The following is a 121,896-nucleotide window of genomic DNA, read 5'->3' as shown; positions in this document are numbered from 1 at the left end:
ACACTAGGCGACAACTGGCCATTATGACCATTAAACAGTGCTATTTTTTTTTAATTGGGGCAAGTAAATTAAGTCCCAGTCACGTATCTACAATAACTTTGTGATTGCTACTATTGAAACTTTAATAGTTATTAAAGTTTCTTTTCAGTGTAAAAAAAGGTTACTCTGGAGTGGAAAATTTTATATTTCCACTATCTGCACAACCCAAAATGTAGGGCATCTCAACAACAGTTACTATTTTATGAAGATAACAGTATCTGAAGATTTATAAATAATCAAATCACCACCATTTAATTATTCAATTTAATAAAGTCGAACAGAAATTGACATTTGCATATCGAAGTAACCATCTCGAAAGAGAAAATTTTTCCCATTTTCCCGTCCCACTTTTTTGTACAGCGTTTCATCAGGAAAGATCCTAGTCTTAATCAGTATCTAAATTTATAAAAGCATACAAGACTTTCTCACAAACTACCCCCCACTCAAGTTGTTTTCACTTCCAAGAGTTTCACACTAATCACTTTTAACTGACAGCTTAGGCTGAAACTCATTTTCTACTTCAGTGCTATGAAAACATTTTTTCAGTTCAATTTAGTAAGAAAATAAAAAATGGTGAGACAATTTTATTCAATAATAAAAAAATAAACAAGAAAAAAAAATAACTGCTACACCTTGATTTTCTTTATTTGTAGTAACATTCCATTACTGTCATTAGAATATCACAATGTATCTTCATTGAACTGGAACTACTTATTACTAGAATTTGCCATTTCACTAGGAGAGTCTAAGCCATATCTGAAAAAAAAACAACACATTTTACATAAATTCAACAAATCTTGATGTTAAAAACTTATCAAAGTAGAATCACTATCCCATTAGACCTTTTGTATATTACCGATAAAATTGAGAAAACTCACTATTTCTGATTTTACATTGTTGTACAGCTTCGTTGAACCCTTGACACAATGTCAAATCTGATTGTGTATTTGCACATTCCAAAAATTGTTTAATTTCCCATCCACAAGGTCCCGATGATTGGTCAGAATACTGTTGTCCTGCATATTGTTGCTGAGGGGCAGCTGGAGCAGCTTGTTGTGCTGGGGCTTCACTGGAACCCCCGCTGAATAGACCTTAAAAGAAAAATTTCAATTATATGCTATAAGTAGAGAATAATTACCCATTTTTTCGACTAGTGTCACAGTTATTAGATAATGTAATAATTATTTGCATCTAGTAAACAAGTTACATAACTATAACCATTTTATAAATACTGCTTGGAATCAATGATTTTTTTCAAAACATTTAATTGGCATCTCAAACACAATATAGAATAGATCCAGTAATGGAAAAGATTTTGGTTGACGTTTAGGAACATAACTTAATATTCCATTCAAATAAAAAAAAATCAATAATGAATGAAAAGAAACTAGAAAATAAAAAATTTTAAAAGATGATTCAATATCACTTGAGTGATTTGGTGGCATCCTTATTTTTTTGTCATGTTTTTTTAATAAACAAGTTTCATGACGTCAATTATATCACGCATCTAGCTATTGAACTATTAAAATTGTTCATTTTGACGACAACGAAATTAGTATAGATATGTCTAGCCCACAAAATAATACTACTTCACTTCAATGGCTGATTTCACATAGGACAAGTGAATGAATGCATTCCATTTTCTACCTCAAAAATAGTTCGCCAAACAAAAAAGATAGGAGACCATTTTAATGAGAAGATAAAAGGCAATTACAAAAACATGGAAGGGCAATGTTAACAGGGACACCACTGATGAACATTAAAAAACCTTCACCTTGGAAAAAATCTATTTTTTTGTGTACTTTGCATGTACCAAAATTGTGCAAAGTGGTTTCAGAGATATTAGGGGAGAATTTTTTTTGTTGAAATTCAACATCCTGCATCTCAGAAATAAAGCTTTGCGAACCTTTGTGAATTTTTTAAAGAATTAACCTTGAAATTGTCTAAGGATCGACACCCTTTGGGGCAACCTGAGCAAAAAAAATGAAATGTTTTGTTTTTCAGGTCATAATGATTACTTGCTCTTTTGTTATTTTTGCAGCAGGTTGAAACTCTCATTGAAATTGTAATTTATTCTGAATATTCTACACTTTGTGTTTTTAATGAATGAGTGACCACCTCCCCCACAGCTTCCTAGGAAATCGATTAAAAAAAATTCAATAAAATAAAAAATAGGACAAGTTCTTGACCGTGGTTTGTAGAATTTAATTAATTGACTTCAACCTTCTTCCACACAATTAAATATTGATAGTGGGTCAAGGGCAAATATATAGGCTATTTAAAAATATTTTGAATGAAAAATTCAAAACATTCATCTCTTCAAACCGGGAAATCTCATTAGTGATTTGTTACTGATTTGGACAGAATTTTGGTTCAAGGGACGCTTCTTCGGTAGAACTGGAATCTGCAGTGTCCCCCATCAGTCATCAGTCAGTGTTTTAGTCATCTCCTGATGATACTAACTTGGTTACAAAACGATTTCAGTGATTTATCAAAAAATCCGTATTGAAACTTGAATAAATCTGTTGCATTTAATCCAATACCTATCATGATATTAAACAGGGAAGTAGTTGTTAATGATCATATTACCATTAACTCAAATTTCTAAAAAGTTTTGAGTATTGATCAGTATCAAAAGTTATTTATTTTTTCTGGGTTAACCCTAACTAACTTGATGCTCCAAAACATTATCATGCATAGTGCACGTGATCTCCCAGACAAGGCTGCTTGTGCAGACGCACTGAGGAACAACCGAACTTTTATTTCATTTTTTTTAATTATATACAGCTGGATATTAAAAAGTCTTTTAGGTGGAGTGTAGGGACACAAATTAGCAGTTTCTTCAGCCGTATAAATACTTAATAAAATACCGTTTATGTACACACCACAGACGTTAAAACGTAATTGACCACTCCAACACTGTAACAATGAATTCCGCCAGCCGATTGCAGTTAAATCTGATTGGCCAGCATAAGGAAGCTTGTTAATTTTACCCAATAGATGCAAATGTGGTAGTGATCATGCTTTGATCATGAATTTATCATTGTTTGGGTTGCTTTTTTGTTGGATGCATATAGTATAGAAATTAATATATCACTGACATCAAAATGTCAAAAGAATGTTCAATATCTATCAATGTTCAATAGTTTTCTCTTTTATCCTTTTCTCTAGCAACAGATATTTCATAAAATTAGATCCTCAGATATACACAAAATGTCCCAAAGTGGATTTTGGAATATTCACAAAATACTCATTATGAGATATACTAAAACCAATAATGATTGAGAGTAGAAGTAAGCCCAGTTGACATCAAATCGGGGGCGTGCTTATTAATTTTTGAGAGGGTTAAGAATGAAAGAAAAATTCTTAGTACAATAAGTTAAAATATTCATACACATTTTTTATTTATTTCATTAAAACTTTGCAATATCGTAATTTACCTAATCGTTGTAGTCATTAGGTGGGCCTTATGAAAACGGTAGTAGGTACCAAATAAATTAACAATATTAATAATATATATATATATATATATATATATATATATATATATATATATATATATATATATATATATATATATAAACAGAAGTTAATATCGGACATAGCACTCATGAAAGTGGCAAACCATAGACACGTGTTTCGGGCTTTTGGCCCATCATCAGTATGGTGCAGCCAAGTGTAAGGATGGGCAACACTTGGTTACCAAAAGATAGAAATACAAATGCACGGAGCCACCAACAGGAGCCAACCGTACATTTGTGGTTTCAGTTGATAGATCTCGTGTTCACAAGAAAACTATCAAAATCACCACGGAGGCAGCTATAGCTACCTGCGTGACATCCGGGTCCAGGAAATTATACAAATATGAAAGTTATTGAGTGTCTTGATATATAAACAGAAGTTAATATCGGACATAGCTCCGTGCATTTGTATTTCTATCTTTTGGTAACCAAGTGTTGCCCATCCTTACACTTGGCTGCACCATACTGATGATGGGCCAAAAGCCCGAAACACGTGTCTATGGTTTGCCACTTTCATGAGTGCTATGTCCGATATTAACTTCTGTTTATATATATATATATATATATAATAATAATAATAATAATAATATTTATTCGTTCATAACGATCATAACATGATGACATAGAACAAGTCAATAATAAAAATAAAAAATAAATATGATAGATAAAATAAAATAAAATCTAAATATATAGATAGAAAACTCCGTTGATTGAAACAGTCGATTATATGATTGAAACCGTAGGTACATCAAAATTAAATATAATTATGAACTGAGCCACATTTGGTAATTGTGTTGGCATTCTAATCAACCCATGAAGGCATTAACCAATTATACATTACATATGATCTTTCAGATACTCATCAACAGAGTAATAGGCTTTGTCAATTAAAAGTTTTTTCACATACTGTTTGAATTATCTCAGCGACATTTCTCTTACATGAGTTGACAATTTATTAAATAATTTGATACCCATATAAAAAGGACTTGATTCGGTCCTGGCCAGTCTGTGAATTGGTATTTCCAATAAAGTTGAATTTCTTGTACTGTATTTGTTTCTATTCAATGGAGCAAACAATTGTCTGTCTGATTTTACAAACATCAGTATCTGGTAAATATAAATGCAAGGTAAGGTTAAAATTTTTAGCATTTTGAATAGTTCTTTACAGCTCGTGCGTCTACTTACTCTTTGAATATTTCTGACAGCTCTCTTTTGTAAAATAAACACCTTTTGCGCTTCACTAGATAAACCCCAAGCTGATATGCTATATGAGATTAAAGAGTGAACATGTGCATGATAAAACATAAGTAATACAGACTTGTCCACAATTTTATTAAGTTGATACAGGCAATAGCACATTGGTGATATTTTTTTGCACATTTCATGAATGTGATGATTCCACTTACAATCTTCTGAGAGGTTAAGTCCCAAGAATTTAACTGATGTTACTTGTTTTAATGAACCATTTGATGCTTTTAAAAGTAAGCTGTGATCATACCCTTTTGGTGCATAACTAAATCTTACAAAAGAGGAATTTTTATCATTGCAAATTAATTTATTTTTGGAGAACCAATCCTGTGCTTTCAATATTTCTATATGAGCAGAGTCAACTGTAGCCGAGATGTTTGGTCCATTTACTAGTAAGGTTGTATCATCTGCATACATTACAACATCACCTGCAAAATCATTGACATATATTATATAAAGCAATGGTCCCAGAATAGAACCTTGTGGCACTCCCATGATATAATTACAGTGAATAGACTTAAACTTGTCTATCTCAACATATTGTGTTCTATTGCCCAGGTAACTTTCAAACCATTTATATGGAATGCCCCTAAATCCATACTTTTCTAATTTATCTAGTAGGATTTTATTGTTAACCAAATCAAATGCCTTACTAAGATCCAAGAAAACACCCAGGGTTCTCTTTCCTTCATCTAGATTATTATATAGTTCATTAAGAAATGTTATTATGGCATGCGTTGTTGACCGCCCTCTTCTAAAGCCAAATTGATTTGCATTAAAGAGTTTATGAAGATCAAAAAAAGAAATTACCATGTGTGCCACACACTTTCCATAAACTTTTGCAAACACACTGGGAACAGTGATGGGCCTGAAATTTTCAACCTGAGTTTTATCACCTGTTTTATGTATGGGTTTTATTTTACCGACTTTCAGAATTTCAGGGTAGATTCCTTCCTCCAAAGAGCTGTTAATCACACAAGTTAATGGTTTAACAATATATGTTGAACACTTTTTTAACAGACAAGAGCTAATATCATCATTACCAGTAGTATGTGTAGTTTTTAGATTACTTATTATACGTGTTATATCTGTTTCTAGAGCAGGTTTGAAGGAAAAAGTAAAAGGATTGAAATCTTTAAGTGTGAGTTCATATAATGGTTCTTTTATATTGTTCGAAAGTATTGTTGGAATACTATTAAAATACTCAGCAAAATGATTTGTTATTATCTGGGTGTCCTGAACAATATTGTTATCTATATTCAATTGAATGGTATTCGATCTCATCTTTGAATTTTTATTTGTTCCTATTATATTCCAAGCAGTTTTGGCTTTATTTTTAGAGTTGGCAATCAGGCTATTATTATACTTTTTTTTGCTACATTTAACAGATGTTTGTATAGTTTCTTATATTTTTTATAATACGCTTTGAAATTTTCATTTCCTGTTAGAGTTAGGGCATATATATTCTTCAAATTTTTGCCGGAAATTAGTAAACCTTTTGTTAGCCATGGTTTTTTATATATATATATATATATATATATATATATATATATATATATATATATATATATATATATATATAACACTTTTTTTCACTATTGGGTTGCAGCAATTGATAAGTGAACTCTTTATAGCTATTCTCAAGCTTTCGAGTAACTTAAACTCATCGTCAGGGGTACTAGAAAATACAAATTACAAATTTTTTATAATAGAATATAATATAAATGTAAATGTACAAATTTTCGTCTAATCTTCAACCTCAGATTCGTCACTGTTGCTACTGCTATCATCAAAGTGAATTATGATTGGTTCAATACTGTTGTCTATGTCCCACATTTTTTGCTCCTCTTTTGAAACATGCTGCATGCATTTCTTCCAGTCTTCTGCAGAAACAGTTCGAATAGCTTATTGTAGGTGATGTTGCACGTTCACTAATTTAAATGTTCTGTTTTCTCGTGCCACATATCCTTTTACTTGCGCCCAGATTAATTCTATTGGGTTTAATTCGCAGTGGTATGGTGGTAACCTTAAAACTGTAATTCCACGACTTAACGCCATTTCATCCACTGCGAATTTTTTATATTTGTCTGTGTGTAATTTTGTTAGCTGAAGTAGTTCTGCCTTTAAACAATCTTTGTTATATTGGATGTTCTCATTATTTACCATTCTTGAATTGCTGCTTTTTTCCATGATTGTTTCGGTAATGGTTCTAAATGTCGACTATGGTATGGGACATTGTCCATGACGATGACAGACCCAGGTTCCACAAGTTGAATGATGCCTTCAAACCATTTTTCAAACAACTCCGCATTCACACCTCCGCATTCATCTCTTCATGATAGTCGCCTGTTTTCTTAGATTTAAATATTAATTCACCATTTGGTAAAAATCCACTGTCGCTTCCTATATGCGTAACTATCAGACGACTACCTTTTCCAGATGGCTGTTTTAACCCAACTGACAAACCTTCGAAAAGGCTTGTCGTGCACTTGTTATATTACCATCCTGCCATACTTTTTTGACCGTATGTCCTTGGTTAACCCATGTCTCGTCCATGAAGTACAATTTTTTTTGAGCTTCCGAAATTCGTCAATTTTTCTTAGATAGTTTCTTCTCCATGCTATTATTTCTTGACGTTCAATGAGAATGCTTTTCCTGTCAACTTTTCCGTACGTAAATTTCATTTCGTGTACAAGTTTCCTAAAAGTTTCTTTACCCATTTTTGGGACCTATTCATGATCGCTAAGTGCCTTCAGAACTGTTTGTAGTGTGGGCAGCTCATTTCCGAAAAAGAAACTGTGAATAGTTCTGCGTATACTGGTTTTGGCTTCTTCATCAACTGTGATTTTTTTCGTCCACTACTAGTTTTTGGCGTTTGTACGTCCCCATGAATTTCTGCTTCTCTTAGTATTTTGTAAATCGATGATTTTGGTACACCGGTATAATCAGAGCACATATTAACTAATCTTTTGTAATTGTGGAACTTAATGATGTAGAAATGCCCGGTTGGTTATTCGGAGGTACACACGTAGAATTACAGCACATATGCACAAAGTCATCTTTTGGTGGCTGATGATCTCTTTCAAGACAATGAAATACTCGCAGTACAATTTGTTTTTCTCTTACTGACCGAGACTCCGGCCGTTTTACCTTTTTCGACGTGGAAGGCCCGACCATGTCTCCCATTTTTTGAGTAGTTTGAGAACGGTGTAGAAATATAATTATGTAACGCTTAAACACTTATTAGCACTATTATTTTCACCAATTGTTATCACAACACGTCGATTGCTGACTAACTTAACTGTAAAACGTACAATTCACGCTGTATAATTCACAAACCAATGATACGCTCATGGCTGCAAGTACATTAGTGTGAGGACTGCAACGATGAGATGGAAGTTACGATAAAGTGACAAAGACAGAAATATCGTTGTGTACAGCGTTGCCACTAGTTGTAATAAATATCTAACACTATACAGAAAATAATGAATTTTAACTGATCAGTAATCAGGAAATGTATAAGTATTACTCATTACAAGCTCATTACTGATTTTTGTCATAAATAATACCTTTTAATCGTACTAGTATTGTGTATTATCTATAATTTGCCACAACCTACAACTCTACTGCTTACTATATTTTGATTCTGCTATAAACTGGTAACGTAAAATTTAGATATGACAACGCGCTTTACTCTCAATCATTATTGGTTTTACTGTAGGTAGATTTGAAACCTCTGGCGCAAAATAAATTTTATGGAAACATTTTACCCTGCACCAAAATTAAAGCATGAATCTCCTGATGATGCTAAAACTATTACTATTATTTCATTTCATTTTTATTTGTCTCAAGAAAATTTTACATTTTATAGACACGTCCAAACCTCAACCCAAATGAATCTCCTGATGATGCTGAAACTATTATTATTATTTCATTTTTATTTGTTTCAAGAAAATTTTACATTTTATAGACAAGTCCAAACCTTAACCCAAATAACTAAAGATAGATGACAGAATAATTTGTAGTCCTGGAAATATAATCGAGGTTGACAATAATTGTGATATGGGATATTGAAGAATAAGAACATATATGATCTACATACAAGATAAAATACACTTTAAGGGATGACTAAATATGAATATATATAAAATGTAAAATGTATGAAATGCGTATAAATCTAAATGTATAAAATATATGAAGTATGATGTATAAAATGAAAAAAAAATATCTGAAATGTATAGAATGTCAAATGAATGAAATAAAGATAAATGTATGAATATATACGGTAACAATAAAATAGGAAATTACATTCTATCACTGTGATTATCCATGAACAAATGCCGATTTTCAGTTTTCTGAGTAATTTCTTGAAAGTTGTAAATTCAGTTACTAGATAAGATACATTTCAATTTGGATTTGAATTTTTTTGGAGGTAAATTTCGAATATGAGATGGTAAGTTGTTATAGAGTCCCGTATCAATTTTGGTGGTTATTTGAAGCCTTGTTTTTAGTTCAACTATTCTGGTTTTGAATCTTGTATCATATTCATATATCTCTTCACGAGTTTTATAGCATTCAATATTACTTTTAATTATATTAGTTTGTGGTATATAATTAAGGCATAAATAGTCATTATTCCTAAAGCCAAAAATAAAGGCCTACAACTAGCCTCCCTATTTGACTTTTAAATACATCTTATGGCAAACTTTTGTAAAATTAGTAGTTTAACTATGTGTGTTTGAGCTGCATTACTCCAAGATTACTCATTATGCCTATAACTCAACTTCAATTTAATGCTTATTTGACCAGTGGTATTTAGACAAAAATGTTTTTATTCATTTAATACAAGTGATTATTTGATGGACTTTATTTGAATTATTCTTCAATGTTTTGTGTAATTTGGTTGAAACCTGAGGATGTTATCCATGCGAAGCCGAGAAGGCGATGCTATCTCTAAGAAGCCGAGGCGGTGGTGCTATCCGTATGAAGTCACGACGGAGGTGCCCAGAGTGAGAAGCTGGGTACTGGTCACTAGTTCTCAATAAATTCAAACATTTTCGAATTAAACTTTATATAATGTGAAAGGTTTGATAAATTGAAGCAATTGAATAGATTCCCCACTTAACATAGTTACCCAATGAATAATAAAAATCTAGAATAATTAGAGCAAACTGGAATAATCTTCAATTCAAAAGTTGATGATCTACATTTCCAGCTTCAGTTTGGATACATCCAGCCATATCCGGGTTCACTATATGAACGGTTTTCCAACTGTCAAATGTAGTCGCACAGCTGAGACTTGAAAAAGTTTTGCGCGAGTACACTTTCAATAATCAACTGGGTAACTATTTTCAACCATACCAGAATCGTTCGAACTGCAAACCTGAATAAGCATATCTTTACATACCTGTCATTGCATGACCAACTGTGTGTCCTATTGCTGAACCAACTGCCACTCCTCCAGCAGTGGCTGCCATTTGTCCAAATAAACCAGGCCCTTGTGAAGGAGCCGGTGCTGGAGGTGCTGCCTGAACATGGGCTGGTGGAGCGGGAGCAGGGGCTCTAGCCGGAAGGGTTGTTCTACACAAATGATAAAAAATGAGGAAAGGTAAACGTATGCTCATACATATAAGAATTTCAAAGTGCACATAAGGAATTCAACAACAAAACATTATGGTAAACGGTACTCCTAAAATGTTTTGAGGAACTTGTTTTATCAGTCTATTAGCTCTAGTTGCACAATAGATTGGTCTCCCTATGAAAGAACAAAAGCTTTTATATATTGTTATAAATTTTCTATAACAAAAAATATAATAAGACTGAAAAATTGCCTTGGCGTTTTTTTTGGAATTGTTGATTGTCCTTTATACTTCATTCTGCTGGAATTTGAATGATTTTTTTCTTTCAATGGGAAAACTTTACAGTAGAATCGTGTTTGAGAATGATTTAATATACCTACTAGTTGTTGCCCGCGGCTTCGCCCCCGTAGAATTTGGTGGTTGTAGTACTAGTTAGTACTATGTTGCTGTATCGCTGCTGTTCTAATGTTTTGACAGAATCAGAATCAACTAACTTAGGCGTGCGCAGCGTTATAGAACAGTGCTTTCAAAAAATTGTTCTACAGCGCCATCTAGTGGCGAGTTACAGAAAAACTGATAGCCTAAAAACCTCTATGAAAAATGACTTATACATGTCAAGTTTCATCACGATTGGTTGAGCGATGTAGAAGTTTATCACTTACCAACCAACAAACAAACATTCATTTTTATATTAATACTAGTTGTTGCCCGCGGCTTCGCTCGTGTAGAATTTGGTAGTTGTAGTACTAATTAGTACTATGTTGCTGTATCGCTGCTGTATATTATATAATATACATTAGATAATATATAATATTAGATTAGAACATTAAGTTGAATTTAAAAGAATATAAATGTACTAATGAATCAAGTTAGCAATTATCTTCATTAAAGTGAACATATTAGGAAACAAAATCATTCACAACTCTACACATATTTTTTCAGGGGTTGCATTCATCAAAGAATGATAATAATCTAGTACATACATCTAGTGCTTTCAATTTTACATAACTGACAGATAACACCTTTTTTTTTGTTTTTCACTTGCAAATTTGTTTTTGATAGGTTAAGTACTCAGAGTATAAGATAACAGGGTGTTCTTGATCACATGACTCACCTAACCATACGAGCAGAGTATGGTTAGGTGAGTCATTGAAAAATTTTGAATTTATCATATATAAGAAACTATATTCCTTTTCTTTACAAAACATTTTTCAGTTGATCAGAAGGGTTTCTGCCAAACTAAATTATTGGAAACAAATTCCTTGAGTTTGACAATATAGGAAGAAAACTCAAATAGATTGTATTTTACCTAGGATGAGGAATGCCTACTGATAACCTGAAACTGTTGCTCTTTTAAATTAATAACAATTGTCCAGAAAACTATCATCAGATTACTTGTTATATACTGACAACTTTGAAATATCTACAACTGAAGCCGTTAGTTCTTGGAGGTTTTAAGTTATTTCTGTTTCGAGATTGCCTATCTGTTTTAAAATCTGTTTTTCCGTTAATCAGCTATGTACCCACTAAATCAATTTGGGTCAATATAAACAAGAATTGTGTAATTATTGTACATTGATATAGTTGAGAGAGCTACTTGGTTCCTAGATAGCAAACTTCGTTTCGATATATCTAAATGCAAAGATGTGACTTTCTATAGGAATAAAGTGACTACCCTTGCTTATATATGTAATGAACACTCCTGATGAAGCTATTGTACAGTGAAACAGGTGTCCATAGCGTTACTTAATTCCATTATATACAATAATATAAATCAATGGGAGTGTTCACCCATCATTCTTTTACTTTAGTGAAATGTGTGACCACTCTTATTGATTTACATTCTGACAATTATGTGATGCCATTGGCGGATACTTGATGAAAACAAACAAAGAAGTCAAAATATATTCAAGTAATAATTTATTGTGAAATTTTCACTGAACATTTTACAAAACCGCAACACATGTTTTCCTATACAGTTTGAACACGCTATTGTATCAGTTATTCAGTGAAAATCCCACAATAAAGTGCTACTTGAATATATTCTGACAACTTTGTTAACGTAAAAGTTTGATATACTGTGATAGAATCCTGAAAATTACAAGTCATATTGACAAAATCATAACCCAAGTAAAGGTCAATATTTCTGAAGACACATGACACATCATACAGTGGATCATGAAAGGGACTATACAAAAAAATTTGAGCCTGTTTCCTTGATTGAAAATACAATAAGTCACAAGTAATACATTATTAGTTAGGATTATTTTTGGAAACAAATTGACATCAAAACTACGAAAAAGATTTTTTTACCTGGGAGCTGGAGCGGACCTCGGAGTTGGAGACGACCTTCCTCTTCTAGGCATTTTGTTTTATTTTTATATCTTATTCTTTATATGAATTGAACTTCTATAATATATAAACTGTTACGCAACTAACCGATTCACTTTTTGCAGTACTCCGTCTTACCGACTTATATAGAATTAAACTTCTGACGTAAAATTTCTGGAAACGTCGAATTTCATAACATTCGAAATAAACAACACAAAGGTTACTTTGAGATATTGCGTCTTAGTAAGAAATAGAACATATATTGTGTTTCTTAGATTGCAACGGCTAGTGATGTGTAACTGTCACTGTGTAGCAGTGACACAGAACGCAAGAGTTACCTTACACACGTTTAATTCTCAATTAATACATGTCATGTGACGATTCGTGACATATTTTAATAATAATATAGATCTGCTCTGTATTTGGTATTTACGAGAACTAGCAAAAAAATGTGATCGGTTTATCAGTTAGCGTTTAGTACTTTTTAGTGTTGCATCATTTGTCATCGAGAGGGTACTACCAACATTTGTTTTCCAATTTCCAAATGAAAAGGGAGGTTTTGTGATACAACAACTGTTTTATTTTTGGAAATCGAATCAGACGTTCCTCAGTAATTATCAGTTGTATAATAATTTCAGGAACTGATAACAAACTATACATATTTTAATGTTAATGTATTCAAAACTCACTTTAGTTTGTCCTAATATTAGAACATTCAGCATTCACTTCCTGGCAATAATGTAACTCGTTTCGTACATGATTTCGTATATCATGAAATGATTTTGGCTTAAATTTGGCCAGAGCGCCTCAAAAATTATATACGTGTAATAGACTGCATATGCGTGATGCGGATGATGAACAGTTTGAAATTTCATTGGAATAAACTGGGTTGGATTTTAAACACATTTTTTTTAACTGTGATTTTTATTGTATGCAGATTCCTGAAACTAATAATACTTTTATAATTACTGAGATACAGCTGATTCGATTTCGAAAAATGAAATAATGTATTAATATCCAACAAGGTACAACCTGGAAAAAAAAGTTTGTAGCGTGCTTTTGCTGACGAATTATGCAATACTATACTAAGTACTGAAAATAATGAATTTTCACGTAAAGATCCGTTTGAAACATAAAAGAGAGCAAAGCTATTTTGTAAAAAATATATATAGTGTAATGAGTAATTGAGAATGTATGCCTTTTTAACTCGAAAGCGGGGCTCTTATAAAGATTTCAAGGGATGAATATTCTTCATCCTAACGTTTTTCTTTTCAGAGCGTGTGCATGAAAGTATCAAACATGTTTTTTACCATCGATTTATTTTTTATTTATTAATCATCACCGGTTCTTGTTCATTTCATTAAACGTATCATTGTTGCATGATCAGTCCCTACAACATTTGCTATAGCCAGAAAACACATATATTCGTGCTTTGTGGTTACAGCATCATAGAACTACCCTAACCTTTGCCGAATCATAACTCTTTGAAACTGGTATATCGGTTATGTCATTTTCCAACATTTTGAATGTTTTCCCTTAAACTCCATCATCCAATATCTATTTGGTAGGGGTGGTTACACAATTTAGTCAACCATATTTGGGAGTCCGCCATATAATGGATTCAGAGTGAATTATTTTTTGTGTTCGTTTCAGAAAACTCTTTCATTTGGTACCCATATTATGAGGATGTATAAAAATCTAGTCCACCATTTTGGTCGGTCCGCTATATTGGATCTGAAGTGACGTTATGTTATTTTTTGAATTCTTCTCAGCCAATATTTTCATTTGTTCCCCATATATCATGTGGTACATATAAAACTTCTCCGCCTAATTGGATTTGAAGTTACTTCATGCTATTATTTGTATTCTTTGTAAAAAATCCTTTCATTCAATACCCAATAAATCATAAGAGAACATGAAAAAATAGTTCGGCTGGTCCACTATATTGGATTAAGAATGATGTCATGCTAGTTTTGAATTATTTTAAGCAAACCCTTTCATTCGATACCATATCACGAGGGTTCATAAAAAACTAGTCCACCTTTTTGGGTGCCATTATGAGGGTGCATAAAAAACTAATCTGTTGTCTTGGGCGGCCCGCAGTGTTGGATGTAGAATGGATTCACTTGCCTTTCCATCCAAACTAAACGTGTAAATGAAATTTTAGCTAAATCGGTTAAGAATTATTCCTTCAAAAGTTGCGAAATTTAACTCGAACTAACATACAAATATACATAAAATCAGATTTGTTGAAATATGTAAATTTGTCGATTTTGAAATTTTGGGTTATTGCACATTCTTAAACTTAACTACGGTTCACTTATGAAGACACATTGTGGATGATAATTTGGAGTAATATATGTTCGCAATTTCTTTAATTGATTTGTTTCAAGGACATTATTGAAACCATAGAAAAATTATAATTTTGTTTCTTCACTCATTTTCATTTTATTACGGTTCCGACCTTTTATTGACTAAAATCTTTGGACGTGGAAATTTGGAAAAGTTTCAAAGAACAGATGCACGGAATTGAATATGAGCACTAAAATATCGATTCAGACAAAAACTTACGAATAATTTCTTCCTCTAGGGGGCTGTTTTGTTCGCGGTGGAGGTTTCCATTGTTTAGTTGATGGAGATTTACTGTGTCCCATTTTTTCTTGAACAGGCAATTTTTCATAAATGATATTTTTTTTTTGATATTTGTCAAATATTTGATAGATGACTTTTCTATTTGACAATATATCAAAATTGAGTTTTGTTTGAATGCTTGTAAATTTTTTATTGAACATATATTTGATTAAAATATTTTCACCGTGGTAATAATGTTTGATTCGACTAATACTGGTAAAAGTAGTGGAACAAATGGTTACCATCCAATGGTAATAGGACAACTCCTTGAGATAATATATATTAAAGAAGAAAGGAATACAAATCATGAAATTATGGAACAACAAAAAGTAATTGGCTCTCCAGTGCAACTTTATTGATTCTATTGGCGCATTTGCTTTTTCAGCTGCAGGAAAACCCGGAAAAACTTGCAGATCTTGATTTACCAATGTCCTCTCTTTCGTAAAACAAAATCTCCAAAGGCTTCAATAAATTCAAGACATCGTCTTTGACTAATGCGTAATAATGACCAGATTCAACGCCAGAACCACAGTGAACAATGAATGCATAAAGATTATAATAGTGGTCTGCTAGATTAAAGTGTTCATCTATTTCGAACCTTCGTAAGAGTTTAGCGCTTTCGTCAGATTGAAGGTATATTTTATAGTAATTCTTTAAATAATTTTAAACAAACTATAAAGACAAAAACTGGTATGGAACTCGTAACTGTCAATTGTTGAAATTGGGTTTCAGAGTTTCCGTGCTTTGATTTGTTGTTCATAAGAAAAAATCCGCAAGAGTTGAAACATAAAATATAACCATTTCTCACATTATGGATACATGGGTGCGATCACGAAGTGGTATTTATAAATAAATGTACCTTAGTTTTGCACTTTATGTTTTCAAGGAATGCTTTGCGTTTGCGTTGCATTTGCGTTACTCAATCCATAAATCAGTTATTCATTGTGTAGAATTCTTCTGTATGATATCTGTTTCAACTCTATCACGAAGTTAAGAGAACTGTGTAATTTGATGTTCAAGTTGACGCTTTTCTCTTGGTTGAAGCATTGAATCGGAATTTTTCTTTTGAGTTCAAGAACTCGCCCTTTTCTATAACATTTTTAGCTCATTTTCATTGTAAAAATGATCAAAAAAAAGAACAGAACATTTTTTTTTTGAAAAAAAAATATTCAAATCACATTAGGTAGTTAAGTTATTGGGGTGAACTGGAAGTTTTCATTCTTTACATCTTTATGAAGTTTATCATTAGGACTGTTTTTTTTTGAGATTATGAAAATTCCCACACCGATTTCATCAGATGTCATATGTTTAACCTTTCATATACAATTCAGTCTCGATATCTAACATACAAATCACATCCAAATTCCTTATTGCATCTAACATAAAGCTGTAGTGACTAAGACAGACTTAATACTTGTGCGCATGCATTGCTTCGCCAATGATGATCTGATTGTAGTGCCCATACACGTAACCGTAGTGCATCTCATAGTAGTGCTTATACTCTAGTGCAGCCAGACATTGTTTTTAATCGACTTCAATTTACAGTTGAACTTTGTTTTAGCGTAAATCCAGGTGGGGTATGGGCCCGACTCAGACCCACTTCCGTGTGGCTTCACCTGTTATAGCAACATGATTCCGAAGCCATTATTGAAAAATAGAAGAAGAACCATTTGTTGAACACACTAACGCCCTCATCGGTAGACATTTTTCCTATTTATTTTTCATTCTTTAAATTGATGTCAATTAGTTTGTTGAAGTGAATTTATTGAGGGTCGTTAATTTGAAGTAATATGCCAAGGGAAATGCTTCCTTTCATGAATTTACGGATGAATATAATTCTGTACTGAAATTCCCAATGATGTGACAACTTTTTTAAATTCAGTGTATTTATAATTTTCATTTCTGTTTTGTTTGTTTGCATTGGTGAGTAGCTACCATAATTTGGAATAGGTTTCATCCTGAAGATATTTTTTATGGAAAAAACTATTGTAGGTGACACTGCCTACAGTCCCAGATTAATATTTGAACAAGTAGCTCTTTATAATAAATAATATGTGCTGTATATGTAAAACGTAAGTGTAGTTGTTTCAAATTATAACTTTTTTTTTCTGTAATATTTTGTTTTCAGGATTACATGCATATCAACTCTTATTTGCCTGATTATTTTAGTGGCTATAATTACTGGAGTGGTATATTTGGTACTTTATTTAAAAAACAACAATATTATAAAATTTTAGATGTTGCCAATTGAACATTTTTTACTGAAATAAAAGATGTTTTACAAATTCTTAGTGTAATTTTCAAGTTCCTACCTAAATAGTAAAGATGATATAAAAGGAGGAAATGTAATCAAAAAATGTGGAAAAAATATGATAAATTTCATACCTTTGTGCATATCACTAATAAATATATTTTAGCAAAACACAAATGATATCTGTTGTACTTCTCACTGCTTTTTTTAGTTTATATGAATTTCAAAATGTTAACAGAAAAGTTAGAATTTAAAAGAACAACATTTACTATCCACTGCATCCTTTGAGATGAGGAGAGCATGCTATGCATACAAGTATCTTGATTGTCATGAAGAAATTCTTTGAGAAAATTCAACAAAAGTACTGAACTTTGGAAATATTTTTTTTTTATTTCGAAACTGATCCTGCCACAATTATGTACCCTGAAGATGTTAATATGGATGCGTGATATTGTTGTGTTGATAAGACCAGTAGAGTAGAATACAGAACTACTTTCTTGGTTATTTCTACACTGGTCCCGAAGTAATACTCTGAAACCAGTGTGTAGAGAACATTCAATTAATTTCAGTATAGTACCGCTGCTGTTGGACGAACAAGAAGAATATGTAAGAATTAACTCTGTGAAGAAACTTGCATCACAAATAATAATAATAATATTTATTCAGTTTTTATCATCTATAGATGACATTGACTATGTCAAAACGTGTACAAATATAAAATAAAAAATACAATATCTGTGCACTTAGAGACACAATATACAATTTACATAGATAATTTAATATAATATATAATAGTCAAAACCAAAAAGAATCTGTTATTTATGTTACAGCATCGTTAGTAAAATCTTCTTAAAATGATTTATCAAGAAACAGCTCTTTGATTTGATAGTTATACTGTTTTAGAGCCAAATTTTTTATCGTACTTGGAAGTTTATTATAGAATTTAATGGCCATAAGTCTGAGACATGATTCAGATACAACTAATCCGTGTGTTGGCACTCCCAACTGTAGGAAATTTCTAATATTATAATTCTTATTACCATTAAGAGTAGGAAAACTGGTTATATGTGATTTTACATATTTTAATATCTCATAAATGTATATACTTGTAACAGTCAATATTCTGAGATTTTGGAAGATGTTTGAAACTTGTCTTTCTAGTAACTCTTGCTATATACCTTATTGTTCTTTTTTGAGTTTTGAGGATATAAGCCGTCGTGTTATCAGCCAGGAGAGTAGTTGTTTCAGGCAGGTATTTGCCAGATCCTACTACTTAGGAAAATTGGGAGAGGTGAATATTTGGTGTTTCATTCCAAATGTTTATTTTCTTAGTACACTTTTTAGTTCTTAGATAGACTACCTCTTAATTATATTCTCGATTTGATTCAGGAATACAAAAATATATCACAGTTGAAGCTAAATCCGGGCATTAGAGGGTATGTTAATAAAATAAATTTTGGTTATGTGAGGGAAATATACATAAATGAAAATATTCATTTCAAAATTGATTATAGACTTTTAAAACTATGTTTGCACTGTATTTACTGAATATATGAGAGAGATAAATCAAAATATCACTACTTTTCTTAAAGTATATTGAAAAATGGGTTTTCACGACACTTGTCATACTCTTTAACCCTTCTGTATCTTGTGAAAGATTGAATTGTTTTAATTTTCATTAATTTTTGTTTTTTATTTTTTTTTCTTTCAATTCATAAAGTATTCTTTCATAATTTTGGTATTTGCTTTCTAGTTGTGTATTGTTTGGATCCCTTTTTGATTGTAAATATATGTCAGTGATATCTGAGCTGTTGGCCACACAGTCCATACATTTTTCTCTTTGCAATGTGTGACACTGTTCATCACAGTTATTTGTTATAATAGTTTTTGTAAACATATTTTTATTTTAGTATAGAAAATAGCTAAAAATGAATTTCTGCAGGTACTCCAAATTTTTTGTCTGTCTGTTTTTGACAAATGTTTGAAATTTTTGAATTTTCACAGAAGAAATAAACCGTACTCCATTTGAATATGCTTGAGAGATGTAAAAAGCCATCGACCAGTCTCTATATTTCAGCCATACCTAAGTAGCTAGTGAATCTCATAGGTTATTTATGTTGGCACTATAAATGTTATATTAACTATCGTCAGTATTATTTTGCTAACGGCAAATCAACTTTCATCAATTTGTCCCTAAAAAAGAAAGGAAATATTTTCAAACAATTGAAATCCAATTGCTTTACTAGGAAGTTATGAAGAGGCTATCAGCATTGAAGTCAGTATACGTCTTGAATGTTTAGGAATATTGAACGATGAAAGAAATATGATTCTCCAATTTAACATCGATCATCAGAAATTAACTGGAAATATATCCAGCTTATGTCATTAATGTGTGTGTGTTAGCTCTTACAAAAGATACAGAATATTTCTGGCAGTGGTTTTAGATATATCTGTTTCTGTTTGAAAATCTGTTTTTCCGTTATTCAGCTGTCGCCCCCATACGAACGACAACTCTCAGAAGTTGAGAAACTTGTGCGAGCTAAGGACTAACGAGGTCTTACCTTTTAACGTGTGATTCCTAACACGTCATGTCAAAGTATTCAATTGTGTACAATAATGCATTTGTGAAATACTGATAAGTGCCTTTATTGAGCTTAAAGTATGATTACATTAAACTTAATGTCCATTGAGTTTCCGTTAGCCCTTTGACTTTTCACATGATATGAATAAAGACAATTGTCCTTAGACAATTTGAAGTTCTTAAAATTTAATGTAGGTGATTCTTATATAATTACAACTTCAGACTGGTTGATCATATGTATTTTTCATTTTAGGCAAACGGTAAGTACACACACGAAAGGCATATATTAATTCATGTACTGGCCTGTGTCATAGATGTGTGTCAAGAAATCCAACCCCAGTTCCGAACAGGACGAATGCTTCAGCTCCTGAAGTTGGCAATCAACATCCTCAGCACCACCATCAATATAACATATGTTTCACCGGAATTGTATGTAACAATATGGGAATTTACAGAAATATTTTTCTGAATTGTGCAGCAAATCATGAGTTACCAGTCTGCGATAACTACAAAGTGGATTGTTGGAACAATTTATGCAATATGTGTAGAAGTGGTTGGCTATTATGTGAAAATGTTGGTGATTTCCATCCTAAAGACAACATCCACTTCCAGGATTGTTGGTGGCTGAACAGTGAAGATCAGATGAAGAGACAAGAGATCCATGGTAACGCTATGAGGACATATATTCCATTGGTTATGGTACCACCTATCACAGCGAACACCAATATTTGAATAAAATGAGTTACTTAAATTTTACTAGTTTTTTTTTTTCACGATATGGAATATTCAGTGAAAATGATACGTTGGATTTTATGAAAATAATAAAAATTAAATTTTATTATCATTCTTCTTAATCAGGTACAATAATATTGCAATTATACTAATGAACTTTCATTGAATTTCAGAGAATTCCAACTACTTCATAAATAGGCGACATCCTTTCCTTTTCAAAACTCGCCTCACCAAATAGCTATTAGGATCTTTTACTTTATTCAATTTAATTTCATAAAAGCAACCTTTGATCGGATGCCCATTCACATCTTCTAACTCATAAGTTATAGGCTCGTTACTATGAATTTTCACATCTTTGGAAAGTTCAGTGGTAAAGTTTGCTGCATAACCTTTGGAGAATACATTTCTATACTTGCTGATTCGAACCATATCTCCGATTCTGAGTTGACTTTTTTCACATTTGCCAAGCTGTTGCCCTTTGGATTGCATAAACGGACAATTTTGTGGATGGTTTTACCTCTGCAGGCTTCATGCCAATGGTGTGATGCACTTTGTTATATTGATTGGTAATTTTAGGAAGAATATTCAACCACCTGTAATGTCCTTGAAGTGAAAATTGTCTATAAAGCCAATGTCTGTTAAGTTTCTGGTAGCCCTTTGACTTTTTACATGATTTGAAAAGAGAATAATTTGATGATCCTTAAATTTTAATGTAGGTAATCATTACTTAATTAACACTTCAACTGGTTGCTCATATTTATTTTTCATTTTAAACAAATGGTAATTACATAATATAAAGATAAGAGTACACACACAAAGTATTGAAATTTTTGTTGTACCTCAATAAAAGAACAGTGTCAAAGTAATAAAACGTGTATTCCCAATTATTAAAAAACAAAAGGTCAAATAAAATATATTCAGATTGCCCCCCTTTTTTCAATAGTTATTTGTGTGGAAAATGACGAAAATTTTAAATTGTCTAGTGTTACTTTTGGTAAATTCATTAAGATTTTTAATAAACTAGCTACTTCAAAAAGTCAGCAAGATTTTCTAAATGCTCCTTACCTATTCTAGGTCGTAAGTAATCCATACTTAATTTTACTTTAGAGAATGGTTTCAGCCCTCTAGCTATAGACATTTGTATTGTTGTTAATATACATAATGCAATAGTAATGTTTGAAGAAGAATGAATTAAATTTTGTTATAATGTAATTGAGTGTTTCTATTAGAGAAAAAGTCACATTTTGCAATGCAGAAATTGTGATTCCTGTTGAAGTTCTGTTTCGTATCTATATCTTTTTCGTTTCAATCTTTGACGGTTGAAGTTTATACAAAAAAATCAATTGGTCTTTGTCAGAATACTTGTTAAAATTCTCAATATTCCACAAAATTTTTAAAACATCAGATTGAGAGGATGGTTGTTACTTGTATTTTATTTCATTGTGATTTCAGTTTTTTTTTTGCTTAATATAATAGTTTTTTTCAGCTAATCTCTTTTTAATTTTTTACAGATTCTTTCAGGGATTTCAAATCAATTTATATCATATTAAACAATGGAAATCCGAACTAATGAAATGCACGAAAGGATAATAGCTCAAAAAATTCATTGACAGATGAAAGAGTAACGTTTAGCACTGCAAACAAAACCTCACTTCAAATTTCTAAATATTTGAATTTGAAACGTTAGTTTTCAAAAATACCACCGTTTGGTTGAGGCAGAAAAAAATGTAATTCTTGAACAAGTGAGAAAAAATGTAGGTATACTAAACAAATTCGAGTTTCTCAAAACAACAATTTTATGAAAAATGTGAAGATTTTCTATATAGGTACCTACTTGGGGACGTCCAACCTTTAAGAATTTCTGTCGAGCTTCAAGGTTCTTCTTTTTTTTTTATCAGAAATGTGAAATTTTGTATACCCAGAGGGTGTTTTTTTAAAATTTAAAAATCTGCAAGAATTCCTGGCGACCTGCAAAGTTTATTTATGTAATGAGAAAGGTGAAATTTGTTTATTCTAGGAGGGTGGGGTTGAAGTTTTTGTCAAAAATGATTTATAGTCAAGATTCTTATATAGGAGGTTCGATCGACAAGATTTTCTGCTGACCTGCGAGTTCTTTTTTTTTATTTGGTCAGAAAAGTGGAATTTTTCTATACTGAGTGGGTGGGAGTAACTGTTACTTTTGTCTTAAGGGATCTGTCACAAATTTCATCTCTGACAAATCCGATTTGAAAGTTCATTACTTGCTAGGTACAATGGGAATAGTTTGCTGACCTTCAAAGTAGTTAGACCCAAATATACATGTGTAGACGATTTCAAATAATAAAAATGAATATGAAATTGACTTTTACATACCACTATAATTCAATAACAATTTATGCAATAGTTATAGATTAAATCCATAAAGGTTCATGAAAATAGTTGTGCAGTAAAGCAAGGTTTGGACTGTTTCATGTTCAACAGACAGAGAAGTAATATTTTCCAGAATGAAATTTAAAACAAATGAGTAGTTTTTACACCCACAGGGCATAAAAAGTTACGAGAATTTCAGATCGAAGTTATTATAGTTATTTATGTATCAAGGGAATTAGGAGGGCCTTAATTACCGATGGCAAAGTTTGCGTCCCGAGGGCCTCTGGCCCGAGGGACAGCAATTGCCTGAGGTTATTAAGGCTCATTAATTCCCGTGGTACATAGATAATTTTATTTCTGACCGATTTCAATAAAATTTTGTTCATTTTTGAAACGGAAAAATGTACCAATTCATTACCTTCCCGGTATATTTGAATCAGGTACCGTTGATTATAGTAGAGTTTTTTTGTTGCTAGGTTGTTGCTATGTTACTTGTTTATAAACAGAACTTTGTTATCAAGCTGTGTTTGCGGTGAAAACGAGTTTTCTACCCCAAATATAATGGAGGATATTTTGAAAAAAGCTGAACAAGCATAAGAATCATTAATTCCATCGAAAAGTGAAGCCGTATACCAAAAAGAATACAAGATATATCTGGACTGGCTGACACGGAAAAATGTTATGCCAAAAGATGTCACTGAAACTGTATTTCTGGCATATTTTCAAAAACTGGTAAGGAATTTTCTATGTTTTTCGGTAGATTTGGTAGTAATTGTGTTTATTCGTTTCAGTCAGAAACGTATAATCCGAATTCTTTATGGACTAAATGGTCAATACTAAAATCGATGGTGACTATACATGAGAAACGAGATATCACCAAGTTCAATGAACTACAGGCTTTTTTGAAACGGAAGAGTAAGAGTTATAAGCCGAAAAAGTCTGCTGTTTTATCTCCTAAAGATGTTATCAGATTCCTAAAGGACGCTCCTAATGATATTCATTTATTGCATAAGGTAATTTTTTTCTTATTTTCCTTTTTGTGTGTATTTATTTCCTTTTTTTTTGTTATAGGTTGTTTTGATTATGGGTTATTTTGGAGAATAGCATCGAATTGAGAAATAAAACGGCGCGTATGTTGTCTACTTTGTCATCAGAAGAGGCAGGTACCTCGACTGTAGTGAACAGAAGCTCCAGCCATACAAAAGAAGAAATTGTTTCTAGTGGCGGAAGTAATTTTCAGGGAACATTTCAAAATTGTACATTTATTATTTGTAATGACGTGAATAAATAAAATATGGTTCAGTTTTCATTTCTATTCATTTTTACTTGTGAAAGGTAGAGGGAATTATAAAATCTATAATGTCCCAAGGGAGTTATGACCCTCTTTATTGATAGCGTAACTATGACGATATAAGCTTATGATATCCCGGTCAGAAATAAATATTTTAAAGGACATCACTCTACTCCATATGCAACCAGCCACACAGACAAAAATATTGAGGACGCCCTGCCTTACAGGACCACATCAGAACTATAAAAATAAGAACCCATAGCAACTAATCTAAATAAAAGTAAAATGAACAAGTAACAAAGGGTTTCAGTTCAAAGAATATTTTACAACAGAAATAAAGATAGTTGTTTATTATACAAGGAAAAAAGTATTAGATTTTAGCTCGAGGATTTTTTCCCGTGTATAATACACAATTTTTTTCTGTGACGGGAAAAACGACGATTTAATATTGAAAAATTTAATTTCTACCTTTAGTTATGTGTATATCTATATATAGGTATATATCCGTGAAAAAAGTACTCACTTTTTTCACGGGGACCGGTGAAAAAAGTAATTTCATGAAAAGTGACATTTTGTTACCTGTCATCAGAGATAAAATGCCAAACTTTTTTCCCGTCACAGAAAAAACTACATTTTTCTTGATAGACTACAGTAACCAATCTCATTGAATCTTTTCACCATTTGACAGAACTATACCTACACCAGAAAACATATATCTTTATGGTATATAGTTTCATTTTGAAAATACATAGGATTTTTTTGACTAGTTCTTGCATCTGCGATGGAGATAATATACTTGGCCAAAAATCTGAATCTTTAGAGTGGTGAATATGTGTCTTTGAATTGTTTCTTTTGCTTATTTTAACATACTGTACCGAGTGAGACTTATCAGAACATGGATCTATTGGATCGTCATTGGCTTGTTTTACTAATTCTAATTTCACTATTACAATTCTCAGTAGCTGTACTGTCTAGAAAATCTGTGGGCTTTCGTTTCGAAGAAATCTGTACCTACCCCTTATAGGTTACTCATTACGAATCTACCTGCTCGCGTCAGTTGGCAAGATCTGAAAGATTACATGCGTCATGCCATAGTATAAAGATAAAAGGAGTAATGTTAGGGAAGTTACATTTGCAGAGACACATAATCTTTACCGCGATATGGGAATCATAGAATTCGCTTCCAAGTCCGACTTGCACGCTGTTTACAGACAAATGAACGGTACTTTATTGAAGGGTAAACGAATTTCGAGTTATGGTGCAGAAATACCTGGTGAAATGATGTCCGATTCACACAAAGAAGTTTCTGTCACAAGGCCACAAATTAATCCACTTTCTACCCAGGAGGAAATACTGACCATTCCAGTGAGTTGTACGTGGACGATGTCTAACAAAAACTAGCCAATATATGGACAGAAGGTAGAAAAAAATTCCCATAAACCTGGAGATGTGCACATTACGTGGGATCCGCTTTTCAAATTAAAGCTTGGACTATACTCAATTCGAGGATTTCTTTTCTAGAGATGAGTTTATGACCCATGGGCCTGCTTACAGTTTTATTGAACTTGATATCGAAATATCATTATTATAAATGCAATCGTAATGTGAAAATTTGTTTCATTTCCTTCGCCTAAAGAAAATGTGCGCTAGATAGATGAAATCGAAATAAATTATCGATCTGTGCTTATCATTCTTAACTTGGAAATGTTTAAATTCGTTATGCTCACCCTATTTGTGATGATTCAATGTGAAAAAGTACCTATATTTTTCAAAAAAGCAAGTAGTGCTTTTAGCCATAATAGATAACATTGTTGAAATATAACATCAGATTTTGTTGAGTACTTGAAATTAGAAAAATTGAATGAGGAATGTATTGAAAATATGTGATTTTTTCAAAGCACTACTATAAAAAACCACAGAGAAAAAGACGTAATGTCATATAACATCCATTACAAGAAACGTCCATTTTAAAGTTTATAATTTCCAAACCAGGTTGAGATTCAATTTTTATTTACGAAAAAAAGTATTTGTATTGAGTTTTGAAATGATTTTGAAGGAACATTCATTTTTATAAAAAATAATGTACTATAAACTTGAATAATAAGGAGGTACCTCTGTCTAGTACTCTATGGTGTCTGAATGAAATAAAGATACTTTCCTCTAGAGAACGATATTAGCTCCATTTTCAATATTTTGTGAATCTCTTATTTTTTTCCTACAGTTCTAAACTCATGTAAAGCTGATTTGTTGATAATCTTATATTTGGAAGATTTTTAACAATCACTTACCCTTATAGAAAATCACATTGATTACTCTCGCCACTTTACGGAAAAATTTAAAAAAATAATGAACGTGCATCGATCACAAAAGCATTTGAATAAAACCAACATTTTGCAAACAGAAACCTGTAAATTAGGTAGTGAAGTAATATAATTTCCCCACCGGTTTGGTCGATTAGTATTGGTCGAAGGCAGATGATAAAATTTTAAATTTGGTATTTATAAATTATCTATGATTTTATGTGAATTTGGTGTACCTAATGAAATTTCAAAAAATGTTTATATCCAACTCGACGGCGCGGCGTGTGTGACACACGCCGCGGTTATGACAAGACTGCTCCGGTTTTTGTCCCACCTTTTTCAGGACAAATTTTTGTATGTGGGTGTTGGTTGACAGGTATTCTTTGATTAACGTATTCAAAAAAATATGAGATTTTCACTTGAAAGTTCACAAAACCGCGACACGTGTTTCTCTATAAAATAGCATCTTTTGGGGTCACAAATTCTGGGTCATGTCAAAGCTGCTGTACCCCAAGTGTTTGATTCTTGCACCCACCTCACCTTATTTTTGCTTCAAATAACACTTCAAATTTCCCACTACTGCTTTGCAGACACCAATCAAGTGATCCTTATAAAAACGGACCTAGTAATGATTGTAGAATGGAAATTCATGAATATTGTGGAGATTAACGCAGCTAAGCTGAAGAAACCCTAGAAAACCAGATAAATCTGTGCCTACTGGACGAATGTCCGGTGTTATTATTCTACCTTAATTTCGCCAAAGCAACATCTGGTGATCTCAGCAGCCAGCAATTAGGTATCCCTTACTGATAATACCCAACTACCTTATAGCATCACTTGAAAATTGAATATCTTGCCATTTCCTGATGATACTTTAATGGAAGGTGGTCGATGGAGATTTCCTTCATCTGTTTCTAATATTCAAACCTATCTAATTATGCAGAGTAATTTTTTAAAATGAAACATGAAACTGGAACCTCGGTGTAGAATAAATCCAAAATATATTTTTCATCTTTTGAAGAAGCCAACTTGGTTGGTGAAACGTGCATCAAAAGAGAATTGCAGTTCTGGTGTTTGGGAAGAGTACTTGCCTTGGAGTACTTTTGTTCTTTTCATCCATTTATGGAACTTCAGATAGACATTTTTACCACGTTCATTTTCCCTTATACTCCAGTCATTTAAGCTTAAATTAGGTAAGAATCTCGGAATTCGAGATATCCAGCTGTAAGTCTGTAAATACTTGTATATTGACACCCTAAAATTTGTCTGAAAACCTACATATTGTAGGGTGTACGCAACTATTAAATTTCAAGGTAAAAGGTCACAAAAATAGGTTTTTTGCGCTTTTTTTGTAAATATCTCATTTCCTATGGGTTTTTTGCCATTTGTATTTATTATCAATATTGTAGACTACAAAATTCTCTACAAATTTTGTTTAAAAACATTTTTCATACGGTGAACCGTTTTTGAGATAGGGGGCGGAGAGCGCGCGGTCACAGGATCACTTTAGGTCAACCTTCAATATGAATTGAGTCCGTATCGAACAGCTCTATTTGATAATTATGGCATGAGAAAAACAACAAAATCGTCATTGTATGACAACATGAGCCCAATTGATTTTGTTCTCAATGAAAATAATGTGACGTAAATTATTGATGGCGGATTTCTCCTTCATCATGTTGTATGGAGCAGAGAAGATACTTTTTCTATTATTTTTGATATACATATACATGAATTATATTTACAAAGGCATTACAGTTCCAAAATAATTGTTGTATTTGACGGATATTCAGACTAGTGTAAAAACGTAAACGCTATGGAGCAGCAGAGAAGAACTGCTGCACTTTCAAAAACGTATGAAGTCTATTTCGATGAAACAATGGTTGTACCAGTTAATCAAGAAAAATTCGTTATTATGTTAATTGGGAAATTACAAGCTGCAAATATTACTACTAAACAAGCAAGAGATGATGCGGATGTTCTTATTGTTGAAACTGCAATTGAAGAATCAAAGTCTGAAAAAACTGCAGTTATAATAGGACAAAATATTGATTTACTTGTCATTTTAATTGGGCGTACACTGTCTTACGAACAAGAAATTTTCTTTAAAAAAGTTGGGAAAGGAAATGTAAAAACGGAGATATACTCGGCTAAAAGTTTTGATAATTATCCTCATTCCAAAACACATATTTTATTTCTGCACGCATTAAGTGGCTGTGACAAAACTTCTGCGCTTTTTAAAAAAGGAAAAAAATAATTTTTAAAAGTTTTTGAGAAACTGACAAATTTGGATGAACTAGCTGCAGCATTTGAGGAAGAATATTGTTCGGCCCAGATATTATTAGAGACTGGAACTCAAACCTTATTGGTGGTCTATAATGCTCCGAAATCTGTGAAAAGTCTCGATCATCTTCGTTATATGCATTACGTCAAGTCTGCAAAACTAAATAAACCTGTGCAGCTTTCAAATATTTCACCAACAAGAGCAGCTGCTCATCAACATTTCAAACGTGTATATTATCAAGTTCAAACTTTGTTAGGGCATGATTTGGAACCCCAGGTATGGGGTTGGGCAATGCGAAACGATTTTCTGAAGCCTATCATGACAATTTTACCACCTGCTCCAGAAGATTTGCTAAATACAATTTTCTGCAACTGCAAGAGTGGTTGTGGTTCGCGATGCGGATGCAGGAAAGCGGGCTTGCAATGCTCTTTAGCTTGTGGCCAATGTAATGGGCAAGCTTGTCTCAATGCTCTACCATATCAGAGCGACATTAACGAAGATGGAACCCGAAATCATGGAAGAACTTGAGACAAATGTCGTTGAAGACGATAATGCAGACCAGTTTGAAATTTAACAGCAGCCGGAAGACGACGATGAAGAGGAAGAAGATGATTAAAATTATAAATTGTAGTTTTTGTACCTTTATTCCATTTTTTTACTTTTAATAAAAATAAATGTATTGAATATTTTTTAATAAAAAGATTAATTCATAATTTATTTGTTTTTTTTTTCATCATGTAAGAAGTTAATAATTAGGTTAAAACTCAAATATAATTTCTATATTTTCATTAACAATTCTGCAATTACACGGGCAGGTAAGTGTTGTTGAATAAATTAATACTGAATAAAAAGTGGATAGGTTAGGAAAAAAATTATAAAATATAATATAATAGTTTATAAAATTTGACAAATATTTATAATCATTGATTTATCGATAGTTCATCAACTATATATGGCGCGTTTTCGACCGGAGGCACCGGTTGACCTGAAGTGATCCTGTGACCGCGCGCTCTCCGCCCTTTATTTCGAAAACGGTTCACCGTATGAAAAATTTTTTTGAACAAAATTTGTAGAGAATTTTGTATTCTACAATATTGATAATGAATACAAATGGCAAAAAACCAATAGGAAATGAGATATTTACAAAAAAAGCGCAAGAAACCGATTTTTGTGACTATTGACCTTGAAATTTAATAGTTGCGTACACCCTACCATATGTAGGTTTTCAGACAACTTTTAGGGTGTCAATATACAAGTATTTACAGACTTACAGCTGGGTATCTCGAATTCCGAGGTGAACTTACTATAATGACTGGACTATTAGTTTAATGAAAATATGAACTTCTCTTTCTTGTTTCATCAGTAATTTTGGCTAAAAAATCTCTGACTTTAGGCTAGATACAAGAAGGTGCTTTAAACATTCATCTCCGAGCCTTATATATTTTGGATATGGGAAAAAAAAGCATCACACCTCATCCCATACGTACAAATATATATTTTTCATAAATTTTTTTTATCTGAGAACACTTCTATTCAAATTATCCATTAAATGTTGCTTACATTGAAGACTTGAATTGTGAATGTTTTTAATAAATTCTTGAACCAGATATCTGAAATTGAATTATTGTGTACTCTAATATCATATTCATTTCAATTTAGTTATTTCTTAAAAAAAATAAAAAATGTATGTCATAAAGTTAATAACTTTTTATTGAAAATATATAAGAATATATAGTTTCAGTCAAATACTGAAGGAACGTATTTGAAATATAGTGGCAGAACATTGATATCTGTCAATAGTTTGAACTTATTTTCTATCAATGTTTTTTATGAAGTCTTGACATTCAGTTATCAGCTTCTGGAGTCTCTCTTTGGTTGCTGAAGTTTGATGCTCCTTTAGTTTTTCCTTGGCAGTTTCAATTGTGCATCTGTAGCCAGTAACATTGTGAAAAATTTTAATCTGCTTATCTCCAGACACAAGAATGTATTTTCCAGTAGAGTCAAACATAAGCGATGTTATATCACCTGAAATTAATTTTAGTTACATACAAGTTTTACAACAAAATAGATTAAACAATATTTAGTTGCATGTCATTTACAGATTATATTAGATGCCATTTTTTTTATTTATACATAATTAGAAACTTTATAGTATAATTGATTATACTATGAACATAACGAGTTTTTATTTTCTATTAATAATGGAGAAACATTGGTAGAATGTGTGGTAAGGGGGGGATTTGTCCTCAGGAGGGGGGTTTTCCCCACTGTTATGAAACCATGTAATGGATGAGTTACTGTGTCTTCTGGACAATGAAGGATATAAAGTACTGGGCTATGCCGACGATTTGGTCATCCTATTGTAGGGAAAATACAATAATATTGCGAGGAAATGCATGCAGCAGGCACTGTATGTTATAACTTAGAGTTGAAGAGAAACATTTTTCAGGGGAGACCAAATATCTAGGAGTGATACTAGATCTCAGGCCAACCTGAAACTAACATCTGAAAAGACTGAAAAGGAAATTGGTAGAAATAATGCTGGTCAGACGCACCAATGGAAATACTATTTCAATAACTACAGTATCAAAGGATATTTGGTAGAGGAAACAAAAATGTTTAAAAAAGGATTTTTTTCAGCAAAGCATTGTAGTCTTATGATTCACGTTAGTATTTACCAAATATATATTTGAAAACACATCTATGTACTCAATATTGTATTCACATTATTGATAATCAATGATGAGGCAAATGAGTAAATTTAACAATAATAACGAAAATTAACGCACATTACACTTATAAATTTATACACTTGCCCTTTCAATTTAATTATATTCAGATGACGCTTCATTCGTTTATATTCAATACATTTGTTTTATGTGTACTCCTATGGCAAGGTTTACAGGGCGACACGAAGGATTGAAGGTCACATTAACGATAATTCATTATCATTATTATTTTTTGTGGCATCGACTACGTTGGTCATTGGCATGTAACATTGCAGAATCATCCCAACTTCAACTAGATGAATTCTCCCGAGAAAAATATCTGGTCGAGGTTGGGATCGAACTCACGACCTTTCGGTCGCACTACCACTGCGCCAATTCAGCGCATTTATTATTATTATTATTCACTTGAATGAATGCTCCCAGTTAGTCTTACCTAGAAAAACATTTTCAATAGTATTGTCCAGTTTGGCAGTTGAGGCTGAATAAAATGACATTTTGTTAGATGTTGTAATAACAATAACTTCTGCATCTGGAGATAAGGCAATACGGGCATTACCGCTACACTGATCATATTTTCCAGATCTGATTATCCGAGCATCCTCTCCCAGTTTATAATTCACTGAAAGTAAAAATAACCTGAACTGCACCCATACTTTATTTAAAAATAGATATCGCTACCTTTCGTGTCATACAGATTCCAGGTACCGTCTTTTGAAACAGTGGCCATGTGCGAAGAATCTACGTCGAAAGCTATATCGTATACCCCAGAAGTGTGGCCACCTAAAGTTAATTGTTTGATTTGCTTCACTTCTTGGAATTCACCTGATTTGTTGAATATCACCTCCCACACTTTAGCTTCGGGGCTGAAACCTTAATAGAACAATGTATATAGTTCGTTTGTCATTCTCACTGTCATTCAAGGTACCAATATAGGATAAGTGAAAGGAAATTTTGTTATGATAATTGCAATGGCAAATATTAGACCAAGCTGTTATGAAAAATGACTAAGAAAGCTTTATGAATAAAGTACTTTGTGAAGCGAATATTGTTAATAGATTTCTGTTTAATATAATATCCATATGGGAAAAATTGTTGTTTTAAATACTCTCTCTTTTCAAATACAATTAAGATTTTGTATTTGAGAGAAGCATCTGAGTATCATCTACATACTTTTCAAAAGTTTTCAATGACGTTTGTTAATTTTTCTATCTTTGTATGTAGAAAATTCGAAAAAGAATATATTATAAACGACCGTGACATTGTTTGTGAGAGTAACAACCAATTGTTTTAGTATAATGAAAACTTGCAAACATTCATCATTGGCAATGTCTTCCAAAATAGGACTTGTACAAATCAGTACAGAAAATAAGAGTGTTGGAATTAGAGTCATTAAAAAACATGGGGAAAAAAGCAAATGCCAAGCAGCAGGAACAGTAAAAAAAAATCATTGAATTATAGTGTTTTGAAGTGAGAGGGGAAAGGGAGAGGGGAGTAGAAAAGGGGTGCGGTAGAGCACATTTATCTTTGGAAACAATGTTATTGATATATATTTTCTAAGTCAGTTTTAAACTTTTTCAGCTATAAGCTGTGACTTTTGTTCTCTAGTAAATAGGACTGATAGTTTTGACATCGAGCACTTCTTTGCGGATCAGCTACTTAAACTACATTGAATACTGAGAAAATAAAAAAATTACCTGATGCAACTACGAATTTTCCACAAGGTGACAGTTTTGCGCACGTGGTGTTCATGAGGTATGTATCAATTTTTGTTAGTACCTGACCTTTGAGATCCCAAATTACCATGTCGGTTTTATTTGAACAAGACATTATGTATCTGCCATTACTCGCTATACCCATACCAATAATATCAGTCTCATGAATCTGCAAAAAAATAATATCAAATTAATAATAATTTTTAATAAGTGTTTTTATCAAGGCTTCCTTTACTAACGATTCTGTATAATGAAACAACAATACAGTCTGACATGCCAATTAGTGTACTTTCATTAGTTGAGATACCCGCGAATATTTATATTAATGATGTGTTTAAATTAGCACCGGTTTCCAATAAAAAAACTACTTTTGTTTATATGTATGCTTTGTATTCTCGAAAATCAGTCAGATATTTGAAATTTTCGAAGTGATATGAGATAAAAGCTGTTTCTAATGTTTGTTGTAAACTAAATGTGTTTCTGATCTTTCTTGATGGATATCTCCTATTGATGATAGTACTATGAAGATCTAGAAAATGGACATAGGATGGATGTTTTGAAGACGGACTGTTTTGTAACATTGAAACATTGTTCAAGACTTGACTGGACGTCTTGGAGATGTCCCGAAGTCCTGATCCTTCAAGATGTGTTCAAGACGTCTCATTGTTGTCTGGGAAACTTTTGATGAAAAAATGTTGGACAAATTACACGAGCCATAAACACTAGTTTACAAAAGCATGAAACATTGAGGTCACATTGAGCTTCTATTAGAAGTTTGAGACGAAGAAGTGAGGTTATCAAATTTTATTACTGTGAAGTTCATAATCCACAAGTATTCCACGAGACAGCATCATCGGCTCTTTACTGCTATCATCTGAATCAAAGTCGTTGAACAGTCTTTTGTATATCTTTGAAAAAGGTGTGAATATTTTATGAGATTGGCTGTTCTCTGCTGGTTTCACATACGCCAAATGGCGCTATTTTTTTGTCATTATGTATGTCTGTCTATTAAAAAATCTCTTCATTTTAAAACCAAAGACAAATCTCTTTCGGAAATTGTTGTCTTTGAGCATTTAAATCTGTTAAATGGATATAAATACCCCTTACAAGAGGACCGTCAGTTAAACTGCAAATTTCTCTTCCAAAATTAGGTATTTATAATTGGTAAAATGTAGCCAAGCTGGTAATTAATCAGAATAATTATTATTGTCAAGACGAATTGAATTGGTCGTATGTGAAACCCCACTAATCTGCAAACTCAAATTTGCGGGATAACCAAAAAATTTTGATAACGAGAACATGGTATCAGTTGGGGAAACACATAGATCTGCACTACATACCATATTTGGGCAAACTACTTATTTTCGGCAAAATAAGATTTTATTTGACTTTTCTGCTTTTTAATACAAAAACAAAAACTGACAACAATAATGGTAACGTGATGAAACAATAAACAATTTCACAATGTGAAATTAATTCACAACATCCTCCGGGGCTCGCAAATTACTGCTTTGGCTTCAAAAAAATGATTTTTGTGATGGGACGACGATGAACTCCTGTTGCTGTAGTCACTTCAACTACCCGTACTCTGCCATCGGGACCAGGAAAAATTCGTGTAACTTTTTCTCTTGGCCATGAGTTTCTGGGAAAACTATCATCCGCAATAATGACGATGTCTCCTTCTGCAACATCGCTGCTATTGAACTGCCACTTGCTTCTCTTTATCAGCGAGGGTACATATTCTCGTATCCACCGTTTCCAGAAAAGGTCCGCATATCTTTGTGACAGTCACCATTGTTTTCTAAGATGTGAATTTGTATCAGCAGAAATACCTAGTGGATTCACTTCATTGGACTTTTCAATAAGGAAGTGATTGGGTGTCAAAGCTTCCACATCTTGATGATCAGAAGACACATAAGTTAAGGAATGGCTGTTCACTGTATACTCAATTTTAACTATACGAGTATGCAAAATCTCTTCTTTTGGGCTCTGTTGGGTAAGAATTACTTTTAAGGCACTTTTAACAGATTTAATCATTCTTTCCCATATTCCTCCCATATGACTTGCTGCTGGTGGATTCTTGAACCATTTTATATTTCGAATGCAGCAAAACTGTTGAATTCGGTTTGAATCTAGTTCTTTGATGGCTAGTTTCATTTCTTTTTTAGCTCCGCAGAGGTTTGATCCATTATCAGAGTGTATTTCTGATGGATTACCTCTTCTACAAATAAATCTACGAATTGACATGATGTCAGAATCCGTAGTAAGGGAAGAAGCCAGTTCTAGATGAATTGCCCTCGTTGTCATACAGGTGAAGATAACCCCATACCTCTTTTCCTTCTTTCTACCAATTGTTACTGTCATTGGGCCAAAATAATCCATGCCTGTAATTATGAATGGTCTGCATTGTTGTACTGTCCTAAAGTCTGAAATTAGTCCCATCTGCTGAGTTTCAACCCTGGCGTTTTTCTTCTTACATATAATGCAGGATGATATACAAGCTTTAACTGCTGATCTAACGTTGATTATCCAAAATCTTTCCCTTAAATGGTTTACGATTTGTTCTCTTCCCTGATGATGATTCAGTTTATGATAATGTCTTATCAACAACTTGGTCATCCAGTTTCTTGAATCCAGAACAATTGGCTGTCTCATATTGATATCTAGGTGTTGTGCTTCATCCAATAGTCCGCTTAGTCTCAAAATATTGTCTTGGCCAATAAATAAATTCAAATTTCGAAGACGACTTTGTTTTCTAGGATTCTTCATACGATTGAGTCTCTCAATATCTTCGAAGAAACAACTCATTTGTGATTGCCTAATAATTTCAAATTCAGCCTTTTTGAACTCTCCAACCGTTAGCTCATCTGAGAAAATCTGAGGAGTTGGTAGACCAATTTTCTTCTTCATGAGATGAATGAATCTTATCACCCAAGCGACCGATCTGAAAAATCGATAATTTCTTCACATCTCTTGTTGATTACAAAAACAAAATTCTTCTTTTTTTCTACTTCTGTACCATCTTCTATCTTTTCTTCAGCATGAGGCCATTTAATCTCTTCTGAAGTCAGGAACTGAGAACCTTAAAACCAATTCTGAAAGTTATCAATGTTCCAGAGACCCCTGGTCGCTTCATCTGCTACATTGAACATTGTGGGTAGCCAATGCCATTCATCAGGATTTGTATTATCAGAAATTTCTCCAATTCTGTTGGCAACAAAAGTCTTATAGTTCCTTGGATGCGACTTAATCCAACTCAAAACTATTTTAGAATCAATCCAAAAGAATTTTTTATCTATTTTTATGCTGTGGCCATTTTCGATAGTTTTAGCCAATCTTGATCCAAGAAGAGCTGCTTGAAGTTCAATTCTGGGTACTGTCATGGGTTTCAAGGAAGTGACTCTTGACCTAGCCATTATCAAAGACGTTTTAATCTGATCACTGGAGTCTTTCATTCGAAAATATGACACAGCAGCATATCCTTTTTCAGTGCCATCCGTGAAAGTATGTAGTTGAATTTCAAAAATATGACTGCCTAATTCATACCATCGAGGAATTCTCAAATTTTTTATTTTATACACTGCAGATAACCAAGATTTCCATTTTTCAAATAGATCAGGGGTGATTTTATCATCCCATGCAATTTTATGTGACCATACTTCCTGCATCAAAATTCTGGCTTGTATAGTGAAAGCTGCTAAGAGGCCAAGTGGATGATCATATACTTGTATTACTACTTTCAATAGAATCATCTAGAGGAACAATTCGTTCAGGCCAGTCTCAACACCCTACACAGTAGGTTAATGGACTGACACCTATCAGAAAACAACTACTCCCCTGGCTAATACCACGAAGGGCGTTGGATTATATCCGACAGGTGTCAGTGCAGGATTCTTCACTGAAGTTATTCCTGCATATGCTGTTGGCGATACAACTGCCGCAATAGATTTTCAATTATTGGAACACACTTGCAGACCGGTTTCGGGCTGTTTGGCCACTCGTCAGTGCAAGGTAGTGTATATCATCAACATAAAGTCGATGATTTCCGATAATTGAAAATCGAATTCCGTAGTCTTCAGCTTAGTCCGAGGAATGATACTCTGACGGAATTCCGTAGTCTTCAGCTTAGTCCGAGGAATGATACTCTGACGGAATTCGATTTTCAATTATCGGAAATCATCGACTTTATGTTGATGATATACACTACCTTGCACTGACGAGTGGCCAAACAGCCCGAAACCGGTCTGCAAGTGTGTTCCAATAATTGAAAATCTATTGCGGCAGTTGTATCGCCAACAGCATATGCAGGAATAACTTCAGTGAAGAATCCTGCACTGACACCTGTCGGATATAATCCAACGCCCTTCGTGGTATTAGCCAGGGGAGTAGTTGTTTTCTGATAGGTGTCAGTCCATTAACCTACTGTGTAGGGTGTTGAGACTGGCCTGAACGAATTGTTCCTCTAGATGATTTGATTTATAGCCAGTCTTCAAGTATGCCCACTGACTATACGTGAAAGATTTCTTTCCTTTTACGAGGAATTGGGCAAATTTGGATATGCAGTTGGTTACCTCGTTCACAAGCAGATGGAGCGACGACAAACCTGTTGTTTGTTGTAGTCTTCAGCTTAGTCCGAGGAATGATACTCTGACGGAATTCGATTTTCAATTATCGGAAATCATCGACTTTATGTTGATGATATACACTACCTTGCACTGACGAGTGGCCAAACAGCCCGAAACCGGTCTGCAAGTGTGTTCCAATAATTGAAAATCTATTGCGGCAGTTGTATCGCCAACAGCATATGCAGGAATAACTTCAGTGAAGAATCCTGCACTGACACCTGTCGGATATAATCCAACGCCCTTCGTGGTATTAGCCAGGGGAGTAGTTGTTTTCTGATAGGTGTCAGTCCATTAACCTACTGTGTAGGGTGTTGAGACTGGCCTGAACGAATTGTTCCTCTAGATGATTTGATTTATAGCCAGTCTTCAAGTATGCCCACTGACTATACGTGAAATACTTTCAATAGTTCTCTCTTTGTGGGAATATTGTCTGTTACAATTATTTTCTCATGTTTTTTCAAAAATGTATCAGGAAAACTGAGATCATCTTTTGTACCCCATATTGAACTTAAAGTTCTTTCAGACGTGGGTAACTTTTCAGTATCGGTACTACTTTTGGATAGTATTTCAGCAGGTATATTTGTCAGGACATGACTAGAATTGCTGATCCAGTTTATTATTCTGAATTTGCCTTGGTTATGGATGTTTATGACTCCGTGAACAATTTCAATAGCTTTCACTGCTTCTGGATATTTCTTTCCATGTTTTTTGGCATTTTCACGAAGGACGTAGATCGCAGAGCTTGGAGAACAAATTGCTTCGAAAATCATGGATTTCATTTGGTAAGTAAGGATAGGTCCGTCTTTATCTCTTCTCCTCCACAGAAAACGCTGCGAATCTTGATCTTCATTTCGTATGCATATCCTTAAAAACATTTCTTTGATGTCTCCCATTACAGCTATTCGATTTTGACGAAAATTGAATAAAATGTTTACTAAGGAATTCAAAAGGTCAGGACCTTTTAATAAATTTTCGTTCAAATTGACTCCATCTATTTTGGCTCTGGTATCAAATACAAATCTGAATTTTTGTGGTTTACTAGGATGTTTTACTGCAAAGTGTGGCAAATACCAGGTTTTGTGAGACGTAAAGGCGGCTTCTTCGCAAGTCAAAACTTTTGCGTATCCTTTTTCAACGAAATTTTCTATCTTTTTGGAATATTGCTTTCCAAAATGCTTATCTCTCTGCATTTTCTTCTCTACAGTGAATAATCTATTCAATGCAGTAGCTCTGCTGTCTGGCAAATTGATATTTTATTTTTTCCAAAGCAAACCAATTTCCGAGTGGTTGTTTTCTAACTGGAAACATGTTTCTTCCATGCTTTGAAACGCCTTTTTGCCTTCTTCTGAAATATGATTGAATTTGTCATTTTCAACTCCCAAATTATCCATCAGAATAGTTTCATTCATTAGTTCTTTCAATTCGTCATCTTCAAAAACATAATTTTTCATATAACATGTCATAGAATAGTGAGAGTCGACTCGATGTTTGAAATATGATGAGTTTCCATGAACCACCCATCCTAATTTGGATTTTGAAATAACAGGTGCATTGGGAGGCCCCTGTATAACATCTCTGGCTATTGTTAAATCGATGTGGTCCTGGCCAATCAGAATCAGCGGTTTTGCATTTCTGAGATTGACCAATGGAATTCGTGACAGATGATTCCAAGTTGTCGCTAAATTTTTGACATCTACATATTGAACAGGAAGTTTCAAACTTGAAACTGTTCTTACGTTTGACATGTCAAAAATTTCCCTGAATTTTCAAATTGACACGTTTCGATTGGCCGATTGGTATAGGAAGTACAATTGGTCCAATACATTTTCAACGGATCACTTACACCATCCACTCCTATCTCCTCGGCAAGGCTGGAGTCCATCAAAGTAACCGTGCTTCCTTCATCAAAGAGTGCATATGTTTTCATCGACTTTTTGGGGCCGATGACAGTGGCAGGAACTATTCGAAGTAAAACGGTTTTATATTCGGTTTGAATCTGAAGAAAATGCTCATTATTAAAACAATCTGGATTCTGTGTTTCCTCTTCTTTCTTCTCAGCTGTGATATTGGAATCGGCTAACTGAGTTTGCAAGTTGTATCCCTGCAATTGGTTTGGATTTACAACATTATTCGGATGGAGTAAGCGATTATGGTATTTTTCGCATTTCTGCAGACCACAACGTCTTCGATTTTTACATTTGAAAGTACGATGAGATGAATTGAGGCAAGAAAAGCAAACCTTTTTTTCTTTCACCCATTCCTATCTCTTGTCAGTGTCGAGATGCAGGAAATAGTCGCATTTGTATATGGAATGAGTAGATTTAGAGCAAAATCGGCAAAACTTTTCCATTGATGAATTTTTTGTTCCAATGAAAACGTTCGTTTTATTTTTCTTGTCCATATACGGAACTGTTGATGCAGAGTGTGAAATAGAAGGTTTACATAACAAACAAGCTGCTGAAGATTCTTCTTGTTACCACTCTGAAAACTCTTTCAACGATGGTGTAGGTATGTCTTTGTATTTCTTGACAATTATTCTTGCCCACTGGAACTGAAGGTGTTCTGGCAATTTTTGAATGAGCTGACTAAGAAGTTGGCTATTGTTGATATATGTTTCCATTTTCAACGATTTTGCAGTGACAGTTTAATAACCGAATTGGCAAATTTTATAAAGGATATTGGAGAACAAGTGTTCACGGGTGGTAATAATTTCACTTTGTTCATCATGGATTCCATTATAAATTCAGGTCGTCCTCTAACGTCTTAAGTAAGTCATTGAGATTATCTGGAGAGACAAATAGTGGCTTTACTGCATCTAAAGCTTCATTTCTCCGAGCTTTTTGTAAACGTAGCAAATTTTCTTCATCAGAGTAAGCACATGTTTCAGTGGATCGTTGATATAGAGAAATAAACATTGGCCAATCCTCAACATTGCCGGAGAAATAAGGAAGTTCTTTCCCCACAACATTCCTGCAGGATACCTTAGAAGATTCATTATGGGTTTGATTTTGTTTGGTTACTGATTTGAATGCATCTGTCATTGCTGAAGTGAATTCTTTCATAAACTGATGTGTTGTGATAGGTTCATTCATTAATTTTTCGGTTCCTGGGTTTGACTGCTTTGAATATGGAAAACTATTTTCCAATAACCAGTCAACAACTTTGCCATGAGTATTTTCCATTGAAATATCTGATAACTTGGCGTGTCGAAGAGAATTCATTTTGCTACTTCTTTCAATGCTTTTTTTATGTATGCTACTTTCCACACTTCCACTTTGCTCATTACTACTTTCAATGCTTTTTGAAGATTTTTCTGCTTCTATAGATGTTTGAATCTCCATAATAGAGTTTCACGTTCTAAATGTTATCATTTTTGTTGTTCCAATTCTAATTTTTGTTGTTCCAATTCTAATTTTTGTTATTCGAATTTCAATTGCCTATCTTCTAATTCTTTTTGTAGTTGATTTTCAGCGTGCAACTTCTTCAATTTCAATATTTTCAATTTACTTGCAGTTGAGCTACGTGACTTGGTAGATTTTGATGACTCAACTGATTCATTTGGCGTATATTTCGACGGCGGGATTCCAGCAGTGGCTTTGCTAGTTCTTCGAACAGCACCTTCCTCTCGTGACATCATTCAACTGGGATTTTACAAATTTGACAGCGGCTTCAACTCGAAAAGGTACTGAACAAAACTCGAAGGACCAAAATGTTTGGGCAAACTACTTATTTTCGGCAAAATAAGATTTTATTTGACTTTTCTGCTTTTTAATCAAAAAACAAAAACTGACAACAATAATGGTAACTATATAAAACAATAAACAATCTCAACTTCAATACTAGATGTGAAATTAATTCACAACAACCAAATAATCGAAAAATGGAAAATCAGACAAAAGGAGTTTCTCAATCGACTGATTCAATCATCATTGAATAAGTAGTAGTTCAGTTCAGTAGTTCAATTTCATGAAAGTTTTCCTTGGTGTCGTCATTCCCTATTGTATTAGGTGGACTGAAAAGGTCATAGGCTAACTAACACACAGATGACGCTACTAGTATTGATTCCATATTATTTTTAGTTAACCCTAACCTTCAAAAGACACGTGTGGAATCTTCACTGCTGTCGGACTATTAGTTTGTGAGATGGAACATTTAGAGTGGAGCAATTTAGTTTGAAGAAAATGGATAAAAAGGAAGTACGTGTGTTGATAAAGTATTGTTTTTTGGCGAGAAAAAATACCGTTGAAGCCGACGCTTGGCTTGATGAATATTAGAAATACAGAAAGAGGTCCACGCTATATGGCCATCAAATTATGCAATCATTTACCAGTGACAATCAGAGAAGAAGGCAGACGGCATACTTTCAAGAATCTAGTTTTCGATTTGTTGTGTAACATGGAACCATATATTCCGTGCAAGAATTTTTTATGGTAATTTCATGACGATTGCAGAAAACAGAAGAAGGATAGATACCTACCTACTAGTATTTAGTTATCAAAATTTTCATAACCTTAACAAATATAGACATGATATATGCGATAGTATGTTTTCATTATATTTCAATATTTATATAGACAAATCCGTGATTCTCTTTCGTTATTTTTTACAGTTATACCTTACTGATTTATCTTTTCATATGTTTAATTCGAAAACTTCAATAAATCTATCTATCCTTTATTCGGACTTTGCACCAGGAAAATCAACCGTTGAGAAGTGGTGTGCTAAGTTTAATCGAAGTGAAATGAGCACTGAGGACGATGCACGCAGTGGACGCCCCGAAGAGGTTGTTACCGACGAAAACATCAAGAATTAAAGCTCATAAAATAATTTTGGATGGCCGTGAAATTAAGTTGATCGTGATAGCCGAGTCCCTACAGATATCAGAGGAACGTGTTGGACACATCGTGCATGAATATTTGGGTATGCGAAAGCTCCGTTCCAAGTGGGTGCCGCGCGCGCGAGCTCACAATCGACCAAAAACAACGAATTGATGATTCTGAGCAGTGCCTGAAGCTGTTCCACCCTAAAATACTCGAATTCATACGTCGAAATGGATGAAACATAGCTCCATCATTTTACACCAGTATCAAAACGAGCATGTAGCATGGACTGCATGTAGTGAACCGACTAGAAAGAAGCAACAGTCGGCTGTCAAGGTTATGGTATCAGTATTACGGAATACCCATGGTATAATATTCATTGACTATCTTGAAAGGGAAAAACTATCAACAGCAACTATTATACAGCGTTATTGGAGCGTTTGAAGGACGAACTCGCAAAAAACGACCCCATTTGGAGAAAAAGAAAGTGCTGTTTCATCAAGACAATGCACATGTCACAAATCAATGAAAACGATTGCAAAACTAATTGGACTTCGAGTTGCTTCCGCATATACGGTTTTCTTCAGATCAGCCCCCCAGCGACTTATTCCTGTTCGCAGACCTCAAGAGAATGCTCTGATATATGGATAACAATATAATTTTTTATACACGTAATTTTAGTAAAAATGCAAAACAATCCTTGTAATGAAATTTTGATATATTTTATTGTGGTAGCCCCTCTCCTGTGGAGGCCCCGGATCAGTAGTCCCCCCTGCCCACCTGAATCTGACCCTGATTAAATCAAGCTGAATTCACTAAATTCACCTATATGTTCAGTCACCTCCCAAACCGAACATTGTCTCTGCTATAATCGGTAAAAAATTAGAGGTTTTGAAGAAACCCGCAGTCACTACAAATAAGGACAGTATCTTCGAAAACAATATTTTTCATTGTGTCGGATGAAATTAAAAACGGTGTACATTGTAAATGAAAGTTCAAAGGTGCTAAATATTGTACATTCATTTTCTTTTGACATAATGATCAATGTACACAACATAATTTAGCACAGCCGAAATCTCCAGCAAATGGGATTTTCAGGTCAAACATAAATATCATTGTATTTTGTTTAGATCACCAAAGTTGGAGAGATAATTTTCTTATAAACTGTCATTTATATTCTATAGATATTTACGACGAACCACTTAATGATAATATAACGGAGAAAGCAGATTTTATGGTTTGTCGAGTATAACAGCATTCGTGTCTCAAAGGTTTATTGTACACTTCTGTCGCATCCCCACCTGAACAAAAGTTTTACATCTTGATCACAGTATACTTATATACTGTGATCAACTTAGCGTCGGTCCCTTTGATGTTGGTGTCCAGGAGTTTCAGTTTTTACAATGCTGACGTATTTGACACTAATGACATTTCTTCCTACTATAATCTCAACCAAAGCGTCTAAACACTGCTCAACATAACAACTATTCATATAAACTGCTCAAAAAAATACAGTCGATGAAAACCATGTTGGGCACCTGAGAAAATTTTACAAATGATAATTTTGCATTTGTGTAATATTCAAGTAACCCAGATCATTTGGACAATGATGAACTATGTTTCAAGTAGATTTTAAAAATTCTTGGGATCGGCAGATGTTCATATTCGGATGCGACAAAATATATTTTCATTTCAACAAGAAAAAAGACAAGATGAAGAACGAGTTTTGTTATCCGTGAACCATGGTACGAATCCATACGAAATTTCTTGGTAGTGATTTTTGGGGCCAAATATAGCATATTCATTCATTGATTTGAGAATTCAAGATGGTGGACGAGTTTGCCGATTCGATTATATTAAGGGCCAATTTTTGAAAATATTCCTAATCGAATTCATCACTCAAGATTTGAAAATCTGTAGAGCATATTCTTTTTGAATTATGTACCTAGTACTATTTAGGAAGAAGTAAAAAAGTAATTGTGTAGTTTTCAAATCATCCAAAAATAATTTTTTTTATGTATGTACTAACTATAAATGTATGTGAGTATTTTCGGAGTCGGAAGTTATGAATTATTCACACCGTATGATAATTAATAGATTGTTTTGCTGTTTTCAGCTTTTACCCAATATAATATATTTGTAAATACACTCTGTATATATATTCCTATATGAATGCCATGCGCATATATTAGTTTTTACACTCATATATGAAACGAGTGGTTTTTGGATTTCTGTATCGAGGAGTTAGTATTTTAATTTTGAATAAACAGGTTGTTAAAATGTAGTAAATTCTTTCATACAAAACCCACGATAAAAAGTACCGTACATCACACCCAAGTAAAAATTGACAATAAAATCACTGAAAAGCCTAAATGCATTTGACTATATCTTTATATATGTTTTCTGACAGAAAACAACTACTTCTTTAGCTAATAACTCGACATATAATGATAAATGTACAATTGATACTGGAATCTATAAAAGTTGCTGTGTTGATTAAAAACACTTATTCTAAATGAAACATGTCCTATTAGTCAGCAACTTTTAATATATAATGTAAATTCGACTATCAAAAATACCTTACGACTGTTAACGTTTCGGAATCCAAGTCTCCTCAGACATAAGTGCAAATATTCTCACTTTGGAGAAACAACTTTGCAACAGCTCTCTAGAACAAATAGTGGGACTTCGCCTGATTCGAACAAGGAACCAACTGCGGACCGTTTGGAGTATTCCTCATCAGTGCAGGCCATGCTATCACGGTTGTATACACACAGGAACTCGGTATTCCTCCTAGAGAGCTCTTGCAGAGTTGTTCCTTCAAAGAAAGGATCTTTGCACATATGTCCGAGATATAATTCAACATCTGTTGGGATAGTTGCCCGAGAAGTATTTGTTTTGTCAGACACTTGCCATGCAATGTATACAAAGGTATAGACATTTCCAAAATGAATGTTTGCGTTTGTTCTACAGTCCCTAAATAATTTTAAGAACGTTTTTCCTCCTGACCTGACTGATAAGTAGGTACAGTAGAAAAAAATAAAACTATATAGCCTATAGTGTATCTGGAAAAGCTTTAGTGGGTTTGCAGTGAGAATTTTTGGTACTAGGTCAAAGAAGGCTCCTTATTTTCGTTAAGCTTTCGATAGTTTAATTCTACCTTCCTTAAATAAGAAGTCACCTCAGGTTTTTAATACACTTTATTCAGAAAACAAAAAAAATTTTCAGTAGGTTAGGTGGAACTCATGAAATTCGTCAACTATAGAAGGATTGCGTGCCTGTCTTGAACTCGTCGTTTGCGCAGACCTCAGACTGCAACTCCTGGGTATGCGTGTAGAAAATTCAAACAAAAAATCACCCGGAGTGGAGTTACTGTATAAGTATACTGTGTCTTGATATTGAAACTTACAGCTGAGTGAGTCCTTCCCAAAGATTACAAAAATGGGGCATTTAGAATAATTCGAGCTTAATTGATATTCTTAATGTCTTGTTCCAACTGAAATTACTATACTAAATTGTCAAAGAAAATTTCAGTTTGTGGTGCAGTTTTTTCTTGTTAAATTGTAGGTTCCCAAATGTAACAGTATGAAATAGAGATTAAAGTCATGTTATTTACAGGTTACGATTTTCACTATATCAAGAAAGGTATTTATCGGTTTATGCTGCTAGGAATGGATCCTCAGTTCCCTACATTTGATTTAAACCAGTTGTTGGGGTTTAATTGATTAGATTTAACACTAAAATCCTTTAAAATCTGTTCAGAAATGTACTTGGGATTCAAGTGGACGGTTTATGTGTACCTATAATTCATTAGTGTTTCGTGTAAATTTTCAATGAGAAGTCGGAGCGGCAGGCCTACCTTTGCAAAACATGATCGGATCGCTACTACCATATGCTGGTCCCACCCGTCGTCGCTTTGGAAGATTCCATTGTAATAGCTTAGGTAGAGTGAAGTAGTTTTCAAGCTAATTTTTGGGAGCTGTGACGTTTGTTTCGAGTTTCAAGGATAGGAACAGAATAAAAAAAAATGCACGATGGCGATCTTTCAGGGTCAAAATTCTTCGGAGGTAAAACAGCTATCCAATCGGATCTCCAGGTTATCTCAGCACGGATGGGCTAAAAGTCCCGGGCCTAAGAAAGAAAACACGTTTTTTTGTTCAAAATTGGCTTTATTCATCAATGTAATCTCCATCAAGAGCCACGCTATCATTCCAGCGCCGCTCTAACATTTCAATACCACTTTTGTAGAACGATTCAACTTTTGCCTCAAAATAGGCCACAGTTTCAGCAATAACCTCTTCATTCGAGCGAAATTTCCTGCCGTCGAACATTTTTTTGAGGTCTGTGAAAAGTCAGTAGTGACTGGGAGCAAAATCAGGCGAATACGGTGGATGTGGGAGCAATTCGAAGTTCAATTCATGTAGTTTTGCAATTGATTTGATTGACTTGTGACACGGTGCGTTGTCTTGATGAAACAAGTTTTTTTTCTTGCCATACGCAGTCGTTTCTTTGCAACTTCGGCCTTCAAACGCTTCAATAACGCTATATAATATTCACTGTTGTTGGTATTTCCCTTTTCAAGATAGTCAATGAATATTACACTACGCACATCCCAAAATAGCGAGGCCATAACCTTTCTAGCCAATTGTTGTGCTTTCGGGCGCTTTGGACGAGGTTCACCAGTCGCTCTTCAATCAGATGTCGATCGTTTTGAATTCGAAGTGATAGATCCATGTTTCATCCACTGTCACACATCGACGCAAAAATTCCGGTTTGTTATGTTCAAACATGGCCCAACACTTCTCAGAATCATCAACACGTTCTTGTTTTTGGTCAACACTGAGCTCACTTTGAACAAAGCTTTCTCTTAGTCAAATGCTCATGCACCATAAAGCCAACATGTTCTTTTGATATCTTTAAAATGTCAGCTAACTCAAACAACTTCACTTTTCGATCATTCAAAACGATTTCGAGGATTTTTTTATTGTTTTTTGGTGTTACTGCCTCATTTGGACGTCGACTGAGTTTTGTATCATCGGCAAACCAACGTTTGATTGTTGTTTCTGATGGAGCGGAGTCCTTATAATACTTCTCAAGCCACTGCTTCGCTTGAATGGTATTTTTTTCATCAAGAAGCAGAGTAAAATTAAAACACGAAATTGTTTTTGATCCATTGTTTTGAAAATAACGAAAGTAGTGTCACTCTCAGCACAACAACTCACAAAATATAAGATTAGAATGTCATAAAACTTCAACAGCTTTTTTTTAAAGGTTAGTACTAACTGAAAAAGTGTTGAATGCAACAAAACTAGTGCCATCTACGTGTTAGTGACAAACCACAGTTTATCTGTTGCATCTAAAATTTTAACCTACTGAGAGTGTCGCAAAAATTACAGTTTCAAAAATCATATCAGGTTTGTTAATGATCACAACAAATGCAAATCAAAAATGAAATAATGTAAAGACCTTCACGACTAGAAAATTAGAAACAAATTCTTTGCGAATCTCAGTTGTTCCAGATCTTTAAGATCAGTGAATAAAGCCGTTAGTCAAAATTTCACAAATTCCACCATTATAGAGAGTGTAGATGATTCCAATAGCAACAGCAACGATAGAAAAAACAAATTGAGTTACTGAACAATTTGCATCCTACTTTGAAGTTGCTTTTCAGGAAAAAACCACTCAACGATATCCAGTTAACAATCCACAATGCCATAAGCTGTCTGTTGGAAATAAGAAGAATTTTCATTTTTCTCAAAAAATATTCATTTAGTCATCAATTTCCATTTTGTCCCCTTCAAAGTAGTTTTCCTCGGATATACACTTATTCCAGCGTTTTTTTCAAGCCTCGAAGAAGTTCTGATATGCACTTTTTGGTATGCCCTTGTGCTCTCTCAGCAATTCGGTTTTCATCTCTCAAATCGTCGCAAAACGCTGTCCTTTCATCGGTCTCTTCAATATTGGAAACAAAAAAAAAGTTGTAGGGGGGCAAATCTGGTGAATACGGTGGCTTAGGTATGATTACGTTGTTGTCCTTGGCAACAAAATTACTAACAAACTAAGCAATGACGAGTGAGCAGTTGCATTATCGTTATGAAAAAGCCATGAATTGTTTTTCCATAATACCGGAAGTTTTCTTCGTATTGGTTCTCGCAAGCAGCGCATAACTTCAAGATAATACTCCTTATTGACCGCACGACCATGTGGCATTAACTCCTGATGCACTAGGCCACGGTAATCGAAGAAATCAATGAGCAAAACTTTGACATCTGATCGAACTTGTCGTGCTTTTTTGGTCTTGGCTTTATTTGGCTCTTCCATCGGGACAATTGGACTTTGGTTTCGATGTCATAACCATGATTCGTCAACAGTTATGACCATTTTAAGCAAATCTGTATCGCCGTTGACGTCGTTCAATAATTCTTGGGGATGCTCATGCGTCGGTTGTTTTGGTCAAAATTTAGCAATTTTGCAACGAACTTCGCTGCCACACGTTTCATGTCCAAAATTTCCGAAAAAATTGCTTGGCATTAGCCAAACGATATGCCAATATCCTCAACAACTTCTCAAATAATGATTCGAGAATTCTCCATTACCATTTTCATCGGTTGTTGATGTGCTTGGGCGTTCAGGTCGAGCGTCTTCATTCACATCTTCTCGACTTTCTGTGAAACGCTTGTACCACTAGTTTTTCTGACTCGGAGTACAATTACCGTAGCCACTGTCAACATTTCCAGTGTTTTTGAGCACTTAATTCAAATTTTTACACAAAATCTAATATATAAAAATGGATGTTTGTTGGTTGGTTGGTTGGTAAGTGATAAACTTCTACATCGCTCAACCGATCGTGATGAAACTTGACATGTATAAGTAATTTTTCATAGAGAAGGTTTTTAGGCTATCAATTTTTCTGTAACTCGCCACTAGATGGCGCTGCAGAACAATTTTTTGAAGGCACTGTTCTATAACGCTGCGCACGCCTAAGTTTGTTGATCCTGATTCTGTCAAAACATTGGAACAGCAGTGATACAGCAACATAGTACTAGTTTGATACAAATTCATTGATCAATTTTTTTTTATAGCTAAAAATCGCAGAATACGCAAAACACTTTTCTGCCTCTCACCAACAAATTAAACATTCTAAACAGCTCAAACTAGACAAGTATACCAACAAAAAAAAATTAAAAAATCGTTAATCGAAAGTACGTAGCACGCAAAATTTGAACATTCACATTATTTTTTCAACAGAAAACGTACATTTTAATGTTCTGAAATTTGTTTGCATATGTTTGTCGGTTTATCCGTCTAATTTCATACCACTTGCCTTCTTCTTATTGAGTCTAGCAGACGGATGTTTCATCTTTATCCCAGACGATCCGTTTCATAAGTCAATAAAAAAAAAGTTTCTGACAATTTAGGGAATTTGTGTGTCTTTAAATGATCGCAGTTCAAAGTATGTGTTTATACGACTCATTAAATTCGGTTTTATAACGTTAATCCTCTTTATGAAAGGTTTAGCGTTAATGAGTCGGTTTGAAAATTTTCCATGAAAATAGTGTTTATACAGACGTTAACACATATAGTCTGCAGGCATACTTGAAGACTTGGTACATCCAAATATCTACAAGAACAATTCGTTCAGGCCAGTCTCCACTCACATATACTATAGGATAATGGACTGACACCTATCAGAAAACTACTACTCCCCTGGCTAATACCACGAACGGCGTTGCATAATATCTGACAGGTGTCAGTGCAGTATCAGTTTCAATATCACAAAAGTATTTCCTGCATATGATGTTGGCGATACAACTGCCGGAATCGATTTTCAATTACTAGAACGGGCACACTTGCAGAACGGTTTCGGACTATTTGGCCTCTCGTCAGTGCAATGTAGTTGCCATCATCAACATATTCATGATATCCCATATTCATGATATTCCATAATTATCATTCCATAATAATCATCGACTCTATGTTGATGATGGCAACTACATTGCACTGACGAGAGCCCGAAACCGGTCTGCAAGTGTGTTCGTTCCAGTAATTGAAAATCGATTCCGGCAGTTGTATCGCCAACATCATATGCAGGAAATACTTCTGTGAAGATTCCTGCACTGACACCTGTAGGACATAAATCAACGCCCTTCGTGGTATTTGCCAGGGGAGTAGTTGTTTTCTGATAGGTGTCAGTCCATTAACTTACAGGGTAGGTGAGTAGAGACTGGCCTGAACGAATTGTTGATGTAGATAATTGGTTAACTTTATTTTTAGTAACATTAGGTAGAAATCCTTTCCTCATAGATTATGGATCCTTCTTACCTTTGGAAATGAAAGGGCTTTGCTAGCCTGCAGCCAGCCATCCTTCTTTTTCTCCACTTTGTAAACTTCTATGGTATTTTCGTTGAATTTGTTTATGATGAAGGCCTTGGAATCAGGGCTCCACTTTATTAGAGTGGCAAAATCAAATTCTATATTGATGCGAAGAGATTTTCTTTCTCTTTGAGTTAAATCCTTAGTCTCCCAAATAAACACCGCTCTATCTGCAAAATAAAATAAACAGTTTTGTAGCGATAACCAGAGATGTGGGGTTCAACCGAAAAATTAAAAACACATATTGACCCAACTGCCCACTTTCAGATGAGAAATTATAAAATGGGAAGTCAATCGAAGGCCACTACTAAAACGAGTTTCTTGAATCAAGTTCAAATGGGATGATCTAAGTGCGTTTATGATTATTTGAAGTTGACATAACATTTAAATTTAATGAAACTTTTATCGAATAAATCCATAACCTTCAGTTCCTAATTATTTTCAATGGATATGGGTATATATTTATCATAAATAATACCAACATTCATTGACTTTGAAACCTATATTTTATGGTACGGGTAGCACGATTATGTCAATGTCAGAATATAATCAGATGTAATGAATAAAATCTTCAGTTTTTTGTTAACAAATTGCGAAGTAGGATATCCATTAGTTGATTCGGTGGATACGACTGTCACTAATAATGTTTAAATTTACTAAATAACTACTGATTGTGATATGACGATCAGGAGAGTATCAGAAAGGTTTTTATAACTTCAACGGCATGAAAACTATGTCAACCATCTTTTGATGAAAAATAAAAGTTCTCGAGTGCGGTAAGCCCTTCGCAATTATCAACTATAACTGAGATTTAGTCATCTCCTGATGATGACAACTCCGTTAGCGAGATGCGCATTTAAATACTTTCATATTAATATACATTATGTATTGCCTTGGGTGATGTTTTATATTCGAAATATAAAACTATAACATGGAAAAGGTGAAAGTTTTTTCATGGTCGGACTGGCCATATAGTCGAGGTGGAATTTGCCAGCCTGGACACCCAACCTTAGATATCCACGGCTTGTGAAAAGCTGCCTCTTTCCAACTACTTCATCTCAGGCTCGTTGGCAGTGACCCGTCACCAGGGCCTTTCCAGACGTATATCAAGTTGACGAGACACTTTTCGAAATTTGCAAAACGAATGATTTCATAATTTGCCGCTATTTATTCACTAATTAGTTGCGGAACAAAATATTCTTTCGCCCCATGTTGTCTCGCTAACTTGATATCAAGTTAGCAATACGACTTTTTTATTATTAAGTTTTCCAGAACTTTGACTAGACCATTGGTTTAGTATATTTATTCGCTAATTAGTTGCGGAGGAAAATATTTTTTCGCCGCTTTATTTGAAAAATACATGTTGTCTCGCTAACTTGATATCAAGTTAGCGATACGACTTTTTTATTATTAAGTTTTTCAAAACTTTGACTAGACCATTGGTTTAGTATATTTATTCGCTAATTAGTTGCGGAAAAAATATTTTTTCGTTCCTTTTATTTAAAAAATACTTGATATCAAGTTAGCGATACCACTTCTTTATTATAAAGTTTTCCAGAACTTTGACTAGAACATTGGTTTGGTATATTCATTCGCTAATTAGTTGCGGAAGGAAATATTTGACTTACTCTTTGTTTGAGAATCTACATGGATTTGTCGAACCGATGCGATGCGAGAGATCTCCCATGAATTAAAATTACCTAAAATTTACTCCGATGACATTGACATTTTTCGTCAGATGTCGGACTTTAATGTCAGACCATTTGTAGGACAGAAAATCAACCTTCACCATGTTTTTATTAATCCATTACTCTCTCAAAACATTCGTGGATGTAAATTGTTTCTCATTAACATATATTATATTACATATTATAAATAAGTTACACATGTCAAATTTATTTTGTCAGGCATTAAATCATCCCTGTTTTCATCTATTTTCAACAAACATTGATAACTCCTTCCAAACATTCGTGGATAGAATAAAAAAAATGAATTCACAAATGTTATTTGGAAATGAATGAAAACAGGGATGGAGGTTGATGTTTTGTCCGTAATTTGACAAAGTAATTTGACTAACGGAATTTGTTTAGTAAATAATATAATATATGTTGATGAGAAAAAAGTCACACCCACGAAAGTTTTGAGAGAATTACTAAATAATAAAAACAAGAGTGTGGGTTCATTTTCTGCCCTACAGAAAGTCTGACATATGAGCTTTGATCAACTATATAGTTTAGATAGAATTCTCCAGATGAAGTTTTCATCCACGAACATTTTATTGAAATTGAATCGTGGCTGTTTTCTCACTGATTTTTTATTATTGAGTTTTCCAGATCTTTGACTACACCATTAGCATGTTCTAGTTATTAGCGAATTACTTGCGAAGGAAAATATTATAATTTCCCGTCGTCTTGCTAATTTGTCACCCCTGTTAAGTTAGCAGAACCACTTTAGAATTTTATATTTATTTTCAGGCCATAATTTAAGTCTAATTTTAGGCTAATTTTGTATTTTATTGCCAAATTTTTTGCTCTTCGTTTAACGTAGATATGCTAGTTAGTAACGTTAGCTTAACTGCTAGCTTAACGTTAAGCTAGCAAAACCCACCCTTATAAAAAACATTTTGTCAAATCGGATTCCATCATAATTTCAGGCTCATTTTAGGTACATGTTTTCCCTTATATCGCCGAATATCCAGGTGTTCTATTTCTTGAAAATTCTTGAAAAAATGTTGGGTTCTGCTGGCTTAACCGTTAAGCTAGCAGAACCAAATTTAAGTCCTTCATTTTTTAGAAATTTTGAATATGCAATAATTTTAGGCTCATTTAAGGCTCCTTCATTAACACATTGAAACAAACATGGTTGAAAATATGAAAATGAAATGTTCATCCAGAAATACTAAGACTTGACATTATATGACTACTAACAAAAAAATTGGGGTGTTCACGAACCCCTCCTGAATTCGGCTTTAAATTGATTCATTAGGTAATTGATTTGTTTTTCGAAGGTTCTGCTACCAAATATGAAATCAGCCTAATTTAACATACACAAAAATCAATTATTTTTCCACCATTACATTACTACATTAACCGATCAATTTTAATAGATCACGTAATATATTAGAGAGCTGTTTCGGCACTTCGGGGTCGTCCATTAATCAAGTGATATTTTTATTAACTTTTTAAGCCCCCCTCATCTCCCTCTGGTGATGCTTGGTGATGTTGTGAATTACTTTCCCTCTAGTCAAAATCATATGTATTTTTTTGATAAAAATATTCAAAATATCTTCAAGTGCATAAAACAAAGAATATATTCAATATTGTAGAATAGAGTAGAGTATTTTATTTGACCATTTTACATACAATAGTACATTTATGGCAAGTGACAAGTACATTGTCCTCAGGCCACGAAGTATCGAGACTTTCTTCAAAACTAAGTGACTAAGGCAGTATAGGGTATAGGTCATAAGGCAATTTGTCAATAACTTTTATTTGTACATCCCCCCTCACCCTTGGTGATATTTCGAGAGTTTTTTCAATTTCGTGTCCTGCCTTGAGGTAGATTCTGTATAGAGCGGAGGTTGTTGGTTTGTACCGGAATGAGAGTTTGTGTTACCCGAATCTGACCGACATTTAGACTAATGTCAAAATTGCAGCAAACTCAAATGTGTGTTCAAAATAAGGAAAAGGAAATATTTTGGTTGAAGTTCTCAAAAATTCAATAATAAAAAGTTGATGTCAAGTTAGCGAGAGTATGGATGTTTTTAAAACAAAAGGTAAATCAAATATTTTCCTCCGCAACTAATTAGCGAATATATATATCAAACCAATGTCAAAGTTCTGGAAAACTTAATAATAAAAAAGTCGTATCGCCTACTTGATGTCAAGTTAGCGAGACACCATGTATTCGAAAAAATATTTTTCTCCGCAACTAATTAGCGACTAAATATAACAAGCCAATGGTCTAGTCAAAGTTCTGGAAAACTGTATAATGAAAAAGTGGTATTGATAACTTGATATCAAGTTAGAGAGACAACATGTATTTTTTAAAAAAGGGTCGAAAAATTATTTTTCTCCGCAACTAATTAGCGAATAAATATACTAAACCAATGGTCTAGTCAAAGTTCTGGAAAAATTTATAATAAAAAAGTGGTATCGCTAACTTGATATCAAGTTAGCGAGACAACATGTATTTTTTAAAAAAAAAAGGGGCGAAAAAATATTTTCTTCCGTAACTAATTAGCGAATAAATAGCGGCAAATTGTGAAATCATCCGTTTTACAAATTTTGAAAAGTGTCTCGTCAACTTGATATACATCCTTTCCAGTCAGTCCGATCATGAGTTTGTTGCTAGGGTTTTTCATTGAGTGCTTCCTATCTTTAAATTTAAATAAAACAAAGTGTGAGTGAGATATCATCGAAATTTGTATTCATTTGAAAGACCTATCGATGTCATTATGTGAGGAATATAACATCGTTCAAATATAACCCATGCTGAATGGCATGGGTTATATTTGTTTTGAGGACCGCTGTGGTTTGTGGCTTATTCGCATACACCCGCGACTTAAGAAAAACCCACACGAAAAAGTCCAAAAGGATCAAATCGCACGACCTCGTTGGCCAGCTCATACCACCTCCACGTGAGATGACCATGCTCTCAAATCGCTCGTGCAGGATATCCAATGTGGCATTAGCTGTGTGGCACGTAGCGCCGTCCTGTTGAAACCACATGTCGTTGGTGTCCATATCATACAATTCAGGCCAAAAGAAGTTGGTAATCATCGAACTATAGTGCTCGCGGTTGATAGTGATGGCCTGGCTATCGTCGTTCTAAGCAAATGGAACGGTGACACCGCCATTCCATAATCCACACCAAACAGTGACTTTTTCGGGATGCATTGGATGCTCTTGGATCTGTGGATTGATATCGTCCCAAATTCTCAAATTTGTTTGTTCGCGTACCCATTTATCCAGAAATGGGCCTCATCGCTGAAGATGATTTTTCGATGAAAATTACTTGCCAACTGCTATAGAGTCCATTCAGCGAACACACGTCGTTGTCTATGGTCGTTTAACTTCAGTTCTTGGGTCAGTTGAATTTTTTTGGTGTGCAGGCCCATGTCACGACGCGAAATCGACTGCTCCAGACAGCGGCGATGTTTTCGGCAGATCTTGCGGGTGTTGGTCGATCGTTTACTGAACCAGTGGACTCAAATTTATCCACCACGTTGCGAATAGTCTTCTCGGCAGGACGATTATGGCGACCGTAAAATGGGCGAAGAGCGCGGTACGTCTCCCGAACAGATCACCAATTTTGATAAAACAATTTTATCATCTGCATGTGTTGTTGAATGCTACATTCGTCCATGGCGATTTGGCAAAATAGACTGAATAAATGACAACTAATTTGATAGGTGTAGCTTCAACAAAATAGCCGTCAGTTCAATTATCAAAGTTCCTGTTGGAAGATCCTGTATAAGTACTTATACAGGGTGTTTCAAATTCGATTCTCACCATTGGGATCTCGGAAACTATGAGAGATACGAAGATGATTAAATTGGGGCAAAGTTGCGCATTTACCTGACTAACAATATGCTATTTCTGGCTTTATTTTTCGAAGGATTCGAAAATAAATTACACTTCCACATTGCCACTTTTTCCGTGCTACATAATGGTGTTTTCAGATTTGCTATCCGACGTTTCGTCTTCCGGCCACCACCATCAACTTTATTTTTTCTTTCTGTTTTGAATAGAACCAGATTTTATCTTTTCAATGATGTATCATAAGTTATCATTCTTTTTACGAAAAATTGGAGATATTGAAAATGATTCATTCTTATCATAATAGGCTTTGACTTTGATGTTTCTAAATTTGACTTTCAATTTGTTCCGGGTATTTCCGAAATTTCAGAACTTTCTCAACGGCATATTGTTAGTCATAAATGCGCAACTTTGCCCCAATTCAACCGTCTTCGTATCTCTCACAGTTTCCGAGATCCCAATGGTGAGAATCGAATTTGAAACACCCTGTATACTCAATATAAAATTCAAATATGATTTGAAATTAAATGGATTTATTTGGAGAGACAGGAAACTGAATATGTGTTTTATGAAGTCTTTCAGAGATTCTAAACCTATAGATTTTTACCATTTTCATCTAAATATCGAATCTCGTATTTAGTAAAATTTACGAAAAATTGTATCATATTGAATTACAAATTAAAAATGTAATCACAATTGTAATTTTGAACATATCTCCAAAGCATTTCACGTCTTCATAAACTTCAGGATGTGCACCTAGTGCAGCAACTTTTAAACAACCAATTTTGTTAAGTCTGGCATTCCTAAGATGTCCAAATTTGCTATAATTTCAAGAAGGGATTTTTTTCACTACAGTGTCTACACTGAGTATGTACCTACCATCCTTAGTTATCCTATGAATACCCAACAGGATAAATCATCTTTCCATTCCGTGGAACTAAGATCTTCGCCTGTTCTAATTCAAGAATTAGGTGGGGTAAGTATATCTTGATATTGTCAAATATGAAAAATCGTCATAAAATAATTCAAATCTATTTTTTAAAGGATAGAACACAAGCATTACAGGCAAAAGTAGCGATTCACGTTGGATTTGAATCGCTGGAGATTGAATTCATTTGGAAAAACTTTTTTTTTAATTACATTCATTTAATGTCGCATCAACCTCGAGGGTTATTGGCGACAATTCAAATTTCATAAAAGTATTGATTTCTTACAATAAATTTCATATACGGTGCAGCAGCTTTATACGTCTTAGAAAGGCAATTAGTTTTTCATAGTTACAATTTTGTCCTAACGCTGCTTCAATTGAAGCAGCGTACTCGATTCTCTCGTTGTAGTAAGATGCGCACTCAGATAAAATATGTTTGACACTTATGGCATAGTCACAAACTTCACATGTTGGAGGGTTATTACCGTTGAGGATGTATTCATGAGTGAGGCGAGTATGCCCTAGTCGAAGACGTGACAGGATAACTTGCAATTTTCTCGTTTCTGGAAGTGATTTTCAGGGTAAGACCAATGGTTTGATTGCTGATAACTTAGAGTTGGAGCCATTCCATTGCTGTTGCCATACATTAGTAAGGATTTGTTTGTAAAACGGTTTCAGGTCAGGGTGGGCTATTCTTTTTTCAATATCTGTGAGTGGGTTAGTAATAGCATCCTTTGCCAGCTGGTCGGCCCTTCGTTGCCTGCTATACCAACATGTGATGGAACCCACATAAAGTGGATATGCTTACGTTTCTCAATGATTGAGTGGAGCTTATGTTTGATGTGAAGTATGATGGGGTGTTCTGGGTTTAGCTTCGTTATTGCCTCCAGTGTACTCAATGAGTCGGTAATTACCAAGAATTTTGAATGATCGCTTTTCTCTGCATATTCAAGTGCTTTCCATATGGCATAAAGTGATCCACAGTGCTTTCTGCTGGTAGTTTGAAAGAGTGATTGCAGCAGTACGGGTAAATGCTGCCCCCACTCCTCTTTCTGATTTGGATGCGTCGGTGTATATTTGGATACAGTCTTCGAATTGTTGCAATAGTTGTTGAAAAGTTGTGTGAATTAGACTATGGTTGGTGTAATTTTTATCCAATTGAACGAGCCGTTTTTCAATTTTAATGCTTGGAAAGGTCCGTGGAGGGGGATTTGGAATGTTTGAGGTGTTGAAAATTTCAGGTCGATTGAGAAGTTGGAAAGGAGTCGATGGAGTCTCTCGTAGAATGGAATTGCCACTCTCTTTTTGCAAATGTATTTCTGAACCCCAGGGTCATCTGGGTTAGATTTAACTGCAGCAGCATATGTGAGGCTGAACTGTTTTCTTAGGATACTTAATGAAGGTTCTACTGACTCACAATATAAACTTTCAATCGGACTTGTGTGGAATGCTCCAAGAGCAATTCTGAGAGCACAGTTTTTGAAGGTGGAAAAACGTTCTCAGGAAGTTTATTCTACATATACGTAATTCTCCACATGAAATAGTTCTCAAGCAGTGAAGTTCGAGGTGTACTGAGTTGAACTTCAAAACGATGAGCAGCCACAGTCCGTCGCGTATTTCCGATATGTATCTCTCTTGGTGGAATTAAATGTGCCAAGTCATTTGAACACCTCCCGTGAAAATATTTATAGAAGAAAGACAAATCTCCCAGGTTTCTTCGGTGTTTCCACAATCAATGTTCGATTCTCCAATCAGGTGTATGAATCTACTGGATGGAATTCAGCAGCTTCAGGGTATGCTTAGGGGCGGAGCTTCTTACACGAGAACAACATTCCAAAGAAGGTCTGATCTGAGCTTTATAAAGCATCAAAAGTTGCTAAGGTGTGTACAGTTTTCTGGTTTGGAACAGTGTTTCAAGCTTTGGAGAAGCAGCCTGTGCAATTCCAGTGACATGATTGTCCCAGGACATATTGGTGACCTTTTGAACCCCCAACAAACTTATCGAAGCAGAAAGCAAATACATGAATTGAAAGATGTTTCAATCTCAACTTTAATATTCTGAAATAAAAATACTCATATTTACAATTCCATCTTTTGATATTCCAAGTTCATAGACATCAAAATTGATGCGATTACAGGATATAGAAATTTAAATAATCACTAAATACGCAAACTTGCACGGATGCATTTTGCTTTAAGTACGGTGACCGGACTAAAGTTGCAACCTCAGCATATGAAATATGAATATTTATAAATATAAAGGGAGGTCAAGATCACCAGCGAGTATCAAGAAATTTATGAGTATTCATTGATCACTCTTCAGAAACGTATCCGGAGCATTTTTAGAATGCAGCACATCTTTTCGTAGATCCTGCTGGGTATCAGTAAGTATATTGTAGGTTTTTGGTGATTCTTCGTACTTTTCTCTTACGTATTCAATGTTAGTTCATCCCTGAATGTATTTTTTTTGTATTTTTTATAATAAATATCTTATTAAGTTTTCATGAGTCCTTTCATTATTGGGTGAGGGTCGGGTAAAACAGCTTAAAATCCTCTCGAAATAAAAAAAGCTAGTACGTAAGTTGCGGCAATGTAGGAACACACCAGATCCTTTTTGAGTGGGTGACTGTCATTTATTATATTCTAATTCTCTCAGCAATTCTCGTATTTTTTTTTATTTGATTACAACCATTTGTCAGCGTCAACACATATTCTTATACAAATATTATTTAAAATAGGCTAATTATCTAAGAACAATTCGTTCAGGCCAGTCTCAAGGCACCTACACTGTAGTTTATGAACTGACACCTATCAGAAAACAACTACTCCCCTGGCTAATATCACGAAGGGTGTTGGATTATATCTGACAGGTGTCAGTGCAGGATTCTTCACAGAAGTTATTCCTGCATATGCTGTTGGCGATACAACTGCCGCAATGGATCCGAAATTTGCCCAATTCCTCGTATAAGGAAAGAAAACTTTCACATATAGTCAGTGGGCATACTTGTATTTATTCGGATATGCAGTTGGTTACCTCGTTCACAGGCAGATGGGGCGACGACAAACCTGTTGTTTGTTCTATGCTTCAGCTTAGTTCGAGGAATGATACTCTGACGGAATTCGATTTTCAATTATCGGAAATAATCGACTTTATGTTGATGATATACACTACCTTGCACTGACGAGTGGCCAAACAGCCCGAAACCGGTCTGCAAGTGTGTTCCAATAATTGAAAATCTATTGCGGCAGTTGTATCGCCAACAGCATATGCAGGAATAACTTCTGTGAAAAATCCTGCACTGACACCTGTCGGATATAATCTAATGCCCTTCGTGGTATTAGCCAAGGGAGTAGTTGTTTTCTGATAGGTGTCAGTCCATTAACCTACTGTGTAGGGAGTTGAGACTGGCCTGAAGGAATTGTTCTTAGATAATTTGATTTATAGCCAGTCTTGAAATATGCCCACTGACTATATGTAAAATAGGTTACTTTGGGGAAGGAATTCCGATTCTAATGATCACGTTTTTTACAATAATAGGTCTATGCTTTTAGAGAATTTCCACTTTTGAGGTTATCGAGTCTGCTTTAGATCCTTTCAACCAGTAGTTTGGAATTTGTAGTTTTCAATTTTTCGTTCAAAAAAAAGTGGCTATATTATTAGTCATACGTATTGTCTTCAATACAATAAATATTTCAATACTCTGAGACACCTTGTACACTCAACCATCTCTCAAGGCCTATTGCAAAATAAAATGTATTTCAATCTCTTGTCGTTGGAATATCACGAAGAAAGTTGTTATAAATAGAACGCCTACATAATGAAAAGTGAAAGCTGGCTCCAATTTGACTTGATTATTACAGCTATACATTCAGATCTCTAAAATCTTACTACTGGTTTATGTTCCAGAAAAATATTATGGTACAACATTCACTAATGCTGATAACTGACAATTCGCAATATTTAGATTACAGACTTTCCCAGAAAGCGACGTGAGATGTCGATGAAATCAAGTTCAAGATTTCCTTATCGACCGGATAATTATGGCCAACATCACTTTGGCGTTGTTTTTTTTCTTTGGATTATTCAATTTTATTTATCATTTTTTCGATTATTAATCACAAATAGTGACAAAGAAAAAGCATTTACAGATCGAAGTATCTACAGTAGAACGCCGGTTATAGTATGTCCAGAAATGATAGAAACTACAGCAGTATGTCTACATACACACATCGGAAAAGTCTAGGGATATTTTTAAAAATGGCAATATTTCTTTTTAGATCGCTTTAGGGAAAAAAAGTTGACGAGTGATTATTAAACGAATGTAACTTACAACAAAATTTATTAAATGGTCAAAAATACTGAGTGCGCATATAAGCAAAACTAAAAAAAAATATGGCTCTTCTTTGGCACCCCGAAAAAAAAATCATAATACAAAAAAAATTGGAATCAGTATAAAGTATGGCCTCCACGCTGGTTTATTACGGCCCTACATCTATCGTGCATCGACAAAATGAGATTGTCAATGTCTTGTTGAGGTACATTTGCCCATTCAGCGATTAAAAGCTCTATCAATTGAAACGTTGTGTGAATGTTCCCCATATGCGGAGTAATTCTTCGTTGAAGCATTTCCCACACATGCTCGATGGGATTCAGGTCCGGTGATTGTGCTGGCCATGGCAATACATCAACTCCTTCGTTGGTGAGCCAGTCAGTCACTAGACGCGCGACATGTGGACGAGCATTATCGTGCATTAGGTGGAAGTTTTCACCAGCAGCACCAGCAAACGGACGGACGATAGGTAGAAGAATGGTGTCGAGGTACTGTCGAGCTGTGAGGGAGCGATTTGGAAAAACGAGATCGGTTCTGCCGCCGATCATGATTCCGCCCCATAGCATTACTGTACCACCTCTGTATGTGTGGACTTCCTGGACGTGTCTCAAACGTTCATTATTTCCAGGTCGTCTCCACAGTCTTACTCGACGAGAATCTGGATGAAATCCAAATCTGGATTCGTCTGTAAACAAAACTGTGGCCCAATCATTTGCATCCCAGTTTTGATGTTCTTGACAGCACTCTAATCTTCTACCGCGATTGCCTCTCGACAAAGGTGGACATCTAAGTGGCCTTCTGTTGTGGAGATCTGCTTCATGCAGTCGATTTCTGACAGTATCACGACCAATGGTTACCTGGTGCGTCTGCTGCAACACGTTAACCAACTCAGGTGCTGTGATTGTCGGTTGTCTTCTTGCGGTTAAAAATCGGTCTTGAACTGCAGTTGTAGCGCGTCCTCGCCCTGGATGTTGTTCGGCTGGACTGCCAGTTTCACGGAAACGCCGCCACAATCGACTGATAACACTTTGGGAGACCCCCAAACGAAGAGCTACATCATTTTGTCGCATGCCACCTTGAAGAAGCCCTACAGCTCTATTCATCTCAGCCAATGGTAAGTGATGGCGTTCCATGTTAAAGCACAATATTTCCAGTTTAATTGCTGAGCAAGAACTGCATAGAATGTACAAACTCGACACTTTCAGATTATTCATTTTAGCCGAAAACCTACAGTTTGTAAAAAACTTGATAAAAGATTAGTTACCGTTTTTGCAGGCTTTGTTCAACCCATAGAAATCTACAGGGTGGTCGAGTGTACCAATTTAATCGAAATTAAACGACCTCATGCATTTATTTTTATGATATTTAGTATGTTATAAAAATATCCCTAGACTTTTCCGATGTGTGTATATTAGTGCCATAGGCGTACTGCATTCAAATCATTTACCTACTACCAACGAATTGAATAAATGAATATACAAAATTTATTTTTGAAAAATCTCATTCATAACAAACAAAATAAAAAATCAACTACGACAAATGTGAAAATTATGTCCATAAGTATCTAACCAAGACATTCTCCAACAAATAAGTATTCAGCAGGAGGGGATTAAAAAAACATTGTTTTTTTGAAGGCGGTATAAATAGATATTCCTTCGAATTATACCGTCAATAGACACACTGCATCCATCAATAAGGGCCAACTTGGCTTTTTCCATACCAGCATGTTTGCATTCATGAAATTCTTTCACGCTCAGACAGTACCGAATGTACAACCGAAATGAAAGAAAAATCGTTTCGGATAAAGAATTTTTTGGTTAACCCATTAAAATCTGAAAATATCCTACTAAAATGTGTGTATTGAGAAAATTAATTTGATATTATTTTTTGTAGGTTATGCTTCGTTTTTTTCATTTTGAAAATGTCTACCATACATTTTCAAAATGACCCCAACTTTTTACGTTGCCATATGACAAATGACGTCGGAAATCTATATCTGCTTGAAGGTAGGCACAGAGGATTAAAGTTGATGTTCATTTGGACGATTATTGGATTATTTTTCACTTTGTTCATTATGAGGTTAGAACGTTATTTATTATTCATTTACGATTTTGGAAACGAAAAACAATAACTTCTTCAAACATTTATTGGGCTACTGGAAGATATTACATTTTCTACAAAAATTTAACTAGTTATTTTTTCATATCGAAGACTATAAAATGCTTGTCGACAAACGTTTCTCCAATAAACTGGTATTATCAGGGGAAGTGTATATACCTGTAAGTTTTGCGAGTCGTATTGTTAAGTAGCACACTTACACTTACAAATAAGTAGCACATCAATAACACTTCGAACCCAACTGACACATCATTTCACTTTCACTCAAATAATCATATTTATATTATCGCTTTAGTGACTGACGGCTGACACTAAACTGATTGAAAAAACTGACGGGATAGTAGTAGTATACGCAGATCGAAGTAGCTAGAACTTTTGAGAAAAATTCACCATTTCTTCTTTGAAATATGAAGTCACGATGCGTAAAAATTTAATGACTCTCGTCGGTGGCCTAACCCGTACTTCCGCCATTCGAGGAATTTCACATCGGAAAACTCGCTTGAATGTGGATTAAGAAATTGAGATGAGTTATCATTATGTCTAGATAATTTGTCTACGTTGGCCCTAAATGCCCGCTTTTGGAGTTAACTGCATACGATAGACCAAGTCATTTTCTCTCGATCGCTAAGTTTACCGGACACTATGCTTTTTGTAGAAATTCTATGCAGCACTCTATTTAATTTTTGCCAATATATTTCGCTAATATATTTTAGGACAAATCAAGTGTCCGGTTAATTTTGCGGTCGGGTAATTTTCTTACTCAGCAAGTTGAAGACGTACCACTTTTGCTGCAGATTAGGGAGAATTGGACACACAGTGTCCAATCGTCAGAAGTCGGTGTTTGTAACTTTTCTGTCCAACCTCTTTCCATTCGGTAGCTGATTATCTGTAGGGTTGTCTCATAAATTCGTAGACTTCTCTTCTAGACTAGATTTCCTTGTAGGACTCAATATGTGTTTTCTGTGTATCGATCCACCAAGTAATAGATCTAATTATAGTTAGTAGCTGATATTTTTGTTATTCCTTTTGACCATGGGAGGAATGGCGTTGAACATTCAATATTACTGTAGCATATTCTTAACTCCGGATAAAAACAGTTACCACAATAGTGAAGGTAAGATCCAAGTTGGTATATTTGTTAGGGATAAAACTGGAAGATGGAGTAAACCTAGATTTACCCGGTTTGACTTAGTATTATTCAAGCCATTTGGGTAAAGTCCGAATAAATAAAATAAATTTCAATTCGGGATTTACCCATACTCACCTAGGTCTACCCAATACTGACTGGTTAATTTTGAAAATGAATCTAGTTAATTAATGCAATTGAAGAAAAGATAATTGAAACTTTCTATTTGTAACTAACGTTACTACAGTTTCGTCCTAGAGGGACATTTTCAAACTTATACATTAATGTATACATTGTACATTAATGTATGAGTTTGAAAATGTTCTTATAGGATGAAACTGCAGTAACGTTAGTTACAAATAAAAGTGGTAAAGAATTCAGAAAGTTTCAATTCACTTTTCATCATTATGATTTCCTACCACGTAGTAACGGCTACATCCATCGATTGATTTAATGTATTTGAAATCAAACTGCATTTTAAACTGTTATTATTAATAAAATCTACAAAGGCGAACATAATCGCTCGATGAACATAAACATATAGCGGGCAGGAACATGATACATTTAATAGCACAAACATATTAAAATTTTGTATGACCATTAATTCACAAAAGTACTATTCTGATCAATGTTATTGAAAAATTGACATTTGTGGCAACTGTGACATTTTGAATTACAAAATTTTTCTACAGCTTTGCATAAACACTTCTTTGTAGCATATTTTGTTTTTCAATTAATTACACCTTTTGTAACCTTGACCTCCTGAAAGCAGGGATTGAGTTTAGGTCCCGGCGCACTTTTGTTAATGAACTTATAATGTAAACAATAATGTTTAACAGCACAATTAAAACATAACCCAACTAACCTAACCTAACCTTGAGCACATTCAAAACTTAAATTAAAACAATTGCTTAACCTAACCTAACCTATATTAGTGCGCCGGGAGCTAAACTAGACAATGGCTCCGCGCTTTGTGCCACGAGCTTGAAAATGACGCAATACCTAACATTACCCAGCCAAAGTTAGGTAGACCTAGGTGAATATGGATAAGGTCCGAATTTATATTTATTTTACCTATTATTCGGAATTTACCCAAATAGCTTGGGTAATACTTAGTCAACCCAGATAAACCTAGGTTTATTCCATCTTCTACATACTCTTAGGGGATTTTGAATAGATAATGTATTTTAATTCGTCGATTACTCGTAGTGGGGACTTTTTTCAAAGTTCCAAGGTCGCACTGTTTAACGTTCTTCTTGGATCTCGTGCCGGAATACTTTCGAAGTGTCTTGAAACCCGTAACTACTACGCGATACTTAAAGATGTGCGGCCAATCAGGTCGTACTGAGCCAGTTTTGAATCGATTAATCATTTTTACTCTGGATTTTTCTTATTTCACTGATGGTCTATCAGAATTCAGTTCCGCAATTCGAATTTTTATCTCCAACGTTGCAAATTCAAAGCTAGAGAACTTGGTGTTCTTTCTGGTATCGAGAATATGTATCTTCTTTCAGGCGTTGGCAACATTTATCACCCCTTGGTGCCTCATTTTTTTGTAATTGATGCTGCTAGGGTAGTTCTTGCTACAGGTAGTAACCTGTAGCGCGTTTCTGTTAGGGGCAGTAGTTGAATATCACCTGAAATATTTTTTAGCAAATTCTACCAACAGCAAAATGAGATCTATCGTTACACAAATGATAGAGTTTTTATGAGGAAAATTGTATCACTATTTCAGACAGCAGAGAAGAAACATGATTTTCAGTTGCCACAAAACTGTTTGCTAAAGATAAGTTTGATCCGACTTTATTAGAATGAAAACTAAGATACGTTGCAGCTCAATTATGAGTGGTTTCGATATATCGACACAAAAATAGTTACAATGCGGCTAGTTTTCTCAACATATCATCTATTATTCGATTCCATTGACTTTTCATGTCCAGTATCTCTTTGTCCCAAATTATTATTGCAGAAGATATGGAATTTGAAAATAGACTGGGATGTTGAGGTTCAATAGGACATTTGAAGTAGTTTTTTGAAGCGTATCAAAGAAATTCCCATACTTTTCAACTTGAGAATAACCAGATGGCTGTTTGATTCCACTGAGAGAAAACTTCAATGGTGTTTGCATGTCTTCTGTGACGCTAGTCAAAACGCTTACGCTACAGCCATGTTTATGAGATCTGACGCATGTAAGGATGTGACTGTTCAACTTATAGAAGCCAAATGTAGAGTATCTCCTGTTAAAAAGAATGACCATTTCTCGATTGGAATTGTTAGCAGCTACAATAAAAGCGAGATTATCCAAAACTGGTACGGATAATATAGATCCAAATATGTTAGTTTATTACAGGTCTGATTCGACAGCAGTCTTATCTTGGATCAAAGATGATGAAAATTGAAACCTTTTGTTTGGAACCGAGTACAAGAAATTTGAAGCTTGACAATCAAAATAACTGGTATCTCACTCCTGGAGATCTCAATCCTGCAGATATTCCTTCACGTTGTTGTTCACTCAGACAACTGATTGAGTAAACATGGTGGGAGGGATCTGAATGGCTGAATAAATCTCCGAAACACTGGCCTAGTCAACACATCAGAGACGAGAAGATAATCGAATCTGAGAAAGGAATTAGCACTTCAACTAATTTATCATCGACTATCGATTTTTTCTGATATCATGAACGAATTTTGAAGTTCACTAGGATTATTCGAGTACTTGGTTAAGTTAGAAGGTTTATTGTAAACTATCGTGGTTGAAACGTTTTGCTAGAGAACTGTCTCTGACAGAAATAGAATTGGCAGAAAAAAGCACCATAAAATTTCTACAGAATGAGTCAACGACTCTAAGTTGGAGAGTTTTTGTTTTTTGTCGATGACTATGGTATTATAACGATAAGAACTAATGTCTCTGAAAGAGATAACCTTCTAGATTTTCGGTTTCCTATCATTCTACAATCTAAACATAGCATTGTGAGAAAACTATTCTATGAAACTCATATAAAATTATTTCATGTTGGAGTTCAGGGTTCAGTAAGTATTCTGAGGGAAACGTACTGGATTCTCAGAGAAAGAAAAATAGTGGAATCTATCATTTCGAAATGTGTGGAATGCCGCAGATTCAGCTCAAGATATACATCCACCTATAGCACTACCTGAAAACCGTGCCCTACAGGCTCATGTTTTCGAAATCATTGGTGTGGATTTAGCCGGTTCACTTTATGTTCGGGAAAGTAAGCTTTGATATGTTTATATACTTCTGCTATTCATAGGGCTTTTCACTTGGAACTCCTATCGCCATTTCCTACAGATGTATTCTCAAAGTCATTAAGGATATTTGTGGCCAGAAGAGGACGACTAAGTTACAATATTTTGTTGAAGCGAAAAATGCTTTTTCACAGTTGGATTGGAAAATGGTAACAACTTTTAGAGCCGCCCAACCAACAGTTTCCTGGTTGGGTGGTTGATGGGAGAGGTTGATTTGAATCATGAAAGATTTACCCGGGAAAGTCTTGGGCGAAGCTAGTGTAACCTGAGAAATTATCCACGTTTCTCAAAAGAAATTCCAGAATGTGAAGTTCCAGATATAGACGCTGTAGAGAGTTCGGATTTGAAAAGACATATGAAACTCAAAATTGATCTTCGTAGGAGATTCAGAATTCAGGACAACTCAAAGAAGTGCTTCCCGAGAGGAACGGCTTTTAGCTTATGTTGAAGAATTGATACTTGGTCGGGACAATAAAACACGATTAGTGGAATCAAAATCATCAAAAGGATCAGTAGGTACCCCAACCTCTACAACGAGTGTACCTTTCAGAAATGAATTACAGCAAACATTTGGATCTATCACTGAATATACAAAGAAACAAATGAAGTTCACGAGAGTTTTTCACTGCAGATTACTACAAGATATCGTCGTAAAGTCAAACCCGTTCAAAAATTAATCTTGATCTTAGGAATAATATTTTATGAATGCATTGAGTTATTGAACCTAATCCATTAACTCAAGGTTTCATGGGAGTTGATTTATGATGCCATTATTTGTCACTTGAGGGAAAAGTTGAGTTGTATAAAAAATTTTGAATACAATTAGTACTTTTACTGATTTTTTAAACTCATTTTCGTCCTGGAAATTCGACATATTCAGTCACCGTAGGTGAATTTAGAATGTATTCAACATCCTTCATTTCCTTATTATAAATCTGAGTAGAAATACCTAAGATTACAAACTTGTCACTTTTGAGTATTGCTGATTTTTACCTTTTCTATGCATTTTTAAAATTTTTTATGGACCCACTATTTTTAACGGTTTTCACCCCATTCGATGATGAATTTACATGATTTTTAAAAATTTTTGTGACGTATGGTAGGTAAGTAGTTTGTTTGTTTTTGATGTTATTTTTTTCAATAAGCGCAAGATGCCATTTAGCTCGGTTTGAAAGATTATTTCACGAGACTTGAAAATTTACGAGTGTGCCAAACAAGTTAACTTCTTCTTGGAACGATAACTGACGTTTACATTTCTCACAATTGTGGGGTATAAGGCATCATGGTTGTATATACAGGATGTCGATTTGAACTCTCAATATTTTTTCCCAGGAAGATGTATACATCTTATTATTCTCTCCTAAAAATATACCCCTTCCAATTTATCTGAAATGTGTTTTCACAAATAAGTTTTGGTAAAGATTATAAGAATTGCTTCAATTCGAGCGATTATCAAAGTCATAATACAAAATAATAATTAATTTCGAATCCATTGAATTACAGAAAATATGGAGAACATCGAAATAATATTATAGGAACATAACCGATCAAAATATTATCTAAAAAAAAAAAAAAATAGGTCCTTGTTCAAAATTGAAGGAGTTCCAAATCGGATGACACCCTCTATAAAAGTTCTATGATAATATTCTGACACTCGAATAAAAGTTTAAAGTATCCAAAGTATCAACATATTTCCAATATCTCTGCAAATGAAGATGATACAGCAAAATATAGAATTTCCCAATTTTCGATTCTTCAATATCTCTGGAACCAAAAACATTCGACAGTACCCGAAAATTGAAAATGTTGCCACGATTTAAATCTATCATTTACGAGATCTCGCTGCATAAACTCAAATTTGAATCCCTGTATATCAGCATTATCGATACATCAAGCCAATTGTTGCGACACCCGTTATATAATCAATCATATCAAATAATTAACAATGGTTATTTTTTGGGTGATTTAATGTAATTAAATCCTAATTCTATTCAATTATTTACTCATTGAAGAAGTACTCATTTTTTTCATCTCTTCATTTTCATATACCTATTGTATTTTATCTTTGGAAGAGACATGCACTTTTCGTTAAATTCCTTGAGTGGCGACAACAATTCCATTATTTATAAATTGATTTTGTTTACTTATTTATTGAAAAAGAAACAATAAACAAACGTACTGTTAACACTCATCCGTAATGTTAACCAGATTTCAGTAACTAAAATTTTAGAAAGTATATGTTTGACAAATTATTCATATTTGAGTTAATGTGATAGTTTTTGCTTCCTTCAACAATAATTTCAACTTTCTGAATCTAATTCTTAATAATTAATAGAGAGATTCGGTTCGCAAGGAATATTCGCATAAATGAATATGAAAGTATTTAATAAATCAAGTACCTAATGTTTTCTTGACAGGAAGATGAAAAATTGAGCGTTGCTATTAGTGATTTTCTTTTCAAGTAAAATATGGAATATTATGGAGGACCATGGGAAATATAGCAAAGCTTTCGTCAATCAAGTTCGTGTTGTCAAGAGAGAGTTAATAACAATACTTTGACATTTTCTACTTCTCCATCTTTCTATAAAAAATGTGGGAATTTCCAAGGGAAGGAAGAAAGGAATAAGTTAAAAAAATAAACTGGTTACAAAGATGTGTAGATCATGTAAAGAAGTAACTTTAAGACACACATCAAAGAAAAAACCCTTGTGAAACAACTACTTTCATATAAACATTGAATCAGGCATAAGAAAAAATACTTTCGAAACAACTGCTTTCATATGAACATTAATTTATACAAAAAATACTTTTTCCCATTCGGTTTGTATTCCAAACATTCGTTATGGAATTGAAGCAGATATCATTAACAGGATTGCTAAACAACATAGTACAGGAAAAAGGTAAAATTTCACTTACATGGAACACTGTCATCCTCAATGATTAAAAGAATGTTTTCGTTTGGTTTCGTCACTGACCAGGTCTACCCAACCCGAGAATCAATATCAAATGACATAATTTTTTTAAAGATCTTCCTATTCTCTATTCAACAAACTTTGGGAAGTTATGATCTTTTGATCTAATCTAAAATAACTTCAATAACTTCCATTGGAATCATGCGAATTATGAAATCATTTTCTGGTGAAGTTGAATATAAACAGAGTTGGGAAACCAGAACTTAGTAGGGATTCTTGTCCATGTGAACACGAAGTGTGTACATCAAGCGGAGGAAATTTTTTTTATTGAAAACTCAAATTCAGAAAGCAGGGTGACTGAAACTTGACATTGTATTTATTTAGTTATACAATTTAAAAATCAATAATTTACAATGCAGACATTAATGTAAATATGTGTCATATTGAGTTCTAAATTGGGGCAAAGTTGCACATTTACCTGACTAACAATATGCCGTTGAGAAAGTTCTGAAATTCCGAGTATATCCGGAGATATCCGAAAAAATCAGGAATTTCGGAAAATGGTTTCAATTTTTTTCTGGCTTCATTTTTCGAAATAAATTGCACTTACACATTCCACTTTTTCCCTGCTACATAATGGTGTTTTCAGATTTGCTCTCCGACGTTTCGTCTTCCGGCCACCACCATCAACTTTATTTTTTCTTATGGGCGCTACATTGGATCCTTTATGTTTTGAATAGAACCAGATTTTATCGTTTCAATGTTGTATCATAAGTTATCATTCTTTTTCGAAAAATTGGAGATAGTGAAAAAAATTAATTCTTATCATAATTGGCTTTGACGTTTCTAAATTTAACTTTCAATTTGTTACACTCAATGACATTTTGTTATTGTACAATTCATTGAATTTTTGAAGAAAAATGGCTTTCACAAATGAAGAAAAAAGAGATATGATACAAATTTATTACGAATATGATAGACACAGTGTTGGGACATCGGGAATGTTTTTAAACTTGTATCCCGAACGACGACAGCCACATCGAACTATGTTCAAGTTATTGAATCAAAATTTCAACGAGTTTGGTTCTTGTGAAAAGCCAATGAAAAAATTTGATAAATGAGAATGAAAATAGAACTTTGAACAAATACCAATAATTAACTAAAATGTGAAGACAAAAGTAGATCACAACAAATGATCAAAATGCTTGCCTTGTTCATGATAACACAACTGTGCCCTTCTTCGAATATTATTTACTGCACGAGTAATTTCCCTCCTCCCCAATCTTCAGAACTCTCTAAAAATGCTGTGTTGAAGGTCCTCAATATTTTGATATTCCCTCTGACTATAAACTCTATTTTTCAGTGTACCCCATAAGAATGTATCCATAACACTCAAGTATGGAGACTTTGCTGGCCACCTCACCGGCCCATTATTCCCTATCCATATATCACCAAACCTTTCAGTAAGGTAAATAGATACTCGTCTCGTAGTATGCGGTGGAGCACCATCATGTTGAAACCAGATGTTATAGTTAGCCAAAGGTAGATCATCCAAATAGTCTTTGAAAATCGACATTAAAAACTGGTGATAGGTTTCTCCATTAAGAATTCCGTCAAATAAATGAGGACTCAAAGTTCTATCTTTTTAAATTCCTGCCCACAATTAACCCACAATTCGTCAAAGTGCTTTCATCTGTCCAAATGACATTTTCCAGGAAAACAGGAATATCTGGTCCTTTTATTACCCAATTACAAAATTCTGATTGCCTTTCAGGATCACCTGGATGTAATTTTTGAGATATGTGTATTTTGTAACATTTCAAACCGCTTTTTTTTAGATGTCTCCAAGTAAGTACTTGTATGACAAATATTCACTTCGGAGGAAATTTGACGTGTAGATTTCCCTGGGTTCATGTTTATCTGCAAATTATTATGATCCAATAACTTGAACATAGTTCGTTGTGGTTGTCGTCTTCCAGGATACAAGTTTAAATACATTTCCGATGTCCTAACACTGTTTCTAACGTATTTGTAATAAATTTGTATCATATTTCTTTTTTCTTCATTCGTGAAAGCCATTTTTCGCCAAAAATTCAATGACTTGTACAATAACAAAATGTTATTTAAAGTCAAATTTAGAAACATCAAAATCAAAGCCTATTATAATAGGAATTAATTTTTTTCAAAATCTCCTATTTTTCGAAAAAGAATGATAATTTATGATACATCATTGAAAAGGTAAAATTTGGTTCTATTTAAAACAGAAAGAATCCAATGTAGCGCCCATAAGAAAAAATAAAGTTGATGATGGTGGCCGGAAAACGAAACGTCGGATAGCAAATCTGAAAACACCATTATGTAGCAGGGAAAAAGTGGCAACGTGAAAGTGCAATTTATTTCCGAATCCTTCGAAAAATATAGCCAGAAAAAAATAAATCCATTGTCCAAACTTTCTCAATGGCATATTGTTAGTCTCATAATTTCCGAGATCCCAATAGTGAGGATCGAATTTGAAACACCCTGTATACAGCTTTCTGGATGTTTGATACATTCATATTAAGTATCCCAACAAAAATATACATTACTCACATTCCCATCATTTAATTTTTCAATATAAAAGCAAATTTTTATATCACAGGAGTGACAATTTGATAAAATTATTCTTGTATCAGAAACAAGCTGGAAAAAACCTATAGCCTTTCTACTCATTAATAAAGTTATGAACAGTCTAACCCCTTACTTAATGAAAATCAATAACATGATAATAATCAGGTACATAATTTTCAACATAAATTTTATTTAAGATGTGTTTTGCTACCCTGTAGCTTCATCAGTTACTGGTACAGTAACAGATTAAAAACACAAAACGTGTCTTAAATAATATTTATTGTGAATATTCTATAATTATTATTATGGGTATGAAGTGGAAAACTTTTTAAGAGCAGAAGAAATTAAATTCATCAATTATATATAATAAGTTTTCAAGTTCTTTATCATTCATAATCTTCCTGTGTACAATAATAACGTTTCCTCTATTTCTGATAACTGAGGATTTTTATTTTTGATTTTAGACCAGGAATGAGTAGAAATACAGCCTACAAAATTTGACGAAGAAAAATGAAACGAGAGCATTTGAAATGCAAAATTATTGAACATACCCATAATTTATATTTTCAGAAGATAGGGGTTAGTTACCACTTCCAGATAAATCTTTGATTACCAACCCTCAATATTAAGATTTTACTTTTAAAAAGAATTTCCATTTCCATTTCAGGGTAGATTCATTAAGCTGCCCTCACTATATTTTTCACAGGTTCATAAATATTTATATTCCCATCTGTATTTTTTATTCTTGAGTTGATTTCTAACTCTAATAATACTCACCCCTTCTATTTTTATCGGATAAATCCAATGTTTGCTCGACATTTTTTAAATATTTTGTTGAGAAATCTGTATTCTCCACCAAAGATTCATATAAGTTTTCATGAAGATAGTTGGATGCTCAAAAAGATCACTTATTTTAATTTTTGGTTGAAATGAAAACAAAAAACTTCACTTTCTGAAATGAACAAATATTTCACAAGGAATATTCTTCCAATTCAAAGTTTTTACATCATTCAAATCTGTAGTTGTTGTTTAACAGATTGTTCAACAATTTGAGTATCTGTGTTAAATACTTTCACATGAGAAAGCAGCAGCTACACTTAGTCTGAATAGGTACAGAGAGATTAGTAAAAGAAAGTTGAGTTTTCATCAAAGTTTATTCTTAAAAATATGATACAATATGAATTGCATCATTACAATATTTCATTGTGAACACAGCCATTTTTGCCATATTTTTTTGTTTTTTTTTTCAGTATTTTTTTATAAAAATGAGAAAATAGAAAATAAGAACAAACAAGTAACATAACGAAAGGTAATACTTAATAGGCAAAAGGGGTTCAACAAAAATCGAAAACACCCAGAACTGGGACATTTTCTGAAGAAATAGACCAGGAAACATATACAGTCTTGTTTGGACGGCACCATATTAATGAATACAATTACACAATTGTCTTATTGTTTGAAATCCTTTCAAGGAACAACAATATCCACCCTCAAACACAGCCATTCAATACCAATTTGTGAAAAACAACATGAACAACTGAACACTTGGTAGAGGTGGATAAAAACTACTCTAATTTTGCAGCACAAGTGAATTTTAAAGTTTACTAATGGTGCCAAACACTTTAATTCTGAAAAATAACTCACTGTATGTTCAAACTGATCACTTAACGCAAGACTGATAGAAGAAAACTTTTAATCAAAAAAAAAAAACTTGTAGTTAAGAAAGAAGTACTCTGAGATTTATTGTATTAACTTGTTGAGGTAACAGCAAATACCAAATAAAAGTTATACTTTGTGAAAAGTGAAAGTGTCAAAAAGTTCTTCTACCAGCAATTTCTAAAAACTTTCTGCTTGACAATATTCATGAAGAAATTGTGGCAATCCTTATGTAGACAAAGTTACAAAAGTAATAAAAAATAGATTCCTATGTAATTATTACAAAAGAAGAATATCATTGCATCAGCTGAGTACATCTATACTCTTCGGATTGCAAATATTGGATTGTGAAATCAAAATTGTTTACAACACTGATTATCAGAAGCAAATGATAACCAAGTTATTACTTTTTACATAAACCATCACAGAAGTTAAAAAAACAGCTTCATGAACATAAAACGTTTTGAAAAATGAACAAATCGTAGAAAGAAAGTGGAACAAATCATAGAAAAAAAGGGAATGCAGTCTTTATCAATTGTTCAATATTTTTGAGATTAAGTGAAAAATTTAACACTATGTTGAAAATGGCAGTCTCTTAAGTGTCTCTGTCAAAAATTAAAATTAACATAGTGTAAAATCAGAAAAGCTTCCTACAGATGCAGGATGGTTTTTGTAAAACTGAAGTCATTCAAATGAAACTTATTCTATTTTTTTTTCAATCACAAGAAAATCTCACGGAAATCACTCTTGAAACTACAAGTAAAATCTGAGATTCAAATGCATTATATCACTGTTTCACAAAAGAGTCAAAAAAAGGAACACTTAAGACATCTATTTTGAAAATAGGAATATCTTTGTATATATCATCACATTTTGAATGAAGGAAGGTGACAATGACAATGAAGGGCGTTTTAATAAATAAAGCACGATGGGATGAACTCACAACCTATTAATGATGTGATAGATAACTTCGGAAGTCTCTTCTTACCCGCCACAACATAAGCTCCATGCAAGCGCTAGCATCTTCGTAACTATTGTGACCGTTTGCACTACACTGTATTTCACGTTTCAAAATAGTCGAAGTCAAATTTTTCAGTGATCGACGATACGGAGGTCCTTTAAAATGGGGAAATGCATGTGCAGTATCCACGATGATGTAGTGAACTATCTTCAGAGCTCTCAAGTCGTTTTCTAATCCGTGACCAATTAAAATTGTGTCAGCATTGATGAAACCCATCAAATCATTTTGCACTTCACGAATGTTTTTAGGGGCACCTTGTTTCATTTCTTTGGCTGTTATACCAGAAAAACGGGTGTTATAGTCTACTATTTCCCGCTCAGGTTTAACATAGGAATCATACACTAATCGTCCATCAACACCCACTACTGTGACTTTCGTTACTTCCAGCCCTCTAACAGTGTAACACATTTCACAGTCCAATGCATAAACACCGTAATTCCCATCTGCTGGGGGATTTCTTCTTGGTTTGGTGAAGACATAATCATAGAAGAACCCGTTTATTCCATTTACAAGTCCATTCCAAACGTGCAGGCGACCTTCTGTACAACCCATAGAGCCTACTTTTCTTTCACAGCACTCATACACAAATTGACCGTGTCTTTTATCGCCTGGATTATTTAATTTATGCAATTTACCCCAATGGTGGTAACATTTTTCTTTTGTGATGTATTCATCTTCCTTTGTATAAAAAATTCTACTACATCTGCAACAGGTTCTCATCGTATAATTTTCACCAGGAGGTGGCTCGGTCACTTGATTCTGTTTGAAGTAGGTAGCAGAATCTTGATCTGAACTACTGCCACTACTTAAATCCTCACCATCAAAATTTTCACCACTATCACTTGAACTTCCAGAACCCTGCCCACTATCGTTTGAATTGCAATCATTCTTGGGGACAAACTCCCTAGCATTGACGTCAAATCCTAGACTATGAACTGGAAAGTTTATACTGCGAGCATTCTTGTAAATTATTACAGAATTCTGATCTATATTTGGTTTTATTGGATATCCCAGACTGGACATTTCATCGAAAGTAATTAAATAGTTGTGAAGTAATCCTGCAAATGTTCTTTCAGGAGCATTGAATTTGACAAACTGGCGGAGAGGTACCACTGCCATGACTTGTTTCTTGGTCAGCAATTGAGCAGGCTCAAGAGTTTTTTTAGCTTTCTGCTTCTTCAATTTCTGATTTTCGGAAGGTGATGCGTCGTCTCTGCGTCTGTTTTTTCTCTGCCTACGAGAAAGTCCCTTGGTACATGAACTGGGTACTACAGATAGTTTGGACGATACTCTGCTACTTTCTTTGATGCAGTCACTCGAACTGCTGCTCTCTGTTGTTAGGCCACCCGGGTCTGGATCTTCTGCACACAAAAATAATATCTCAGCACTTTGTAAAACACATTATTAAGAAAGTTTTCATGGTTCACTAAACACTATATTTGCACCAATATACTCAAACAATTGTTTTTTGCGGCCTACTTGATAAAACATAATACATTAATTTTGCCAAACATGCCAAATACACAAAATAAGTCATTTACAATTACTACTGCAGAACACAAAATCTATTTTTACATACAATTATCTTCCAAATTAATTAACTAACAGAATTAGGATGTTGATCAAAAATACTCTCAATCAGGAGATGGTAAAAACATATTTGTACTGAGGAATGTGAAAAAATATACAAGTTCTTTGTATTATAAAAACAATTTAATTTTTTAAGAATGAAAAAAAACTTACAAAAAAATAAAACAAAGATACAGAGGAATTACAATTTGGAATTTTATAAATGATTATTCTCAAAAAAAAACTTTGTTGCACAATTATTAGGTATGTCAGATAGAACTCCATAAACTGATAATTGTTTGAATTGAGAGGGGTATTTTTTTATGAGATTGTTCATCACGAAATAAGCTTTTTGTTTTCACTTCTCCATCTTATAGATTCATATAAATATAACTCAATTTTTAACTAAAAGTTGGTACACAACACACCACCAATTGAATCTACCCATAAAATTTCAATATATTGTATTATATAATAGAAATAATTGAGCAAGTTCAATATGGGAAAGAGTAAAGATAGATTCATGCATCAGTCTTGAGTTATATGTCACAACAAGAAATAAGTCATAAGCAGTTGGATAAATATCTTTTTCAGTTGCAATATTCATACATATATTTAAACTTATCAAAATTTCTTTGTGCACGAATCATAATCTGGTGCATGAATCTATCCGAAAGATCCTGACATTTTACTTGGTAGGTATTAGTTATAAAATTGAAATCAAAGGTACTGACCGTCACCACAAGAAGTCAAATATTTGCCATTGCTACTAAAGTCCATATCCAGAATAGCGCCAGTGTGACCCTTCAAGGAGGACAAGAACCAGGAGTTAGTGTAAACTTGCTTTTCGCTCTTCCCTACCCAGCGGTTGTCTGCTGACTTTTTCTTTGATTTTCCACCTTGTAAAGACTCTTTCTTTTTTTCAGATTGCGTAGAGGATTTTTTATCTGCAAAATTACAGAAAAAATACGCATTACGAATCAAGCTTTTCATTGTCAGGGGTCACACATTTTGTCAGGATGAGATTGATGTTTGAGGTTATAAAAATAATGTGAAACAAAAACGACTAGTTGTTCGTAGGCATTGTAAAATAATTTTTTTTTTAAATAAATACGAATCCACTATATGGATAAAATGTTATATCCTTCTTTCTAGAACCAAAAATTAACAATTTGAAACACGTGTCTTGGAATGAAATAAGTACCACAAAAATTCCTACTTCGATTTTTGCTGAATTATTCAGGGTTATTACTGAATTTAATGTTATCAACGAATTCGCATGAACAGTTAATATCGATCCAATAACAATAGATCCTTACTTTTTTCCTTATTTTCAACAACAGCTTCTTGCCGAAAGAGTTTCAAAGTGTACATTAATAACAAAACACTAACACCAATAATTACTGTAGCAATCGCCATAGGATTCATCAAAACATTCGAAGAGCTTTCTTCGGGTTTTCCCATTTTTCACCGAATAACTCGATATATAATTCGAAATTTTAATAAACTAACACGCCAAGATCACTCTCACCGTTCACCGTACCGACGTTCACACAAAACTGCAGTTATAGTTATATTGACGAACGAAGTATATCAGGGAAATAAACGCGCGAAATTTGAACTCTCATCCTCCGCTTGTAAGATACCACACTATTCAATATTCCACAACTTAGGTTAGTCGCCATTTAACGGTATTAAAATTTACTATGTCTAGTTGCTTCAAAAGCTCGCGATGAACTGGGTAAATGTGCGCGATTCCGCGGGTCTTATATCACTTTTTCTTTCATAGTATGGCAGGACGAGTTCTCTCTCTCGATATTTTTGATGTGAATTATGACGTGTACTTGCCTACTAGTAGGTAGATACTTAATATCTCAATCATATTTTATAAATTTTCTTACCTCTCAGATAAGGAAAATTATGAATAATTTCGTTACCTACATCCATTAAACGTAAAACATACACACTAGTATATAGTAGATAACTAACTGAACTGTCTTCAATTAATTGCCATAAGGAATAAATTTCTGTTTAAACGGTGACGCATAAAAGTTCCGTGGATATCTTACAACAGAGGAACATGATGCAAGTTGGGAAACGCGGAATTCTTAGGTATCCCACGATCGTAATATTTTATTTAAAGGTTGTTTACTACTCTAGTATACTTACTTTATATATCTCAATGAAATGGGAATCTCTTTTCGGTGTAGGTATTCTCTGTGACGAAACGAGAAAATACATGGTACTGAATACCAGTTAGGTAGGTATATACATGGTATAGGTATATATGTACCATGTAATCAAGTATATGTACCATTTTTTCGATTGATAACCTATTCATTTTATAGAAATTCGTATTGACTAGGTATAAGATAAAGAATATAAAATTTCTACTAAGATTTTTATTTGTTACGATCGATTTCGATTTACTGAACCATTAGATAAACTATTTTACTTAAAATGGTTCAATGGTTAATGTTACAACCCAAACCGGTCGTAACAAATAAAAATCTTAGTAGAAATCAGACAAAAGTAATTTTCTTCATGCTATATTCAACATATACCATTTACCTTGTATTCATTACGTAGTATTCTGGTACATGGTACCTGTACCTGAATACCATTTTATTTAACGGTTAATGTCATTAATACCTATCAACAATAAGCATAATTAATTTTGAAAGTCATACTTGTTATTGTATTTATTTATTAAAGTACCTACATTGAACAAACTCAGTTAGGTAAAAAAATTAGGTCCACATTCATTGTGAGATAAATAAGCATATTCTATTCATTTGTGTTATACCTATGTGCATATGTTTTTATGTAAGAATTATTGCAACATTGCTTATTGATAACACACTTTTCAGGATTAAGCTACAGGTTTCTAATATTAAGACAAATGATTATCTCTAATATTTGGACTCATGTAGATGACAAGCTTTCTAATCTAGCCATGCTGTCCGAATTAAATAGTGCATAATTGGTTTAGCGATTTTAGCGTTCATTGAAATATGTAGGTACTATAGGTAGAAATATGCGATGTGGAGTTTGGCCGAATTTGTACGAACACGGACGAACGATCCAATCACCTGACAATAAATTATGCCTTGACCACCGTATAATGCTAAAAGATCTATACTCTGCCTTGACCCAGTGTTCCCAACTTAAGGGTTTTTCTTTCAAATTTAGAGGGTAAATAAGTGAGATGGAATTTTTTGGGGGTGTTATATTGTTAGAGGTATTTTCAGGGATTTGTTGATTCCTTACATTTTTTATTATTTTTTATTTTGCTATCTTATTTTTGATTGACAAAAAGTAAGGTATAAAAATTAGGACCGGATTTTAAATGTAGTCAATCACATTTTTTTATTGACCCAGTAATATTCCTCATTACTAAGGCAACAAAATATTGCCGTGTTTAATATTGTTAAAAATAAGTTGCGGAATAGACTATCTATTGAAATGTCACAAAGTATGACGATAGGTCAACTTACATTGCAACGAAATGGATCGGGCACAACATTTAATCCATCTGCGAAATATTAGCTTAGTTTATTCAAACTGAATATGTATGATTTCAAAATTGTAATAAATAATGTATGAAATGTAATGTATGTATGTAAAAAATATTAAATAATATTATTTATTATCAACTAATTATTAATTTATTATTTATAATTTTTTCAATCATATTATTTTTTAGGGGGATTTTTTTCTTATTGTTATGATTTCAGGAGTTTTTGATTTGAGTTTAGGAAAAAATATTTTTTGATAGTTGGGAACACTGATTTGACCACTAGCACAATGTTCGTTCTTCAGTATTCTTTCGTATGAATGAGAAGTGTGAAGGAATTAGTTTTGTTTGGATTTTTCGTGAAAAAAGTTGCTCCTAGATAAATATTTGAATTTTGCTTGAGCCTGAGTGTGTTGAGGCGAAAAAACGCTACATGGGAGCAATAACACTGAATCCAAACGAGGCTCCTAAAGGCAGTCAGTTGCAAGGCCAAGCTTGGATTAGCTTTGTACTCGTAGCTTTCATTGCAAGGCAACTAGTTCAAAGGAGAGCCGCTTTGTTTCGAAACAGCTGCTAGTTGCCTTGTAGTGGAGAAGCTGTAGAGAAAGACAGTGGACAAATTTCATTTGGACGTGGACGTCGACGCTTGGTTTTGCAACTGACAGAATAAGAGAGCCTCGTTTATCTTTTCTCATACGTGGCGTCCTCGTGAGGGAGATGTCATTGTTAGCAAAAAATATTTATCCATGATAATAATTAAACAATGTTCACGAACATTTTTTATTTTTAGACGCGTTCCGCTAACACTGTAGTTTCCTCGGTAAAAATATTTAACTAGAGTACTGTTTCGGAGTGATGGCTAGCTAGCTGTTTGATAGCCCGCGTGCAATAGCGATTATGCCGCCCTACACCTACATAATATGCTGAGTTGGAACATTGATAAGTCTACCTGTTATATTTATTTTATAGCAGAATCAAATTATATCAATATCTTCAGGTGATGTTTATCATTGATATAATTTGATTCTGGTATAGTTCTTATGCAGTTGGGTTGTTTTAGGTAGTCTTGTGTATGGTAGTACTGTAGATGGTGGGCATTTTTGTGGTTGATATCGATTCTGTTGTAAATGGTAGTGATTATTAGGGTATACTTTTCACGTGGTAGTTTCAAACTGGTAGAATTGTAACGTGCTAGACTTTCGACTGTGTAGATTTTTTGATTGGTTGACATTAATGTTGGTATAAATACAACTGTGGTATACTTGCAATTGATAGAATTGTCTAGGGGTATATCTGGATATTGTAGAGTTGTTCCAGGGGTAAATATATAACTGTTAGATTTATTAATGTTCTCTTTTTGATTTGCCCCGGTCTGACCAACCTTATTGGAATTCAGATGGAAAATCAGAGAACAGCTGGATCGAGAACCAGTTCCAACATCTAACATCAGTGATGGAGAACGAAGAGCTCTGAACGGCCTATGAAGAGATAACACTATCAAAATCCTACCTGCAGATAAATGAAACGCTACTGTTGTGATAGATATGGATCTCTACGATGTTCTTCGGAAGGAACAATACATGAAGATTGTATGTTGAAAGAAAGTTGTTCCAGATACCAAGTCTATTTTTCGGAAAAGAAGAAATCATCGCAAACATCGCACCACAGTGAGCTCCTCACCTGTGTGGATAACCTAAAATCCACAAGAATTGTGTTCCGCTCAGACCAATCATTATACTTCCAATTATACAACCACTACAAGAAAAAACTTCATCTTTTGTAAAGAATTCAAAGCATTCTGTCTAATTACTAGAGACAATCGAAGTCACGGAGCAAGATAAATTAGTCAATTTCGACGTGGAAAGCCTTTACACCAACTTTCCGGTCGAAGAAGCACCTCAAATCATACAGAGGAAGCTATCCGAAGAAGAGGACTTGAAAAATTGAACGAACTTGTCTATATAAGTAATTATGGACCTACTAGCATGCTGTGTACGGAACTGCTATTTCCAGCTGAAGGACGAATTCTTTACGCAAGATGAAGGGCTGCCAATGAGATCGCCACTTTCACCAGTTAGAGCCAACATATATATGGGGTGATTTGAAACTCTGGCCATTAAAGAAGCTCACAAGAATTCTCGAGTCTGAATGAGATATGTTGACGAGACCTCCATAGTATGTAACCATGAGAATACAGAACTAAATACCTTTCTGAAGTACATCATCAGAGTAAAACTCCCCATTACCTTCACAATGGAGAAGGAAGTTTACAAGAATTGCCATTCTTAGACGTATTGGTGAAGAAGACCCACAGTAACTTGGAAACATTTGTATACCGAAAACCCATTCACACGGGACAGTATCTAAATCACGAATCAAACCACCTTCAATCCACCAATAGAGGAATCATCAAGACTTTAGTGAATGGTGCTTTTGGAATAGAAAGGAAGGTCTCGAGAACGAACTAGGTATCATCAAACAAATTGAATTGAATTTTTGAATTGAAAGGGGTATATTTTTAGGAGAAATGGAGAAGTAGAAAGCGATAGGATAGTTTCGAATGTTCTAGAAATGTAACATTTCAAACGAAATATCGTATCTTTATCCGTCATGGTCACAGTTGTCTTTAGTTATTTATATTATACCAACAATTTGAAAGAGACACAGAAGTAGTTTCCTATCGGGATTTAGGAAGCTTGTTTTATTCATAAGTTAAGGGAGAAAGGTGGGATGACTATTCCGATTATCCTTCGTATAGTGAGTTGAACATTTCATACTGGATATTTTCTGACATTTCATAACAGACTCTCAATATATACGACCATTGACATCACTTCTGATAGCCTCACAACTAGATCATGCTTTTTTCACTTATAACGTTTATATCTTGTTCTGCTGCCAAGCATGTTTACTATTTTTGATGATACTACTGATCTCTTCTGGTTGACGTCTTTATAAATAATCGCTGTTTGTGCTTCAATGAACTTTATAAAAATAAAATAGTGTGACGTTGTTGTACACGTAAAAACATTTCAAAATGTCAAAATAAAAGAAATAGCTAGTCAGACTTGCCAAAATATGTCAATTAGATAAAGTTATCCTATTGTCGAACCTGTATGCATATCTTGTTAATCAAAAAACATAATTAAAAAGGATTGAATATTTGTTCTTCATATTCATTTTCCTGCATTTGGGAGTTGTATGATATCAATTTCAAAGCCAATCACATTCATTACTGTTGTATCGTCAATTCTGACTCGGATGGGAATTCCTCAAAATTTAGCCCTGTTACCTTATTTTCACTTTTGGTGAATGGTATAAAAATTTGAAGGATTTGTCAATAACCAAAACAAGTTATAGATTACTTGTATATAGAAGATAATTTTATCATTACATGAAAAAGGGGACAACAGTTAGGACTTATTTTCTTGAAAAGTAAATGTAAGTGCTATGAAGAAATAAGAGGTTGGTCATTTCAACACAGTCATCATAGGTTAAAATATACATTTCTTACATAAAATAATATATTAGTGCGTAATTTAGGCGTGAGTTGCTTGAATATTTATCAATTTTGAAAGTAAACAGTCCTGTAGTTTATGAAATTCCAATCACAAAAAATAGTCATTCGTACGATACGAATCAAACTGAGTAATACATTTAATAATAATCGACTACTGGAAGAATGTATGAGCAATAGAATGAGTGAACTTGACTTATCTAAAATGCTCGCTGACTAATAGGTGTAGCAGTTTTATTTTTATATTTTCTCTCACCTGAGCGAACATCGAGTTCAATAGAAGTGAAAGAAATGGTGTTCAGACTATAAGTTGTTGGGGCTCCATCACTATGAAAAATATGAAACGGAATTAATTGCCAAAACGTCAACATGAGCAGGGTCTGAAAATATTAGGATCTGTATTTCGCATGATATTTAAAGGTGTGAGTATATTATTCAATGTATTATGTTTTCAATGCATTGTTGACACTGACGATGTATGTGTATTATGTTTCACATTAACATAATCAAGTATGCATTTCTATTGTTGATTTAAAGCAAATTTTTGAATCAGAAATTACCAATAATATAAATTTGAATTGTTCCATGGTAAGATATTAGAAACATGTTTCAAGTAAGTTCAATAAGAGATACATGTTTATGGCTATTGGCCTCATCAGCGCGGTGAACACATGGTTGGAAAGATGGGCAACACTCGGTTGCTGAAAACAGGAAACAACACATACGAATAGAGTCACCACAGGAGCCTACCACACCTTTGTGGTTCCAGTTAGGATACCTAGAATTTCTAGAATGCACCCAACATTACCACGAAGGCAGCTACAGCTACCAGCGAATTTGTTCATTACTCACATAACACTGTATCTGAGAAAATAATGGTTTTATTCAACGGAGAATGAAAAATGAACAAACAATTCCAATATTTCAATCAATTGCAATCTTGATAGTCTGGAACATCGAAGAAAGGTCGGAGATTTGTCTCTCTCCTATAGATACTTTCACGGGAAGTGTTCAAGTGACTTGGCACATTTGATTCCACCAAGAACGGTACATATTAGAAATATACGAAAGCGTTGAAGGGCCACACAAAAATATTTTTTTCGATTTGTATAATTCTGACTTTCATCTCAGAATTCTGACTTGTAAGTCAGAATCCTGACTTATATCTCAGAATTCTGACTTGCAAGTCAGAATTCTGACTTGTATCTCAGAATTCTGACTTGCAAGTCAGAATTCTGACTTGTATCTCAGAATTCTGACTTGCAAGTCAAAATTCTGACTTGTATCTCAGAATTCTGACTTGCAAGTCAGAATTCTGACTTGTATTTCAGAATTCTGACTTGTATCTCAGAATTATGACTTGTAAGTGACTTGTGTGTGCCAGTCTTCACTTACCTACACAGTAGTTTAATGGAGTGAGATCGTCAGAACACAACTACTCCCCTGGCTAATACTACGAAAGGCGTGGGATTGTATCCGATAGGTGTCAGTGCAGGATTCTTCGCAGAAGAAATGCAATTGTATCTCCAGTTATATCGAAAGAAGCGATTCAAACAATGAGAAAAATTTCATAATCTTCATATTTTGATAAATGCAAAAAACTGCCTTATAATACTGAATGTATCATTATTATTCCCTGAGATACAAGTCAGAATTCTGACTTGTATCAATGGAAAAGTTAACTGTATTCAATTTTTATCTAAGCTATCTCCTAATACAACGTTCTTTATGTTTCTTCAACACCTCAGTCAAATCTAAGACATAATAGTCCTATTTATCGACTTTGTCGGATTGCCAGTGAATATCTTGTTTCAGCAGATTTATTTTTTGACGCAATCTCGATATTCAAAAAAGATATAAATGATACTTTAAACAGTGCGAGTCTCCAACATGGAACAAATTCACTAAATCAAAGGTGTTGTTTCTTTCGGAAATATGCTCGGACGTCGATTAGTATTTTAAAGTGCCTTTATTTCAATGCAACAAAAATTATACAGTGTGTCTCAAATATGAGATATAACGTCATTGATAATTTTTTTTAAATGACAACCCTTTTTTTCAATGACTTCAACAAGTTGCACATGCCTGCCGAATTTCATTTTTTTACTCCTTGTCCTTTGAAAGATATTCAACAAACATTATCTAATTCAAAAAATGAATTCAAAATCAATAGTCTTTTGTTAACAAGTGTTCAAAATGTCCATTTACTAACTGACAATACCCTAAACGTAACTGAAACTCGTTTTGAACATTTCTGATTACTTCGCCGGAAATTAGCCTACACTCCTGTCTTATTCCTTCTTTTAAATCCTCAATATTTGCCGGTTTGGTTTTAAAAACTTTGCTCTTCAAGTAACCCTATAAGAAAAAGTCTAAAGGTGTTGAATCCGGAGACCTATGTGGCCATTCATAAGGTCCTCTTCTGCCAATCCATCTGCCTGGATATACATCATTCAGGTACTCACGGACAGGTCTTGCAAAATGAGGAGGCGCGCTGTCCTGTTGAAACCAGATGTTTCTATTTGGCACGTCAGCTTCTATAGGACAAGGGAACAAAATAACCAAATTCGGAACTAGGTCCTTCTGCAAGAATTCTAAATATCTTGCTCCAGTAAGATTTTCTTGGAAGAAAATCTAACTCGATCACCAACGATCCCTGCCCAAATATTGACTTTTTCTGGATGTTGAGTGTGGCCTTCGCTCATCCAGTGTGGATTTCTGTCTGCCCAATAACGACAATTTTGACGATTTACCACACCATTCAACAAAAACGTTGATTCGTCAGAAAATATAAGTTTTCTTTATGTACAACATTCCTGTCTAGTAGATCCATCATTTTTTCGCAAAACTGAAGTCTTCTATCTGGATCAGTAAGTTCCTGGAAGATTGTTATTTTATATGGATGACATTTTGCTGCTACAAGAACTCTTGCCACTGAAGACTGGCTAATTTCGAGTTCCCGAGCTATATGCCTAGTGGGGACATGGTGATTTTCTTCGACAGAGAGAAGAACATTTATTTTGATCTCTTCACTGAGCGCACTCCGACGATGTTCATTTGTTTTGTTTAAATGCCCATTTTCCCAGAATTCTGAGATACAAGTCAGAATTCTGAGATTCAAGTCAGAATTCTGAGATACAAGTCAGAATTCTGAGATACAAGTCAGAATTCTGAGATACAAGTCAGAATTCTGAGATACAAGTCAGAATTCTGAGATACAAGTCAGAATTCTGACTTGCAAGTCAGAATTCTGAGATTCAAGTCAGAATTCCGACTTGCAACTCAGAATTCTGAGATGAAAGTCAGAATTATACAAATCGAAAAAAATATTTTTGTGTGGCCCTTCAACGCTTTCGTAGAAATACGCGATGGACTCTGCCTGCTCATCGTTTTGAGGTTCAACTCAGTACACCTCGAAATTCACTGTTTGAGAATTCTTTAATCGGAGAACTGCGTTTATGTGGGATAAACTTCCTGAGAATGTTTTTCGAAACGGATTTGATCCCCAGCAATTCAAATCCAATGTGAATCACTACATTTGCACTACTTTCAGATAGATATATACAGGGTGTTTCAAATTCGATAGTCCAAACAATTCTTCCTCATTGATAATACCATGTTCACTCGATATCCATCTTTCATGTTTGATTTATCTTGGACCCGGATGTCATGCAGGTTGCTATAGCTGCACCCGTGACTGAGTTGGGAGTTAGTCCTTGTAATCACTAGGTCTTCCAACGATGACACGAAATCGCAGTTGGCCCCTGATGGTGAATCCGTTTGTTGTTTTTGATCCTTTCCTTGCAACCAAGTGTTGTCTATCTTTTGCACTTGGCGGTACCGTATTGACAAAGGCTAAATAGCCAGAAACACGTGTCTGCGGTTTGCCCACTTTCATCTGAGTGATGGTGCAATATATTCTTCCTCATTGAAAATACCATGTTCACTCGATATCCATCTCTCATGTTTGATTTATCTTGGACCCGGATGTCACGCAGGTTGCGATAGCTCGATATCCATCTCTCATGTTTCAAACAGATACATAAGTTCATAATCGGACATAGCACTCAAGAAAATGACAAATCATAGGCACGTGTTTCGGGCTTTTGACCCATCATCAGTATGTTGTAGCCAAGTGTAAGGATGGGTAACACTTGGTTACCAAAAGAAAGAAATACAAATGCACGGAGCCAGCCGCACATTTGTGGTTTCAGTTAATAGATCTTTATATATGTGTCCCCATACAATCAGAAACGTTATTTCTGGTTCCTACTCAATTTGGTTGGAGTGGAATTTGATATTAGGTTGGATTCATGCAGATTTTTTAAATGAAAATCTGAAAATGAAATTGTCATTTTCAGAAAACATGTTTGACTGCATAATTATTGCACAATAGAATGAATGACAGAATTCATATCTTAGAAAATCATGATTAGAACGGAGTACACTTTTATAGTCCGGTAAGAGACCTAGAAATAAGTCTCAACAAGTTGTTCAAAAATATCACCAATTTCGTTCCAGCTCACAGCACTAAAAATTTACTGACTTTAGTAGAAAACATAAGGAACCAAAACACGTCACATAATTCAATTTTAGTTTCATTCGATGTAAAGAGTATGTTCTCCAACATACCGTACAACGAGTGGAACCCCTCATTTTAGACACATTAGATCAAGCCAAAGTAGACCTTTGAAGTTTCAACAGCTTTCGAAGTGTGCCTGAATCAGAGCTACATACAGTTCAACAACAAATTTTATAAACAGGATTCAGGTTTACCAATGGGCTTATTCCTTAGTCCACTATTAGCAGACATATTTATGAACAGCTTGGAGACCACTATAGTAAATACCGACCTGTGTAAAAACATATCCATTTTTGGTACAGATATGTAGGCGGTATTCTCGCCTGTTTCAGAGGTACTACACGACAGCTGAACCAATTTATGACATTCATGAATAATCTCAATAGCGACATTCAGTTCACACTCGAAACAGATATAGAGAAACAGATAAATTTCTTAGACCTGACCATTACACACAATCAGAATAAATTTGAGTTCCATGTTTTCAGAAAACCTAGCTATACAGACATTACCATCACAAGCGATTCTTTCCATCCAGACAGTCATAAATTGCAGCCTACAATTCAATGTTGCACAGGCATTCTCACTGCCTTTGTCTGCTAACAATCTAGCTAGGGAAATTGATTCAATTACACAGGTATAGGTCATAATAATGGTTTCAACGCAGATACTATCCAGAAGTTAGTCAGAAAACAAAGCCGTAAATTTACTTACAGTTTAATATAACCTCAGGTCAAACAACCAGAAATCAAGAAATGGTGGATAAGGAGGACAAGTTGGAGAAATCTGAAGTTTATAAGCTTAAGTGTCCGGAGTGTAATAGTGTTTATGTGGGACAATGTGGTAGATATTTCCAAAAACGGAATGCTGAACATGAAAGGTCCTTCAGACTAGGAAAAAATGATTCAACGTTTTCAAACCATTCCTTGGCATGCAACCACATGTTCTCGAATTTAAACGATACGGAAATTTTGCACTATGCAAGGAAGGGTTACAAACTCAATTATTCAGAATCCTTGGAAATTCACAAGCATAGCATTGCGGGTGCAACCTTTTAAATGATCAAATTTCAATTCACTCCCCGGTTTTCAAATTAGCACATCCGCATTGTAAATTGTAAATTCAGGTACGCAATCAAGCCAAGTACCTCTATTATTACATACAGGGGTGCTATATAAGGGCCAATGTAATAAACCATTGTTAGTTTAATGTATAAATTTGAAAATGTCTTTATAGGACTAAACTGCAGTAACGTTAGTTATAAAAAAAAGTGATAAAAAACATAGAAAGCTTCAATTCTTTTTTTTTTTATTTTGAGAACACTTTTCTCTCACCGGAGAGATAACTGCTTTCACTTGATTCATTTTACGGCATAATTTCCAAATTCCACTTATCAATACATGTTAAGAGTTGAAGTTGGGCAATTTGGGACTTGATACGTTTTACAAATGAGGAATGCTAATTATTTTGATAAGTAAAATATTATTGATAGAAAATCAAATTCCATATGGAATTATCATTGAATTCGATGCAAATATATAAAAAAATTCGGTTATACAAAGGAGAATAATACGGTTCAGGAAACCGAAATCATTCTCACTCGGTACCACTCGTTGAATAATGCAGTTACCATTATATTTTTCAAACAAGAGAACATAGACATCGGCTATTATTAGGTAGCTAATTTCTTTGTTTTCATTCATGCGAACTGTTTCAACTCGAATAAATTAAAAAAATATGACACACTGAGTGTGCCTGTTAGTAAACGAAAACTTTTTTGTGAGAAAATGATGTATGTGCTGGTGTACATTTCAATTTCACGTAGGTACGTGATCGTTTATAAGGTCAAGCGAAATTTTGTTAACAAAGCAAATATAAGTATCGTGTTGTATAACTTCCCAGTTTAAGGTTTCGGTGTGCAAACTGAAGATTACGTGAATGGTGTATGATATAATATCCGACGATCGTGCAGAATATAATATTATCCCAAGGTTTCTATATGAGCAGTTCTGCAAGGTTCTTCAACTGGATTTTCACTAAAAAAATAATTCTAATTTCTGACTACAGGAAAACTGGGTCTACCCGCATTGGTCTGAAGCAGGAGTTTAAAAGGAGTTTTCTGTCGTTGTAATTTTCTTTTCCTTACTCATTTTTATACTGTGTAGCTTTTTGTTGAGTACGTTTTGAAATGATGAAGTTTTCATTAGCGGAAGCCAATTTCCCCGATAATAATAGTATAGTAAATATTGAACCCTTACAAGTATTTTTCGAAGAAAAATTCAGAGCCTAACTAACGATCAGGTCAGGACAGGTGATAGGTTATGAGGAAATATATTGAAACTCCTTTTTTACCACGTCATTTCTCACATCCTCTACCCATGTTTTTCTGTGTCGTATCTTCTTTTTCTCTTGTTATTGCTTCGAACACTTGTCGAACCATTACCTTGTTTTTTGTTTCTTTAACAAGCGTAACTAGTTTTTTTCCAACTTTTCCTCTATAGTTTTAGTTTCACTCATTCTTCATTCTCTATGTTTCTTATAAATATTCCCTTCGTATATATGTATTAGTATGACTTCATTACAGGGCTGCCAGAACTAGTGTTTTCGTACTAGATCTAGTGATTTCGGCCAATGTTATATTTAATATATCTAGTACATTTTAGAAAATAATTTATATTTAGTACAATTTTCAGTACAAATGAGAAGCTCTTGTCAAAATCGTCAATTGTCACTGTCAATTGCCATATTTGAATTGTGAACAAATGTAAACCATGGTAAAAAGTGTTTACCATATTGGTAATATAAATTATAATAATGGACAAGTAAGTTGTGAATTGTAAATTATAATTAATAATCATGTATCAATACGTTTTATTTTTAAAGGTTTGTTATACGAGAAAAAAAAAGCAGGTTGCTTTAGAACTGGAACCGGTCAATGAAAGTATTGTTTTAGAAATTGACAGTGATGTTAGCCAAGCAGAATTAGAGATCGGAGACACTTATTTTAACAATAACAACGATAATATGGAACAGTTAGTTTCTATACAAGAGGTATAGTATAGATCCATTTGTTTTGTTGAAATGTGAATACGTTTTTTTTTGTTACATTTTTATCTATTTACGAATATTTTTTAGTAACTGTACAAGTGCTGTAGGCCATATATGTTCAAATAAGTTTTATTGTTATCATTGTTTTTAGTATTTATATCTGTATGTATTTCATAAGATATTTTTATTTATTCAATAAGAAACATTAAATTATAAAACAACAATGAAAATTAATTGGCGCTCCGGGGCGACTTCATTGATTCCAGTGCCGCATTTGCTTTTTCAGGTGCAGGAAAACCCGGAAAAACCTGCAGCATCACATCTTCCTGAAGATCTTGATCTGCCAATGTCCTCTCTCTCATAAAACAAAATGTACGGTGTCTCCAGAGGTTTCAATAAATTCAATACATCGTCAGAACACTTCGTGACACGTATATATTAATTTTTTTATTTATATAGGTCTGTCTACAGTAACAATGTGAAGTTTTCTCCCTTTGTTATTATAAATAAATCATTAATTTAAAATTCCCACCATTTATGTATAAAGTTTCCGCCATTTATTTAGTACTTTTTGTGTTCGGTGTTGGTATTTTTTAGTCCGTTTTGGTACATATTGATATTTATTCTTTTCAGTACATTTTCTCCGGATTTAGTACTTTTTGTTTCATGATTTAGTACATCATTGCATTTTCATTCTGGCAGCTCTGCTTCATTATGTTACTATTACACAGATTCACCAAACGAAGACCTTGCAACATCAACATTTTAGGGATATGCAGGAACCCGTCGATTCTTCAATGAGGAGGGACTAAATGGCCGGAAAACCTTGAAGTTTCATTTATAGTAATCTGACTGGTGAAAATATCTGACCTTTGAATGACTTTTTTGGCAAAAAGTAACCTACTAATGTATTTTCGTCCAGCAATCTCATCAGTATTAATCTGTTCACAACTGCAAATGAGTGCTAGAAACTATTATTATTACCACCACCAAATACAACGCATTCATGATTCAACATCAGTTACCGCTATTTCAGCCAGTCATAGGTCTCATCAGTGGTGCTAAGGAGCCTCGCTCATCTTTGATATTCGAGCATATAGTTCTCTGTCGATCCCATAGATATCGTCTTGATATTAACCAAGTAACGGCTCAGTTTGATTAAAATCAGATATTATCATTTCGTGATTGAGAAAGTGATTGAGCAAAAATACAAAAAAAAATCCCTAGAAATATTCTGTCTGTCTGAAAATGTCACAAATATTTTGAGATCAGGTTCTGACGATGCCCAATAGGCTGAAACAGCTGTCTAGGTAGCACCTAGGTAGCACCTAATTATTATCAATTGTTTTTTCTGGACCTCGTTAAAATTTTCCCACAGTATCTGGACTCTACCCAAAACTACTTGCCGACCCCTGCCGCATGATACCTCCGTGAAAAAAGTCGTTATGTTCACTTTCCAATCTGAAATGTTGCATTCATAATCCAACCGCATACCACTGATTACATAGAAACGACATTGTTAGATCAAGAATGTGAAGCTTTTGACTTATAAATTGATTTAGAATAATCATAACATACACAATACCCCATTCATCGAAAAATCCTATCAGAGTGTGATTCCCCATCTTATGAACATGTTTATTCAAAGAGAAATTCCAGAAAACATGAACGTATCATATCAAAAACTAGAAGATACGATTAACACAATTACTACTACACAGAGATAAACTTGTTGCATTGAAAGAAACGTAAACTTGATTTCGAAATATGTATTAGGTTTTTTCAAAAGTTTTGTTCGTTTTTGTTCTACTGTAAATTGTAATATCTCAATGAATATTTATTCAATTGAATCGAAATAAGTGCCATTTGAATCAGTGCACTTTTGCCAACGTGACACAACTCGAATAATTCCTTCAGCATAAAAATTGAGCGATTGGGATTCGATGAAGTCGACAAAAGCCGTTTTTGCCTGGTACTGATTGGCGAAGATTCTATAAAATGAATAATCTGAAAGTGTCGAGTTTGTACATTCTATACAGTTCTTGCTCAGCAATTAAACTGAAAATATTGTGCCTTAACATGGAACGCCATCACTTACCATTGGCTGAGATGAATACAGCTGTAGGGCTTCTTCAAGGTGACATGCGACAAAATGATGTAGCTCTTCGTTTGGGGGTCTCCCAAAGTGTTATCAGTCGATTGTGGCGGCGTTTCCGTGAAACTGGCAGTCCAGCCGAACAACATCCAAGGCGAGGACGCGCTACAACTGCAGTTCAAGACCGATTTTTGGTCTTAACCGCAAAAAGAAAACTGACAATCACAGCACCTGAGTTGGTTAACGTGTTGCAGCAGACGCACCAGGTAACCATTGGTCGTGATACTGTCAGAAATCGACTGCATGAAGCAGATCTCCACAACAGAAGGCCACTTAGATGTCCACCTTTGTCGAGAGGCAATCGCGGTAGAAGATTAGAGTGGTGTCAAGAACATCAAAACTGGGATGCAAATGTTTACAGACGAATCCAGATTTGGATTTCATCCAGATTCTCGTCGAGTAAGACTGTGGAGACGACCTGGAAATAATGAACGTTTGAGACACGTCCAGGAAGTCCACACATACAGAGGTGGTACAGTAATACTATGGGGTAGAATCATGATCGGCGGCAGAACCGATCTCGTTTTTCCAAATCGCTCCCTCACAGCTCGACAGTACCTCGACACCATTCTTCTACCTATCGTCCGTCCGTTTGCTGGTGCTGTTGGTGAAAACTTCCACCTAATGCACGATAATGCTCGTCCACATGTCGCGCGTCTAGTGACTGACTGGCTCACCAACGAAGGAGTTGATGTATTGCCATGGCCAGCACAATCACCGGACGTGAAGAATTACTCCGCATATGGGGAACATTCACACAACGTTTCAATTGAGAGAGCTTTTAATCGCTGAATGGGCAAATGTACCTCAACAAGACATTGACAATCTCATTTTGTCGATGCACGATAGATGTAGAGCCGTAATACACCAGCGTGGAGGCCATACTTTGTACTGATTCCAATTTTTTTTGTATTATGATTTTTTTTTCGGGGTGCCAAAGAAGAGCCATATTTTTTTTTAGTGTTGCTTATATGCGCACTCAGTATTTTTGACCATTTAATAAATTTTGTTGTAACTTACATTCGTTTAATAATCACCCGTCAACTTTTTTTTCCCTGAAGCGATCTAAAAAAAAATATTGCCATTTTTAAAAATATCCCTAGACTTTTCCGATGTATATATATATATATATATATATATATATATATATATATATATATATATATATATATATATATATATATATATATATATTGGTCTGGTTGGTCTGGATAGAGTCTCCGCGGTCCGTTTGTGGACCGCGGTCCGCCTGTTGCTGAGGGTTGACCTATGGGATCAACAGAAGAAAGATTTCAAGGAAAACAAATCCATATCTTCAAGAAAAAGTTGAATTTCAACTTTTATATCGTAGTAAAGATCTAAATAGCTTTGTTATTTTTGAGAATATGAATATCAACTAGATCTTATGCAAAAAAATTATGTGTGAGACATACATGCGCGTAAAAATATTATTCTCACTATGTTTCACTCACCTAATTTTGTTTGGTGAGACACACTGAAGCAAATAATCGAATACGACTTACCTCTAGCTTCAATGTATATACAAGAGTGGTTTGTCTGGGTTAATGCTCACGAACTAACTTGTTTTTGGTTAGTTTTTTAGAATCCTCTAATTAATGAGAAGATGCTGTCATCAAAGAACTTGGTTCGAATCAAACTCTTGATGTAATATTACAGGTAAAAATTGTATGTACAGAAATATTGAATAAAATCGCAAGCTGCAGTTTCAGTCGACTTTATTCATCTCAGTATTTTTTCACATTGATGCTGATGCAAAAACACTACAAAAGAATCCTCACGAAACTCTGAGAACACTGCCTTAATTGATGCATGGAAAACGTGTACATTGAGGTATATCTAGGTTAGGTTAGGTCCAAAGTGAGTGGGTCTATTCGACCCTCCACTGCAACCTGCAACGGTTTATTGTGGCTCATACCTATTCACACTCGACCAAATAAACCCAGCTTCTTAACGAAGCCGATCGGTTTGTATGATGAGTGGTCTTTCAGGTCAGATGTTAAGAGTAAGGCTCTGCTAAACTCTAAAAACCTGGGCAGGCACAAAGTATGTGCTCTGCCCAGAAGGCCAGTTAGACATCGTAGTTCATCCCTACTGTTTGGTATCAAGCCAGAAGTCCATAAATCTTGCTATCCAGGTGTTCAATCTTTGTTTGGCAAAGCCTAAAGCGATGCCAATGACAGGTTCTGGTCCGATGAAGCTGCTTGCAGCAATCTCCTTTGCAATGTAGTCAGCAGCCTCATTGCCTTTCAGGTCAGTATGGCCAGGAATCTAGACCATCTGTTGAGTCTTCCTATCAGAAATAGCGTTTTTGGCAATTCACTACCAATTTAGACGTTGCTCGGTAGGAGCCAAGAGCTTCCAACGCCGCTTGACTGTCCGAAAATATTTTTATTGACTTGTGTGTGAGGTTGGATGCTTCCTTGATGTGTATCTAGTTCAATATTGAAATGATGCATGCGAAGCTACAGTTTATCATATACTTCCGATATATTTCTCTTAGGGAAGACAAGCGGGCTTAGTCATTATAACACTTATCTGAAAGTACATCTAGAAGAGACACAAGTCTAAACATTCCTCCGATATCACAAATCATCAATCAGTTATTTGCTTTTAAATTTGACAACAAATTTATTGACACAACTAGAGAAATTTCATGCACCGTTATTGTTATGTCGGGTTCAGTCACAATTATTTTCACTTGACGAAGATCTGAATTAGCAGCTGTTTGTCCATCTGAATGGAAAGAAAAGATAGATAGTGTGGTGTTATCAGCAAATCTATATCAGATATCTCGTCTTTGCCAATAGGTCGTTGATTTACAATAGTAGTAAGGAATGGTGGTAGACGTTCAAAGGAAGAACGCTGGAGAAAACTGGAAAGTAATAAACGAAAACTATCTGGCAAATTATTACTTAAACGTTTGATTAGTAAACTTTCATACCAGATCCACTTTACGATTTCTCGATTGCATTGCTCCAAAGATGGATGAACTATGAAATAAGTTGATCTTTACATGCGGAAATCATAATGGTGGTCGCTTAAGCTGTTGAAGCATTCTAAATATTCAAGGGAATGTGTACCATGATTGTCATCACCATTCATACAAAAGTATTTGGTCTACAGTTATTTGTGAATTGTTTTTTTTCAGACTTCTATTTTGTAAGACAGGGTCCAAAAAATACTAGTATAGGGTTTTCCAACAGGAACTTCCGACAATTGATAACGGCCATCTTGTTGAAGCTACATTTATTAAATTAGTTGTCATTCATTCAGTTCATTTCGCCATATCACCATGGACGGATATAACATTCAACAACACCGTGCAAATAATAAAATTGTTTCATCAAAATCAATGTTCTGTTTGGGAAACGTGCCGCGCGCTTCGCCATTTTACGATCGCCATAATCGTCCTACCGAGAAGACTATTCGCAATGTGATTGACAATTCTGAGTACACTGGTTCAGCAAACGATCGACCAATACCCGTACGTCGACGAAAGGCAAGATCTGCCAAAAACATCGAGGCAGTCTTTTTCGCGTCACTTACAAGAACTCGGCTTTTCACTGACCACAACTTGGCGAATTTTGCATCGTGACTTGGGCCTGCATCCGCACAAAATTCAACTTACCCAGGAAATGAAGATGAATGACCATAGATAAGGACGTGTATTAGCTGAATGGGCTCTGGAGCAGTTCGCAACTGATCCTGATTTTATTGAAAAATAATCTTCCGCGATGAGGCCCATTTTTGGATGAACGGGTACGTGAAAAAACAAAATTGTCGAATTTGGGACGATACCAATTCATATGAGATCCAAAAGCGTCCTTTGCATCCCAAAACAGTCACTGTTCGGTGTGGATTATGGGCTGGCGACGTCATCGGTCTATATTTCTTTGAGAACGATGTTGGCCAGTCCATCAGTGTCAACGGCGAGCACAATAAGTCGATGATTACCAAGTTCTTGTGGCTTGAATTGGATGATCTGGATGACAACGGCATTTGGTTTCAACAGGATGACACTACGTGCCACACAGCTCATGACACATTGGATATTCTGCAGGATTTGAGGGCATGGTCATCTCACGTGGAGGTGATATGAACTGACCACCGATATCGTGCGATTTTACTCCGTTAGACTTTTTCCTGTGTAGTTTTCTTAAGTCGTAGGTGTATGCAAATAAGCAACAAACCACAGTGGGTCTCAAAGCCAACATAATCCATGCCATTGGTCAAATTCAGACTGATTTATGCGTCAGAGGCATGGAAAATTGGGCGTTTCGGATGCGCTCCACCCAGATAAGCCGTGGCGGACATTTGAACGATGCTATATTCCACACAAAATGACATCAACATGTCTTTCAAACTAAAAAAATTCGGTGACATATCACACATACTGTTTGGAGTTGAAAATACCCAAGTTCATTGGTGCTCTTTTTATGTATAGCGACAGGTTTTCATTGAAATCGAGACCAGAAGCTTTATTGACATTGAAGTTTCTATTACTCAGTGTAGAAAAAGTTTGTATGAATTTTCCAATAAATCATTCTACTGTACATGTGTTTGCAGAGTAAAAACTATCGGTTTCGTGAAATTTGACTTGAGTGATTGCACTCTAACGTTATACTCACCATGAATGAGACTCATCGCTCAATATTCCTTCAAAATCCTCCTTCAAAAGTTAGATAAGTTTTATGAAACTACTTCAGATTATCATCTGGAAAAATACTTCTCCAAGATCTTCCTGCTTCCGGCAAGTTTCTGTAAATTTATGTCGTTTTTCAAAATTTTGTTTAGTTTGATCAAGACATTTAACAAGCAGTTAAGCAGTTTTAATATACACACATCAGAAAAGTCTAGGGATATTTTTATAACATACTAAATATCATAAAAATAAATGCATGAGGTCGTTTAATTTCGATTAAATTGGTACACTCGACCACCCTGTAGATTTCTATGGGTTGAACAAAGCCTGCAAAAATGGTAACTAATCTTTTATCAAGTTTTTTACAAACTGTAGGTTTTCGGCTAAAATGAATAATCTGAAAGTGTCGAGTTTGTACATTCTATGCAGTTCTTGCTCAGCAATTAAACTGGAAATATTGTGCTTTAACATGGAACGCCATCACTTACCATTGGCTGAGATGAATAGAGCTGTAGGGCTTCTTCAAGGTGGCATGCGACAAAATGATGTAGCTTTCCGTTTGGGGGTCTCCCAAAGTGTTATCAGTCGATTGTGACGGCGTTTCCGTGAAACTGGCAGTCCAGCCGAATAACATCCAGGGCGAGGATGCGCTACAACTGCAGTTCAAGACCGATTTTTGGTCTTAACCGCAAGAAGACAACCGACAATCACAGCACCTGAGTTGGTTAACGTGTTGCAGCAGACGCACCAGGTAACCATTGGTCGTGATACTGTCAGAAATCGACTGCATGAAGCAGATCTCCACAACAGAAGGCCACTTAGATGTCCACCTTTGTCGAGAGGCAATCGCGGTAGAAGATTAGAGTGGTGTCAAGAACATCAAAACTGGGATGCAAATGATTGGGCCACAGTTTTGTTTACAGACGAATCCAGATTTGGATTTCATCCAGATTCTCGTCGGGTAAGACTGTGGAGACGACCTGGAAATAATGAACGTTTGAGACACGTCCAGGAAGTCCACACATACAGAGGTGGTACAGTAATGCTATGGGGCGGAATCATGATCGGCGGCAGAACCGATCTCGTTTTTCCAAATCGCTCCCTCACAGCTCGACAGTACCTCGACACCATTCTTTTACCTATCGTCCGTCCGTTTGCTGGTGCTGTTGGTGAAAACTTCCACCTAATGCACGATAATGCTCGTCCACATGTCGCGCGTCTAGTGACTGACTGGCTCACCAACGAAGGAGTTGATGTATTGCCATGGCCAGCACAATCACCGGACCTGAATCCCATCGAGCATTTGTGGGACATGCTTCAACGAAGAATTACTCTGCATATGGGGAACATTCACACAACGTTTCAATTGAGAGAGCTTTTAATCTCTGAATGGGCAAATGTACCTCAACAAGACATTGACAATCTCATTTTGTCGATGCCCGATAGATGTAGGGCCGTAATAAATCAGCGTGGAGGCCATATTTTGTACTGATTCCAATTTTTTTTGTATTATGATATTTTTCGGGGTGCCAAAGAAGAGCCATATTTTTTTTTTAGTTTTGCTTATATGTGCACTCAGTATTTTTGACCATTTAATAAATTTTGTTGTAAGTTACATTCGTTTAATAATCACCCGTCAACTTTTTTTTCCCTAAAGCGATCTAAAAAAAATTATTGCCATTTTTAAAAATATCCCTAGACTTTTCCGATGTGTGTATATTCCTTCTATATGATGTGTTTAAATGCTAAATGTTTACATTTTGAGTATACAGAAACAATGAAATGTTTGACAATAATATTTTGATTACTAAAAACTGAGAGCAGTCTGGTATGTTTACGATATAACGTATATATTATAATCAGTTGTTTTGAAAGAGGTGTTTGTGAAAAATTCTAGAGGTCAATAATAAATAACTGCAGCAACTAAATGTGATTTGTAAAAATAAATAAAATTCATCTTATCGTTTGGTATAATGGTCTCACAATGATAATTTGTGGAGATAATTTTCAAAATTATAATATGTTTCGAAATAATTTTTCTGATTTACCACTAATGCGGATTTAACATCCTCAATATTTTATATATTGTTAATACCTCTCACTTCAAGTTTTATAATTAATTCCTTCTGTGAATAATAGTCTTGTGTGGTGTTTTATCTCATATTGAAAACTAACCCATCTGATGATTCGTCAGAAAATTAAAACCACGAATATCAATGATAAATGACGAACCACTGTTTAATCTTTTTAAAATCTGCTTTTCCCTTGAACAACTGCCGCACCCCTACGAACGACAACCCCCAGAAGTCGTAGCTTGTGCGAGATAAGGATTAACGAGGTCTTACCTTTTAACGTGTGATTTCTAAGAAGGTTTGGACGATAGCAAGTGAAAATCGATCGTTCAGACTAGGGCTTGCACCATCTACCAACAAGGCAGTCAATTCGAGTGAGTGAACAAAGCACACACGTCGAACCGCCTGGCTACCGACCGACTTACCTAAAGGGGGTAAGTCAAAGCTAAGCTTGCGGAATTCGTTTCTTGTCTTTCTCTGCAGCTTTCACTGCAAGCAGAGGGGTTGCATTCATGTTCCAATACCAGTCAGCCATTGTACTGAGTGGGTCATGGACACAACTTTGAAACTCTTTTTGTAATCGAATGGTATATACCGGCCGATACTTGATGAGATTCCATATCAAAACTTACTAATCCAGTCACTATAAAAAGTTTTCAAAATTGTAACACAGGAACGATCATTTACAGCGTCAACTAATTATAATATGATGACTAATCAATCCATGATTGCTCAAGAAGTAATAAATGGAAAAACCTTTTTTGTATACAAATGAAGATGAAAAAGCTTACAAAAGCAACAGAACATTACTGGAGTTTAATCCAAACACCACACTATTTAACATCTCGACACATGTTTCAATCACCAAGTGATCATTATTCTTCCTCTTGAAGATGATCACTTGGTGATTGAAACACGTGTCGAGGTGTTAAACATAATTGTTTGGTGTTAGGATTAAACTCCATTAATACTCATTACTTCACCAAAGATTCCAAACAGTGCATCACAAAAAGCAACAAAAACAAAATTTTAGGTTATATATATCTAACTTTCCATAAAGTTACTCACCTCATTATTTTTCCCATCCATGTGAAAAGTCCTTTGCTTTTTGAATTCACTGTCCACGATTAAGCACCCACTGTGGTTTGTCTACGATGAGTGGAATTGAACTGATGAGTTTGTTACCACTGCAGTTTGAATACATGCTTTTTAACAGCACTGTGACTAACATACATACATGAATCTTATCATTCATTTCATGAAAATGAAAACAAGTTTACGCTTATCACCACATTTTATATCTAGACGATTCCCTACGTAATTTCTTTGTTTTCAAGTCTGTACCTTCAACTTTGTTTGCGAAAATAAATTGAGTGATTTCACATCTGGGGTGGGAGTTAACTGTCTCCAACAAAAGAAAAATATTACCGATTGGCATTGATACCTATTTTGAATCATTCATTCAACTCATGTTTTGCAATCCTTGTTTATAAACAATTGCATAGTTCATGGTTTGTTGATCGTACGGTTGCATTATTGGCGGCATTATTCGTAAAAATATTGTGTACAAATAAAATGAGAAAAGTGTACAATATTGTGTGAAGAGCAAAACCTGCAGCTGAATCAGTTTCTTTACGAAATGACTTCGATTCATTGATATGATCTACTATTCGGATATGTGCCAAACAAAAGAGTGCATAAAATGATTGAGTAGCACATTATTAATGTTATGCAAAAATTTTTTTAAAAACTTATTTTGAAAGTACAATATTCATAAAAGGGACATACTTACATACAAGTATTAAAATAAATTAGGTATTTTTGCAATAGTTCACAAATTCTTCAAGGCTGTGGAAAGCATTAATATTACGAAGTTACTTCGTTTGGAATAACGCAATTATGAGAAACATGGAGCGCCAAGAGCTGTTGAGCTTGATATTTCTAAGGATTTTGACCGTGTGTGACATGAGAGTTGCTAATGGCCAAACTTCGATGTTATGGTTTGTAGTAGTTTCAGTAGACATGACACTAACGCACAAAACTCAGGTTTTTCAACTAATCTATATTTTTCAAAATATTTGTTTCTAAATTATTTTACTCTTCCAGCTCCTTTATTGGATTACCATATTATGTTTTTCTCAATGACTAACAATGCCAAATGTTGCAGCTGAGTTTTGAAGCAGACCTCCTCAACCAATTGAGCTGAAATTCTGCATACACGCTTGGTTTGGATGACAATGCATGGTTTGCTAATTGACGCCATTCTGTATCCAATATGGTGGACCGCCCAACATGAAGGATCGTCCATATTGGCGGACTAGATTGAAGAATACAATGAATATCATGACGCCACTTTAAATCCAATATGGCGAATCGCCCAATGGTGGACTATTTATTTCATGCACCACCATGATATGGATATCAAATGAATGGGTTGCTTAAAACAATACGGAAAATAAAATGACGTCACTTCAAATCCGATATGGCGGAATTCAAAAGATGGTGGAATATGTTTTTTTATACAGTCATATAATATGGATGTCAATTGGAATAAGTTAAGGGAAAACATTTGAATGACAATAATGCGATCACTATACCAATTTTAAAGAGTTATAACTCGACAAAGGATGGGGACAGTTTAGTGTGTTGAGCGGAAGCTTTTTTCTAAAAAGAAAAAATATTTTTGAAATTAAATCAAACCTTTCAAGGTTGAATGGAAGAGCAGGTTATGACTGAATCACTCTGGTGACAAGGTCAGAACTTGAATTCTGCCTTTTGACAAATATGTAGGATTCAGTTGTATCTTATCTACTTGTTGTTATAGGGTATTCGGTATACATTGTTAATAACATGTATTAATATCTATCGTTGTAAATCATGCCATAAAGAAAATAACATTGGCTGACACTACTATCCATAAAGCGCGAATGTACGATGTTTGCTGCCGCTCTAGATGTAGCAAGAATGATGCTACAGACTTCGAAGGAATTCCGATTACAATATAGGTATAAACGCTTGCCACGAGCATATCGAGACAGTCAAGTGGGCGTTACAGTGCGGTACGTGGAGTGATCTAGTAACGCGATAGACATTCGAATAATATTTGAAGTTTAAGTTGAAGTGTTTGTTATATTTAAAGTGTAATAAAGTTAAATTTGATTATTGTTCAGTGTAGTCAATTATTGGTAAACCCACGGGGAAAAACGTAACACTATTAAATTATTACATCACACAGTTCATATGATATAGAAGCCTGTTGCAACATTCACCTCTATAGATAAACAACAATATGTAACTTGGTGTTCACATAGATAATTCTAAGAAAAAAATATGTTTTCAATAATATAGGTAAATCTTGTGACAAACCTTAATATTATATAATAATAATAATAACAGTAATAATAATAATAATTCTCCACCCTCAGGCTCATACAAGCTAATAAGCCTGATGTAGTCCTTCTCGATCACCAGAGTAAAACGATATTTGTCGTGGAGGTTTCAGGTCCTGGCGAGACAAATACCGTCAGAAAAGAGGAGGAAAAACGGATAAAATATCGAGATATTCTCTTCGAACTCCGCAGACTCTATCCAGACCACTCTGTCAAGATGGTTGTTCTGATTATTGGAATCCTTGGTGGAAATATGTCCCCTCTACTCTCGAATCTTAAAATCATACCGGCTTGCCGCACTAAGGCAGAAATCTTACGCAGAAGGCTGTCATTCTTGGCCCACTGCGCTTGCTGAAGGCACATGATTCTCGGACCCAATGATCACTTACCACACGGTTTTATTGCTTTTATTGATGGGAACCAAAGTACAGAGAAATATATATATATATATATATATATATATATATATATATATATATATATATATATATATATATATATATATATAGTTATATATAGTCAATAGTCGATGCAAGAAAAAGAAAAAAAAATAGATACTAGCCCTTGAAATTCAGTATGCTAGTTCAGTTTTCTTTTCGAATATAATACAATTTGAATTCTTTAGTTCGTTAGGTAATTTGTTAAAGAGTCAGGTTATGTAATAAGAAAACGATCCAAGATAATGGGAAGTTCTGTGGTGATATAAATTGTGTAATGTAATGGATTATTTGATTTATTTTTTTTTTGTTTGAGCTGGTAAATGAAATGCTGTACTCAAAAAGATTTATTGTTATTGATTCATTTATTGGTTTCACTTGAATTGTATTCGATATGCGATTGCAGTATTAAATATGTTATGAACAAATCAACAATAATTCCTTCAAAATAAAATTCATACTAAGTCCTTGAATGACGGTGTTTGAAAATTTTCAGGATATCTGCCTATGAATTTATATAATCTCATCATCGTTGTATATGTATAATGCCCATAGGTGTGCAGTACGAACATTTATTAATTTCCGAAAAACCTGTTTTTGAACAGACAATGATTGAAATTATTCCTATACTTTTGAAGTCATCCCATGTGTCAAGCTGTTATTTCTCATTTCTACACTGAAGAAATGAATTGCATCTTGTTTTGACTTCGAAACATTATTTGATGAGGTAGTAAGGTATATTCGGTACATTCAAAAATATTTACTACTTGTTTGTGTCAACGACATCGACTTCTAGGGTCATTAGTTCTGTGTTTGTGGTTATTTGATATTCTGTCAACATGAAACGTATCAGAAAAAATCGAAGGTAGAACTTTTTGGATGTGTCTCATGTCAACGGCATTTTGCTATTTTCTTTTTTTTTAAACTTTATTGAAATATAGCTGTAGCTCTGAATATTGGATGCACAGTAGATCAGCCGACAGATGGGGCGTGAGCTCATTACTATCGAGAAACTCGTGTAGTGAACACCGTGTTAGTACAGTGAGTGGATAAATCATTCTGTGTGGTCAAATATAAGTTATTTATTGTCTTTGAAAATGTCTTTGAATAATAAACTGAAAAACAAGGTTCGCAATGGAAAAGGCAGTGAAATTGTGAACAAGGTATTAGGATTTATGCAAGCGGAGGCAACGGCAGATGGAATAAGAATTCCTCTTACGAAGGTAAGAAGTAATAGCGATAAGAAGTTAAATAGTAACCGATATTGTATTTTAACTCTAAAGGTTCAAGACCGAGTAGCAGAGGCCACAGGGATTTGCTCGCGAACTGTGAGAAAAAGCAAATCAAATGAAAAAAAAATCAACACCAAATGAAAAGAAATGTATCAAAAATTTCAAAAGTGTGGCAGATAATGCTGATTTGTCAATTTCACGCGAATTCTTAATTAATTTCCATATCAAAGAGGAACGAGTTTCCACGCTTAGGGAAATTCATAAAACTATCATCCGAAATATTAATGAACTTGAATTTCGATGAAGGAAGGTGAAAAATAACAGAAAAATATCAATGGAACGCCAGCCTATTCGACTACTTAGGATATAATTTTTGAAGAAAATGCGGACCTACATAGAAGAATGTCGACCCATTATTCATATGTATAAAACATATATTCACGCTACACACACTTATCAAAAAGGTTGGAGTGATCATACCACGGAAGGTCTGAAAAAAACCTGTGAACGCTATAAGCTAACATTCAAGCGGTATGAAATAGATCAGTCTTTCTAGCGGCAAGTCACAACGTTGAAAGATTTCCGCCATATCTCCCAGATTTGAATCCGTGTAAGTCGGTTTGGGCTGGACTGGAAGATAACGTGACAAATAAAATGTTACTTTCAATGTCAACGATATCATGCAATATTGCAAAACATTTTTTGAACAGTTTTCTCCAGAACAAATGGAAATTTCATTGTGAACGAGCAAAGAAATGAGGACGATTTCATGTCAAAACAACCCATGATGGTCATCATCGTGGATGATCTGATATTGATTTATGTGATTATAATAGTGACACTACATCTAAACAGGAATATGGGGACGAAGTTTCAGAGAATGAAGACGGTAATCACTGAGGAATCGAAACACTTCCTGACGAAAACCATGTATTAACACTTCAATCACAAGTCACAAGACTACCTCTGTATCTACCAATACAGTGAATTTCTTTAATCCCCCCTTTTATTTTTTGAACAGGTCAACTCAAAAAATTGAAATTTGGGATAATGAAATTAATGCATGAATAATTCATTTTGAAGTGAAATTGACAGATGAAACTTTCAAGATGGCGACTGGGCGCCGTATATCCAATATTGAAGCAGGTTCAGTTTCGTATACCTTTTGCTTCAAATAGCCCTATGAAAACAAGTCCAAAGGTGTCAAATCTGGCGAGCGGGCAGGCCATTCTGTAGGACCTCGACGGCCAATCCAATGACCGGGAAAAGTAGTATCCAAATAGTTTCTCACTTGTCTGGAGTAATGTGGTGGCGCCCCATCTTGTTGGAATACAATATCCATATCGACTTCATTAGGATTCGCTTTGATGGTTTCAGTGATGAGAGGGTCAACAGTAGTTTCCAGCGTATTCAAATACAGTTCCGCAGTTATATTTTGGTTTCCCAATATTGGTTTCCCAATATTCCTGTCCAAACGTTAATTTTTTCGGAATATTGGGTATGTGTTTCCCCGAAAACGTGAGGGTTGGTGTCACTCCAATAACGGCAATTTTGTCTGTGAACATTGCCTTTAAAAAAATGTTCATTCGTCCCTAAAACAAATATTGTGGAGATCCTTCCAAGTGATAAAGGGTTTCGTAGAGGGATTGACCCGGCTCTTACTCCATGAAGTATTTAGTAGCTTGATTTATTCAAATAAAAATATCGGCCACTTTTTGACTGGCAATCTGTCATATATGTATTTTCCTATTTATAAATGTATGTAAAAATTTGAGTTTGATTAACTACGCTATGAACGTAGTGATTTTGCGGTGGGATCCTGTACTATCAGAAGCTTCAAAATGATGTGTCACAAGACTTATCCGTTCAATTTTTTTTTCCCAGATGGCGCCCAGTCGCCACCTTGAAAGTTTCATCCGTCAATTTCACTTGAAAACAAAGTATTCATGCATTAATTTCATTATCCCAAATTTAAATAGAAGAGGGGGATATTAAAGAAATGCACTGTATAACAACTACCTGGCATATCTAATTGAAGTGAAGCAAAGACTCACTAAAAAAAATTACCTGCAAATTAGTTGAAAGAGCGATTTCTTTTGATGGAATTCACTTGACAGTCAGTAAATTAAATGAACTTTTGTATTTTCGCTCAAAAGTTTTGATGGTATTTCAAAGTTCCATTATTTTCTGAAAGAGTGAAGTAATTCAGAAAAAATAAGCATCAATGTACTGGGAATAAAAAAAATCCTTTCCACTGAAGTATCATCTGACCTATTCCCACTTAGAGGGTGGAAGATTTTGCTATGCTTTTCAGTTCAGAAGAACTTGACATGTTTTTGAATTAAAAAAAAAAAATCCACCCTGTATATTTTCAATGAGTCACCTGGTATGATTAGTAAATAGATATCGTGATGTTCTTACTATATCATGAAATTGTGAATATCAAGTACCGAAGTATCAAGGCTTATTTTGATTGCTGTTGTGACTTAAAAGGAATATGTGATATGTTACTACGTGGAATACGTCGAAAAAATTATACGAATCATCATTTAGATAACTTATCTCGGAAGAAGCCATTCATCGTGAAATGCGTTGTAAAAATAGAACAAATCTCGTCGATAATTCTGGGTATTTTAATTAGTCGTAGTTGTTCATATTTCCCATGTACAGAGCTGTACAGAGCAGATTTTCTTTGAAAGGTTTTTTTTCCAAAAAAGTTGATGTTTCTTGCTGTTTTCTGGGGTTTTCAAACTCCCATAATTGAAAAAAATTACCAGAGTTAAATCAACAGATAATGAGTGAAAATGTAAACTAATACCAAACTGAAAAGTTCCCCTAAAAAGTTACTGTTCAATATAAATTACTGAAGAGTTCAATTAGTAACTTGTATTCACAAATTTTGCTTACAATTTAAATAATCGAGGGTTACGAGTATGATTGCATCAAAATGAGTATATAACTATACATATAATAATAATATGAGACGGGGACGAGGGATTTTATTTTTGAAAATCATGCTTTACAAAAATAATGTTTCAGGTATAACTAATGAGTTTATTCGACAAAAACCATGTTAGTGAAATATCCTAATATTACAACATTCATGCATTGACTATGCACTGCATTTCTTTAATGTCCCCCCTTTTATTTTTTGAACGTGTCAACCAAAAAAATTGAAATTTGAAATTGTGAAATTAATGCATGAATACTTTATTTGGAAGTAAAATTGACAGATGAAACTTTCAAGATGGCGACTGGGTACCATCTGGGAAAAAAAATTAAATGGAAATGGGGTCTAGTGACATATCATTTCAAAGCTCCTGATGAATACTTCACAACCCTGGAATATGAAAGTCAATATTATCACTTTCACTTACTAACAACGCGATAAGGTTTGTTAAGTTATTTTTCGTTTACAAAAACGACAAAAAATGTCAGTACAACAGCCGTTATTCGAGTGACGAATGTATATTTTTTTTAAACGGCAATGTTCACATACAAAATTGCCGTTATTGGAGTGACACCAACTTTCACGTGTTCCGGGAAACACATACCCAATATCTAGCAAAAAATTAACGTTTAGGCAGCAATATTGGGAATCCACATTGTAGGACCTCTAGTTATTGATCAAAATTCGAAAATGGGAACTGTATTTGAATATGCTGGAAACTACTGTTGACCCCCTCATCACTGAAATCGTCGAAGCGAATCCTAATGAATTCGAATTTGATATGGATATTGTATTCCAACAAGATGGAGTACAACTACATTACTCCAGACAAGTAAGAAACTATTTAGAATCTACTTTTCCCGGTCGTTGGATTGGCCATTGAGGTCCTACAGAATGGCCAGCTCGCTCGCCAGATTTGACACCTTTGGTCTTTATTATGGGGCTGTTTGAAGGAAAAGGTATACGAAACTGAACCTGCTTCAATATTGGATATACCGCAGAGAATAATACATATTTGTAGAGATATTGACGTTACTGTGTTCGAAAATGTTCGGCGTGAAATATCGGATAGACTGTTCATGTGTCAATAAGTTTAAGGCAACCATTTCGAGCATCTTCTGAACTGATCTCAAGCTCATTACCTCATATTATGTAGTTAGATGTCAATGTATTCAGTAAATTATTAAAAGTTCCGCCATTTTGTAGTAGTTGAAGAGATTTACATTATATTCTAGGATTGTGAAGCATTTGTCAGGAGCTTCACAAAGATGTGTCACAAGACCCCCATTCCATTTAATGTTTTTCCCAGATGACGCCCAGCCGCCATCTTGAAAGTTTTATCTGTCAATTTCACTTCAAAATAAAATATTCATGCATCAATTTCATTATCCTTGCAGTTGCGGTTTATATGACCGCAATGCTGTGAGGCAATGCTGTGACACCAATATGTACGCGGTTGGGTACGACTGCAAGTTTGTGGTTAGTGTACGGCGGATGCCGCGATGACATCTCGGCGGAGATCAGCAGCAAGTTGACTGCAGAAGCCCGTTTTGACTTTCGTGAACGCCCGAGTAGTACAGTATTTCTTATGGGCGGCTTGAGTTCGCTGGAACGCAACTGCAATTGTGTGGTCGATCCGACCGCAAAATGTGGCTCATGTTCGGGCGCTCTAACTTGTATTCTCAAAATATATTGTGCCGAAACTGCCAAAAAATTCAATCAACTGTGGTAAAAATATTTTATTGTATCAGCTTCAAAGAACAAGAGCGTAAAATGTTTTATATCTGTCGAGTACCTACGTGGTGGTTTTGTCATTCAGGATTTGGTACGTTTATAAAATACTCAGTTTGTTGACTCTGGCAGATGATTCAGCAAAATAAAATAGTTGAAGAATTCACTTGCAAGTTGAACAAAAAGAAAAGTACTGAAACCCAATCGAAATGATGCAATCTGCACCTGTTTTCTAAAAATTTTTCCTAAATAGAAGGCATTCTTTTTTAAGTAAATAATCGATTTCTCAAACAGACAGATTAAGGAATATTACTGAGTTTTTTCTCAACACCAAACCGTTATTTTAACACCCCGACACGTGTTTCGATCACCAAGTGATCATCTTCAAGAGGAATATATTTCTCTTGACGATGATCACTTGGTGATCGAAACACATGCCGAAGTGTCAAATAACGGTTTGGTGTTGAGAAAAAACTCCAGTAATAGTCATTACTATACCAACGGTTCCAAACAGTGCATCACAAGATATATTAAGTATAACATCTGTAACTTTTATTTCTTTCAGCTGCTTAAGTTTCATCGAAAACAACTTAAACGTTGGTGGTATAGTTATTTGGTGAATATCTGATGCATTAGTGTGATATTGAATAATATACGAAGACTAGTTAAAAAACACACAAATTGATTTTTTATAAGTGGACTGTTGAAAAAAGGAGGCGAATATTCAAATTTCGTGGGCTACGTATATTTTTTTAGCGATTTTTTGAATATTTTCATGTTGATACTCTCGTATCATGAAGTTTCATGAAGTTTTTTGCGATTTTCTGATATCAAAAAAAGTGATTCAGAGAATTTGCATCAAATTTTGTATGAAAATGGAATCAAGTGCTCAAAAAACAATTGAAATGTTGACAGTGGCATACGTTGATTATACTCTGAGTCGGAAAAATGTTTACAAGTGGTACAAGATTTTCACAGAAGGTCGAGATGATGTAAATGATGACGCTCGCCCACAGCACATCAACAACCGATAAAAATTTTGAAGAAGTCGAGAATATTGTTATGAAGAATCGTTGTATCACTATTGAAGGATCTGTTGAGGATGCCGGCATATCGGTTGGCTCATGTCATGCAATTTTTTCGGAAATTTTGGGCATGCAGAGTGTGGCGATGAAGTTCGTTCAATAATTGTCGAATTTTGACCAAAAATCTGTTACATGTGCATCGCTCAGGAATTGTTGATTGACGTCAGGCCTGTTTTCTTGGGTCATTGGGGCGTAGTGTATCAGGAGTTCTTACCACATGGTCGTACGGTCGACGAAGAGTTGCCTATACCAAATGAAATTGAATAAATTTTTCCCCAACCTTCTACTTCATCTAGCAGTTTTCGTGTAACTACTTTCAGTTTCTTCTCTTCTCTCCATAGCAGTTGATGCCATTAACAGCAAAATAAGTATTTCTGACCTTTTGGAAAAGTAAGTTCAACTCAATGAGATCTTCCGTTACTATAATAGTAACTGAAACCATTTTTTTAACAGGATCATTGCCTACCAAAACGAATACTTCATAAGAGGAAATTTTTTATCATATTTCGGAAGCCTCTACTTCTTTGAGTGTTATTTGAAAAATCAAGACGATTTTTGGGTAACAGTTCATCTGCACTGCGGATCATGAACGTATAATGATAATACTGCAGAAAGTCGTTTGTAATGGGTGGGTGTATGTATAGGGTTCTTTAACTTGGGGAATTTTTTCGGAAGATAGGTTTTTATTTAGGGTGTTGAAAAAGTAGATATTAGGAAGCATATACTGCAAATTTTTCAAACACCGTTTGACTGTCAGGAGTATTTGTATTCCTGAAGATGCCGATTGTTACGGTTCGATCCAATAGGGACAGTATCCATTCGCTGTCTCGGTGAATACCGAACAGTTTACAAAAAATGTACCATTGATATTTGTAAACACAATTTATAATTAAATAGAACTGGCCGATACTTGATAAAAATTCATATTAAAACTAATTAATACAGTTAATTGTATGATTTTCACTATGAAGGGTTTTACAAAAACCGCGACACGTGTTTCGCTATACAATAGCTTTCTCAAGCGTAAAATAAAAGTTACTTCTAAATTACAACTATTTTATACTCTAACATATTACCTACTTGTATGTCTACTTTCTAGTGAATGAATCTATCTGAAAAGATCCGGTATAAATTCATCAACTATATGAATAAATGAAATTATAAAACAACGGAAAAAAACATATTCAATAATGCCGAATTATTCAGTTCATTTTGATGGTTCATAAGATATTGAGAGTTTTTAAATTTGTTTATTTCCATACTCTCCAACAGGTTGACTTTTGAACCTTTCTTATGAAAATGGAGGAGCTTGAATTCACGCTTGAACTCATGTCCCTCTGTGATTAAATGAGTGGCATATGTGGAATTTACTTTTCCATTCTGGAAACTATTTCTGTGTTTCTCTATGCGCGCTTTGGAAAAAAACAATACATTTTTTTAAAAAGTTTATTGAACATAATTTCAATATATAGATACATTTTTACTAATATTCAACTAAATAATAATAACGTACCACATATTTCATAGAAATATTTAAGAAATAGTCCATAGCTCAAAGTGGAGGTAATTGATCAGAATCAGAATGGAAACAATGTCGTTACAGTTTTATATCTGCCTGTATATATATACGATATTTATTTCTGCTTTTCTCGGAGGAATAAGTCCAGTTATCATCCGAAGATGATTGTGGATACAAACAGTCGAAACGTCGTGTAGTAACTTGGTTTGGAATCTTTTAATTGTAATTTTTCATTTCTTGTTAATAGTTTTTATTTTTCATCTCGTGTTAATAGTTCAATTTTTTATTTTTATTTTTTGGTTGTTGCTTGTATTTTATTTCATTGTGATTCAGTTTTTTTGCTTAATATAATTGTTATTTTGCAGCTAATCTTTTTAATATTTTACAGATTCTTTCAGGGATTTCAAATCAATTTATATCATATTAGACAATGGAAGTCCGAACTAATGAAATGCATCACGAAACGTTGTCAACCACCTTCAAACAAACGTAAAATTCAATTTCACAAACTAAGAAACATTTCAAATAATAACATTTTCATGACCACATTATCTACTACTGAAAAGTTAATTAATTCGGTTGGTTGGATTTCATTTCGAAAAATTCTAAAGAGAGTTTTATTTTGTACCTTGAGGCAGGTAACAATCTACATGAACGATATCTGCTATCAACACCGGAAATTTGAATGCAGACTGTTGATAAAACTCTTCGATTATCATTCAAATGAGAACCTGAACAAACAGGGTTCCAAGTAGTCATCAACATCGTCACCTGATACTCCTGACACATTAGTTTATACCTACTTATATTTGTCTCGTTTGTGATAGCTATGTTGTGTGAAATCGTATTTTGGAAAGAAACAAGCTTTTCTGCTTTTCTGCGTCAGCGCTATTTTGCTACTTCGATTCGAATTTGGAAGTATCGGGTAATTTTATTATCCAACGACACTGAACTTGAGTACTCACAGATGAGCAATCGTGATAGAATCATTTCTATAATCTTATAATCTATTTATTTAATTTTTCTGATGATAAGATCCGTCAGAGTTTGGAGTTTGGAATATAGGTATATATTTCTCGTACATGACGGCTTGAGTTTTTGAAAAAAATGCGTTCGACATTATACAGTACAATTATAATCGAAATCGTATTTTATATGGAATAAACAATGAAATTCAATATCACTTCAATGTCTATGTATTTAGTCTAGTTCACAAAACTTCGCCTTCACAGAAAATTGTGACTTAGATGTAATTTAACCCAGAGTAATTTACGATTTGAGTCAAAATAGTTATATAGGTATAATTTAGTTGAATGAAAAAATGATATCTGAAAAACTGTTGCAGGTATTCAAAATTTTTAAAAAGATCCTTACAGAGCTGAAAATTAACTACAAAATTCTCATTTCACGAAAATGTAGCACTAATATTTATAGTTTCAACTGAGCGGTGAAAATACAAGTAAAAATGGAAGGTTAAGGCATGCGACGCCCGTTCCGGTCGATTTAACAAAAAAATATTGATGGAAAAACCTAGTACGTCTATGAAAACTATTTTCCAGAGGCGGTTTGGTTCATTTGGACGCAGTGAGGCGGCCACCTGGTGGCCTCTACTTCCACATTTTTGACCAACAGAAGTATGGACTGATTTGATTCTCGATTTTCTCAGTCCCAAGATGGTACAGGATGATACCTCTTGTTGAGCGCGTCCCAGCAGCATCTGGGAAACAGAAGTCTTTTCAGATCCTCGTTAGGATCAACATAATATAACAAGTCATTGCCCAATGGAAAGTCATTTACGATCCTCTGTTCATATTCGGAGAGTTAACTTAGCCATCATGTTCCATTTGATCCAGTCACGTCAATGCAAAATTGACCGGATCCCTCATACGATGCATAAATTTAATCTCGTTGATATGGTATTTCCAATCCGTGAGTTTAGCTTCGCTATGTAATACGCGATTACTGTTCAGTTATGGTCTTGGAGGTCCTTTTGAAATAGGACGGCATTGATCCCCACGTGACTGGCATCCTTATGCAGGATCAGCTAGGGTCAGGTCGTGTTAACTTAAAGGGTTCAAGCATACGAATTTTTTATTTTGAAAACTCACTTGGGCTTTTTGGTTTTATTTTGACTGGTTATTGTTGTCAATGACGTCGGTCTGAGGTACAAACATTTCTGAGAACCTCTGGACGTACTTCCGAAGATAATCGGCTCTTCCCAGAAAGACAAGTACCTGCAAGGTATATAATTCCTGTACTTTTAATATGCAGGTCTCTTATTGTTTATTATCGCTACCACTCAGGTAGTTCAGGGTTTGAAAACTGAAGTACTAGTTGGATGTGATGACAGTGCTCCGGAAGATTGTGGGAAAACACGATTATGTAAACCACACAGAACTTGACTTCAAAGCTTACCAGGATGTCAGATATCAGTTTCTAGAAAAGGCAGTCCGTTCTTCAGCCCTCTCGTACACCAAACCACCCTGAAGTCCGAACGCGGTTTGCTTCCTCGACTCCTTATGGAGTGGGGCCTGCCTACATTTATGAAGTCTAAGGATGGATGCTTTCAGCATTTTTCTACCATTTTTGAATCAGGGCAGATATGGGATTTCCGAAATGAGGAGCTTGTTCACCTGGCGGTAGCCAACGAAATTCATAGCGTCAGAAATTTCTTTCATGAACATCCATATATCTTCTCTAGGGTGAAAATTGTGACTCATTCGACTTCAAGAGTAACCCAAGTTTAGGTTGTTCCTTGCCACTGAGTCAGCGTCAAGGTAGATATATATTCGCGAGGTCTGGCTGAAGTAAATCAGGTACTGGTCCAGGTCTATATTGGCGTCGAGTTTCCTTAGGAAGGGGAGCTCAAAAATCATCAACTTTTGCAGGCGCGTCAAAACTGTACACAAAAATACGGTAGAAGAGTTAAGAAAGTTAGCAAGATCCATGTCTATCAGCACACTAGTTTGAATAAAGTTACTTGAAATCCCAGCTTTCACCAGTGCTCAGAGGTGCCTACACAGCAATTATGATAAAGGCCTGTCTCGGAAGAGATCTCGCGACAATGGGACGTCCCTCTCTCAGAGACATGTAACTAAACGTCGAGTCAGGAATTATTCATGCAAGTCAAAAATAAAAATCAATGGCAGTCAACTCCGTTCTTGAGAGCTCTGACTCTCCACTGTCACGAGATCCACCCGGCTTAATTTGCCGCTGCCTCATCGGTATTTGGTTGCGATACCTACTCCATATTAAAGTGATTTTATTGTCGCATTGAAGAAGATCACTGTGGCTGTGGTGCATTGCGACCACGCGACCCTGAGTTCGACTGCCTATTGGACGGCGAGTTAGACTGTTGGGAACTCCTTTGAGGAGGACGATAGATGTCTGTGTAGTTATCTTCCTGGGTATTGTTTCAGCACCCTATATTCTGCTGGTTGAAACTGGTACTTGGCTCGCCTTGGTTTCCTTTGAGCTAGTATTTATACCCATTTGACTTGGTCATGCCAGCCTCGAGTCCTCAATGTCGTTCAATTGCTTGCTTTGGAAAGTGTTCAGCATTATTTTTCAGATTTTGAAATTGATATCAATACTATGAAAAAATATTTCATGTGGTATACTGTCTTTAGTGGCGATGCGCCCATGCCGTAACGAGCGAGCGGAACACTATTTTCTCCTTTCAATTAAAATTCTGGACAGATGTTGAGTTCCAGGAGTTGAAACTTTTTCATTATAAATTTTCTCCTATTTCAGAAACTTTCATTTTTATTTCTCAAGTACTGTTAATAAGAAACAAGTTTTGTCTTCCTCTTTAATCATAATGTATTAATAACAACTGCAACTTTTTGATTGTCATAAAATTATTCAATTACAGTTTTGTACGCATCACCATTTTTCGATTTCGATAAGATTTGGCTCATATTTAAACAAGATTTTTTCTATTCAACATGAATAACAAATTGTAAACTTGACGAGTTGCATGGAATAAAAACGATAATACGAGTTCTACTTTGAATCAAAAGATTAAATCTTCAAATTGCCAATGTGTGGTTTATATCGACCACCCCAATTTAATAAACAAATGTTACGTTGTTACATGGAATTAGATACTTGAAGGTTTTATTAACTACAAAAGCGATATTTTATCATTTGGTGATATGAATATTGACTTTTTGTCTAGTACTAATGGAAAAAAACAATTGATAGATATTTACAATAGGCAATGTACCTATATGTAGTGAATACTGGCATTCCTGCTCGAGTAGCAACTAATAGTTCTACTCTTATTGATAATTTTCTAACAAATACAAAAAATAAAATACACCTCTTCATTACAAACTCTGCATGAGTGACCATGAAAAGTAGATTTTGTGTATTGAAATGAATGACTCAAGTAAACCTAAAAATGATGATATTTATAATACAACTCATTTGTATCCAGATATGGTGAATTATTAAAAATTTTTAATCCTTGTTCTTTCATTAAAAAATACAAAATGAAAAAATATTTAAACCTTGGTTTGATATTCAACTATCACAATTAATTTAAGAACGTGATAATTTTTTTCAAGAAAAAATTTTATCCTAATTTCCAATTTTTTTATGATAAATATTTTTTTTTCAATAAATTGATTACAAAACTAAAAGAGGAAATACATTAAAGTATTATCAAGAACAGTTCACAAATATCACTCCAAAAATAATGTGAAATGGTATAAAAATCACTGTTACACAACAGAGGTAATATCAATAATAATGAAAATACAAAAAGTATAAGTTTGAATAATCATAAAACTGACGAGTTTTCTGAAATTTGCGAAGTAATGAACGATCATTTTGTTGCAATTGGAAAAAAGTATCTTCCATTTCAAATATTTTAAGCCGACCTAAAAAATATTCAAGTGCCTCATCTATGCTTTTTAGGCTATTAAATTAGACTGAAATTGAAGAAATAATATTTGAATCCAAGAAAAGCTTCTGGGTATGATGATATTAGTATAAATATTATTAAAACAGTCAAAACTGAAATGTCACTAATTTTATTATTTCGAAATCTTTTGAAAATGGTACCTATATACCATTCTATTTCTCCATCTTGCTTTTTCTTATTACCGATGTTTGTACATGTGATCATTGTGTGATTAATAAAACATAGTTCAATATGTTTTTAGGTTTGTATTAAAACCTTGTTGCAACCCTACACATCTATGTATAGGGTTACTTATTTTAAAATTGATTACTTCCTTCCTTTCTTTGGAAGATTCCCACATTTTTTTGTAACAAGATGAAGTAGCAGAAAGTCAAAAACTTTCTTTCCCAAAAATTAGTCACTCCTAAAAATATAACCCTTTCAATTTAATCCTTAATTGGTTTGTGAATTATGTGAGTGATAGACAACAATACGTTTGCATAGAAAATTACATAGAGTTCTACGAGAAAAATTAATTTTGGGGTACTGCAGAAAACATAGTCATTTCAGAAAAATTAATGGTTGAAACATTTTGCTATTTCTTGTCTTACAATAGTGTTAGAATGGGAATGTTTCTATTGATATAAGAACTGATGAACAATTTGGAGGAGTATTTTAGTCAATTCGAAACAGAAAGATAAAATATATCAGTTTTAATGAATCCAAAATCGATAGACTGGAGGGTGCATGGACATTTGGGGCATATTTGCGGCATTTTTTTGCAAAAAATAGTTCAAATCCTGTTAATCTTTTAGATAAAATAAATTGTATAAGATTCGTCAGGACATCATTATTATGTGACATAAACATCTATATAATTAATGCAAAAATATAATTGAAAATAGGTTAGGAAATATGTGTTATATTGTAAAAAACAAATGTGCTTTCAAAGAATATAGGTATGTATTTTTCAACCTGAAATAGTTCAACTACATGTTTAACATATTTTCATGTTTGTGACCTTCAAGGAGTTTGGTAGATAGTTGAAAATTTTTATATTGATTTACTGAGCGTTTAGGCAACATTGATTTTGAATCTAGATAATTTCAGATCTGTATTAGGACGGATGAAGTGAGTGTGGGTTGAAGGTTAATTCCTGAACAAATATAGATACATTCCAAAGATGTAGAGACCTACAAGTGTTAAACTATGGTATAATTTGAAAAAAAATGTACAGGAGTGATTTCTGGGAACACCAGAAATATACCTAATAATTTTTTGATAAAAAAACACTTTTTGAGATGAATTGGGGCCGCCTTATAGATAAATACCATACCTGAGCTGTCTTTGTACATGTGTATGAAACAAATTCATTATTTGAAAAAGTATAGCACGATTTTCAGATTTTTGAAAGTTTGGCGGTCATACACGTAAGGGTTTTTTTAAGTCTGAATGATTGTTGCTATATTTCATTGTATATGAATTATTTATTCTTTTTGGAGAAAACTAGAACCATTGTAAGTTTTGCCGATGACACAGTCAATTCATAAACAGTTGATCCGTGTGATCAACTTAACGGAACAAAAAATATTTTGTGCAAATATTTAATTGGTTTCAACATGAAAAATTCAAGATCAACCTCGGAAAACTCAATTTTGTTCCTTTCACAAGCCATAAGTACACTTTTTCAACTTTTCCTATTCTAGTTACTAAGAACAGCTCTGAAATACATATCAAAAATTAAATAAAATATCTCAGCTATAATATCCCAAGGACATTGATAACTAACGAAATAATTTTATCACAGTTTTCGAAAGCACGTTATTTGGTAACATCCCGACGCCGAAGGCGGAGGGATGTTACCTAAAATAACGTGCTTGAGGAAGTTGTGATAAAATTATGAGTTATTTATCAATGTTCGAGGGATATTCGGTGAGAAAATTTTTTGCAATTCGAACAAAATTATTTATTGAACACACAGTTATTAAAAGAACAATTCGTATAATGATATAACTCCATAAATATTTTCCAAGTGTATTTTTTACTATTGACAGTATTTTTTGGTGTATTTTCTTCAATGATTTTGTCAATTGCCGCATCATTTTGAACACCAAAGCGAGGAAGTGACATTTTCGAAATAAATTGAATTACTGAAATGTCAAACAACTTTATTGTGTTGGTTGCTTAGCAATGTCATGACATAAGTGATAACTACCCGTGAAAACTATCCATGGGTAGTTATCAGTGTAATGATGGTTTCATTGGTTATTTCGACACACATGACTAGAAATAGACAAATTTGATAGGATAATTTTTTTGGCAAAAAATTTTCGGGATAATACTTCTGTTTTTCTGTTTCGCATATACAATAGAATGCTTACATACATGAGGTGACGAAAAATATATGACTCGAATTGAATACATTTTAATATTTCAAAAAAACACAAAGAATATCACTCACCTAAAGATATTTTATATCACACTAATGAAATCACGATTGCAGTTAGGTCTTGGATAGCAGAAGCAATAGCTGAAAATAACTCGAAGTACTACAGAAGAAGATACACAAAATAATTTATGATATAAAAAACTATTCAACAAATGATGTTATTATTGTGTTTA

The 121,896-nt window shown here is 34.3% G+C and overlaps 2 protein-coding genes and 1 long non-coding RNA gene across 7 annotated transcripts; 1 reads left to right on the top strand and 2 right to left on the bottom strand.

Annotated features, from left to right (window-relative positions):
- Positions 1-608: 608 nt before the first annotated feature.
- Chchd2 (Coiled-coil-helix-coiled-coil-helix domain containing 2) lies at positions 609-15,441 on the bottom strand. 2 transcript variants are annotated; one of them, XM_074180100.1, is made up of 4 exons: positions 15,290-15,441; positions 10,216-10,388; positions 918-1,130; positions 609-795 (listed from the first exon to the last, which is right to left on the bottom strand). In XM_074180100.1, the coding sequence occupies exons 1-4, from the start codon at positions 15,370-15,372 to the stop codon at positions 785-787; spliced, it is 480 nt and encodes a 159-aa protein (XP_074036201.1). In that variant the 5' UTR covers positions 15,373-15,441; the 3' UTR covers positions 609-784. The 2 variants fall into 2 exon arrangements, with proteins under 2 accessions (XP_074036201.1, XP_074036202.1); XM_074180101.1 differs by lacking the exon at positions 15,290-15,441 and adding an exon at positions 12,701-12,933.
- A 95-nt stretch (positions 15,442-15,536) lies between these two features.
- Positions 15,537-26,164, top strand: LOC111514922 (uncharacterized). The gene is made up of 7 exons (XR_012466777.1): positions 15,537-15,678; positions 15,735-15,982; positions 16,911-17,272; positions 17,342-17,421; positions 17,478-18,206; positions 20,435-23,994; positions 24,054-26,164. It is a non-coding gene; the product is annotated as an uncharacterized lncRNA (long non-coding RNA).
- Positions 26,165-30,822: 4,658 nt separating this feature from the next.
- LOC111514920 (transducin beta-like protein 2) lies at positions 30,823-103,295 on the bottom strand. Of its 4 annotated transcripts, XM_074180077.1 has the most exons (7): positions 79,788-80,227; positions 79,203-79,415; positions 51,346-51,566; positions 33,561-33,747; positions 32,545-32,736; positions 32,300-32,485; positions 30,823-31,162 (listed from the first exon to the last, which is right to left on the bottom strand). In XM_074180077.1, the coding sequence occupies exons 1-7, from the start codon at positions 79,930-79,932 to the stop codon at positions 30,945-30,947; spliced, it is 1,362 nt and encodes a 453-aa protein (XP_074036178.1). In that variant the 5' UTR covers positions 79,933-80,227; the 3' UTR covers positions 30,823-30,944. The 4 variants fall into 4 exon arrangements, with proteins under 4 accessions (XP_074036178.1, XP_074036177.1, XP_074036176.1 ...); XM_074180076.1 differs by lacking the exons at positions 30,823-31,162; positions 32,300-32,485; positions 32,545-32,736; ... (1 more) ...; positions 51,346-51,566; positions 79,788-80,227 and adding exons at positions 75,358-78,260; positions 99,937-100,066; positions 103,091-103,295; XM_074180075.1 differs by lacking the exons at positions 30,823-31,162; positions 32,300-32,485; positions 32,545-32,736; ... (1 more) ...; positions 51,346-51,566; positions 79,788-80,227 and adding exons at positions 75,358-78,260; positions 80,370-80,511.
- Between the last annotated feature and the right edge of the window lie 18,601 nt (positions 103,296-121,896).

This window comes from Leptinotarsa decemlineata, unplaced genomic scaffold (genome assembly GCF_025532065.1).
Source record: "Leptinotarsa decemlineata unplaced genomic scaffold, Ldec_3_MD MMD2_tig00026282_RagTag_RagTag, whole genome shotgun sequence".
Classification (NCBI taxonomy): domain Eukaryota; kingdom Metazoa; phylum Arthropoda; class Insecta; order Coleoptera; family Chrysomelidae; genus Leptinotarsa; species Leptinotarsa decemlineata.
The sequence above is the reverse complement of the archived record's forward strand: the minus strand, read 5'-3'. Positions and strand labels throughout refer to the sequence as shown.

Excerpts from the sequence above, each read along its gene's own strand:
- LOC111514920 (XM_023159359.2), bottom strand. The coding sequence starts at position 79,932 with ATGGGAAAACCCGAAGAAAGCTCTTCGAATGTTTTGATGAATCCTATG. Across the intron at positions 79,416-79,787 it reads TGTTGAAAATAAGGAAAAAA|ATAAAAAATCCTCTACGCAA; the intron begins GTAAGGATCTAT and ends GTAATTTTGCAG. Across the intron at positions 78,261-79,202 it reads TTTGACTTCTTGTGGTGACG|AAGATCCAGACCCGGGTGGC; the intron begins GTCAGTACCTTT and ends TTTTGTGTGCAG.
- Chchd2 (XM_074180100.1), bottom strand. The coding sequence starts at position 15,372 with ATGGGACACAGTAAATCTCCATCAACTAAACAATGGAAACCTCCACCG. Across the intron at positions 10,389-15,289 it reads CCTAGAGGAAGAAATTATTC|AACAACCCTTCCGGCTAGAG; the intron begins GTAAGTTTTTGT and ends TCATTTGTGTAG. Across the intron at positions 1,131-10,215 it reads AGTTGGTCATGCAATGACAG|GTCTATTCAGCGGGGGTTCC; the intron begins GTATGTAAAGAT and ends TTTTCTTTTAAG.